General features: G+C 37.6%; 2 long non-coding RNA genes across 2 annotated transcripts; one reads left to right on the top strand and one right to left on the bottom strand.

Moving 5' to 3' along the window:
- Positions 1 to 5,996: 5,996 nt before the first annotated feature.
- LOC148225512 (uncharacterized) lies at positions 5,997 to 119,127 on the bottom strand. The gene is made up of 3 exons (XR_015807805.1): positions 119,012 to 119,127; positions 103,894 to 103,967; positions 5,997 to 7,222 (listed from the first exon to the last, which is right to left on the bottom strand). It is a non-coding gene; the product is annotated as an uncharacterized LOC148225512 (long non-coding RNA).
- Positions 88,690 to 100,830, top strand: LOC148225513 (uncharacterized). Its single transcript, XR_015807804.1, has 5 exons — positions 88,690 to 88,877; positions 91,490 to 91,597; positions 97,390 to 97,535; positions 97,983 to 98,195; positions 99,334 to 100,830. It is a non-coding gene; the product is annotated as an uncharacterized LOC148225513 (long non-coding RNA).
- Positions 119,128 to 144,179: the final 25,052 nt, after the last annotated feature.

Here is a 144,179-nt window from a genome sequence, read left to right on the forward strand (position 1 = left end):
TATCTGCTTTTCTCACGCAAGCCGACTTTATAGACTGTGTGTCAGATGGGCTGTATGTGTTCTGCCCAGATAACCCTGGAAACATGTAACAGTCATGCAAATGATAATTCTAGAAAAAGAAATAAAGTAAATTGACCATTGATAGTTCTTTTTCTTCCTTTATCCTGCTCTCTTATATAAGCATCCAAGTGTAATGATTGTGAACTCAAAGAGTTTCTGTTTCAATGCACTTTATCTTTGTAGGCAATGAAGTTAGTGGGTTCAGCTTTAGTTCTTTACAGGGTTTTGTATTGTTTTGATCTTTTTTTTTCTTCCAGGAAGGACTACTTAAAAATGGTGCAGTGATTATCTCTTTTCTAGCATCAAAGTTTCTGTCTTTGCAGATATTTACTCAATGTTACACCAGAGCAGGAAGCAGCTGACCAAAAACACTGAAGCAATAAACAACACTTGCCTAGAACAGCACTGAAGTACATGAGACACTGCATTTATTATTACAAACATGCTCATACCTTGATCAGATATTGTTAATCACAGCAGATCCACTTCTGCAATTTACATGTTAGTCTTATCAGAATAATAAAAAAAAAAGCTGAATATTACTTCCCACCCCCACTTCTACTTCAAGGCTTTTTTTGCATCAAACAAATCAGCCCTTTTATTAAATTACCTTCTCTGGGATTCTCAGAGAAATATCTTGTGCTTCCTTCATACAGTTTTTCAGAGTCAGGGTGCTGATGGCACTCAGAAACCTCTTGCTATCTTTGGAGATTATTTCTTCTTTCTTGATTCTGTATGTCAGAATTGATTCTCAAATATATTTATCTACATTTTGCTAATTGTAATTTAAAATTCTATTCTAAAGGGTATACATTTAGACTATAGTAATTTTGAAGGCGAGCAGTTATTTCATTGGGTTGTCACTTCTTCCAGAAATCAAACCCTCCCTGTCATATATAAATAGATTGCTTGATATACATGCAATATCCTGTCGGTGTCATGCACTCTTTTCTTTAATCTGACTGACATAGCACATAATAAAATGCTCACTTCAATATATGTCTGTTGCATTTTGCCTAATTCTGGGCTTAGTTTAATATTAGTCATGAATATTTCCTACAACTGGATATGAATTTGAATATATAAAAGGCACATTTTATGTTCATGCTGCTGCACTTGCTTCTCCCATATATTTTATTGCTTTCCTTGCTTGTGATGAATTAAGCCATCTGAAGAAAAGAAGAACTGGAAGCAACAGGGACATTGAGCTGGTTATCTTTATCCACAAGCCAGGTGTAGCATGTGAGAGGGAGAATTGCATTCTTTTCACTTATTTTCCATAAGTAACTCACAGCAGTGAGCTGGAGGGAGACACATTCTCCTGTGGCCATGGCAAGAGGAAATACAAAATCCCAGCATATTAAATCTCAGATTTTTTTCATATAAAAGTACTTGATCACACTATATAAGCAATTTTATTCCATGTAATTTATATGGATTGTTTTCCAGGGGAGGCAGACATTTGTTTCACTTCTGTTTTGCTGCACATCTAAAGAAATATCTTTTTTTGGTAAAAAGCAGGTTTTGATCACTGGCCCTGGATGCTTAGATGTTTGTCTGGGTTTCTTTATAAGTGGAAATTACTATAATGAACAAAAAAATTATTGTGACTTTTTCAATATTCCTGCCAAGACACACATCCAGGTTTCCTTTAAGGAAGATTCACTTGTGGATAACTAGAGAGAAAATCATAATTCTTATACGTTATATAGTACCTGCCTTGAGCAATAATTATTTTTATTGCAACTGAAGGGTCAATGGGGATCCTGAAGATGTCTTTTGTTTTGGTTTGGTTTGGTTTTTCGGTTTTGGTATTTTGTTTGTTTGCTTGTTTGCTTGTTTATTTGTGAGTAATAATTAATTATTTAACACAGTATCTTCAGGAAAATAAAATTATTGAATGCAATTTTATGTATTCTGTTACTACTGCATCTACTTTTATAGCTGAGAAAGAAGAATTAGGCAGCATGTTCAGAGACACATTTTTATCAATTTGTGATGTTTTCACCTTTTGGTTATTGGACATCTGAAACACATTGGTTTGGCTGTTTGGTCATCTGAAACATATGAGCTCAGGTGGTTTTATCTTCTTGCTTTTTAAAGACCAGGAGATGAATTTTTTTAAATGTTACAGAAGCAGTGACTGTCATTTCTATGCTTCAGCAAGTCAAAAATGTTTAAAATACTACGGCATTTCTGGATTGCTATACCACCTACCAAGACCTGCATGTAACTTTTTGCTGTTAGAAAGTCTATTTCAACATTTGGCAATAGACTGAATTTTTTTCACAATGCTTGAAATGGAAAACAGTTTCAGACTCTTTCAAAATGGCCCGTCTTACCCTGGTTTTATTTTTCATGCAGAAGTACAGTCTATTCTGTCTACATATTGTGTGACCTTGCCTCCCTATGGATAGAAATGATAGAAAAAATGAACCACTGTCTAAAACAGATTAGATGCCAAACCTAGTTAGATCTTGCCTAATCCTATAAAAGTGTGTCAGTTAGGGACTTACTTGACCTACAGAAAAAAAGATCTGAAAACACTATTCTAGCTGGTTACTGATTCAGCTTGATTATACTGTAGCCACAGCTTTCTTACAACAGACAAAGTATGGTCATGCAAATTTAGCCCACTTTCCATCATCCTATGGCATCCACCCAACAAGTTAAAAAATACCTTTATTCAACAATGCAACCAACATGCAGCAGATTAATTGCCAGAACAACACAGTGAAATCCAAACAGAAATTACTCCCTAGTTAGATAAGGCTTTTCAAACAGTGGCCCACATTGTTCTTGCTGAGAGATTCTGACATGCTTGAGAAGTTTTATGGCACTAATGATACTATTACAGTTGTTCTTCAAATCTTGAGTTACTTTTTTTCCTATTGTCTTAATACCAAAGACTTTTTATATATATTATTTTCAACATGTATCTGTCAAGATAATTAAATAAATTTTAGATCATTCTTTCTTCCTTTCTTTCTTTTAGAAGGCAAATGATCAAATGCGTGTGTGCACAGAAAAAAATATGGAAGAAACTTTGAAGGAAGATTTCTCTCTCTAGCAGAGTAAACATATCAGATGTTACACACTAGATTCAGTGTTATTTTGGTGAATGCTGTAACAGCCAAATTAGCTAACCCAAAGGGAACAAAAAAGGTGTTTAGAACTAGTGACAGTACTTCAAAAAATGAGGCTGGGTCAAGCACTATACGAGCACTAAAGCGAGTATGGAGTATAATAAAGCAACTTGTTTTTTTGAATAGCTGGGCACAGTATAGGTAAGCCTATTGTTCCCCAAAGGCTGCTTGCAGTTACTGTTAACATACTTCTGTGCTTTTACCACAGCCTTCAGTAGCTGTGACAGTGCTTGCAAATGTGATGCTCATGACAAGTCTGTCTGCTTCTAAAGCATGTGAAGAAAGCCGAACACTTTTAATAATACTAATGGAGAGATTATCTTTAGCTTCTGATTTTTTTCCTTTTGAAAATAAAAGTGGGAGGTTTGTTTTAACACTCTGCCCTTTTCAGAAAGGTTGTAAGAAGCAATTGAGCCCCCTCTGCAAAAAGCTTCCCTTTTCAAGTTTTCCACTTAATTAAAATACCACATTTAGCTCACTAGAAGGGAAGTCTTCACCATTACCTTTTAAAGAAATAAAAAAATAAATAATAGTAGGCAATCCTCTGTCAGTATAAGAGTGTTTCTGTTAGTTTCTATGCACAAAGGGATAATTATATACTTTTAAAGTCCCCATTAAAGAGCCAAAAACTGTTCTACAGCTTCTTTATTAAAGATATCTGAATACTGCAGATAACATTAAAGGCTACAAAAGTTGCCAATTAGACTGTATTAATATGCAAATTTACGCAGAAAAGAACGTGTAAAATGTTTTGAGATTATTTAGGAGTGTAAAAGAAAGACTGGACTCATGGGCTACAAAGCTGCTATTATGCACACGCAGATGCACATATGTATGTTGCCTCTAAAGCACTAACAACACTCATTTTTGCTGCTATATTAAAAAAAGAGTGTAATAAAAATCTCATGATTGCTTTTTTTAAAGGATTATAAGTTATCCTAAGAAAGGAATTATTTAAAATTCCAAAATAATAAGGATTTCACAGTGATTCAGTAGATGTGTTATGGATCACATTTTCCAGAAATCTCCTAATGCTTTGGTATACCGCTACCCAGTAAAATGCATAACAGACCATGATTACCCACTCCCTCCTATATAATACCAGTCAATTTGCACTTGTTCTTTCCTGTATTTTGCATTTCTCTGCAATATTTTAACCTTTATGCATGTTCTGTTTAACCAATTATTTAAAATTTGCAACAAATTATATTCAGTCTATCAGATGTAAACCCAAAATTTCCAATTTATTCATGTGACTCATATTGGAAAGCAAAAGATAAGGACGTTGGCCACTTTTAATAGATTTCCATCAAATATTGAAAACCAGTTGTGAATGTGTGCCTGTGTGTCTCTGTGTGTTTATGCTGCTTCTGTGCTCTTACCATCGAGTTCAGTACGTTGTTCTTTAAAACTGAGCCCCACTGGGCTCTGTGCTACACTATGCAACATACAATCCAGCACAACTTATCACGCTGTGACAGCTAATATTTAAAAAACACACGCGTATTTTGAGGTTTGATAACTGCTATCAATCTTGATAATGGGTATGGAATCCAAAATTCTGACAGGTACCTAGTGGAAGGAACATCCACTACGAACAGCTAATGCTGAGGAAAATGAACAAGAGAGGCAGATAGTCTGTGCATCTAATTACAGATAAAACAAATAAATAATACAGAAAAAGCAATTATAAGTATCTACTGAGGTTTGCAAATTCAGAAAGGCTGTAAGCCCACCAAGGCCACCTAGCTGGCTTTAATTGGACATTTTGTTATTGAAGGGTTTGGGTCTTGCCTTATGGATTTTTTTAATGGTTATATTTTCAGGACTCCCAGTACAATTCCACACAGCACCTTAGTTTCAAAGAAAATGCCAACAAGGAATAGAGCAAAATGTGTAAATGCAGGGCTTTGATGCTTTGGAAAGGCACTCTTAAGAGAGAGTTAATCAAGTTAGAATGACCTCCAAAAGCAAAATTGCAGCACAAAGCATAATGGGTAATGCTATGTAAATTGCCGTGTATGCAATCGGGATGTTATTATAGCAAGACCAAAAGGTGCTAGCTAATGACCTCTACATTTGATCTCTGGTTTTCCTAGGGGCTGACAATGTCTCTGGCTGAGACAATAGCCACAGCCCGCTGATGAGCATGGAGAAGGGCAGGACACCTGTCTACAGCTGCCTCTGCAGCCTCAGTAGGCCAGATCTAGGTGCTGCTAACTGACAGTGGGGATCACTGCTGTGAAGTCACCCCTTAAATCAACACAACCTTAAACCAAAATGGCATTTATTATTATTAGTATTAGTATTATTTATAATTGGGTTACAATTATTCAAAAATTTATATTCTCTTCCTGAAAGATTTATTTTTCAAAATGCATAAGAACATAAGTAGGATGCTTGGAGAAAAAAAAAAAAAAACAAAACAAAAAACCAACATTTTTTTCATTTTTCTGCTTTGATTTTAATTTCAGAAATTTTGGGATTAACCAACAATTAATTCTGATAATTTACATAATTTTACATTGAAACAACTATTCTAGAACTTTGATTTCTTCTGCACATAATGTATTGTTTAAGAAAGTAAAAGTGAAAATATTTCTCATTTTATTTCTTCATTCTTTGTAAAATCCTTTGGATAAAATTTTCTATATGAAAAAAATGTTTTACATTATTTCCTATTTGATTCCTTAACTTCTGTTATTAGAAAGATTTCATATTTAGTACATTATATTGTGAAAGAAATTTGCTATAATAATGGTGCATTTTGCACTTAGGTTACAGTAGAGATTTTTTAATGCACTGTGGCATGGGTTTTCTCTTTGAGGAATCTGTTGCAAGGACCCAATTCTGCTTCCATTTAAAGAAATTCCCTCAAAAAGGAACATGATTTGATCTTGTAAGATGTAATATTATAGATGAAGGATTTCATTTTTAGGATCTGTGTTGACTTATATTATGTATGCAAGCCTAGATTTATTTTATACCTCACTATTGGTTTAGCTCATGACAAAATGAATTAAACAACGAATAGGTTACAGATATTTCCCTCGGGATGAGGGTATTTGATCTTTTTCTCTATTTTCTACATAATATTAAAATCAACATCTCCTGAAACATGACAAATGCATTGTTTGCTTCAATATTTTTATTTTTCAAGAAATGTAATATGAAGCAAGATAATGCCAAAGATGAAGGACCTTTAATTAAACATGCTTACACATTAACATTTTATTTAATTCATTTTTTAGCACATTTTAGAAATATAACCCATGTGTATTTGTGCAGCCCTGATAATCCTCCTACACACAGTCAGGGAGAGACTGTAACAAAGGAATAGCAATACAAAACAGAGAACAATTCTGCTTGATTTTCCATTGCAGTCATTTTATCAGGGACAGGGAATATTTTACAGTCGTGTGCAGATGAAGGTTGCATGCATTCCCCAGCATTAAATTGTGGTAGAAAATGAAAAACCTAATAGCATTTTGATGTATTCCAGTTAGGTTTTCCATTAAGAGAAAAAGGTGATATGTTCACACCATTTGTCAGGAAAAGAAGAAATGAAGAAAATGTTGACAATTTCATTACACTCTGGTTATGGGGTGATCTGAACTTACCTATTACAAGATAAAAAAAAAAAAAAAGAAAAACTATTCAAGATATTATTAGTCGAAAACATTACTGTTTATAGTTACTTTAACTTCTGCTACAACTGTAGTTGATATAGCAGTATGAGCTGCAGATTTTAAAAGAGAGATTTCATATAATTCACAGCCTTGATAAAAAAACCTTGTATCCCTTTGAATGACATAGTCCCATACTGTTGAACAGTTCTCTGATAAACCTAGTCATTCACAAATGCACCAGATGATATAAAAAGTGCTTCTAAGTCTATTGCTCTTAAGCTTGTATTTTTCAATAAATTTTTTCTACTAGTTCTCTTCTCTTCTCTTCTCTTCTCTTCTCTTCTCTTCTCTTCTCTTCTCTTCTCTTCTCTTCTCTTCTCTTCCTTTCTGCTGAGAAAATATCCCGAGAGGAAATGCCAAAGTTAAAAAAATAATGTGCATTTACAGGGTGCAAGAGAATTAAGCTGTAGCTTCAATCTGCCCAACTGGAAAGAAGTATAAAGTATCTTTAATTAGGTTTTATTATAAGTTCCACAGAACTTTGTATTGCATACAATAAAATTAAGAACAGATATTTGGGTGGAGTGGTGTTTATAGCTGAGCTCCTTGGCATTTCTATAATTATGTATCAGAAATTGCTCTTTAAGAATATCTATTTGGGAGAGAAGCATAAAGCAACATCAGCACAATGGATTCTGTTATTTCTTACCCACAAGCCCAAGATCCATTAACTAAACCAAAAATTTAAAAAAGAAACAAAAACCCCCACAAAAATAAACAAAAAACTTGACTGAGTTATTAGTTAATCATTGGCTGAATACACCTGACTTCATTCTAAAATTTGGTGAAGAATAATTTGTCTAACTCTTACACCACAAAAGTCATACTGAACACACACTATCACTTTTATGCTTAAAACTAGTGTGTATTAATCTAGTCCTGAAGCATATATAAACCTGAAGTGAGACCCTTGCTATAGAGGCTTCACACCTCTTGACTCTATCTGCTCTACCCTTTTTTGACAATCAAGTTAGTTTGAGGGAAATTTTTTCTGTGATTATAAAAGTATGAGTTTCTCTTACTGCTCTACTAAACTAACATCATGGATTATGCAAAGCCAACCAAAATCAATGATCATTTCAATGGAATCTGCATTTTGAATATAACTTTGTAGTCGAAGATAGCACAAAAAAATAAATATAATGACCATTTCTTCATATTTGTTTATGTGAAGGACCAGAACATTTACTTTGCTAGCTGTGCATAGAGGGTTTGGTCCAAAATCCACAGAAGTCGATGACTGGAAGGGCCTAATTTGATTCTTTGTGTTTTTTCAAAAAGTTCTGGCAGGAGATAGATATCTTTGCACGTTAAGCATATGAAGAAAACAGGAGAATTTTATGCTCCCATCTTTTCCTTATTCTTATTCTTTTGAACAAAGTTAGTGTGTAACTGCATTCCACTGAATTATTTTCCTGGTGAAAACCATTTAATTTCAGGGACAAACTACCAACAATGCAGCATTTGATGAGATAAAATTACTGATTAAAAATTGCTAATAAAATGATACACCCCTAATATTTACTTGTTCAAATTTCTTGCTGCTTACTGGACCTGATTGAACCTGGACAGAGTTCAAAAAAAATATATGCATGAGAAACAGGAAAAGAGAGAAAATTATGCTACCCAGTGACTATCCCTCTTTGGTTTGACAAGAAGGTGGGAAGGGGAGTTGCATCTGAAAGCTATGGACCTAGAAGCAGGCATACTTTAACAAAGAAGCAGTGGAAAGCACTTGTCATATCATGCTACTAATCCTTAAAGCATTAAATATAGGTTGCTAAAGGAGACAGCAAAAATCTGCATTACTAAAATCTTTCATGTATTTCTACAGATGTAGGTGGAACCAGTTGTAGCAGTCATTGTATAATAAAACAGATGTATTAATAATGCAAGAAAATAATTTATAGGTAACTCTTGAGACATATGCATATGGATTGACACCCAGTCTATTTGTGAAAAGATCGTGAGTCTTTGGAAAAATAAAAACCATGGCATTATAGTTTCTTCCTTTTAATTTAGTAGGCCAAAAATGACACACTAAGGAATTCCAGAGATCAGTGTTTCTGTCTTCATAAAATCAATCTGCATTTTAATTTTAAAAAAGGCTCGGTTAACCCAAAGTTAGGCAGTTTGTTATAAAAATATCTATCACCAAGCAACACACTTTCTTTCCTAAAAGAACCCTCTAAGGTAATAATAACAAAACTCCAGCATTAAGAAAATCACAGAACCAACAGCTATCCAATACCAAAGTTAAAGACCTTAATTAGTCTCACAATCACATATTTTCTTTGCCTCATTGAGAGACCAGGATTGACCATCTTTAGGGATGAATCAAGATTACATTGCAAGCAAGTACTTAGGAACCCAGCAGATCTATGCGAGGAGGTTAATAGTCTTGGTGAAGGAAACTAAATGTTGCTCTTGGATAATTAGATTCCATTGTCAGCAATGGGAAGGCTACAGAAGCATGAAACATGTTTCTTCTTCTGCAGTCTATATTGTCTGCAAACACCTACAAACTCTCGTTCAACACTTCCCTCTTCATAATTTTTGGTAAAGAAATGTAATTTCCTGATACATTTCCAAACAGAAATTTATGTATGTTAGCATGCACATCATCAGCACAGATGTCTTTCAGATGACATGAGCACTGTTGACTGCCATTTGACCTAAAGTACATAACCACGAGCAGTAGTATATTATCAGCCTCTACTTCATAAAGCAATTCTTGCAGAGAACTGGTATTACTTTGCCATGTTTCACAATGTGGGGATTGCAGTTTGTGGTTCAATGAGCAATTTCATGCTTTCATTTTTCAGCTCAGAGCTGACTCAGTAGCTCCTTGCTTCTTTCCAGCCTGTACACTTTCTGGTCTTGACCATCTTCCCACCAGCCAGTGCTCATTTAAGGTTCAGTTACATAGCAGGTTCCTGGCTTCAGCAAGGACATCAGCTTGTTATCCCAAACATTAGTGCCAGTTCTCCATGGTTTTCTCTTTCCAGGACTCTTTTCCTCTCTTGGCTGTTCCAATCTTGTGTTTTTCCAATCTTGCCTTGTGTTATGTTAATTCTCATCCTAAAATTCCTTTACCTCATTTCCTTTTTTTCCTTATTCTTCAACAAACGGTGGTTTCTTTTTGTTTTTTCTCTTTCCATTTCTTAGTGAGAATCTTTTCTTTTTCAAATCTCTGGAAATCTGGCAAGGTAGATATAGCAGAGATGTTGCATTTACTCTTCTGAGTCTCAGTGATGTAGAAGCCTGCAGCAATGCAGAACAAGTTGCTAGGACATTTATTCCATCTTGCAAATGCAAGGTAGAGTCTGACCATTACAAACCATATTTCCAGAGAATTTTGCAGACGAAGTCTAACAAGTTCTGCTGACCATGTGTTAAGTGAGCTTTACATGCCTTCAGAAAAGACATATTATGGACAACAAATCCTCCTATGCTAAATTTAAATTATTTTCTCAGAAATACAGGTACTACACATATACAGACATCCTTAGTGGAAAAATTGCAGCTTTTAATGTATGAATCTAACATGTTTTTTGCCAATTTTATTCTGAACATTAATCAAATAGATTGTGCTGAATGTTTAATAGAATTTGAATGCAAAACTGATATTTCAATTTTAAAAATTATCCTGCAGATTTAGTTTGGCAAAGTTCTAAGTGAAATGCAGCCTTTAATGGCAGTTTATTCCTTCACTATAAGTTTAACATATCCTGTACTACCTCTTCCAACTATTCCAACCATTCTCTAAACGTCAGACCTCTTTTCCTGTGCCTGTAGTAGAAAAAGGTATTTTTTCAATGAGTGCACACTGGCCTGAGCCTCAACAACGTGTTTTATTGCATGTTGTTTCCTCTCCCTCTCTTGAAGGTTTTGGTTGTCCTTCCCCTCAGCTGAGGTCCTGGGGGCAGGTGTTTTGTTGGAGTGTGTTCGTGCCCTCTCTTGGAGGAGGTGAGCATGACCGAAAAATAACCTTGTGGCAATTGCACCAGTAGTTAAAAAATTTAAGATACCTTAATATGCATCTCAATAGATTAAACGACTCAAAAAGCACAGAAATTATGAACAATGACATTACAGGACTTATCACATCTAAAGCCACTTTTTTGTTCATTAAAGCACCTTAAACATTCTTGCTTTACTCTGTTGGTCTTTATACAATGAAACTTTTTCTAGTATGTGTGATAGGGTATTAATCCACCATAGGATTCCACTATGGTTGTTATGTATGTTTGCATCCTGAATGCATCTGGCTACCTCATAGAAAAAATAAATAATGGATTTGTCTTGTTTTGCTGCCTTGAGACTAGCAGGATAACTGTCACTGTTTTGTACCTCTGAGCTTTTTCTTCCTCTTTGAGTGTTTGTGGGTGGTTGTTAGGCTAAAAGGTGATATGCTGTATTCTCAAGGGATATTTGCAATACTGCTGCAGAGCTTGGACCTGAGACATGGACTGGATAAGCTTTTGGTAACTCTCTGATATTTGACTGGAAAGTTATGTAGGGAAAGCAGTAGCAAGCAGTCACCATCTTTTCACTTGCAGGATTTAATTCCCCTAGTAGACATCAGTAAAGCAGGGTATGTATTCTGAATTGGATTTTTCAGGGGAATTTCTTCCCATCTGTCATCTGCAAAAGATGCTGGGAGAAGAGGGCGACAACCAGGAAGGAGGAATAGGAGGTAATTGAGTTAGCAGAAGACATGGCCGAGTGCCTTGGCATGCCATTGGAATGGTTCTGGGAGAGGGGAGAGGCAGGTTGGTTCTGGCAGATTCTTAGCTGAGGGTAGGGCAGCCTTGGCTCAGCTTGGAGGGGAGACGATTGTGGTGTTTGGTGCTGGATTTTTCCTGCCCAGGGGACTTGCTGTGACAGAGGAGCCTTCCTTACCTTTGGGAGCAGCTGGTGGATTGGGACTTTTTCAGCGCCCGCCCCCGCCGGGAGAGACCCTCTCCATATTCATGGGTGCTTCAGGGGAAAATGGGACCCCCAGCTCCTGTCTCTCTCCAGAGGGACCTCCCAGCTGCTGACTAGAACCTTGGCTGCTGCTGCCATCGCCAGGACACCGCACCAGACACCCGAGAGCCAGGTGACTCCTGCATCCTCCCTCCTGAGGCTGTCAGTGCTCACTTCAGCCACCCTGAGCCAACAGCATCCCTGCATCCCCGGAGGAGTCACTGCACCCGCTCTGCCTCCACACCAGCCACCAGCACCTCTGCCCGTTGTGGTCATACGACACCAAAGGGAAATTGCTTCAAGGGCGAGAAAATGTTATAATTTTTTTGCTGTTTTGTTTTGTTTTTGTTGTTGCCTTTGTTGTTGTCTGTATGTCTTGTTTTATATATATTCATATCCCATATCTGCCTGAAAGCCTTGTAATTTCAAAGTCATAATAATTTGGAGGGAGGAGGCAATTTTTTGCATTCCAGGAAGGTTCCCACCTTCCTTGGCAGACATCTGTCTTTTAAACTGGGACAGTATCCTATGAATATTTTTTCATACACTATTATAAGTACCCAGTTTAGACCCTGGGCGTATATAGGACTTTGATCAGAGACCAAGTCAGTGAAATCTATCATAATGCTTCAGATTGATTTCTACATCTGTTGGAGTTCAGTAAGACCTTCAACTTTAGAAGTGTCACTTTCTCAAGCTGCAGCTCAAAGAAATTGTTGGGAATATGAAAAATATATGAGGAGAAATTTTATTTCTGCAAAATTTCAAACTAGAATGAACCAGGAAATTTCTTCTTCATTCTCCATGATATTTTCTTCTCTTACAACTAGACCTTTGCAACTAGAAAGCAAAGAAAATTTCATCTATGTGTATTTTAAGATCCCACATGGAAACGAGAAAAAAATCACCCACTTAACTGTTATTTATGAAAAATTACTATGTGGTGTCTTAATGCTTCTTTTTAGGGAACCATTTTGATTATTAGCTCATACTTAGTGTTTTATTTGCCATGTACACCTCAGTATCAACTAATCAGACTTTATTCTTGAACACTCTGAATTGCCTGTAGCACTTCATTTCAGCAGGCAAACTGACTCACGCTGACAGGAAACAATATGAAGCTTTCCCCGAAGGGACCATCCCATAATATCAATACAAGTATGTAGTCATTAGCTAGTCAGGGAACATCTAACAATTACATTAGTCAAAGCACTTTACAACATTTAGTTTTGTAGAGAATCTGAGATTCCATCTCTGAAGCTATGTTGAGCATAACAACCAAACTTAACAACACTCTTTTGTTGTAAAAAATAATAATTTGGGGAAAATCAGGTTGTCTAACAAGTTAAACATATTGTAAAATATTTTAAAATTTTCTTACATATATTTATCTCATAAAAAAAACATTTACCATGGTTTTTCTCTTTTACTTCAAAGTACCATAGGAGTACATACTTCCCACAAAAGCTCAGTGACTTAATAAAGGACAACATTTTTATACAAAACAGTCTGAAAATATGCATGTATAGAAACATTAATATTTAAATCTCAATAGCAGCATGTATTATTAAGCATGTCTACTCTTTCTGCAAGAAGGCCTTAGAGGCTTCATGCCATTGAAAAAAAAAAAAAACATGATCTCAGGCATCTGTTCAGGAACCTGTGCAGCAGCCCCAAGACTCATGATGATGCAGAAGCCCCTGGAGCCAAGCAGGCGGTGCTGGGAGCAAATGAAGGAGGTTTAAATGTCTCCAGGCACCTCAAGTGCCCCAGAGAGTGGCATGTCAGCAGGGTGTGGCATGTCAGGAGGGTGTGGCATGTCAGGAGGGTGTGGCACCCCAGTTTGCACAGCAGTTCACCCAGCAGTGTGTAAAAGAAGGGCTCCTCTTTTGCCCATCCAGGAGGCACCAATAGAAGCAACAAACAAACTCTGTAGCTTGTAAGAAAGAGCAAAGAGATCTTTTTAGCCCCAGTCTTATTAATGTACTAGTTTGAGCTTCCTTAGTTATGGTGTTGACACGCAGTCAAGCTCAGTCCCCTGAAGCTGAGGAAGTCATTGAAGCCTCCAAGTCAGAGGCCTCCAGACCTGCGGACCTGCTGCTGGTAGATGTATCTCTGCAGGTGACAGGGTCCCAGGAGTGCCTGATGCCTCTTTGCAAGGCTGGGTCAGCTTGCAGGTGTGCTGTGGCTGAAGGGTTGTGTTGCTACGAGAAGGAGCTACAGGAAGAAGTGAGCAGGCTAAGTAGTATACAAGCAAATGAACAAGACACTAATAGGCTATTTTCAAGGATGCTACAGTTTCAGTCTGGAAATCTGGAGTGCCCTGTTCCGTGGTTACAGGCTCTTCAGGGGGGATAGGCAAAGCAGAAGCAGGGGCATGATTGCATATAATAAAAGAGTTAGAATGAATGGAGTTCACAGCTGAAAATGGTACAGTTGAGAGCCTCTGGATAAGAATCAAGTGGTAAACAAATAATGTGGATGTCATTCTGGAAGTCTACTCTAGACCTTCTACCCAGGACAATGATGCCAGTTCTTTGAGGAACTAAAGGACACTTTCAAGTCAACTGCCCTTGTCCTTGTGGGGGATTTCAACCAGAAATTAACTGGGAACATCACGTAGCTGGCAAAACCTGGGCCAGAAGATTCCTAAAAATCCTGGATGAAAAATTTATAGAACAGGTCATAAAGGAGCTGACATGGAAAGATTCCTTCCTTGATCTCCTGCTTCTCAACAGAGTGGATCACATGAGCAAAGTGGGGACTGGTAGCTATCTTGGCCACAGCAACCCTGAAGAGATGGAGTTTAAAATCCCTGTTGACAGAAGGAAAACTGCCTGCAAAACCTCAGCTCTGGATATGAGGAAAGCAGACTTCAGACTGCTCAAAAAATTAGAAAGGTCCCCTTGATAAAGTGTTTCTGCAGATGCTGGAGCCCATCAATGCTGATCACTTTTTAAATGTCACCTCCTAAGGGCACAGGAGCAGGCAATTCCCAAACTGGGAAATCAAGCAGGTGAGGCAGAAGGCCAGCTTGTCAGAACAGGAATGGTCTCTTGGAAATAGGGCAAGAAAGAACAGTGTATGCCCAGTAAAAGCAAGGTCAGGTGACATGGGAAGAATACAGAGATGTTACTTGCCACTGTACTGAGAAAATTCATTCAGCCAAAGCTCAACTGGACTTGAAGGGCACCAGAAATGTGGGTGACAAGAAAAAGAGATATTTTCATATATATTAATGGCAATAGACAGTGTAAGAATAACATTGGCCCATTACAAATTGAGGATGGTCACCTCAAAAACAGGGACAGAGACAAGGCAGAGATGTTTAACTCATTCTTTGCCTTTGTCTTCAACAGAATGAGGGACAAAAGGAGTCTCAGTGTCCTGAGCTGGAAGACCATGACTGCAAGAATGGTCAACTCCAAGTCAACCCTGAAACTGTGCAGGCTCTGCTGCTCCAGTTGGATCCCTGCAAATCTATGGGGCCTGATGGGATTCATCCAAAAATCCTCAAAGATCTGGCTGATGTCATAGCAAAACAACTTTTGATGATTTCTGAGCAATTTTGAGAATCCAGAAAGGTCTCCACTGACTGGACACTGGTAAATGTTGAATCTGAGTCAGCAGAGCCCTGGCAGCCAGGAGGGCCAACCCTGTCCTGGGTGCATCAGGCACAGCATCACCAGCTGGGCAAGGGAGGGGATTGTCCTGCTCTGCTCTGAGCTGGGGCAGCCTCACCTCCAGTGCTGGGAACAGTTCTGGGCACTGCAATATAGGAAAGATATAAACAGCAGTTAGAGAGCATCCAAAGTCAATAAAGATGGTGAAAGGCCTTGAGGGGAAGCCACGTGAGGAGGAGCAGCTGAGGCCAGTGGGTTTATGCAGTCTGAAGAAGGAGACTGAGGGGAGACTTCATTGCATTTTACAACTTCCTTGTGAGGACAAGGGAAAAACACTGATTTCCTCTCTGTGGTGACCAGTGACAGGACCCAAGGGAATGGTCTGAAGTTGTGCCAGGGGAGGTTTAGGTTGGATATTGGAAAAAAGGTAAGTTCTTCACCCCAAGAGTTATTGGGCACTGAAGAGGCTCCCCAGGGAAGTGGTCACAACACCAAGTCTGACAGAGTTCAAGAAGTGTTTGGACAACAGTCTCAGTCATGGTGTGATTCTTGGGGGTGGTCCTGCGCCAGGCCAGGGCTTGGACTTGATCCTTGTGCATCTCTTACAACTCAGCATATTTCGTGATTCTCTAATACTGCTTGGCATGAAGCCATGTGCCTTTAGGAGCTTTAACCAGTGCAAAATGTTGCAGTACATCTTGCCAACATCTCTAAAACTTCTCTCTGCTCTCTACATTGATGTCCCAGATTGTTGACACAAGGATAAGGCCTCACTCTTGTTATCTTGGCATGTGACATAGTGAAGACTTTTTAAAGCACTTCAAATACAGGATAAACTGGCCAAAGATACATCAGTGCCAGCAGCAGCATTGTTGAAAGATGCTCAGGTATTTCCTAATAAAGTCAGCAAGAAAACCTGAAATGGTTTCTACACAACAGAGACCCATGAATCTCATAAAAGTAAGCCCTTACAAGTCAAGTTCTAAATTCCCTCCTCAATTTTTCACTAAGGTGGTCTGGGAGTCAGATATAAATTATTAAGAAATGCAGAATACACACTCTAGTACATAGTCCCTTGCAATAGCATGCTGAAGGTCCTACTGTAATTGGGAATAAACATAATGCTGGAAAAGAAATCAGATGGAAATGTCTTGAACTGACTTAGATATGCACACCAGGAGTAAAAGGCATTTCTTCTCAGGTGGACATTTCAGCAATTCAAGTTTTGCTAGGAACAAGTTGCCACTGCCATACACAGTCTTAGAAACACCTGGCAGGACTTCAGTGCTGCTGTTATCTCTTGTCTGCTGAAGGCTCCCAAAGTAGTAAAATAAATGCTCTGCCAAGCTGGTGATGAAGCACTGTAAAACCTATGATGGGTGACTTGAAAAATGTTCTTAGGTTCAACTGCAAGCTTGCAGTCTGATTTAAACCACATGGAGACTGTATAGACCTGTGTATTATCTGATATGCCTTTAAAAGTCTCAACTCCAGCATCTTGCGTATTTCCAAGTTCACTGGAAAATTCTTTAAAACATGAGAGTGGTACTTCAGAGAAGGACATTTTTTCTTCAGTTTTTTGTTAAACTACTTTGAGTTCTCGCATTTGGTATTATCTATATTATTCCTTTCCCTTTTCTTTGTGATAACAATACCATAAATAAATCAAAGGTTAATGATAAGGAATTCCTTAATTTTTCAGATTTTTTCTTGTTTTGCAAATAAAAAAGAAAGTATTAAATGTTGTTAAGTAGGGATTTTTGTTCCCAGAATTAGAAAACAATTTTTTATTATGATTTATCGTTTTGCTTCTACTTCATGGCACCAAGAAGTAAGGGATTGGCAACAAAAGTCAAAGAACTACTGGTTTTTAAAGAATTAGAAAAGGTTCTGCTTCATTTTTTCAAGGTGTTCTGCTATTTCAGCAGTTCTGTCTACTTGTAGTTTTTGCTATATTAGTACTACTTTAGTGTTACAGGTATGTGCAAATGAGGTTTTCCCTCTGTATTTTATTTGTGGTTATATTGTAACAAAATATTGTATGACAACAGTAATTATTAACATCCAAGGCAAGTAATGACCCAAAGTCCTTCATGTATTTGCAAAGTAGTTAATTTCAACAAACTGGCAACTTTTAGATACTTACAGAAATACCGCACAGGTCTTAAGAAGACAGTCAAATTAGGTTTTAAAAAAGTGTCATATTCCATAATTTAAGGTAGAAAGTCACCATGTATATGCTATCGATAGCTGGCCCAATGTAAAACTTTTCCTTTTTTTTTTTTTTTAATGCGGAAGTGAATACTGTGGGCAAACTAATCTTCAGGAGGTCTCATTTTTATTCTGATTTGCCAGTCTTTGACTTTCTCTTAGCACCTATCTCTTGCTTGCCTCATTTTATAAACTTGTAGTAAGAATGATGACTGTTCTTTGGCTGAATGTTATATAAGGATTCTTTCCATTTATGTTTCAAATTATTTGAATTTGTCTTCCAGAAAAAAAATCTTTCCATTCCTTCTTATATAAAAAAGTAATTAGGGAGTAATAATAAGAAAACCTTTACCACCTTGTTTCTAGATTTGCTATTCACACATGCTGACTGAACTAAAAAAAAAAAATAAAAAAATCAATATATGGTACTTGTTAATGAATGCTGAAATTCATCAATACTCTGCTTATGTCCAGTATTAATATACTGATGAAAATCTGAGTTCTGCTCTGAACTGCTTTTGTTCTTAAAATTTGCAACATAAAATAGAGCTCCTAGCCTCTCCAGAATATGTCTGTTTTATTACCATAGTGAAATGTCAGAAGATAGTTGCTGAGACAAACTTCTCCTGACCATTGAATTTTTTCTTTTCCCTTTCTCTTAGGGACTCACATCAACACTTTTCAAGAGAGCGGAGGGAATATACTTATTTCTTTTTACAATGAAGACATTCTTTAATTGAATGAACATGTAAAAATAGCTCCTTAAACTCCAAGATACATTCTTTTTTTCTGTTCAAGGGAATATTTTTTTCTCATATCTGTTGTACTCAATGAATACATAGATACTGAGAAAGTTAAAAATGTCTGTGCCCCTTCTAATTGTCTAAGTATCACCCCATGTTTTGGATTTAGATTTTTTTATCTGGGTCACAAAGAAAGGACTGCATGCACCCAGGAGAGAAAAAGGATAATGAATCTCATCCAGTATCCAATACTGTACAAAGGAGAAAAAAAGAAATGCACTCAGCAGATTAAAATGAAATATGCAAGAATACCCTGGAAATGATGTGTTCGGTCTTTATGTATGAATTAAAGCCTTCATTTTCTAATAGCTTATTCTAATTTCCCTGTGTGGTTAGTACGGTAGACCTTAAGCCCAAGAAATGATTAAGAGAAAAAAAAATCTCTTTTGCTCTAGGATGTAATCCTTCCATTTGTAGATACCAATAGATCGGTCAAGTGGCAAAGACTAAAGAAGCTATAAAAAGACTAAAGAAGGCTATAAAAAGAGTATGTATTGGAGTTTCATTTCCCCACAAGCTCGTGACATCATAGCTGTATTTTTAGTGAAGTCTTATCATTATTTCATGTCTGGAGCAAATTAACATGTCTATATCTGAACATGTGACTCTTTTGAAAAGAGATAGCATTATGTCCATGTATCTGAAGCACAGACCACAGACCATGACCATGGTAATCATCACAATTTCAGCAAAGGTAGGATTAAAGAAGAACCACCATTCCCTTGTTATAGCTGAAGATCTATATAAATACCAATTATAATATGAAAAAGCAACTTATACTAATAATAAAAAGAAATACAAAAGGTATATGATTTTAAACCTAAGTTAAAAGAAATGTGGTAAAATAAATGAATGGAAACAGCTGCAGTGTTCAGGCAGCGGCACCAAAACTTTCCTGGATGCCTCCTACTTGTGTGTTCAACTTTATTATTATCTAAGAAAGAAAGGTATTATGAAAATATCCAGAAAGGTGCTTGTTCAAGCAAGCATGTAAGTGGAAAACACAGTACCATAACATATGGGAACAGTCAACAAGATGACAAAAATAACTTAAATGTGGCCTGTTAAAAAACAGGTTTACAGTGAGTGTCCTGACATTATTTACATTAATACTATTAAAAATGTTATCAATACTACTATTAAAAATATTTTCATTAATGCTGTAATAACACCTAATTCACCACAGGACCATCAATGACAGTTTCTTTGGTTTTGAGATGTCAGAGAGACTGTGAAAAGAAGAGAAAGAGACAGACTTAGTGGTCAACTACATTTGCTCTAAGCCTACAAAACAACAGCTTTTGAGCTCTTTTCTGCCTTCCTTTTACCGAGTTATATCACAGCAGTTCCCTTAAAATCAGAGTTCTTGCATTTACAGCAAGAAATGTTTATATTAGATTTCTTAAAGTTGCAGCATTTTATATCATTTAGGTCATCTGTGCTTTTAGGCAGTGAAGGCAGGGCAACAAAGATGTGAGGAATTACAGGCACTGTTTTATGCTGTGGTGTTCATTAAGCTAAGCCACAACTTAGATGCATAGATTTCAGGGCCAGAATAGGCCATTACTATCATCTAGCCTGACCTCTTACTATAGCAAAGGGCAAAAAAGTCAGTCTGTAATTTCTAAATCAAACCCATAACTTTGGTTTGAGATATAGTACATCTTCCAAAAAGACATGCAGTCTTAATTTAGAGATTGGAGGTGATAGAAAATCCATTACTTTCACAGGTAAATTGTTCTAATGCTTCATTACTCTCAGTGCTAAAAATGTGCACTTTACTTCTCAGCTGAATTTGTCTAACTTTAAACTACTGCCACTAAGAGCAAAAAAATTTTAAAAAACCAACTTTTTTCTTCTAAATTAAATTTAGTACTATTAAAAAAAATTTCTACTTTACTAGGACATTGCCATCAAGACTGGGCTCACCCTTCTGTAAATGTAAATTGATTAGGTTCTTTTTTCTGTTCAACTTGAATCAGTCCAATAATTTTACTCAACTTTTCTGAAATTATAATAGAACAATAACCTAAATACGATGTTGTTAATTCCATTTGAAAATGTAATGCTATATTTTTCTTCATGTTATGTCCTTTGGTTTATGTATTCAAGGATCACATTCCCCATCATAGGAAGAAGGTTAGGATGGCCTACAAGTCAATAACTTCCAGAATGTCACCTTGTAAGTGTGACCAACAAGCTTTGTTCCTGGGTGTCATGTTTGCTAAAATGCATTGTAAAAAGGATCCCACCTTACAAATCAACATTTATGGATCTGACTCTGTCACTAGCTTTCTCTCAAATATTTTTTGAACCATCTGCACATTTTGTCATTACTGATTTTATATTCCCCTTCTGGTAGCTACATTTAACAGATTGGTCTAAAAGTATACCTATATAAGATTATATTAAGCTATTATTTAATGTCTTTTAAAAGATTTCCTTTTGTAAGCCAGCCACTTTTGTCCATCCAGTATAGGAAGTGTCAGTGCAAACAGACTTTTTCACTAATGCAGAATGCTTTTGAAAATATTTTATAAATTGATATTAATGTAGTTTACTTCAACAGACAAGTTTATTTAATTTTAGAAAAAAACACTAAATTAGATTGATTGGGCATGTTTTTGGTAAAATCATGTTGGTGGACATAAATCACCATAATAACACTATATTATATCAGCTATTTATCAGAAACCTTTTTTCTCCTCTAAAGACTCTTGGAGTTTATATTACCTAAAGTGTGAGATCCTCTAATGAAACTCCTTAACTCTGCTTTCCCTTTGACTTTTTTGATCATCATGTCTTACCCAAAATTATAAATCATCTGTGGTCCAAAATCTTGATTACCTTATATTGGAAGACATCTAGTCAGTAAAACAGTTCTTTTTCTAAATTTTTAAGACTATGCTGCACCTTTAATTTGCATGAAAATTTTCAGACATCACCCAGAATTCTGCTGGTAGCTTGAGGGGTCCAAGATGGATGACATTGCACTTTGATGTAGGACTTATCTATTTTTATGTAAAAATTGTTGTATTGATTAGGATTATATTTGACAAGGCTCACTTTGTATATACAAAATGAATTATAGAATAGAATCAGAATAGTTTAGATTGGAAAATACCTTTCAGCTTATCAACTCCAATTGTAGACCAAACCCACCCCCTAACCATGCCTCTAAGTGCCACATCTACACATCTTTTAAATACCTCCAGAGATGATGACACAACCATTTTCCTGGACAGCTTATTCCAATGCTTCCAGTGAATAAATGTTTTCTAATATTCAATCTAAATCTCCCCTGATGCAACTTGAGGCCACTTCCCCTTTGTCATGATTTTGACTGGGGAGAAGAGACTAACCCCCACCCCACTAGAATCTCCTTTCAGATAGAGATCAATGAGCTCTCCTCATATCTTGCTTTTCTCCAGGATAAACAACCCCAGCTCACTCAGCTACTCCTCATATGATTTGTTTTCCAGACTCTTCCCCAGCTTTGCTGCTTTTCCCTGGACATACTCCTGTTATAGTGAGGGGCCCAAAAGTGAACACAGGATTCAAGTGCCAAGTACCAGGAAGGGAAGGTTTGATCACTGCCCTGGGCCACACTATTTCTGATCCAAGCCAGGATGTCATTGTCCTTCTTGGCCACCTGGGCAATCTGCTGGCTCATGTTCAGCTGGCTGTTGACCATTACCCCAGGTCCTTTTCTGTCAGACAGCTTTCCAGCCATTAAGGACTGCCTGACAAGGAAGTCTCTCAACCAGTCTTAAAAAGGCTTAAAAATCTGCCTTGTGATTGTCCAAGGTGACATTTCTGATGACCCCCCACCTTAATTCTCCCAGCATTGAAAACTATGTCATTCCATGATTGCTATGACCAGGCTGGCCTCCATCCCTCACATTACCCACATGTCCTTCTCTGTTCACAAGCAACAGGTCCAGCAGTACACCTTTCCACATTGTCTAACTCACCAGCTGTGTCAGGAATTTATCTTGGACACATTCTAGGATCCTTCTAGAAGTCTTTCTCTCTGGTGTACTCTATTCACAGGAGTCTGGTAAATCGAAGTTTCCCATGAGAAGTGCTCACAATTTTGAGACTTCTCTCAACTGCTTACAGAATATATTGTCTGCCTCTTTATCATGGTTAGTTGGTCTTATAAAGCTCCCACTGTGATATCTACTTTGTTTGCCTTCCCCCATGTCTCATCCATAAACATTCAACCCTATTGTTGCCATCATTAAGTTCTAGAAAACTGAAATTCTCCCTAATATGCAGGACTACCCCACCACTTTTCCTTCCTTGTCTGTACCTCCTGAAGAGGTTATAGCCATCCATTGCCACTGTCCAGTTTCTATGACATGATGCCCTGTTTCCCTGATGTCAGATATGTTATAGTTTTCCTGCTGCACTATGGCTTCTAGCTCTTGGGTTTTTTCCCATGCTGTGTGCATTGGTGTAGTTGCACTTCAGTTGGGCTATTAATCCCACCACCTTTTGTGGGGGTGTGAGGCCCTAATTCCTTTGGGATCCTTCTCAGACACTTCTGTGATTTCTAACATATCAATAACTTTTTGCAGCTTTGCCACGGCATAGATCTCCAAATACAAAACAGAGCATTTGTGCTAAACACAGTGATGATAATATAGAGATGTTTTTTGTTTGCTGAGCAGGGCTTACACAGGTCCAAGGCCTTTTCTGCATTTCATGCTGCCATGCTGGCAAGGAGTGTGGGTTTGCTTGAGATGCTGGGAGGAGACACAGCAAGGACAGGTTACCCAACTTGACCAAAGGGATATTCAATACGACTTCATGCTCCGTATATAAACCTGGGGAGATGAGGAAGAAGGGGAAGACATTTGGAGTGATGTCATTTGTCTTTCCAAGTAACTGCTATGCATGACAGTGCCCTGCCCTCCAGGAGATGGCTGAACAGTTGCCTGCCCATGGGAAGCAGTGAATTAATTCCTTGTTTTGCTTTGTGTGTTTGTGTGGCTTTTACTTTCCCCATTTAACTGTCTTCATCTCAACACATGACTTTTCTACCTTTTACCATTCTGATAGGGGAGTGAGTGACTGGCTGTGTGGTATTTGGCTGCTGGCTGGAGTTAAAACACGACAGCCTGCTAACTGCTGTGCAGAGATCCTTTCCCCCTCTTTGAGACAGGTGTACCCTGTCTTTTGCCAGCAGGCCTGTGTCATGTAAACTGATCTGTGATTGAAACCACAAAATTCTGATGGTGACACTGGGCTAGGAGCCATGCATAAATATAATGGCTCTTACTGTTTCTTCCATCATCATTCTCTATAGCTTGAAGGACAGAGGAGAACACTACTTGGGTTCCTGACCCTTTGAACACTCATCCCAAGGCCCTCTTGGGATGTCTCTCTTGATTACCCATGGAACTCTTGTTGCTCCTTATCTTAAAAATCAATAATGGACATGTTATATATTGTGACAGTAGTAGTGTATGTTGGTGTCCATCTCTTCACAATTCATTCTGATTACATAAAATGTGATGATTTTCTGCAAATGGTAAGGAAAGGTTGAATTCCAAATGCAGTTAGATCTTTTTTAGAAGTGGCACAGGTTCACGGTTCTGTATTTTCATTCTAACCAGATGGGAAAACACCAATCAGCTTTAACTCACAGTGGTAATACTCAGTTCTGTGTTCAAAATTGAAATCCAAATCTGATAGGAGAAATGTGGTTCAAAAATAAATTATAGTTCAAGGACATATCTGAGAGAGATTATCTGTCAAAGTAATAAGATCTGACCTTGCTGAAGTCATTGCACACGAATGTGTACAGCCTACACAGGAAGTCATTCAGCATATGATATTCCTCAATAGGTTTGTCCAACAAGACCTTCATGTCCAAGAGGTGCAGAGAAGATTAAATCATCTGGTCTGCTCATCTGCAGTCATATGGTTGCCCACTACAGTTTTGTGTGTTTCAGTTAATTTAGATGAACTCAAGGAGATCCGAACACCGGGTTCATTATTTTGTTGTGGAGCCAACACTTGTCACAAAATCTCTTTATGGACTTCATGGAGCTACTGTATTAGAAAAAAAAAAAGCCTTTGGCAAATAAGCCGTTTTGCTGTGTCTTGAGGTTGAAAGGTTGAACAGTTTCATGAATATACAATGAGCAAAGTTGATAAAGATGAGGTATTTGCTAGGAGTGGTATAGGTTTCATTAGGGGTGCAATCCTGGAACCAAGGCAGATCACAGCAAATTAAATTGTAGTCTTTCCCTTTTTTTGCTGTACTACATACATTCTGCAAGTGTACCATTTTACATCCATCCTTTAATGACTCCAAGCAGAATAGATCCTGGGTGGATCTAATATTTGCTATATATATTGATTAATCCTTTTACCAAAGACAAAGTTAGGGTTCTTAGTAAACTGTCTCTCTATCAGGAAATATCTATATAACTTTGAAGGTCAGTGCAGAATGGTAGTATTGAAATCAGACAGACTCAGCTGCTGTCTTAAGGACTTCAGAGTATCTTGCCTCACCATTGTTTATATTTATTGTAGGGCATAGGTAGAGCTGCTTCATGTGACTTGGATTCATTCCTTTGGAGACTGATGCTAAATGAGAATGGTTGGGTCACTGAGAATATTAAAACAGTATTCTAGACCTGTTGAATCATGTCTGTACCATAAATAAGGTGGTCTTGTACCAAAGAAATTGATTAATTCTACTATAATTCCTTTTTATTTCTGTCACCATGTCCAAAAAAGAAACAGAATGCAATTCAGAAAAAATATTGCAGAGATAGAGCCCTAGCACCCTCTCCTCCAGAAGGGAAACCTCACTTGCAGTGTACAAGGAGACATGAAGTTACCGCCTTTGCAAAAATATGTTAAAATAAATGGATAAGATTAACCAGACATATCTGAAAAGGGGTTTTTTTTGAGATTGGAAGGACAGGAAGGAAAAAATAGCTGCATAGCTGTGAGGGTGCTGCCCTGTAACAAGTTTCCTAGTTAAGTTTTTGGAGTCCAAAGAACAAGAAAGCAGGACAGACCAGTCTCACATACCAGCTGCTTTGAACTCTGACTACCACATAAGGTATGAAAATCCTCACTTACACTTTTGTTCCTCATTCCTTTTCTTTCCTAGAGTTGATAGCACTTCACCTATGACCTTATAGCACTGTAGGCATGGGTAAATATAATATAGTTTATCTTCATTACTTCATTCTTAGTGCCGTTTTCCAGGAAAATGCATTGATAGAAGTCTTTTTCTTCAGTTCTATTATTTTGCTGCCAAAGATAGAAGATTATTATCTAAATTAAAGCACCACTGCATATGTCTCATTTTCACATCTTAAAAAGCAAGACTATAGAATTTGTAAGATGTGGATATTCTTAGTAACCTTGGTGATGATTTGTGTTAAGAGAAACTCTCTTTTCTTCTGGCTGCCTCCAGCCTTCTGACAGGCCTACTTTCTTGCTGTTGGATTTACAATTTTTCTGGTTGTATAATGTCAATGGCTTAGTTTGAATAACATTTATTTAAGAGAACACAATGCTGAGCATGTATTCCTAGCAAGGTCTAACACCAAGTCTAGATGCACCTTAATATCCGTACCATAAACATTAAAATGTATAGCATATGTAAAATATTTTAGCAACAAGTTAATATTCAACCTTATTTACCTCATAAGGTAAATATTCAACACAATATTCAACCTCATTCCCACTATTACTGTCATTACTATTTTAGAGATAGAAGTAAGAGATTAAGTACTTTGCCAAAACCACAGAGCAATCAGTTTTAGAAAAAGTATAAGAATTAAGATTTTTGTATACCAGGTTACAGCTTTTTCCACACCTTGTCCAGCTGACTGAAATATTTAAACTTCTTCAGAGGTCATTAATTAATGACCCTGATCTAAAATTTTAGACTTATTGACAGTCATTTGATATCAGGCTTTTCACATAACCATGCTGTAGTATTGGGGTCCATACCAATATTTTTCTAGCAGTTTTATTCTAAATTTTTTTTACTTCTTTTTCGAGAATGCTGGTCAAAATTTGGGATATTTTTATAATGTAAATGTGCCTTAGAAAATCAAACAAGTAGTACTTCCCTTTACATCAAGACACAGACTCAAGTCACTAAGACTGAAAGCAGAGTTCATTGATATAAAACCATGGAGTCCCTGACCCTGCACACATCTGGCACAGTCATATCACATAACCTTTGAGGGACTCCTTTCAAAATTAAGAAGAAAATAAACAGAAAAAAACCCCAGTTGTGTGAGCTCAGCATAGCTGCATCCTCCTAACTCTACAGCCTGTGTCACTTGGTGCCTTGAGGGAGATTTTACTAATATTGTGGTTTGATTCCCATTTCAGGCGCTTTACATTTCCAAATATTCAGCTAGCCATTCAGCCTGGTGGAAGACAGGAGAAAACTTCATTACATGGAGAACAGGTATCTAAGCCAACAAACCTTTTCCGTGCTTGGAAATGTCTGTACCAATGAGCCTAAATACTCAGTCAAAGCCAGTGTGAACGTATGGATGATGGCACAACTTCTAAGAAGTAGAGGAGAGCAGATGGAAAGTCCTTTTTAAATACTACAGCAGGAACTGTGAGATGGTCTGTGCTTTGACTGAGGAATCCTCATGTCCTCTTCCTCCTTTATTTGTCCCCCTTAACTTAAAGTAGAGAAACTATTACAGAAAATTAGCTGTTCAAAGACCAGGATGAGCTCAAGTTCTAAAGTCTTCTACCTGGGGGATGAGCAAGTATGACATATCAGTCCTGGAATAAACTAATAGATAATCAGATTCCACTAAGGCAGGATGTGAGACTGATCATTGTCATGCTCTTTAAAGTCTGGAAAAACTGCAGAGGAGCAATGTTTTCTATTGAGATGACATTAGGAAAAATTAAAAATGCAGACAATTGATAAGAAGTAAAACCTTTTGTGAAGAGACACAGTCAGAGATCATAGATGAAAACACTGTACACTGCTGGTCTAAGATAGCAAAGGGAAGCTATGTGCTGCCTTTAGCTTGTATTGCTATAAAAGCTGTGAACTGATAGAATTCTATATGAGATATTAAATTATTGCCAAGGTCAAAAAAGATACTTTTTTAAAATTTTTACTGTCAAAATCTGAAGGCATCTGTATTTCTTGTTATCAGGGGTTAATAAGATAATTTTATTTAAATGGCTTAGATTGTTTAGTGACTGTACCAATTCAACCTGCTTCTCTTTGTAGTGTTTCTCTGCTTCTCACACTGTACAACTGAGACAGGAAAAAAAATCCCATAGAAGGTGAACACTTTGAAATATCAATCATTTTGAACCCTTAATGCTTTCTTCACCCAACTGTCAGGACTATAAAACCATAACTGGATGCAAAAATGGCTATTTTACTTTCCTCAAAAATATTGAAATTGTGCCGTGTAAACTAAACAAATAACTTCACAGAGTCTTTCAGCTTGTGTGATTCTGAAGCTCTCTATGACTTGTTCTGGTGCCTTTTCTGTATGTGATCTGCTCCTACTAAGTGAACAGCTAAAGGAGGCACCCCTGTTCCTTCCAGCTAAGTCTGTCATTAGGATTTTGTGGTGATAAATTTAAGACATCCCAAGCTTTAATCAACATTCCATTTTTAATCCCTTCAACTAAATACCCCAAGCGTTAAACACCATTTCAAACAGTCATGTGCTAGCCACTAAACTGTTCTTGAAAGCTGAATTACAGTATTTGCTTTTGCAAATGCAACCAAATTAAATTTTATGGTGACAATAGCTAACATTTTATCTTTTTTAAAGCCTGTTCACAGCAGTCATTCCTATCAAAAGTTTTGCTTCTAAAAAGTGAAAATGCTTGCAAAAGATTTCAAAGCACAATCCTAACAACACACTCAACAAAATACTGCTTATGCATTTTAAATTTTTTTTTTATCCAGATGATGTATTTTTCGCATTCCTCATCTTATTTTTTCTTTAAGCTGGAAAACGCAGGCATATGTTTTAAAGTAATTTTTTTCCTAGGAACTATTTTGAGGTTTAAATATAAATTGTTTCCTTTACCACCATTGTACATTAAAGTAAATTCTACTGCATTTGAAAACGTCAGCTTTATTTTGTACTGGTATTCAGAATCCTCTCTTTTTCACCAATATTATATAAAGTTCCTCTGGGAAGATAATGTGTATGATTGCAGCTCTGCCTTGTTAAAATCCATGGCTTTTTATGCAGTCATGTTTTCACCCATGAATTATGCATGAAAAAGTATCTCATTACATTTCACTTTCTTTACAGCAGCATCCCCCCCTTCTCGACATGCTCAGATTCCCATCAACTGCGCTCTGCTCACCCTGCAGCTTGGCTCCATCTTGATGCCTTCATAGCATTTTAGACAAAATGGGTGTGTTTAACTTGTCACCTCAAGCCTGGTATAAATTATTCACCAGAGCTTTGCACAGATTTGTGAGATAACCAGTCTGAACTCAGGGAAACTTCACAGGTTTGACTGTGTATGTTGTATTTGACAGGGACATTAATGGCAATTTCCCCTTATACTAGTCCCAAACAGAGAGTGGGGTTTTTTGTTGGTTTTGTGGTTTGTTTTTTTTTTATAAGGATCCCAATGCCAACATTCAGTTTTATTGAAATTTTGTTTCGAAGGCTTGAGATAGATCTTATTATTTTTAGTGTATCTCACAAATGCTGCTAAAAATGCACTGTTTCTTAGGATTTCAAGGTGAAACAAGCAGAAAATCTCTTTAAAATGTTCTGCTTAATGTTAAAGGTGACTGGAAACCCTTCAAGAGTAAATACATATTTAAATCACAGAATTTAACAACTGGGGCCCTTCTTCTATATTTTGAACCAAGAAGGTGGTTCCGTATTTCAAGAAACTCATGTTAGGAGAAGAGAATACCTGAACTGTGAAATTTGCAAAACCAGGGCCTTATGTTTTTGGCATGTGAGTCATACCCACGTCAGAAGAAAATAGCCGTAGTCTACTTCCATATGGAGCCGTGAAACCCCCTCAGATTATTTTTATAAGCTTTAGCCAAGATGTGTGGTTAAAGATTCAAACTAAACGCTGCAGATACTCCTTCCATCCTTCTCCCCAGATATTGCTTGGTCCCCTGGGGAGGCAGCATGCTGAGGTCATTGTCTAATACTTTGTGAAACAGTGAGGAGTTAAATATTAAAAAAAAGCTGAAAGCAAGTGAGAGCCAAGTCGCTGAGATGCAAAGACATTTGGAATAAAACTCGCAGTTTCATTATGTTTCAAGTGTATTAGAACATTCCATGAGACACATTCAAATCCATAGCATGTCCTGTAACCTTTACCATGGAGGTTCATGCTTTTATAGAGCACAAAACAAGTGCACATTTGTCAGCAGGGTTTCAGATGAACCTGCAGTCAGGGGGACAGCACAGCAGCATCTGTGCTACATCCTGCTCAGGTGCAGTTGGGATCAGGGGGCAACAACCTTGCCCAGCACTGGTGGGAGCAAAGAGCCAGGCAGCCACAGCTCCAGTGGCAATGCCATGCGGCTGTCTGGCTCTGAGGGCTGGAAACAACGCCTTTGGGGAGCAGAGCAGGAATGCATGTCCAGGCAAAGCGGGCCATGAGCAGGCAGGGTGATGCTGTGGCAGCCCCCGAGAAAGCAAGGAGCATCTCCCGTGGGTGAGCCTCTGCCCATCTCCATCCCCTTTGCTCCCAGCAGCTCACAGTGTTTCCCAGCTCAGATAGGGGCACGGGGTGTGTTGGTGCCCACTCCCCTTCCAGTGAGAGCAGAGCTGACCCCAGTGTCTTTCCAGCTGCACTGCACCCATCTGGGTACCCACCACTGCTCTCTTGGGAAAAGGTCACTCTTAAGTGTTTAACAAGGAAGCTGACTCTAAGCAAGCAACACTTAGCCTTTAACAACCAAAGCAGAAGCTAAAAGGGTCAAAATAAAAAATAAAAATATCATCACTCATGTAATCAACCCAATTAGAACTGCTGTAGTGTTTCTAGGAAATGAATATATATCCTCAAAGATATTTTATCTTCTAATTGTTTGAATGCTTATTATTTATTCTCCTATTTATTTGCTTCATTTTGAGACAAATAGACCATTTTTGTGTTTACAAATACTCTGAATCAACACATAAGGATGCAGTTCTAAAAGTAACTTTATTTCTGGTTCAGGTCCATTCACTTCTCACTATGGATTGTATCACTTGTGAGTTGTAATATTATTGACGACTTTCAGAGACATAAGAAACATTTTCTGGGGGGAGAGGACCATGACACCAAACTAGAAAAACACAAACAAACCCATACACATAAAACCTCAGCTATTCAAAGACAGAAATAGAAACAAAGGTCATGATATTTCATGTATGAACCTGATGTACTTGAACTGACTAAGGCTTATGACAAAGACAAATATGAAGTGCACTAGACCCTATACCTAAAGAGTTCACAGTGACTTCCATTTCTTTCATGGCATGATTTTTTAATTTGATACAGCCTCATATTGTCTTATAAGCAATACACAGAGACCTTTGACATTATATTTAATACATTTTATATCAACAAGGTTAAAATAATTGAGGATTCATCAGAGACAGGGCAAAATTAACCATTTCCACCTACCAGTTTCTAAAAAAGGTTGAACTTATAAGGAATTCAGCCACTTTATATGCATCCCCATGTCATCCTATATTATATATGAACTGCTTTGAATCTACTACTAGAGGCAAGGGACGCAGGAATTTTTTGAGTTGACTATTGCAGAAAAATTGTTTTAATTACAGATGAATTTTAAATACAAACCCCAAATATTTCAAATATATTTAGTAAGTCAGACTGTTCGAAGGTCTTTCAAAAGTAAGAAATATGACTGAATAAAAATTACTTTTAATTATAGGGAAAAATGTCATTTTTAGTTTCATAGTCCTCATTAAATGGTATGTTCACATCATAATGTCTAGATTTTTTTCTATGCAACTTCCAATTCAGCTAATTAGTACCACGACCTACTGGAGAGTTATAATTTAGGAAAAGAAATGAAGAGAGAAGTCAACCTACCTCAAAGAAAAAAAAATTAGTATTCATATGTTACTACAAGACTATAATAATAATCATAATTAATAATGTCTTCCCAAGAGAGCAACTCTGTGATGTAAAATTTCTATGCTGGAAGAATCAAGTTCAGCACAACAGTCATACTGGCTTCCTTTCCCTCTCCTTCCAACCATACACATGCTCCTTCTAGGCCAGTAAACCAGGAACTATTCAACCAGGATGTCTGAAGAGTTCGGTTCAATGATCCCTGTGGGTCCCACACAACTCAGGATGCCCTATCCCTATCCCTATCCCTATCCCTATCCCTATCCCTATCCCTATCCCTATCCCTATCCCTATCCCTATCCCTATCCCTATCCCTATCCCTATCCTATCCTATCCTATCCTATCCTATCCTATCCTATCCTATCCTATCCTATCCTATGTAGCTGATCATTTTCCCCAGATCAAACCTGGCTTCTTACAAGCACATCAGACGTTGGTTTCAGAAATGTCAGTGTAAGGAGCAAAACCTAAATACTGCATAACTGTTTGGACTTTGGTTAACACATACTTTGCCACATGGAAAGCCATGACTGATGGCTAGCTGCTAAAATATGATCTGATTTTTATTCCCCAGACCAGTAACTATCACCCACTGCAAGTGAGATAACAAGAAAAAGTACAAGGTACAGTGGGTAGCTTATTGAACAGTCAAGTCTCTGGAGAGAGAGCAGAGAGAAAGGCATTTTGAGTTTCTACTAGAAATCTTCATTGTTTCTCTCAAAGTACTCATGGGGAAAAAATAGCTTTCAGCAGTCACAACTGTGTTACACTTGTTTTGTACAATGTTTTGTATTGTGAAATATAAATTCCATTTGAGGTACTTTGAAAATTTCCTGGTACAGACTCATTTTATTCAATTATCTTAATAAGTTTAAAATGCTGAAATGAGAACTTACACGTTGCTTGTGGTTTAAACAAGACTATAGGAGTTCAGAGCAATGTGGTTGATTTTTATGTACACTTTACTCAAAAAATAGCTTAACTCTTCACAACTAATGACTGAAAAAACAGCTGAAGTATACACACTGCACACACATACAAAGAGACAATGAGAAAAAATTGTAAAATACTCTTACAGTACCTATATAGTTGAAATCCTATTTTATGCTATAAATATGCTCTTCCTATCCCTACATGTAAACAATAACTTTCAAATTTGGCTTATGATATTAACTTTATTATGAATAGCTTGTTTGTGCATGCCAGACAAGTAGCAATCTGATTTCTATCTGCAATTAAGACTAGATACTTACTCATTTTTTAAAATTTTTTTCTTAATTTTATGCTTCTTGCCACTATGCAGGAAACCAAAACCAGTCAACAAAGTGTCAATGACATTGAACATTAGATGGCAATTCAGGTAGCAAGAAAAATAATGCTTTTTTGAAATAGATTATGACTCGGAATGTAGAACTGTGGAAAATACATATAAAATAAATAGAAAAAAAAATTTCAAATTATTTTTAGCATACTTTAATTTTTTAATAAATTTAACATCTCTCCTTCTTTTCTACAAAGCCTTTAGGTCAATAACTCATGTAACTACCACACTCTGAATTTCCAAAGATCTGCAGCAACCCACACCCTATTAAGCCTTACAGATACCTAGATTAAGAGTTTAGGCTTATGTGGCTACTGTCATGGAGATAAACAAGGAATTTAGACATAGAAACTATTGCTGAAGATAACCAAGGACCTCATTAAGAGAGGTATGACTTTATCAAGTGACACACCCAGGCACCATAATACTAAAAGTAATTTTTAAAACAAGACTAATGAGACCAAAGAGAAAATGTCATAAAATTCAAAAAATTAGAAGATAACACTGGCTCAAGAGCATGAAGGACAGAAGTGAAAACAAAATAATTCAGATTTAAATGTATTTGTTGTACTCTAAATTATTTTTTAACTCTAATAGGAATATAACTCATTCACCACAAAGGTTTTTTTATTCGACTAAGGTACTAAGTTCTCCTTTACATTCACACTTGTTTCAATATATTTGACAATGCAAGATGTTAATATAAAATGAAGTCAAGTTTATTGAATCCAACAACTTTGGTAATCATGGTAATCACTCCAAACTGGTCACCTCTGAACAAGTGGTAAAGTTATAGACTCATCTGGGCTTGTTAAACATTAGTAATAATTTTAAAATTTTCTCTTTATAAGAAATGGATGTGGTAGATCTGACAGCATGTATGTTGTTTCCTTTAAATCCATATCAGGAAGCAAGAGAGCTCTTCCAAAAGCAGACAGAGGAAGCTGTCAGAACTGTAATGTAACTTCATTTCCCTTATTCGAATATAAAATGAATATAAAAATTTCTTCTCATTATTCTCAGAAGTAATATTTTTTTTGTAATTCTTTACCACTGTCTCATGGTAAGAAACCTCCTCAATTTTGGCAGTTTCTGGAAACATTTTCTTCCACTGAAAAATTGATTGTTGCATTTATAGGTGTTTCTTCATGACCTAGAAATTGAAGAAAGCTCAGTTCTGCCTTTTCTTTGTACTAATGTTGATGAACATCCAGATTTGTTCCAATATCTATTTTATTTCTTGCTTCTTAATGTATTTGCTGCTAGATCATTCTTTACAGTTTGTCTCTACATTTTTAACATCTTCCTTTATTCTTTTCTTTTGTAGATCCATGACATTTTCTTATTTTTGTTTTGTTTTGTTTTTCTTTTTTTCTTTTTTCTTTTCTTTCTCCTTCTGTTTTGTTGAGTTCTTCTTTCAAGTAAACATTATTTAATAAGGAACAGGCTTTAAAATGTTTGTTTGCTCTTCCAGCTTCTTCAATTTTTTAAAAATTTCTTCTCCATAACATCCCTATTTTTCTCCTTCTTTCATTTATGCAATGTTCCTGATGCATTTTCACAGAATCACCTCTCTCTTCCTGATCTACTTCTGAGCAAAATAGTTTTGAGATATTGAAAGATGTCTTTCAATTCAAACAGATGACGTGATCAGAATCTTCTGATTTTAAAACATCATTTCCTGCAGCCATGATCTGCCCACATGTAATTTTTTTAAATTCTGGCTATCCAAAACCATTGTACATTGCAGATTAAACTTTTCACCTAGATTGACTTTGAATTTTGTTGTCTGGAGTAGCAGTGTGTTCAGAATATATTTCAAACGTAGTTTAGAATATATTTTTAAATATCACATTACCAACTATACTATAACTACAGCATAGCATCATTAATTTATCTGGAAGGATTTCAGGTTAATCTCAGTTCTTAAGACCTGGCACTCATGAAAATGTGATGGGTTCACATATGGTAAGCACCTGGCTTAGTCATAGTTTACCAGTCCCCAGTGCTTGACTGATACTATAACAATGCAAAATATATTATATATATTATATATATTATATATAACAAAATGTTGATTTTGTTAGACATTGACTCACTGGGAACTCTTGTTGGGGCCCAATCAGAGGCAGTTTGGTTATCATGTCATGCCTGATGTAATGAAATGTAGTGGGTGACTCCCTTCTGAGGGGAACAGAGCGCCCTGTATGTCGACTGGACCCATCCCACAGGGAGGTTTGCTCCCTCCCTGGGGCCCAGGTGTGGAATATTACTGAGTGACTCCCTGGGCTGATTCAGCCCTCTGATTATTACCCACTGCTGATAGTCCAGGCTGGCAGTGATGAGATTGAAAAGAGGAGTGTCAGGACAATGAAAATTGACTTTAGGGCACTGGGTCAAGTGGTTGGTAGAGCAGCAGCACAGGTAGTGTTCTGCTCAGTCCCTTTGGTGGCAGAGAAAAATGATGAAAGGAATAGGAGAGGCCACATTATCAACAAGTGGCACAAGGGTTGGTGTCATCAGCTGAATTTTTGGTTCTTTGATCGCAGGGCAACTTTTATGACACCTGGCCTGCTGGAACTTGATAGGCTCCATCTCTCTGCTAAAGGCAAAAGGATTTTAGCTTATGAATTGACAGACCTTATTGAGGTGGCTTTAAAAGAGGTTTGAAGGGGGAAGGGGACGCAGCTGCTCTGTCTAGAAGCAGCCCAAGGGTGGTAGGCCTGAGTTAGGGGTGATCTCAATAGCCCAGGAGAGGTGCATGTACACCAATGCATGCAGCATGGGTAACAAACAGAGGAGCTGGAGGCCATGGTGTGACAGCAGAGCTGTGATATAGTCACCATCACAGAAACATGGTGGGACAACTCACACAGCTGGAGCACTGCACTGGATGGCTACAAGCTCTTCAGAAGAAAAGGAAAGGGAGAAGAGGTGGAGGGGTGGCTCTCAATGGCATGGAAATTGGAACCAGTGATGATGAAGTTGAATGCCTGTGGGTAAGAATTAAGGGGAAGGCCAACAGGGCTGACATCCATTGGGAGTCTGTTAGCATCCACCCAACCAGGAAGAAAAGGTGGACAATTTATTCTATAAGCAGCTGAAAAATGTTTCAGAATCAGCAGCCCTTGTACTTGAAGGTGACTTTAACCTACTAGACATCTGCTGGGAACTTAATACAGCAGAAAAGAGGCAGTCTAGGAAGTTCTTAGGAGTGTGTGGAGGACAACTTTCTGTTGCAGCCAGTGAGTGAACCCACCAGGGGAGAGACTATGTTAGACCTGATGTTTACAAATAGAGATGGGCTGGTGGGAGATGTGGTGGTTGGAGGCCACTTGGGGTGCAGTGATCATGAAATTATAGAGCTCTTGATATTTGGTGAAATGAGGAGAAACATCAATAAGACCTTCCATTTGGACTTCCAGAGGGCAGACTTTGGCCTATTTAGGAGACTTATTCAGAGAGTTCCTTGGAAAGTAACCCTTAAAAAAAAGGGAGTCCAGGAAAGGTGGGTATGCTTCAAAACAGAGATCTTGAGGGCACAGGAACAGACTGTCCCTGTGTGCCAAAAGGCAACTCAATGAGGTAAACATCCAGCCTGGTTTTGAAGGAACTTAGGAATAAGAAGAGGATGTATCATCTTTGAAGGGAGAGTCAGGTGTCTTAGGAAGTATTTAAGGGGATTTCTAGGGAATGTAGCAAAAAAATTAGGGAGGTCAAAGCTCAGTTCAAAATTAATTTGGCAACTTTTGTAAAGGATAATAAAAAATGTTTTTATAAATATATTAACGGCAAAATGAAAGGTAAGACCAACCTTTGTTCTCTACTCTATGTGGGAGGGAACTTAGTAACTGCAGATGGGGAGAAGCAGAAGTGCTTAACACCTTCTTTGCTTCAGTCTTTAGTGGGAAGATGGCTTGTCCTCTGGACAACTGTCCTGGGCTGGTAGATGGTGTCAGGGAGCAGAATGGTCCCCTTGTTATTCAGGAGGAGACAGTCAGAGAACTGCTGAGGTGCTTGGATGTTCATGAATCAATGGGAGCAGATGGGATCCACCCCAGGGTGATGAGGCAGCTGGCAGATGAGGTTGCTCTCCATCGTTTACCAACAGTCCTGGCTCACTGGGGAGGTTCCAGATGATTGGAAGCTGGCCATTGTGACACCCATTCACAAAAAGGGTGGGAAGGGGAATCCTGGTAATTATAGGCCAGTTAGCCTGATCTCAGTACCCAGTACTGGAACAGTTTATACTGAGTGCCATGACACAGCACTTACAGGATGGCCAGGGTATCAGACCCAGCCAGCAGGGCTTTAGGAGGGGTAGGTTGTGTTTGACCAATCTGGTCTCCTTTAATGACCAAGTGACCTGCCTGGTGGATGCAGGAGAGGCTGTGGATGTTGTGTACCTGGACATCAGCAAGGCCTTTGGCACTGTCTCCACAGGATACTCCTGGAAAAGCTGGCAGCCCATGGCTTGTACAGGAGCACTCTGTGCTGGGTTAAGAATTGGCTGGATGGCTGGGCCCAGAGAGTGGTGAATGGTGCTGCATCCAGCTGGGGATCAGTCACCAGTGGTGTTCCCCAGGGGCCTGTGCTGTGGCCAGCCCTGTTCAATATTTTTATTGACAACGTGGATGACGGTATTGAGTCTTTCATCAGTAAATTTGCAGATGACACCAAGCTGGGAGTGTGTGTCAATCTGTTGGAAGGTAGGAGGGCTCTGCAGAGAGACCTGGAAAGTTGGACAGATGGGCAGAGTCCAATAAGATGAGGTTTAATAAGTCCAAGTGCCAAGTCCTGCATTTTGGCCACAATAACCCCCTGCAGTGCTACAGGCTGGGGATGGTGTGGCTGGACAGTGCCCAGGCAGAAAGGGACCTGGGGGTACTGGGCAGCAGCCAGCTGAACATGAGCCAGAAGAAGGCCAGTGGCATCCTGGCCTGTATCAGGAACAATGTGGCCAGCAGGAGCAGGGAGGTCATTCTCCCCCTGTACTCAGCACTGGTGAGGGCACACCTTGAGTGCAGTGTCCAGTTCTGTCCCCTCAGTTTAGGAAGGACCTTGAGATGCTTGAGCACATCCAGAGGAAGCAACAAGGCTGGTGAGGGGCTTGGAACACAAACCCTGTGAGGAATGGCTGGGGTAGCTGGGGTTGTTCAGCCTGGAGAAAAGGAGGCTCAGGGGTGACCTTTTCACTCTCTACAACTCCCTGAAATGTGGTTGTAGCCAGGTGGGGTTTGATGTCTTTCTCCAGGCAGCAACTGAAAGAACAAGAGGACACAGTCTTAAGCCACAACAAGGGAAATATAGGTTCGATATTAGGAAAAAGTTTTTTATGGAAAGAATAATAAAGTACTGGAATGCCTGGTGAGGTGGTGGAGTCACCATCCCTGGATGTGTTTAAGAAAAGATTGGATGCCATGGTTTAGCTGAGGTGTTAGGGCATGGGTTGGACTCGATGATCTTGAAGGTGTCTCCCAACCTAGTGACTTTGATTCTGTAAACAAATAGGACAATGTCTTACACAACTTCTATCCTGACATGCTCCACTTTTCAAGGAAAATGGATAAGTCATTTAATCTTTACAACTTTTTTTCTTTTTTTGGGGGGGTAACTTCCATGATATAGCTTCATAACTAGTTTTATTTTTGCCATGAGAAAAGTGCTTGGAGGGGAGGTGGAATATGTTTCATGGGGGGTGGGGGGTTATGATAATTCAGGTAGCAGAATAACAGAGTTAACATAAATTGGAAAATCTAACTGCCTGATGGTAGCTGAAGGACAAGCATGCTTATTTTAATTGCACTTAAGCGTTTACAGCTTATATATCTGTCTGTCCTGTTTTATATCCTCTTCTGCAGTTCTTTTACTCCTGTTCCAGGAAGGCCTACAAAGATATCTATCTACAAATGTAGGTTTGTGTATTGAGATCAGAATATGAGAAGCCATCTATTTCAGATCTCAAAGCTATCAATTTTCTCACCTATCACTGCTCAGATAACCACTTACTGTTCTGGTGTCAAAATTACTCTGGTTTCCTGAAAAAAAAGAGAGAGAGAGAGAGAGAGACTTACCTTCCCAAATGACACTTGTGGAAGAATCCATTTTTCTGATGGATTATATTAAGATGAAAGCATTAAATGAATGTACTCTGACATTTAAAATTTTAGCCATAATTGGGTCGCAGAATCAACAAGAACATAGTGCATAGAAAGAAAACATGTTGCAAACCTCTCATAAGACAAATGAACATAAAAGTATCATTCTCTAAGGGATTCTTTTAATTGAATACATTTAAAATTTTCAGAGGCAGTTAAAGCTGACACCTGCTGTTATATAGACTGACATGGTTAGAAGCTATCTAGCTCTTTCCAGTAAGCTGAAGAAGCAAAACATCTAATTAAAACCAAAGCTGTAAAGGCGTTTAGTGAAATTGTTTAAAGTGTTCTTTTTTAAGTTATAAAATTGGCTAGGGTTTGTTGGCACAGAGAGTTTATCAAAGTAAATGAGTGAAATTGTAGAAGGCCAAGAAATCTTGAATGTTTGAAGAGACAAAGATTCTGTGGAGCTTCACTTTTTGAAAATCCTAAACAGATTAATACAGCACTTAGATTAGTCTCAAAAGAGAAATAGTGGTATGTTATTCACTAGTACAATATTTAGATCTAAGATATAGTTATGGCCTAGAGGCTGAAAATGTGCCAATTGGTAATAAATCTTCTGCATATATAGCACCTTTGTAAAAAATATTAATTTGTGCCATTAATATTTCACATAATATTTGCGGACTTTGTAAAATTAAAAAAGCTGCTCCTCTCCATATCTGAATCTAACCCCAATGCTGGTATTCTGAAGCCTTTTTTGATCTCTTTATGCTGAAAACAGGATGGCGCTTCTTGAGAACTACCATGATTTGCCTGATGTAGTTGCTCAATCTATTATTAGTAGTATTTTCATAGCATCTTCAGTCCAAATTGCATTATACTGTAAGAGAAGTGTGAGAAAAGTGGCAGTTTCGTCCTCCAAGGAGTTATCATTTAAGGGTCCTATTCAGCACTTCTTACTATAGCATATCACACACTGACTTCAGAGGGGGCTTTGCTAAAGGAGGGAGTGAATAAGGAGTGCTGAATAGGACTCTACAAAGGCACAGCAGGTACAGCTGGTGCAATTCCACACAGACAAAGCATTGTACAATACAATGTGGACAGTTAAAGCAGTGCATTATGTATCATTATGAAAACCATCCATTTTACATATAATTTATAATATGAAAGTAGTTATCCTCCCTCCAAGTTTTACTCAATTTTTTGAGAGTTTTATCAAACTATTATTGCATGATAAAGGCCACTTACTATGGAAATACTATTATAAAACTTTAAATTCAGTTGAAGAAACAAACAAGCAACAGATCAACTTTTCCATCTAAAGAAGTAAGAAGTCTCAAATTTGTTGATGTTGATACAGAATTCTCTTTAGCACGGGATCAAGGATTTTTAAAGAAATCCTTATTATTTCTCATTAAAGTCCAAAATCTATTATTCATTCATTTCTAGGTGCCATATATGCATTTATGAAGGAAGCCTTACAGCATTACTGTAAGAATGCAGTTGTTCTCTTTATAAAACAAGGGAAATAGAGATGGAAAGGTAAAACTAGTTAAAGAGCTATATTTTAGCTGATTATGACATTTTAACAGCCCAGATAGTTGCTTGGAGGGACTGAGCTGTATTATTATAAGGGTTGCCTGGAACATTAGATTTAGACCTTCAGCTAAATTACAGTGGCCTAGGAAGTTACCATGCTGGCAGAGCAGAGTGTGTCCCTACCCACAGCAAACACAAGATAAGGGAGTGCAAGCTGGCCTTGTTTGCACTCATGTTGGTAGTGGTCCTCTGTTCTTCTCAGACACAGCAGTAGCATTAGGTATGTCATTGCATTCACAAATAAAAACACTTGGGTAAATAAAAACACTTGGGTTCGTGTCCTGGGAGGTATATGGAGAAAGAGTTTTGATTACTTGAATTTACTGGTGAGTACAAATTGGAAGGCCTTGGCAACAATAAACAGCATGAAGTGTTCTGCAAGATATAATAATTGTATTAACTTTGCAGAAAATTGAGGGTTAAGCAGGATCCTTTTTCTATACGTTTATGGGGGCATTTTTAGCAAGCTCCATGATCTCCATTTGACTAATACATAAACTATACTAATGAGAAAATAGTCAGGGTGTTCTGATTTTAAGCATTACTCCCATAAACCTAGTCTGACCCTGTATGTTCACGAGACAATTTCAGTTTAAGAATTGGATATTCTGGGTTGAATAAAACAATGCAGTCGCTGCCGAGCATAAATTAAATTAACGTGAACATAACTGCAGAAAATAAATTAATTCTCTATACTTCCTTCATATTCCTAAAAATCATGTGTCAAATAATATTATAGCATTGAAAGATGATCTAAGTGCCATGTGAAGAAGCAGATTACAGTGTTGGCTTGTATCACCAGGGATGGATCTTCTGCAGATCAGTACCAGAGACCAGAAGACCAGAGACAGGGATTCCAGCTCCTTCGAAATTAGAATGTGCCTGGGTGATTTTGTTGCAATTCTATATAGAGTTTTTAATTTTGTTAGTCATTAGGTCTGCGTGCAACTCCTTAACCTCAAAACTACATTGCTCAAACAAACATAATTTTTATGAACGTAGCACAGTAAACAGCTTTCACCATATTTGCAGCATAAAAAGTGTGTGAAACCAAAGAAAACGAGACAAATATGGTTATTTTGTGATTTTTCTTTTTTGATTACATGTTTCTCCTTCTACCCACGTATGAGTCATATATTTTGCATAACCACAAAATAATTTTCACTGTTCCAGTGATGGCTCTTTATGGAGTTCTGGAATGAAGCCTCACTTAAAATATGCATCTATTCCTTGTGGTTTATTTGCTCAATCTATATATAGAAAAAATTCTGAAATTCACAGAATAGTCTACTTTCTGATAAAGAGCTCAAAACTCTACTTCTCCTGCTTAATCTTTTTTTTTCTTGTTTGCTTTCATAGCAAATGTTTAAAAAAAAGCTCTGTAGAAATTAAAAAACAACAACAACAACAGAAAGTGTACTAGCCCAGCATTGCATCTGCTTCATTTTGAATGTCCCATTTTTCAACTGTTTGAGAGGAGCATGACACAGAACACCATAAAGCCACACCTGTGAGCATTAGAGACTCTCATGTTAAGGGAGTTAGTAGGGAGATAAAGCTACTTGCTTCTCCCTTTTTGTCACAGTAAGAGCACAAATATAATGAACCAGACCAGCATGCATCATTGTGCCAGAAGTCCTTCAAATGATACCAGGAAATTGAGGGTTAGTGACAGAGCATGGGTTCCTGTCACCTTGAATTGACACTGAAATTACACACAATGTGTGTGATTTATGGTTCAGACCATGTTTCTGAGGCTCAAGAAGTAAAAGTACATTAACTCACACATGTATGTGTTCATTCTTAGCATCCTGTCAGTTCAACCTCACTCACTATTTAGGATATAGACTTTAAGTTGAGTGAAATTACCTCACCTGTGTGCCAGGGTGGAGTGTATAGATGAACAAGCATTGAACTTCAGCTGATGTTCAGTAATCTGATCATTTATTTGAGCATCCAGGTGGGCAGCATTACCTGGGTATGAACTAAAATCCCAGTGAGGAAAAACTGCACAAAGGAATCCCAGCCCCTCCAGACAGTAAGGGGTGGGCCCAGTTTAAATGACTCTATGTAAAATGCACGTAGCCTGAGGAATAAACAGAATGTGTGCACACCTACAGTGCTGTGATGGCGTCAGAGAGACATGGTGGGATGGCCCCTGTGACTCAAGTTTTGTAAGAGAAGGATACAGACTGTTTAGGAAGGAAAGGCAGAGGAGAAAAAGAGGTAGTGTTGCCCTCTCTGTCAGTTACCAGATGGAGCACATGGAACTCTACCTGAGAATGGATGAGCAGCAGAGAGTTTATGGGTCAGGATCAAGGAGAGGGCAGAGACAGGTGACATTATAGTGAGGGTCTGGTGCAGGCCACCCAAAAAAAAAGACTGAGCTGATGAAGGCCTCTACAGACAGATAGGAGGGACTTCTTATTTACAAGCCCTAGTCCTCGTGGGGACTTCAAGCAGCCTCATATCTGTTAGAGGTGCAGCACAGCAGAGTAATCCAGAAGGTTCCAGGAATGCATTGTCAGTAATCTCCTTCTCCAAGTGATAGAGAAGCCAGTGAGGAGATGTGCTGTGCTGGTCCTTGTTCTTGCCAACGAGAGGGGCTGGTAGGGAATATGAAGCTCAAGGACAGCCTTGGCTGCAGTGACCACAAGGTAGTGGAGCTCAGGATCCTTAGGGCAATGAGGAGGGTGTACAGTAATCTCTTTAACCTGGATTTCAGAAGAGCAGACTTTCAGGGTTCTGCTTGGTAGAGTACAATGGGGTAGAGCTATAGAGTGAAGAGGGACCCAAGAAACCTGATTAATATTCAGGGCTTTCCTCTTCTAGGCTTAGGAAGCTGAAAAAGAGGAAGTGAGGAAGTGAGGGAGGTGATTCTGCCCCTTTATTCTGCTGTTGTAACACCCCACCTGGAGCACTGCATCCAGCACTGGTGCCAACATAAAAAGGACATGGACCTGTTGGAGCTGTTCCAGAGTGTGTCCATGAAGATGCTCAGAGCACTTGGAACATCTGTATGAAGACAGGCTGAAGGAGGTGGCATTGTTCAGCCTGGAGAAGAGAAGGCTCCAGGGAGACTTTATAGCAGACTTCCAGTACCTAATGGGAGCCTACGAGAAAGATGGAGAAGGACTTTTGGCAAGGGCATGTAACGTAAGCAAAAGGGGTTATGGGTTACTATTTTAAACTGAAATAGGGTAGATTTAGATTATATATTAGGAAGATATGTTTCCTGTGAGAGTGGTGAGGCACCAGAGCAAGTTGCCCAGAAAAGCTGTGGATGCCCAGTCCCTGGGAGTGTTCAAGACCAGGCTGGATGAGGCTTTGAGCAATCTGACCTAATGGAAGTTGTCTCTGGCCATGACAGGGGTGTTGGAACTCAATTATCTTTAAGGTCTCTTCCAACCCAAACCATCTATGATTGTATTATTCCATAGCCTACTAATTAATCATTGAAGAAAATGTTTTTTGTATAAAAAACGTTCAAAACCCAACCCGCCATAATGTCTATAGGGCCTTGATTCAGCTTGTAGAAAAGCAATATCTAATTTAAAATTGCTTTCTTGGTTAGAAACTATTTTTCCAATCACTACTTGTCAAACAACAAGTTAAAAATGAAAAAATGTGTTTCAAAGACTATCTTCAATCTAAAGTAGTGATGGTGAACAGAAAGACATTAAAGACATGAAAATTATCAAGCAGAGAACATAAATGATAGAGTAGGTATTTCAGACCACTATGAATACCCCATTATTTAGCAAATTAAAAACTGTAAAACTTAAGGAAAGATGCGTGTAATCTCAAACCAGTGAAGTCTGAATTCAGTTTTTAAAGCTGTTCACCCACTACTCTAACTTTTATTCCACAAGACAAAAGAAGGTGAGACACGTGTGTAGCTTTGAAACTGCTACCAAGATAGCTACTTCCAGGAGACACAGGTTCTCTGTGGCACATTACTGCAGCAGGGACTTGAACAGGAGCCCTTGCACCCTTGCTAGACGTGCTCCCCAGAAAGCAGCAAAGTGGCCCCAGCAGGAGGGCACTTTCTGCTTGCACAGCCCAGGGCTCCAGCAAGGGAATGGCAGTGCTGTACAGAACATACTGCACACAGGAAAAATACCTGCATCTAGCATTTGTCTTCTTTCAAAAAGAAATCAGATTTCCTAATTTAATAACAATATTTGAGTTAGATTAGTGAAGCAATAACTATTTTTTACTTCATTAGTTAAATGCTAGCCATAGTTAAGAAGTACTTCTTTCTGGCTAATTCCTAAGAGATTTTAGGAGAAGGGAAGTGTCAAAAGAATGTTTATGGTCTGGGATGAGGCAAAGATCATCACTTGTTATATATTGATCAAAATAAATCTCAGCAAGTGCTACAACATAGGAGAAAAGACAACTGATGTTCTGGCATACAGTATTTTTGTATTTTGCATCTAAAATGCTTAAAATATAAAAAAGAATGAAAAATATAGTCATTATAATTTCTAAGCCAAAGCTTAAGGCAAAAATCCATCAAGACCATTAAATATTAAAATTGACAATTCCTTTAATGCCTTCAATTGCACACAGAAGCATAATGATATATTTCATGAGTGTTTCTTTGGTGAGGGTTTGGTGAGTGTTTTTGACACAAATTACTTTATTTGGGTTTCTTCACTCACTTTTTTTAGGGACATAAACTCTTCATTCTAGCGTTGGTGTTTTGCTAGCCATAGTCAGACAGACATCACTGAGAGAATGGTGGTAGGGATGTGCAGCTCTCTACATAGCAATGGCAAAGCAAAGAAAAAGAAAGAACAATAAACAAACAGGTTTCTCCTTAGCATCTGGGAATTAGTCAAGAAGGCATGGTCAGCTACAAAATATCTTCAAAGCTTTTCATCAGCCACCAGTGAGACAGGCCACCAGTGAGGAGGGGAGTGGAAGTGCAGGAGAGTCTTTGGGCACACTGTGAGCTGGGGAAAGACCCATCAAAGGGCATCAACTCTCTGCTGTCTTAAGATACATTAGGGGCTGAAGAGTGAAAATAATACCATTTCTCCTATAGTTCTCATGCTGTAAAATAAGGTGGTTTTGGTATAAAATGTCTTCTTCCCCATTTTGCTTTATATGTATTTAAAACGTCCTCAGATATTAGAATATTTAGATTGTGCTTCTGACAGAGCAGGATCCCATCTGCCATTACTCTTCTCCTGGTTGTCCAGAGCAAGGACTTCTATTGAAGATTGCAACTTACAGCTGGCATGGGTGCACAGCTTTCTTCTACAGGGTGTTCAGTCCCCAGGGGGGATGCTCTATGCACAGGTTCAGTCATGCATGAGCTTGGAGATCTCTTTTATGTGCATTGCTTAAATATAGCCTCAGCATCAAGGTAGGTGTTTATAGGGATGCTGAAATCTAATGCTTCTGGAATATAAGAAAGGAATCATGGTCTCCTAAAACAATTTCTAGAAAGAAAACATTTAAAAATGTGCTTATTTAGGAAGGGTTTATGCACACTATTAATATAGTAGGGAGCAGAGAAGGAAGATGTATAGGCTGTATAAAACCTATACAGTGTTTGTCCCTATGTGAAAAGATTATATATAAGAACATTCTGAAATTATTTTAAATAGTCTTTGTAACTTTGAGGTTGACTAATTATTGCAAATTTAATACAAATCCACATGTGATTTTTTTCTTTCACTGAAACCTAAAATTTCCATATTTCCTCATGATTTCCATGTTTTTGAAGCAAATATCATACTCCAGTACAATTCAAAGCTAGTTTATCCCTGTTAGCTCTGGTCTCACCCTTCACAAAGAGTTTGATTCATCTCTACTGCCACCACTCCAGTGCTCCATGCTGTCCTCTCATGACAAGGCAATTATTTTCTTCTTTTCCTTCCATGTCATTCTCTAGCCCACATCCAGCTTCTTCTACAGATTCTTGACATCCTTCCCAGCTACATTCTGTATTAGAGTTTCTTGTCATTCCACTGCCTGTTGCCATACCTAAAGTTCTGTGACAACTTTCATGTGTGCACGTTTGCCCTGGAAAATACCTCTCTTGCTCACACTCCCTTGTGCCAGAACACCTAAGCAACAACTTGTCTTTAGTTACCATTATGGGCCTTGGAGCCACACCATTCAGGCTGTCCATGTGACAGCCTCTTCAAGTCTATTTGGAGGATACAAAAAGAATAAGAAAATCAGACACTCACCTGTTCTACCCTCAGCTGCAAAGATACTTGAAACTATTATGGTCAATAGATAAGCACCCTCTGCCACCTTGGGTTCTTTTTCTTTTATTTCTGGATTTACAGTTTTTTATTAAAGCAATTGATTGATATAGTGAATGTCCCCTAAAACTAATGAGGTATGGTATTCCAAAATTAAAACCATTTTGCACAGGTACAGACAAATGCAGAAATGCCTCTGAGTTGAGTACAGCACCTCAGAGACTCAAATAATTAAACTTTAAATGATTGAAATATGCTCCAGCTGCAATTAGCCACACTGGATGCATTTACTTGGCTACTGACACATACCTTGGATGACTAAGGGCACTCAGCTCCCTCACCTCATACCTCAAAAAGCAGTTTAAATAGGCACCAGTAAGACTGTGGTAGCTCACTGCTCAATTGCCAGTTGTCTCAGTTATCTGCTCTATATGTCCTCATGGATATGAGAAATATTTCCTCCCTTGCCAAGAAAATATAGCAGTCACCAAAGGGATGTTACATGGATTTATACTCTGATATTTCTTAGAAATTTTTATGCAAAGACTGAGTTCATTCTAGTTGAGAGTTGCTCAAAGGAATAAGTTCTCAGTTTCTTTCCTGGAACATGTAGAAATGGTGCAACACCAAAATAGAGCTGTTCCTAAAGTGTTTTGAGGGGGAAAAAATTCAATAAAAATCTAGGAAATCATTGAAAAGAATCCCCCCTCACTTTTTTGATTCACAGAAAGTATATTTGGGGGACAGCTGAGATGAACCAGGTCTGGCAAAGAAGAAAAACACTAAAAAGCTATGTAGTTGTGTTTGGGATATATAAGATGTCATACAGGAATGCATAAGGGTAAAAAGTCCTACAGCCAAGTTGGGCAGTCTACAGTTTTCATGAAGAAGAAGAAAGTAAGCTGCCAAACAAGCCATGTGGCTGGCCTGGGAACCCTCTGGAGTTCTGAAAGCTCAAACACATACACAAAAGTGAAAAAAAAAGTCACAAAGTCAGGGGATGCAGTCAGGTGTGAGCTGATGCCAGTGACAGGAAAGGAGCCATCAGCACAAGCATGATGTTGAGGATCAGTTCCTATATGAGTCACAGCACGCAGTTATAAGGCTCTCAGCCATGAGCTCCACTGTCTTTCTGCCAGAGTCCTCCTGCTGAAATACAGAGCCATAACTGTAAAGCAGAACCTGTTGCCCTCTCCTTAGCAGAGAGACTTGGTTTCCTCTGACATTGCAGCTGTGACAAGCTCTTCAAAGAGTGCCTCATGCAGACTCTCATATTCAGTGCAGGGTCATGAGGCTTTTCCCTGTGTTTTGAGAAAAAGAGGAGACAGCACTGAAGTACTGGTCATTTAGGCAGTGAGTTTTGAATGAACTGAAGATGAGTTAGAAATCTCACTTTACACACTGTAAGCTCCAACTCCTGTATTTGAGTTAAAATCTGGTATATTACCTGTGAAGATTTGTCCATAACACAAAGACAGAGCCCCAGGCCTGGTCTACACCAAAAAAGAGGTTGTTATTTGAATTGCACTTTGAATTGAGAGATACTTTTTATAATCAAAAGGTTCCTTTTTAACAGTTACTTCTATACCAGTTTCCAAAAAGAATAGGAGGTAATATTGCAAGGAAAACATCATAGCTGAATCAGTTAGGGAAATGATTTTTTTTTCACACTCTGTCAGAGTTATGTCAGTAGCACTTTTAAGTTTAGATTGGCACCAAAAGAGGTGAAGCCCTGTGTCAGAGTATGTGAATTGTAAGTGCTGGTACCCCACCCTTGGAAGCTTCTGGTTTGTTTCTCTTAATAAAGGACTAGAAACTAAAAAGTCTTCTGTAAAGGTTTAAGACCAGCTTTCGTTTAAACTGGGGTGTCTCTCTTCTCAGTAAACGTAATTTGGGAAAAACATTTTTTAAGTGCTAAGAACTAGTTAGGCTTGAAGATGTGACAGACTGAAATATGAAAAACTGTTTGACAAAGCAGGAGACCTTACTTGCTTAGGTTTAGGTTAAAGCTAAAATGCACCTGATGTCTTGTTGTACTAATAAAAAATTATATGTTTTAATGTAAATTTTAAGCTTGCTAATTTGTTACTTTTTGATAACATTCAGCTTGAAATACATGCTCAAAAACATCTGGGAAAGAGAAATTCAGTATTATTGCTTTCCATTTGCAAATGAACACTTAGTCTTTAAGAATGTCATTGAATTTCAATATGTATGAGATATTCTGCTGTTTTTATTGGAAAAGCTTACAAAGAATGGCTTACAATGGAAGGCAAAATGTTTGATCTTTCATATGAAAGCTCACTTACTGCTACAACTGTGGTCTTATAAAACATGACTGAAAACAGACCTGGTTTAATATAATCACGTTTATTAATACTTATTACTTATGTAGCATTTTGTATGCGAGGATTTGGCATATTTTATAAATATCAGTTAAACTTCACAACCAGGCTGCAATGCATGCAATACTGTGTCACTAAGCCCATTCTCTACAGGGATAAACTGTGATCCCCAGCCTACATCTATTCTGTGGGCTCAATTACTGAGACATGATTGTCCATACAATTAAACTGCTAACACAGTTCTTGGAATCGTTTTTGGGCTCAGCTAACCATCTCTCTTCCACTTAATGCCAGGGTAAGACACCATTTCAAATAGGTAAATTGGACATTGTCACCTTTTTCTGGGGACAAAAGGGCTTGGCTGTCTGGATTTAAGCTCTAAGTTCTGCTGTCCAAGAATGGTCTCTGGCCAAGTCCATCTACTCTCATAGGTGTAACCATAAGGTCTCTAAGCACACAGCACAATGCTCTTCAGGGACTCCTGATCTCATCTGGGTTCTGCAAACAGCACACCCCTGGTCCTGATGGAGCAAGGATCTTAGGAAATTACTCTACTTCCACCTCCTCAGAGCTGTGTTGTCCCATCACTACATTGAGATTTATTTGGTAAGTCAGGTAGAAAGCATCTGTTTTTGCAAAAAGAACAGGAAAGGTGTAGAAATATATAAATGGAGTGAATCATTCACTAATTAGAAGAGTTACTTTGGCTGTCCAGCACAGAGGTGGGAAACCAGACACTTGTGGAGATACTGATGAGTTATAGACCCCAGGGCTCAGTAACTTTGAATCAGTGTGGCCAGAATGGTGGGGTACCCAGCACACTCAGTTGCTCACCATCTTAAGAAACACCACATTTTATCATTCCAACAGAAAATTATCACAGACAATGGAAGACAGAAGATAGGAACTGCAGCAGGCACCTTTTTAATAACCTTATTAAGATCTTGACATTCATATGAAAGGGTGAAAATATGCAAAGAATGGACACATGATGATCACTCCTTTAAGAAGACTGAAGGAGGTTTACTGCAGCACCATTTTGATTCTTTTATGTAAAAGTTATTCTTTTCACTCTGCATCCTTTTCCTCCCCTGGAATCAACAGAAGTACAGCAACAATAAAACAAAACCCTGACATTTCAGAGATGTTGGTAGTTGGGTCTTCTCAGCAACCATGTCTTTGACAATATCTTCTTTTCATCTAATGCAGAGTTACTTTTCTTCCCAGTAGCTGGTACAGATTTTGAGATTTAGTATGAGAATAATATTGGTAACACACAAAAGCTTTAGTTGTGTCTGAGCAGTGCTGACTCTAAGCCAAATAAGGTGCTTTGAGTTTCCCATGCTCTGTGAATGAGTAGGGGCACAACAAGCCAGGAAGGAACACAGCCAGGACAGCTGACTGAAATGGTGAAAGGGTTATTCCCTATCATAAAGCATCACACACAGTTTATAAACTGGAGGGAATTGGTCAGGTGGCTGCAATTGCTGCTCAGGAATGGACCAGGAATCTGTCAGTGGGTTGTGAGACATTGTATTGCGCATCACTTGTCTGTCTTTATTTCTTACTCTCATTTTGCTGACTATCTTTTCATTACAATTTTATTATTATTGTTATTATTATTTTTCTAAAATTCGGTTATTTAACTGTTGTGATCTAAACCTATAGAGTTTACGATTTTTGTCCAGTTCTCCTCCCCATCTCATTTGGAGTAGAGGGGATAGAGGGGTAGGTGAACAAGAGGCTGTGTGGTACTCAGTTGCTTTTCTGGGGGTAAAGTGTGAAGGCAACAGGCCACTCTTTCCCAGGGTCCAAGCTAATTAATTGGTTGAGTACCTGGACTTAGTACAAGTTACACTGCAACACTAATGTAGCTTCTTCACTCTTGGGGCTCAACCCAGTCTCTGTAAAGCACCAACTGGAGGCAGAACCATGCTCCTGGACCTATTTATGCTTCACTGTGTTATGTATACTTACCTAAACTCATTCATTTCGTAATATCACTAAGTCTATTAACTTATAAACTAATTATTTTATGGATTATTATATGGATAAGCTATTCAACTTTATCTTATGGCTTTCCGAACTGCATAAAGTAGAACAGCTTCTTAGAAGATGCTGAGAAGTGTCTCCTCAGAATGTGTCTGAGGTATTTATTTGCAATTAAACCCCTCCATCTACCAGAATATGAGAATTTTGGAGCCAGTTACCAGTTCCTTAACTGTGAGCCCTATCCCTATGGCCTCACGGGTTTTTGTGAGGCTGCGATTATGCACAGGTATGTGTAGAATTAGACTTTAGTTGTAAGGAATGTTCTCAAATTAAATATATGGGTTTGGAGTGTCCTGGACTTTATCTTAAACTAGATTTCAAGCCAGCTAGTGGAAACTTTGGAACAGCTGTGAGTATCCAAACAGTCACCTAAATAACCTCATAACCTGACCATGACTGACGGAAATAAAGTCTGGTCTAATTAACTAGTTAATTTTCAGCCTCTTCTTAATTTTCGCAATTTCTCCCCCGTTCCTAGTTAGGCTATTACTTACTGATGAAATTTTGGTCTTTTGATAAATTTCTCATATAGATACCTGGCTTGTCCATGTAAAAAACAAGTTAATAATAGATGTAGAGAAATGAACATGCTATTGCTTACTGTGTTGCAGTATAATTTTAGATGTAGAGAGTAAGAACTGGCTTACAAAATCTCATGTTTTGTATGTACATCCACTAAGCTAACCAGGTACACACAGTTGCAAAGTTGGAGATACATGCACCATATCTGGCAGATGTTGCACCATCATGAGAATGGATAGGATGAACTTCCTGGAGAAATGACAAAACTACAGAACTTGTGACCACTGCTCAAATCCTCCCTTCCATCCATCTCCGTCCCTGATCCATCTGCTTTCTCTTCAGCTGATTTATTTTTTTGTGAAAATACAGGTTCCACTGGGAAAGTCTTGATGGCATGAACAACTTTAGTTCACAATTAAAGATCCACAGTAAGAGATAAGACAATCTGAATAAGTAGACTTTGGGTGTCTACTGTCTACATGCCCTCTGAAGTCAGGACCACTGCTGTGTGAGTCCAGCCAGGGAAGCTGTCTCTCCATGTTCAGAATGGAGTCTGAGGCACAGAAACACTGATGGCTCTGATGTCTTTTATTGACTTAAGACAACAAATAAACAAACTGATTTCAGTGCAGAACCACTAAGACTTGATGCCACCAAAGAAAAGTAGTTCAGAGGTCCTTGCATTCAGTCCTTTGAAAACAGGATAGAATAAAATACACCAAAAACATACTTCCTTGGAAGTTAATGAGCTAGAAAGAGGCCAGTTGAGAGGCAAGTTTTGAATTATGGGGACCAAGTGGGCAATTTTGCTTTTGATACTTTTGATACTCAGCTTCTCAGTCGGCCTAAGATAACTAGAAAATATGGAAGTCTGGTGTTTATGACCCAAAACACTGGTCAAGCCTGTGAGCAGTCAAGTTCTTTATAAATATCTATTACTGTAAAAAAACTACAATGTTATCACTTCATACTGTGATAATCACAAAGCAATACTGACAAAGTGTCACTGGACTGGCTCTTTCTTGATTTATTCATACACAAACATGAGGTTGGAGACAACCTCTCAGCAGGAGTTTTCATGTTTCCCCTACCTACCACTATATCTATTGGCTCTGTGAAGAATTTAAGGTAAAGTCAAAAAAATAAGTGAAAGGGAGCAGTGGTTTTTTCCAGCTCTGGAGTGAAGCATTTTCTAAAGAAAATAATAATTCTTCAAAGACAAGTGAGCAATCGCATTAAAGAAGGTTGCATATACTGATGAATGGATTTTAGTTTTTGCCACTAACCACCCATTCTCTTCTAGTGAATAACTAAAAATCAAAGAAGCAGGTGTACAGATAAAGGTGAGATTATAACAACAATGCAAAGTCAGTAGTAGTACAGAGGACAATCTTGCCAAGACCATATTTAACCATGAAGTATTAAGAATGTAATGCTCTTAACCAAAGGCTAATTTGTAATTTTATTTTTTTTTTTAATTAGCTAAGGTGAGATTCTTTCTGGACTATTAACTTTTTTTAGTATTTAGATCACAACTACTAAAGACTTAGCTATATTTTGACAGGTACTGACAAAGAGTGCCATGGAATTGTGACTCAATTGTCACCTTCGTCGTTTTCAAGCTGAAAAACTCAGGATGAGTGCTAGGTACTAATTAGAACTGTTATATTAGGAAAGCAAATACAATGGTGTCTAACATTAAACAAAGCACAGTTCTCATCACAAATGGTTTCTTTTGTGTGCGGGTTAGTCTAAAAACCCATTTTGCATGCTAATGAGACACAAACAATAATTGCCAAAGTAACTAGTTTCATGCAATTACAAAAACCACATAAAAAGCTCTATTGTTTGTTGTCTTATGATTTCTTAATGCTAATTTTGCACTTGATAATTTGGAGATTTCATTTGTACCACAATGTGCAATTTGGGGTTTGTGTGTTTGAAGGTGAAGACTCCTAATGGGGACTAAAGTGTAAAAGGAAATAAGTCTCAGTGTGCAAATGTAAAAGACGCAGTCACTCTCAGGGAAGAGATTGGACAACCAGAAAAGAGAAGGAGAAAAAAAACAATGAAGAAAAGGGGACACTTCCTCTCTGAACAAGAGGTAAATCAGAGCTGAGCAGAGGGAGGCTGTAGGAGCTGGGAGGTGCACAGGCCAGCTAATGAATATCACTAAGCTGACACATCCTGTGGCTTGGAATGCATGACAAACTGGGGAGTCACACAAAGATCTGAAGGAGCACGGAAAATTAGAGAGTAAAAAGTCAGATGGTTAAGTAGTTAAAAATAAAAAGTTTGGGGCCCTGCTCTTCCTTTGAAGGATCTCTCATTACAGCCCATACAAGCCATTTATAACCCTGTGAAAGAAAGATTGGACCCCTTCTATTTCAGTGTAGACACAGACTGGTCTGGCTGAAATTTCGCCTGCATTTCTGTGATTTGTTTTCACCTTAGAGTCACTTGTCTGCAAAATTAAGTGGAGAAAAACATACAGTATGGCTTTTTCCCCCCCCCTCTGATTCATGCCAGCCTTTAGTTTGTTATTTTCTAATTGAATAAAATATCATATTGATGAACTGTGATTTTGCATTAGCTTAGAGAAAATGTGCATTTCTTGGAATCTTTACACTTCTCTGAACCTAAAGGAAACCTACCACTGGAAGTAGAAATACTATTTTAAGGTCAGGATTGAATAAATTTTGCTCTAAAGTACATTCCATACATTTTTATCAGGCCATACTAAATTTCATGCTTTGTTTTTCTTAAGAAAATATTATTTTTTTTTAATGTCAGATACTCTGAAATTGTATCTACAGCAAGGTCTAATATACAAAGTACAAGACTTGAGTGATGGTCAGAACTCATTTTCCTTTTGTGACAGTCCCTCTCCTTCCATTCACCATGATGTTAAGTATTTCTGCAGAGATAGCTCTCTCTTCTTTTTCCCTGTGTGTTATGCTACCAGTTTTGGCACAAGAAATAAATTTGAAATCAATACATGTTGGTATTGTTAGATATTGTAATGTGTTGTGAGATTTTTTTTAAATGACATTAATCTTACTGTAACTAGCTGAGCCCAGCACTTTCACCCTTTCATCCTGTATACTCTTTCTTTTTCTGTCGCCAGCCTTCTGAATGTATTTTCCATAATAATATATCCCTCTACTATTGTTGATCTCTTCAGCATATTCGTCCCCAACACACACATATATTTTGCCCCCTTCAGATTTTGTTTATGGTTTTTACTTGGAAAAATCATGACGTCTCCAGGAAAATGCATTTTACATTCTCTTGCCAGTCTGCAGCATTTCAGAAATATTACCAATTGCTACGTGAATAATTGATTCATGGCTGTCACAGCATGGAGGTGACATTGTACCTTCTTACTCTTCTTCCCCACCCCCTAGTGCTCCTTTAACCTTTTCTTCTTTTCTTATTCTTTGTTGACAAAAGAACCATTTAGATTTGGTCAGCACTGGGCTCTACCCGTGCAAAGTAACTGGCAAACAAAGACACAAGAAACCCTATTAGGAAACTTTACTTTAGGTAGTGTAGATATTGTTGATTAATTTATTATAAGCACTATAATAATTGAGAAATATACAATCAACATTGTGTTTAATTGGCACAGCACACTTGTTATGTAAACACTATTTAATTCTCTAGACAATTAACTGTGTTTATATGAAAACACATTGCAGGGAAAAGCAAAAAGTTTATGTAATTATGCATGAAAAAAAGCGCATTTTCTTCTTGTTTGAAAGACACGCATTGTAATACTCGAAGTCTAATTGGTCAACTAACACTGGAGCATTAAATACTAATTATGATTTGCCTCTGCTGTTTTATGATGACATTGAAATATGTTTTTTCCTTTTGTCCTTTTTGTTTTTTTTACTAGCTTGTTCTGGGTACACATGCATCTAGATAATAGCTTTATTCAGCTAAAATACAGGGAAATTGAGTGTAATACTTCAAGTTTCTGTGGATAGCATATGTAGATAAGAATTAGACTACTTGATGTCAAGTCTAGGAAAAATGCTGCTTGAAATGAGGATAATATTTTGGAAAACTCAAGGACATTGGGTATAATGTCTTGCTAAATTGGACATTTATATGCAATCATGATCAATCTTAATAAATGTAGGAGATACAAGGAGCCTCAGATTTTTTAAAAAGAAGCTCTAAGACAAATTAAAACAGATTTAATGCATTCTTTCTATTAGGCTGTTGAATAGGTCCTTATAAATAAAAAGAGTTAATGCTAAAGCATTCTCAGGAAGTAATTCATGCGAATAATCTAGAAAGGGTGGATCTTAAACAGGCAGAGTAAGAAATAAAAGGGGATACTTGTAATAAATTACATAAGATCCAATAAAGTGTTGAATAAAAGTTAACACATATGTTTCTGGGTATAACTGTTAGAAGGAGAGAGCAATTCCCTTTTTAGATCCGTGCCTCAGTTTCCCCAGTCAGATAGGCTGGAGGAAATCCAGAGATGCACATCATGACACAACGTGCCAGGTACTCAAGGCTTACTCTTGCATTTGGAAATGCAGGAAGGGTTGCAGTCAGCATGCCTGGTAGGCAGACAGCACAGCACAGTCTGTGCAGGCAGCACCTGGGCAAATGAGGTCTGATCTGGGGCTGTCACACTTAGATTATCAGGTGTTGAAAGTACCTAGTTAAGATTAACTCCTTTTCGCCAGCTTCAGCTCGACCCATGGAGGTAACAGCAGGAGTGATCTACCTCCACTTGGCAGCCTGGGGAGTGAGAGCCATGGGATCACTCATCCCAAAGAGTCTCAGCAAAAAGTCTTCAGCTACACCAGCCACTAGCATGAGAGCAGGTGAGAGAGACCTAAGAGGCCAAAGGCTCCTCTTCCGGCTTCTATACTTGGCAAGGCCACAGACTTTTAAGCTTTTGAGAGGATTTGTTTGTTTGTGAGTTGTTAGAGTTTCAGGGTAACCTCAGAACTTCTACATGCCTGATGGATGCCAAATCCATGTGCAGATATAATCCCCAAGTAAAGAGAAATTGATTTGAAGGAAATTCTGAACTCCATTCCCAGAAATACAACACAAGCACCTAGATGGGTGTCATCTGGCAGTGTGCAACCTGATAGCTGAGCATCACAATGAAGCCCCAAGAGATAGAGTTTACTTGCTTTAAATCTGAACTCTATCAGTAAAAGCATTACATAGTGTGGGGACTGGGATTCAAGGAACATGGTTTGGTTGTCTACACTGAAGCTACACAAATTACTCTAGCAATCTTGTTAACTAGCTTAAAATTCCATATGTGTGGAAAGATATGTCAGGGGATATATCCACACATACATGAATCATTTCAGACTCACTGATGATAATTGCACCCTTCTTCACTCCATTGTCACATATCATTTCCTTTACCTACCACATACATCTTTTCTTGACTTTACCTTTTGCAGAAGCAGAATCTGATTTCCAAGGCTGCAGACAACAGAAGCTCATCACGCTTTCTTATATTTCTATTTTTCCTCTTTTTTTTCCACTTTGTTTTGCCCAAGTTAATCTTGGGACAATCAAAACATGAGTTGTTTGTACAATGTGCTTTGACCAGGAGATGCTATAAAACCTCTGCACATTTTCCTTTCCTCTTCAATAAATGAGAATATCACTTCATTCTGTGTCCAGCCATCACCAAGCTAAGGATCTTCCACCATAATTTTAGTTTCCTTACTGTCCTTCCAACCAGCATCTCAATACATCGTATGTCCAGGATGACTCACACTACTGTTTTATTTACGATGCAATCAAAGACTGTAGGAGAGTGAGCAGTAACTGCTTTCCCAATGCATAAAATATCCCTCTTTCTTTCAGCCCTATATTATAAACATATGAAAGACTCAATTTTTTCCTCTTCCTATTTCTTGTCCTCTCAGAAAAAGCAGCAGACGCTAGATACAAAGTGCTGAATGCAAGTGTCTAATTCATCTACATTTAGAGCATGTTTTTGCTAGGTCTATTAGCAGAAAATGTACTTGTAGCCTTCAAAGAAAATGGTTCTCTTCAAATCTTCCTTATTTGGTAGCTCTGGCAACAAAGACCACTCCCTATAGCAGAGGAAATATGCATCCACCTGCAGCCTTCACTAAGGTGAGATATATGACATTATTTCATCAGTATCGCTGACTCAGAGTGATACCAGAAACTTTATCTTTCACAGGAGAAGGACGGCCTCAGCAGCTATGAAAGCTTTCAAGAAGCACCCAAAACAGGATTCGGATTTTGCCAGTATTGTTAATAAATATTTGCTTTTGGGAGATTCCAGGAAGTGAGAAATGCTTTTCAATCATTTGTGAAATGTAGGTCCCAGATCTAAGATGCTTACATTTTGAGAACAAAAATACACCAAGGGAGAGAAAAGAAACAATAGCCATAGTTCACAAAGAACGCAAAAAAGGGGGAATTAAACAGAAATAAGAGAATGCTTGTTCATTTTTTTTTATTATTTTCAACTGCTGTCACAAATTTCGTAGACTGAAGCACTAGAAACAATGACAAGACATTGAATTTAGCATCAGAATTACCTACCTGGTACCAGAAATGCATTTCCCAACCTGCAGTGCATTAGCTGACTTCATACTGTAATTGTAATGAATCTCTTATTGGACCCTTGCTTCCCTGGACAATGCCATATTGTAAGGACTAAATACATCATCAGTGAGCCTCATTCTCGTGTATTACACTAATATATCATTGGAATGACAACTGCTTCTGATGATATATTAATGCAATACATCAGTAGTGTGGGGCTCCTATGGGGTATTACTCAGGAACAGGGGCCATCTAAAGAAAACAGACCCAGAGTCAAATTCAGTTTAATTACTGAATGAAAGGGCTATCAGGAGCAAGGTTACATGTAATACTAGCATTCTTACACCATCCATGAGATTAATTTGCAACCTCATTACATATTAAACTTGCAATTTTAGATGGCAATTGTGGGGTTTGGATTTGCCTGCTGATGTAATTCACAAACCATAGCCTCCCCAATATTTTATATTGATCCATGAATAATGCAGTTATTTTTTATTCTTGTCCATCTTGTATTCCATGATAGTTAAACAACACATCAAATGTGTAGCTATAAAACCAGATTTAGAAAAACTACACTCTACTCGAAACTATTTGTAGTCACTAGGCACCATATAAATATTTGCACTTACACAGTGCATTCAAAAGAAAGAGACTGGTATTTGCTTTTGCAGTCAATTATGCACCACATTTTCGTGTATCATTTGTCTTAAAGCTATCATAAAACGTGTGCAATTCTGCGGGATTGGGGTTTTTGTGGTTTTTATTTGTCTTTTTCTTTGTGATGTTTTTGGGGTTTTGGTTTGGTTTTTCAGTTGTTTTATTGTTGGGGTTTTTTTGGTGGGGTTTTGCAGTTCTTTTGTGTAGGAGACAAATTTTTTTCTGAATTTGTCAGGGACAAAAATTGTGCATTCTACTGTTTCTTAAGTGAAGTTATGAGTTGGATTCTGAAACGCTTTTAGCAAAAAGACTTCCATAACAATATTGCAATGTCCACTGACATGAAATATATCCAGAGTCATCTTCCCTTGGCTCTATTTTTCCCTAATTTTACTGCTAATATATTATAAGTTATCCAGAGAATCCATCTATATATTATGAATCAAACAGACATCAGAGGTGATATCACTTAAACTAGAGCTTCTGGTTGTCTTTTATTTCATGTTTATTAAGATTATAACCAAAGGCTGAAAAAAATTTCATAGAACAGCCAAAAGAATCAAGCCAAAAGACATAATGTATATTTGATTTTATAAACATCTTGCTGCGTCTAATCCAGACACTATACTTACTCTTGAATAGACTGTTTTGTTTAATAAGCATTTATCTATTGTTAATGTCTTTGGAGAATTCATCTTGGGGTTTGTACTGAAGATAAATGCAAGCGTGTGAGGGTTTATGAAAAATGTCTCAGCAAGTGACAGGAAGCCTGATATGAGTTACCACAGTCCGCTTCACATGTGGGGCAATCTACTACTTGTCTTGCATTTATTGTATTTTCTTGCTAGGCATTTTCTCTTTCTTTTTCTGAGACCCTTTGATAATATATACTTTTAAATACCAAACATTGACAGTAAATCTGAAAAGAATGCATGATGTAAAAAGAGAGACAAAACTACAGATGTAAAATGGAACTACAATAAAATAAAGAAGAAACCACAAAGATTTCCTTCTTTTTTTTTTTTTTTAATGATGTGTGCATGAGGGAAGGGAATCAGAATTTAAAAGGAATTAACTGAACATCAACTGCATGTCCCAGTGATACATGTCATTTTAGCTCACTAGGGTGATGTATGTTTTATTTAGAGAACTGTTCAAAGCTTCGGTTAGAAATTCTCCCAAGAACAAATGAAATTCTCTGAAAACAAAGTATCATTGTCTTGTGAGGAAAGTAAATTCTGTGAATATCTGTCTATATGTAATCATACCTATTCTTTGTGTGCCTTATACCTGGAATGATAATAAATAATGTATTGGGGGTGTGGAGAGAGCTTATGGAAGTATAGTAAATTAATGAAAAGCCCCATGTGACCTATCAGCTAAGTTCCCAAGATAGGTTTCTTTCTGTTATTTTCTAATTAGTAACAACTTCTCCATTCCTCTGTTGCATATTTCCCTTAGCCCACAGTCTGAACTAAAGGCATGTCTGTTACAAACTCTATTGTAGAATCTTCAGGATGTCAGTAGTAGCTGGAATTAAATTAGATTTAAACCCTTGCAAATTAATGAGTAACCTTGAGGTGTTTGAATGTATCTGGTATGTCAATAACGTAATGTGCAACAGAAAGAGGATGAACTTTGCTCATACACCATGTGGAGGCTTTCCCCTGTGAGTTTTATGCAGTGAATTATTTACTAGTTATTGAATTAATCAGACAATTTTTACTTTTTGGCACTTTTAAAATCTGATATTTAAAATCTGCTTATGTGCTTAATTGAATGGACAGCACATGCAAACCCGCTCCTTGGTGAGCCAGCTCTGCCTGTTTAATGCAAGAATTCAAAAATAAAATAAAAGAGCATTTCCCCCTTAGCATCAGCAGGACAGCCTGGTGAGAAAGCGCGCTGTGCTGCAGACACCTCGTGAAACTAAAGAGTGTCAGAGCGAGAGGAGAGATGGACTGGAGTGCATCAGTCTGCTTGTGCTCAGGAGCTGGATGAATTTGAAAGCTGACCAAGTCTGAATGGAATAGTGGTCAGAAAGCCAGGAACAATTACTTCAGATTACAAAATGCTTGAACGATTTACTTTGCAAGACAACTGCACAGTCTCCTTGTGCTAAAGGACCATCAATATCGCCTTTGGACAAAATTTGATGAGAGGTGGAGGGGTGGTGATGGCATGGGGGTGTGGGGGCGAAGAGATTCACATTGTGTAAGATGAAAGCAATGAAGTATTTAAATAGAAATGTATTCCAGTAACCGAAATCCCTGCCCAACATCATCTTTGTTTCAGAAAGTCTGATTAGTTAACATATTCCATCACCTTGGGAAGAAAGCTGAGGTAAGCGGCTTAATTTATAAATGGATGGAACAAACTTATTTAAAAATTCTCACTACGTTATCATGAATCATGTAGGCCTATTAAACTAATTGCTAAGTAAATTTAAGCAGTATTACAGTAGATTTCACTGAATTTATCATCAATCTAAAGAGATCTTTGGTGGTCTCATGCTGCCCCCCACAGATATGTCTCAGAACATTCATTATGCCATAATTACAAAGTCTCTTTGAAGAGGCTAAAAATCCCAAGACTCCTCTCATCAATTATTTTCACCTGTTAATTCATTTTGTGTGAGGTAATAACCTCAGCATAATAACAAATGTGCAAGTACTCCGATTTTGCAATTAAAAGCAGCAGGGCTCCTATTTTGATCATACAGACTGTGACATCCATCATAGAAAACAATTTGGGCCTAGCGGGATGACAGATGCCACACTGATGGCTCTACTAACTAACTGCCTGTCCTGGAAAAAAATGGTCCCGTTTCAGGCTGCAGCTGCAAGCTATCTGATAGCTCCTGGCCAGGCAGCAGGGAAAGCCTGCAGTGACTAAATTACTGAAAGGTAATTTTACTTCGCAAAATGAGGATTTTGGAGCCATATATATATGCATTCCAGTGGCTGGTGTAATTTGGAAACAAATAGTCCTTTTCATTTGAAAATGACTGGAATTGCTGCCAGTGTTCAGAGAGTATTGTTTCTCAGCCTTTTACATGAGAATACAGTGTAATACTCATTATTTCTCCCCTTTCACATCTTATTAGACACAGAAGGCAAGGTGGTTATCTCTGCTTTCTTTAGCTAAATCCGCAAAAGTAGGATTTCTTCCAACCTCTGGACAGGTGCCTAAATAATAGAAGAGTGCTCATTTTAGCCTTTCAGTTTGTATCAAGGCTGAGTGAGCCCTGTCTGGGGAATGATCCCGCTATCACCGACGAGCGTTAAAGTGATATGCCCTCATCTGAAACTCCACTAAAAACAATGAGGCAAACTGCAAGCGCAGGCAGCTCATTAGCCTCGAACCGATTCACCAAGGAAACAATTTGATGTAGAATTAATGACAGAAAAGCTGTTGTCCTGACTGGAGTGGGGGTGGGGGGCTAGAGGAAGCAGGGGGTGCATAGATTCAGAAAAGAACCCTAGAAAATGCAGCCAATTTATTTTCCTCTCTAAAGTGCATAATGTGATACCTCAGTATTGGACCAATTAACTTAAAACATTTAGCGCTGAAATACTGCATACTCTGAGTAAGCAAGACGACTCATTGAGCCTATAACTTTTTAATAGGAAACACACAATGCTGCTGTCAACTAATATGAAATATGTCAATACGGTCTGGGATTTTTGGATTTGTTCTTGTTTCTCCTTTTTTGTTGTTGTTTTGGTTTGGGGTTTTTTTTCTGTTTTTGTTTTGGGGTTTTTTGGTTTGTTTTTTGTTGTTGTTGTTGTTTGTTGGTGGGTTTTTTTGTGGTTTTTTTTGTTTGTTTGTTTGTTTTTTTGGGTTTTTGGTTTGTTTTTTGTTTGTTTGTTTGTTTCTTTTGTTTTATCCAGGAAGTCTAAAATCTGTGCAGAAGAGGCTGGACTGAGTTTGGTCTGCTAAAAGCAGCAGATGCAAATTACGAAGGGAAACCACACTGCTGAAAGAAAGGTGGGTAGGTATTGTAAGGATTGTGTTTTCAGATTTCAGCACACTAATGCAGAGCAACAAAAGATCAGCAGAAGGCCAAAGGTTAAGTATAGCATGAACTTTCTCAGTGGCTGTGCACCTTAAGATGAAAAGATAGCCCTGTTTATGACATCTGCAGACTACAATGCTTACCATTTTATACTACCCTCCTACATTCTCTGCAGACAAAGAGCGGTGCTTGGCTTCTTGGGAAAAATCTACTGTTTCTTACTCCATCATATTACACTCATAAACCCTGTCAGCAATAAAGGATGTATGGGTAGACAGAGGCAGGGATGCGCAGCTGGTAAACTCCATAATCATACTAGAAAAATACCAGCATTTCATTCTTTCAATTGGTTCTCTATTCAGGAATCCGTGTCTCATGGAGGTGAGGCTAATTCCCAGGGCTGGGGGCTGCTCTAGCTCATGCCGACAGCATGGCTGAGGTGTTTGTCCAGCATTTCCAGATACAGAAAGCAACCCTTCCTAAGCAGTCACAGGATTTACAAAGCAGAATGTGTGAAATTTTTTTAGTAGGATTATATTGCAATAGAAGCAAACAAAAGAGATTAATCAAAACAAGCAAATTAGTATTACCCATCTTAGATGTTCTTTAATGCAAAGCCAATAGTTCTTGCCCTTTATGCACATGCTCCTACAGTAACTAATGTACAGTAGCCATCAACAAATTATGACTTGTGACACTTTTGCTGCTGCAATATTAAGCCCAAAGTCCTATGGAGAAAATATATGGTTTTTATTACCAAATTGTTCTTGTTTACAATTCTAATATCCTCTTCATTATCTACTTTTCCAGACATTTTAGGCAGTTCTGAAGACCTGGGGCAGCACTAGTCCTGTCATAAGGAGAAATTAATGTTGTTAAAGATGGCCTAGCTGCCCTCTGGGACAGCTGAAGATGTGAAAATATAAGGTTCTGTTTTAAAGATGAAAATGATTAAAGGCACAGGCACCTTGCTCTTAGTGCAGCCACTAAAACTTTTAATAAAATACTTCAGCAGAAAAAAAAGCTGCTTTACTTCTTCCACTGTAAGTCTTAAGAAAAAAAAATGAGAGAGAGGGGAAGGAAGAGGGGGAGAGAGAGAGAGAACTTTGTTCTATAAGAAGAGGCTTGCTTTAAGGACTAATAAGCGTAAAAAGGACCTCATCATTATAAAGAACCTATTCGTCTCAGCAACAGCTCACTTAATAAAGACTGGATGATAGAAAAACCAGTAGAGCTGTCTCCAAATAGCCAGTAAGCTAATTAGGTGCATTGTAACAGGTAGCCCTTACAAAAACTGACAGGCTTAAGCCAGCATGCCGCAAATACTTAAGAACATCGTAGCAGATGTACAGTGGTTATTGTATCCTCTTCAAGGCTGTTGCTGCTGCCACAATTTTATAAGCTTACGCACCTCAAGCCCTCAAAGAAGCTCAAAACGGGTTTCAGTGGAAAAAAGGAAAAAGGAAAAAAAAAAAAAGAGAGAGAGAGAGAGAGACAAGAAACACAAATCTGCTGAAGATATTATATGAGCTTTTAGGGGTCCCAGACCAAAGAGACCTTTCAGAAGGATTGGTTCAGCTGCCTGGAAGAAAATGGCAGGCAATACAAAAGACGAGAGCATAACCTTTGTCCTAGCAGGGATGGAAGAATATCTGTCAGAACTTCACCTTCATAATCTTGCCCACCTCAGTCATTTTTTACTGGTTAAATGAAGGTTACAGGATTTGCTCTGAAGACAAAATGTCCCTTTCTCTTTAAAAACATTGTTGAAATTAAAAAACAAGTTTACTTTCTCATTTTCCGAAGATTCATATTCACTGCTCTCCCTTTGGAAAGAGGTCAGATATTACAATTGTAATTGTCTCTCACATGCTTTTGATTTTCTAGCAATCATATGATGTAATTGATGGTATACAGAAGCTGTTTGAGGACTTCTAGGTCCCTTAATGACAGCAATAGTGCTGCAAAGGAAAATGCCGCTGGTCTTGACACTCTGGGAAGTCTAACTTCCCATCACTGGAGCTGGGATTGTGGTACTGACTTGCTTTGGGTAAAAGCCCATGGCAACAAGAGGACTGGAAGAAAACAAAGCCTGGCTTTCAAGCAGCAGTGGCTCTTCAGAAAGCAATGGCTTCTGCTGAAAACCATGAGGGAACCAGAGGCCTCAGTACCAGAGGAGCAGAATTATGTGAATACTCCCCCACTCCGGCTGCATTCATGTGGAACAAGTGATTCAAAAAATCTCTGTCAGGATACCTTCATTCCGACCCGCAAAGCTAACTTTATCATGACACCAAATGTAAATGAATATCTGCCAGCATGTATGTGAAAAAGGTATTTTTCAATACATAGTGTTATCAGCAGATGCTTTCAAATCCTTCCCATCCCCTGGGGTGATTACACTGAATAACGCTGTATTTCTGCAAGAGAAATCTAGTACTATATTCAAGTCTAGAGAAAAATACTATGAGCTTTGCAAATCCATAGCTACAGAAGTAACTTTCCATTAGGAAAAATATCAGTGTCAAAATGTGGGCTACAGGCTCTAGAGCTCCAAACAAGAGTAATTACTTCTGTAGAGGAAAACTATTACACTATATAATTAAAACATATCCTTGCTGTGATATGAACTATGAAAGTATTGAGACTTAGTAAACAGAGTTAATTTGTAATTATTGATGCTCTTTCAGGGGTGAGTATATAGTATGATGACCTCAAGTAAAAGAGCATCTGTATTAGGATCAGCCCATGCTATATTACAGATACATTTTCTCACACATAATCTATTATTGGAAAACAAAAGTCAAAACTATGTTAGAAGGCGCAAAAAATAGGGTTCATTTTGCAAAATTAATTCATTTTTTGAGGAATATGTGAGGCAATGTGGGATTAAATTATGCAATCAAATTATTTAACTTTTGCAGAAAGTCTGATTCATTTACTTTTTCATATTATCTTAATAATTTTCATGAAATGACACTTTTAAAATTCTTCTGTAAGGCCAGGTGTATTAATTTCCTTGTGTACTTTCTGAGGGCATACTGTCTCAAGATACCTGAAGAACTGCTTTCTTTACATGGAAATAATTTATGTGAGGAAATTCTACTATTCCCTTTTATAGATTAAGAGTTAAGGGTGAAAAATTAGGAATTTCTACTAATTAGAAAAGATTGCTAATTTTGAGTCCCCAGTTGAAGAAGACTGGACACTTGAGTTTTGAAAGATTTTTGGAGATTTTAAATAACTAAATTTTTTTTGCACGGCTCCTGTAACTTCAGTTGCAACTTTAGGTACCTATCCCATGTGCAAATCGGCGTCTTAAGAATGTGAATGTAGGACTTATAAAGGACATAAAATATTGTTAGTAGTGTATCTTAGGCAGTTTCCCTAGCAACATATAGGAGTGCTGTGCAGAGGCAGATACAAGGCCCAGTTCCCCATGTCAGCACTCAACTGTTTAAGATATAAGGATCTCCCTTGTCTTTTTCCAATCCCTTCCCTCATTCCCTTCATGATCCCCAGAATGTCCAATACATGACCTTTCTACACAAATTTTATTGCTCTCAAGAGCATCTTCCAGCTACTATACCAGAAGTCTGTTGGAAAAATAAAAATGTGACATGTAATTAAAGACTGAATCTTTGTATACATACACACAAGAAATCAACATTACTACTGAAAGTGTTTTATATTCTGTTTTCCACGTAGTAAAAAAATAACCAAATCGAACACTAACAGTAAGGAGTTGCAAACAAAGAAGTATTAACATGCTAGTCCTGCTGAATAGAACAACATTCTATCATGCAGTGGTGACTGAAATTATTGCCTCTATCTCCACATTATTGTGTTTAAGGATGTTGATTTAGTTAGTTCACAAATGACATCAGCTATTTACCTTCATCTGTTAAGAGTAAACAGATAAGGAGAGATGTTCCTGAAATGGAGACAGCAAGGATACTAATCCGAGATAGCAAGTCCTCCTTCTGGTACAGTCACAGATGAATCTTGGTGGGGCATTAGCTATATTCTGTGCCCCATTAATTTTTGTGATTTTTCTTAAAAAACCGCTAGGATTTTGAAAAATTTACAAGGAATTGAGAGGAAGATATTCTAGTGGAGAGTGCCTTAGTAGCTAGCAAAACTAACAGCCGGCCTTGCCTTGTAGAACTGTCACAGTCAACAGGAATCTTTGCTTAAGTGTTACAATAGTGGTAGATGTGGGAATGTGATGACCTTGATATTGGAAGATAAGGAGTATTGTGACCTCACCTGGGGGAAGATATATAATTATATAAAACAACAAACATCAAAATAAGGACAGTGTAACATGTCTTCTAACTATATTTCAGAAAGTTTTACAAACACTGAACACAATTGATTAAAATTATAATTCTCTTCACTGTAATGCTATATGTGCCACTAACTTCTAATAGCTGCTCAGACTCAGTACTGATGGCATGATTTGCTCTTTCTTGTCTCCACATACTGAGACGATTGACAAGATGGGGAATCAATGCAATTGGCAGACATTCGGTAAGGTCTCAAAAATCTGTAAGGTGCGGAATAAAACTTTAGTCACGTGAATTGCTGTGACTGCTTGCCTTATTCAGATTGCCAAAGTGGAACTGCAAAAAATGAGTGGCCTCAGTCACAGCTCTAGTCGCAGCACTGTGGACAACTCTCCATGCAGGAATACTTTTCTTTTCCTCCTCTCTCTGAACCTCAAGAGCTCTCTCAGTCAGCATCTACAGCAATAGGACAACGATTCCTGTTTCTTTTTAGTCATCTTCTACACAGAAAATGTAATTAGTGAGTCTTTCCTGGGCTTTGCAAGATGTAGGATTTACAGACTTCAGGAGCTCAGGACATGGTCCACAGCTAATAGAATTTACAAGAGATCTATGCATTTATATATAAAGTTACACTAAAAAACCCCAAAACACACCAAAGCAAGAACAAAAAAAAAGAAGAAAAAAAAGAAAGAATGGCAGAATGAACCCAGAAAACAACAAACACCCCAAAACACCCAAACCAAATAAACCAAACAAACAAAGCCCCTATGAAACCAATCCTGTACAAACCAAAACAGAAACAAAACCTGGTATCTTAGGACACCATTACAACTTACATTTCTTAAATACGTATGTCAGAAGGTGGTATAAAAATAGCATATATCCATAATACAAGCCATTAATATGTTATTGACCCATTATACCAAAATGATCCAAGAATGAGAAATTCTTAAATGATGTTTACATTTTCTTGAAACTATAAATGGGTAAATATGGTTCAGAATGAAGGTAACCTTTATGTTTTGTCAATATAGAAGAGTTGTGAAAAATAATGGCTGTAACTCTTAATTCTTTATAGCTGAGATTTTCAATTTTAAAGCAAATTAAAGCAAAAAACTCAAAAAGAGGAGGTGATGTGAGATGCAGACAATAAAAAACTCTCTGTGATGTAAAAGAGCAGCTATAACAGAAGTTAAAGTGGCTCAGAAATCAAACAAATAAAAAAAGGAATCAATTAAATAAATGTAATTCACAAAGCTCCACAGTCAGTATAAACATCAAGCAAGCAACGTCTCTTGTCAGTCCATGAAAGGAGAACTTTCTGGCCTCAACAAACACATGCTGAGATTTCTAGATCTCTTGCATTTATTATAGAAACAGAACACTAAGAGATAACAGTATGAACTTGCTAACCACTAATAAAATTCTTCTGGATGCTATGAAGCATAAAACTACTGAAGCCATTTCAAAATGTAACTTAAAATGATGAAAAATGTGCAGACTTTTCCAGCACATTTTTACATAAAATAACATATTTTAATAGTTCCCACATCTATATAAACAGAAGATCTATCACTAGTTGTATCAATAGCAGAGTGTGAGGATTAAGAGAAGCATAATGAATTGTCTCAAACACTGTCAAAGGAGGAAGTTCCCACAAGATAAGCTACCACAACAGAAACTTCAGATAACCAGGGATGGCAAACAGGAAGGTGCTGATTTCTGACCTACACGAAGGTGAAAGGTTTGGCATTAGCATACTGGATGAGATTCCACTGTGCAAACTGTGGGAGAAGTGTAGACAGCAAAAATAGGAAGATCCCAAGCCTGGTGAGGCAGATCTTGGTAATCCATCCAGATAAAATTCCCACCATGACAAATGGAAGGAAAGCAAGCAGCCATTACAAAAATGCCATATCTTGTGGGAACAGGACATTCACCCCATGGATTAAGGGACTTGAACAATATAAAAGAGATACCTCCAGAAGAACACTTTGGGATGCCCACCACCCAGCAGACTGGGGTAAAGAAGGACTAGCGGGATGTGTAGGATTCCACATGGTGGTGATGTCTTTGCTTAATCTCGCTCTCTCTCTCTATCCTCCCACTTCCCTTTCCCCCCATTTCTATCTCTCTTTCTCATATTTTCTGTTAAATAAAATCCATACTATTGACTTTGGCTTACAGCCTCGTTTGCCCCTTAATTCGGGCAGAATCATCCCTAAATAATTGAATCCTAACACAGAGGTAAACAGCAGGCTCACATCAGCCCTATGTGGAAAAAATGTATTCTTGATTTTCTGTGCAAGCTCAATAATATGCAGAAGTAATTCGGCCATGTTAGATCAGTCTTGCATTTCTGCAATTACTATTTTTGGGCCATGGTCTAAAGGTTTCTGTCATACAAACATATTTGGGGGGTATTTTCTTGTGTGTTTTTGGGGTTTGGTTTTTTTTTTTAAAGCAACGACAGGTTTCCACATGAGAAATGTGGGGGGTTTTGATACTTAGATGTTTCTCAGATTCAAGAAACTGTCAATGTCTATGGTAAACTGAACAAAATTCTATCTCACTCTTGGTTCCTTTCCAGTCCCTTTCCACAGACAAGAAATGTGAAATTCTCTTAATTTTGAATAGTGTACAGTCTTGGGCCATTCCAGAGAATACAGTAGCATTTTGACAAACATGCTTATCTACAGATTGCGAAAACACAGTCTGCTCTGCTTGGATGCAGCACAAGGCAATTTCACTTGCTAATTGAAACTACAATTGAAGAAAATTTCCCAGTCTGATACACTGGTAGAAGAAGACATGAGCATGAGAAAAGGGCAGGGAAGGAACCTATCCCAAACTTTTAGGTCAGGCTAGTATTCATCATCTCATATCCCTGTGGGTTTGAGCATGCTTGTCCTCAACTCTCACTGTGCAAGGGGGAAATGCTAATCTTCAGGTTATTCCCTTCCATTCTGTCATGGAAAACTGGGCAGTGGGATTATGAGTCCTGACCTATACAACAGGAGTGTGCCTCGTTTCTCACTTTTATCATTGTATGATAATCTAGCTCCAAATTAAAAATCAAAACAGAGAAATTAGATAACCTGTTCTCTTTCTGAAATCTGAGTTTGCCTTTGTGATTTTTTTTTAGGAGGGTAGAAGTAGTCTTCTGCTAGAATTGTAGCACAGATCAGATCTAGTCTATAAATTCCATCAGCAGACTCCTTCATCATAAGCAGACTCATTTTTTGTGTTGATGTTGTTCTCCAAGGCTGGAACAAGTGTCTGGTCAATTACTCGTAGAATGAAGAAATATCTAAACTGGAAGAGTGATGACAAAATTTCTGTACTATGATGTTATCTTTCAATCTTCTTGGTCTGCTTGTTGGCCTGTCTTCTTTTTTTCCATTTTATTTCTTTAGTTTGGGGGGGGGGGGGTTTACAACATTTTTGTACACAAAATTTTAAACTAATTTAGCTGTTTCATTCGCCTTCTATTGCTCTCAGATTTCTTGCATGTAGACACTGCATCCCAGGTGTATTAGATCACATTAAATGCCTTCCTTCTGCTCTTTGTCCTAATATGTGCTCTTTCAGCTGTAAAAGATACTGCATAACAGTAGCACTTTGAACCAAAAGGTCAAAGAGCTTCTTGAATTAGCAATGGTCACTGCTGGTCTAGATACTGACTTATTTGTTATTTGGATTTACCTGAAGTTTGCAGTTTGCTTGGCTGTTTTAGGAATTGTATTAAAAGGATTATTTGAAATAGTTTGTATCATTCAATCTCTTGTTAAAAGACCAAAATCTGAAGGTAAATCTGCTCTGCAGCTTTCTAACTTGTCTGACTTTAATTGTAAAGACAAACCCTTTGTAAGGGATTGCAGAGGGGCATTCAAACATTGAAAGTTTGGTTCTATTGTATTTGAGGACTTAGGTCTTATTCAAGATGAGAAGGGAAAGGAGGATTAAAAGCTTAAAGCAAAGATAAAAATAAGTTTGAAACAAGCTTACTGGAAGAAAGAGAAACAAGCTTGTTGTGACCTTGCCACAGGGAAGAGAACAGGTTTACCAGGGCTTTCCAAGAAGGCTAAGACAAAGGCCATCTTGAAATTGTGAACCATTTGCTGCTTTAACCTGCCCCAATTTTAAATGAGTCGGCTGTGGTTAAAGCATTTAGGAAGGGTGAAGTTTGATCTCCTCTTAAAAGTGCTGTCAATTCTTCTTTTGTAAAAACAAAAGCAGCCTGTAGGTAGGTTGATTTAATATCATTCTATTTTATCAAAAGAGCATGGCCAGCTTTGCAGCAACCACAGCAGCACAGATTTGTGACGTATAGTAAAAAAGAAAATCCCATATTTCTGCAATAGCAGATCTCCATAAAAAGGGAGGAGATATAAGGGTAAACAATAACATTTTTCTCTCATTTAATCTATGATAGTGGCTGATTTTTCTTTTGATTTGAATTAATCAGCTGTAGGTGTTGCATAGAAGCCAAAAGGAAGAAAATCTCTAACTAGACTTACCTTTGCATTTCTGATAACCATAGAAGGCTGCCTTGCCAGCAAGAGAAACATATAAAGTTCAGTTTCTTTCCACAGTGAGATAAGAGGATCTTAACCAGTGACTGTGAGCACTCAGTTTCCTATTTCACGCTTAGTGCATAAAACTTTGGTTAACTCTCTCTGTATGTCATGGGCTCTTTAACATGAAAGCTGCTACTACTCCCAGCTCTGGAAATCTAATTCTTTTTGGATATTTCTTTTTTTCTTTTTATAGGAAACTAAAATATTTCTTGCAGTAAGGTGGAACTTACCTTTTTTTATTTTATTTTTTCTTTCCGTATGTTAATATCTGCAGGTGCACTCATTATATGTACAGATTCTAGCCCTCTTATCTCCCAGCTTTCATGGATTTAAAGTTGCCATCCAGAGCAATGTGAAAGGACTTCTGAAAAAAATTAAAAATCCACCAGTCTGTGGCTGAGAACTCAGTAGTTGTTTTATGTGTAATTTGGCATCAGGCAGCTTTCTCACCCTTCCAGGTTCTCCCTGCTTCTGCTACCAACAAGTTTCTATGTTTCTTACATAGAAACTCATTACATTTTCCTTGGAAGTGATACCTCTTGCTTCCAGGCCATATTGCCTTCTTGAAAACATTCTTGTTTTACTTTTCCTGGGCTAGACTGGATAGCAGAAGATATTTGAATATAGGCGGCATAAAGAAAAGCAGTAACTGATTTTGAAAATGTTAATAGGGCAAATAACAAGCCCTATATATGTAATATTTGAGACTCTACTTCCACATACTGCTCTGGTGAGATGAAATTTTAGTCCATATAAATCAGACAAAACTCTGGGGTTTTTTTCAGATTTCTGCAGTCTGGCTTTTGTTTACAGATATCAATGATGATAAACAAGATGCAAATAATTGTCCCAATCAGGATATTTGTACCTTTCCTCATTTTACTACTTTAGAGCTATTACCCCCTCCTCATCTCATGCTCCCCTTTGTGCTTTCTTTAATATCAGCTAAATGACTACAATAGTCTTGTAAAAGCCTGATCCTAAAGGAAAAAGCTTTGACTATCAAAGCTAATCTATTTAAAGACACTTCATCCATTTCTACCTATAACTATTATTCCCTTATAGCCATATAATCTCAATAGCTGTACATCAGCTGTGAATACAAAATAGGTAGATACAAATGAGGCATATTTTGCATGGCTGAACCACCTGGGTCCTCTGGTCAAGGCTGAACTGGGCTCAATGGTTACACTGTCTGTTGTAATAAATTAGCAGTGCTTTTGTGCTGTGCCTCTAGCTGTAATAAGGATACATGCATTATGGGTGTCACCCTGTCTCTAAGGACAATTTTAATATAGCTTAGACAATAGCCTAGCTAAATAAACAATGAACCAATCATGATATAGAAAAACAGTGTAAGCTCCAGGATATAGAACTTTGCAAGGGAAAAGGAAGAAGCAAACAAAACATCAGAAAGATTAGGAAGCAACCGATGCCTTAAGTTTTTAGCTTTTATATTTTCCAGATTCCTTAATGCATTAGTGTACAACTCTGAACTCTATATAGACTGCTAGTTAGCTCTCTTCACATTTTGGTCAGACTAAACAATCCTTCTGGGCCTGGGAACCAAGGTCACACCATTTACCTCAGGCCCCAGAAAGTATAAACAAAATGAATGGAGGAGAGAGACAAACTGGGGGAATGTGACTTCATTACCTGAAGCTATAATTGGACAATTAACCTCTGATATGCAAATAGACTGAAATTATATCTGTCTGACAAAGCTCATGACTGTTGTCCATCTTGGGTGTAGCCTCTGCCAGGCTATTGCACTGCCCAAGGTGTATCCTTTAAAGGTCTTTTAATAAATACCTACTTTATTCTCTAATTCTGTCTAACCTCTGTCTTAGGTAGCCTCTCCAGGCATCACAACAATAAGAAAGACACTTATAACACCCTAGATAATCTAGAATGGTTATTTAGTGTCACTGTTTAGGACCTGATTCAGCAAAGCATCTAAGATAAATCTAAGCTAATGTTAAGTGCTTGTTTTACCTTTATGAACCAGATTTCAGTAACAGAAATATGCTAAAAGTTAAAGTAATTTTTGACTGTTTGACAAATCAAGGCCTAGAAGTTCGAAGTATAAGCCTAATAAACAGTGATGTTAACAAACTAAAGTAGCACTCTTATCACCATTGTCAATACTCAACTAAATCTGTGCTTTTAACAGCCTGACAAGAGGAAATCTAGAATGGATGAAAATTAGAGTAAAAGTCCTGACCAGACTATTTAGACCTGTGTAAATTTTGATTTTCACAGTGAGGATGAAACTTACCCAGATGACTCCTGTCTTACACTTCCCTATGATTTAGCTCTTGTCTCTCCTTCAGTCCTAAAACTGCAGTGCAACCTCCACCTTGTGCTATGACTTCTGCTAAATCTGTTTTCTGAGAATGCTGGATGCAATGTACTTTTGCATATCTAGAATTCCTTTAAAGGTCTTATTCAACACAAACTCTTCTATGATATTCTGCTGGTGGGCTAATCAAAAATATGTACCAGTAAAAAAATCAGAGAATCATACAATGGTTTAGAATGAATAGGACCCAATTTATTGCCTTAGCCCTTTTCCTCTCCCAAAACGTCTTCATCTCTGACCAAATGAAAAATATTTAATGGACTGGGAGAGAAAACATGATAGGTCTGGATTAATATGCAAAGATTTGTAATTCACTTTACCAAGTTGCCTCATCAGCTTAGTCTTTTGCTCATTAAGGTTGTCTTTGTACCTCCGAAGGAGTGTGTGACACCAACCTTATCTGTAGCCTGTCACTAAACCAGAATTGAGTAGAGAATTATGAACTTTCCTATGAAACATTAATTGCTTAAAGAAATTTATTTCTTATTAAATGTTTTCCTTAAAATATTCACCAGTGTTCCACAAATCTCCTGTAATTAAAGTTTAGAAATAATTGCAAGGAATGGTACTGTTTTATCCTTTTTTAGAAAAATTAAAATAAGCAACAGAAGATTTAGTTTAAGGAGTCAACTGCCCATGACTTTTGGGTTCCAGAATGAGGTGTTTAGATCCCAGTTTCACAGAACATTTACTATTTTATATCACTTTTCATACTTTTTTGCCATGTTACCTATGGCCTTAAAATCAGAAACAGTTATGTTCGTGAGACCAAACAATTCTACAAATATGAAAGCTATTGAGTAGATTACATGCAAAATTAAGAGTATATTCAGCAGGCAGATGTAAAAAGCTGTAGTGCCTTCTCTGGCCCTATATAGGCATTCTGGTAGGAAGCAATTTTCCAAAGGGACTTCTAAGTTCCTTATCAATAAAATAGTCTTTTCCTTTCTTAAAACCCTTGCCTCTTTCTTACATGCCTTCAAATCTCTTCAGCAAGTTCATTTTCTTGCCTCACCTCTAGGTGAAAAAGAAATACTTTTCAAGTGGAATTCGTGGTTTTCACTAAGAACCAAGCACACTCTTGGGGTAGTGGGACAGGCAGAATAGACAGCTATAGATAGCTCAACCCTGCAGGAGGAAATGGTGTGTGCTGGCAGTGCTTGTGTCTGTGCTTGCAGAAGGGTGAATGGAGGGGCAAGGGGCAAACCCCAGAGCCAGCAGAGCATCCAAAGGCAAGGGAAGTCTAAGAGTAGCCTCACTGAGACATGGCACTTCAAGGGGACCCTTGCTGGTGGCACTGGGAGGTGTCCCCAGGTGTGGCTGGGAGCCTGGTGGCTGCATTCAGCTCCTCTTTGAGGTTAGGCAGGACACTGGCAAGGCTCTGAGTGTACCTGCTTGGTCAGTGGCCTCTTTCCTTCTCCGAGAGCTTTGGCTGCCTGTGCTCAGATCAGCTCCCATGCCTTGGTCAAAGGTGGGAGGAGGAAATGCTGCAAAGATCCTGTCAAACCTCCCCACTCTGAAGTGCTTGCCTGAGCTGCACCACAGCCATGAATCTCCTGATTCCGAGTGACTGAGATCCTCAGGCTGAGACTGACCTCAGACCCCACTGCCAGCCCTGCCCTGCTCTCTTAGTCCTTAGTCCTTAGTCTCTTAGTCCTGCCAGCCTGGCTGACCCCGTGGCATCCCTTGGCTGCCCTCATGGAGCAGCCCTCTCTGCCACAGTGGGCATGGCTGACCCTGCTCTCACACCTTTTGCTCCCACTGGGAAGGAAAACAAATGTGTGAGTCAAACAGGAGCCACATTTCACTCCAAAGAGATTCCATAGACAGACAACTGAAATACTGGATATCCAAAAGGCCTGCCATGGCATCAAAGTTGTCTACATTGCCCAGTATGATTGTATTTAGTGCACAAACTGTACTTTTTCCTGATTTCCCATTGCTCTATTTACCAGTAGTCAGATGACATCTTGCTCCAATGAAGACTCCTGGTGTGCAAAACAGTAATTTTTTTTTCTTAACTTGTTTCTTGGAAAGAATTGTACTTTTTGCATATGAAATTTTCCCAAAACACAAAACCTAAGACAGCTGTCTGGCATAAGAAACTTCTGTTCATCCTGAACAGTTTAAGTCTAACAATATAATAAGCAAGAGTTTTATTGTGGAGACTGTTAGTCAGTCTTAAGTATAGGCATTATTTGCTGCTTAACCAATAATAACAGGCTAATAATAAAGGCTGCTGAAGAAAAAATTGCACATTTAAAGCATCACCTGTTCAAAGAACAATGAATCAGTCTCTTAGACATAAATGTAGTCAAAAATAGCTTATAAATGACAGCATCATATTGCAAACTTAGATCTCTTTCAGGAGACTTTCTGTACTGATTTGGAGGGATCTAGCATATGACATAAATAATCAAATGCCATTATATCAGGGAAATATTATCAATACCTCCAGAAATTCACCCAGTGTTTACATCTTAGAAATTTTGCCCTACTTCCTGCATAGAAACAGCATGTCTTCATGGATATTTTAATACGTTGCATTGACATAACACATAAAGTAAATGTAAAATGCCTGTCTCAGTCAGTGAGGTGAATGAATATATTATTTAAAGGTAGATCATGAGTCGCACATGACTTTCAGATTTTATGTGAAAGATAAGGAGGCTATTTCTTCCTTGCCCCCAGGAAAGAATTAGATTATAAAATTAAAATTAAAATTGTGAACACAAGCAATAGGAGTAATGCTAATTTGTTTTGTTATACACACGTCTATGAGCACTGCTTTCACTTCATACAAAGAAATTTGATAAGATCATATGGTACAGTCATGGAAAGTTTTATGAGGGCTTCTGAATGAGGAGTGTTCAACTGGCAATGTATTTACAGTTTATGGAATTATACCTGCTTTTATCTGGCACCTAAAGAGCATATGTGAAAAATGGAATTAGGGAAACAAGGCAGAGCAGTGCTACCTTGTAATGAGTAAGGATCCTGTTTTATGTGTCTGACATCAGTGTCAGAGGAAGCTCACTGCTTCAAATTCATTCTGCTGGTTAGCATGAAAAGCTGACATGAAATGGGGAAGCATTTGCTTCAACAACTGACAAGGTGAGCTGTGGTCATCATTGAAACACTTTCACACCTGAAGGCTCAGCCTTTAAGAGGACAGAGGGACAGGGTGCTACCCCTAGCTCAACCTGCCAGCTCAGCAGATCCTTCAGTCCAGTCAGAGCCCACACTTAAAAGCAAGGAGAATGGAGGGACACAGTTGTCCCAATGCTACCACGGAGCCAGCTGAACAGCTGGTAGAATGCACCTACGTTACTGTCAGACCCCCAGCAAAATGAGTCATGCCGTTTTCTTCCAATATGAAAGAAAGATGCAGCTCCTTCCTTTTCTTACTGGGGGAGAGAGTGAGAGGAGTCAGGCTCTGTGCCAGAACTTGACAAACTACTGCTGCAATCTGTGAGGCTCTTTTATGAAATGTCTATCACAGATGTGTGAAAGAATGGCAAAAGTGGTGGGTTTTGTCACACCAAGGTACCAAAAGGATCTCTGTGAAGCATGGATTAGCACTGAAAAGAAGTAGATGTGAAACATGCAAATATATAATTCTTACAAAATAATGCTGCTCCTAGGCTAATTAGTCCTGCACTTATTAGTGCAGAGTTAGCTTGTTCATCCCTGCATATATCCCCTTGTAAAACTGAGGAAAATAATAACTGGGAGACGACACGGCAAGGATGGAATGCAATCCTGAGGAGAGCAGCTATAAAGGCACAGCTGGGTCATGTACATTGGAACAGACACAGATGTATATATTTGTGGGCCAAAGTACTCTTGGCAAGCTTTTTAGCAGAGATAACTGATGAATGAATTTCCTGGTCCTCTGCAGTTTCTGGGTAGCAATGACTCATTCATGCCCAGTTCTGAATTGTGAATAAACCCAGTTCTTTTGGGAATAAAAAATTTTATGAAATTTTATGAGGAACTAGCAAGGCAGTCTTCTCTGAATAAACCACTCTTCTTTCAGGTGGAAGAAGAAAAAATATTGCTGTTTGCAATCTTCTTAAACACCTGCTCCCTTGCCCACTCTACACCACTAATAGCAGCACTGTCAGACTGAACGGTGTAAAAATCATGGTTTGTGCCTTCAAATCCTGAGATTAGTTTATGTATCATTATATTTCTTTTTAAAGTTTTGGAGTCAAATTACTTTGCCTTCCAGGATCTGAGCCATTAGTGCGGCTGAATGAGTAACAGTTTCTGAATATTCCAATAGTATTTTCTGAACAGTTTCATAACAGGTTGTGAAATCGCCAGCTTGCTGATGAATTCAGGGTGTTTGAAAAATGAGGCAACTTCTCCAGAGAACCCAATAGCTGTTTCGCCATATAGTGCTTTGGCTGCCGGAAAATAAAATAAAAGGTGAACTGGAACCCGAAGTCATCTTAGTAGATTAGTGCTTTATTGTCTATCACTTTTATGAAACAACATTTTTTGAAGTCAGATATCATAAATCATTATTGATTTTCTCAGAGAAAATTTTGCTCAGGCCTTTGTCCATGACCTCCAAATGCATTGGAGATGAGAACAGAAAGCACATATTTTCCTGGACTGAAAACTCAACAGCAGGAAGGAACTATGGTGTTACAGCCATGGAAGCTGTATTGTTTGATAGGGTGAATGCTATCTAAGCAAGGACTACAGGATAAAGATTTTATTACTCTATACCAATTATATTAACTATTTCAATTAAATATAAATATATTAAACTGACAATAAATATATTTCAGTAGCATAGTGGTCTTCTTAATTAAGGTAAGCTATATTCCCCTGCAAAAAACCTCTTAAATATAGGTAGAAGAGATTCACACAGAAGTCACTCATGCTTTTAAGACACATCCAGGGAACCTTAGTTTTCCTGTAGAAAGGGCATTTCTGGGGTTAACTTGGTCAAGGAAAGAAATGTTTCACTTGTATTGTGCAATTCTACCAAATGTAAATTCATAAATACAATAGGATGCTGTTTTCATGAGTGGTGTAGACTGTATGACAAAATCCCTTTTCAGTGACTAAACAGCTCAATAAATAATCCTGCAAAAGGGAAGGAATTTATTGTTTTTAAAGGTGAGGTGCATGAAAGCTTCTATTGTACTTGATTTCCTCCACCTCTTTTTTTTGCAACCTAGAGTCAGAGAGTGGAAAAATATAATTAATAGTTTGGGATTTCTGAAGCCCTGACAAAAAAAATCTTGCACAAACTGGCTTTTCTCCATCCACAAAAATTAAATTTCAGAGGCACCTAAAGGAAGATTTAAACCTTTCATTATGAGAAACAATAAGCACTATTGAAATGTTTGTCTTGCCACAAATAAATGGTCTAATATATCACTTGGTTAGGAATGGATGATTACATTCTTTTAGAACCTGATAAGCTCTTCCCAAATTCAGCTCTTCTTAAGAGGTTACAAAAAATACTTTTATAAGCCAGTTAATAAAAAGTGAAAGGAAATACTTTTTAGATAGCATATACAATTAACCTAGGGAAATCATTGTCAAAGAACGTTATTGAAGTCAATTGATTATTGGATCTTTAACAAGATGAGATTTGAATATGAACAATGAGAATACTCATCACCTCATTAAACTGAGGAAAAATGTGGTAAAATTGCGCACCCTCAAGTGACAGCACAGAAGCCAGTAACTAATTGATCACGGTTAAGAAACTTCTTAGGCAGAGTAATTAATAATCATCCCTTGAAGAACATTGATATCCTTTAGAATATCATATCCTATCCTATCAGAAATACAGTCAAAAATACTGTAAACCACGGAGGACTCTGGTACAGCATAGTACTTGATATTCTATGTCCCCTAAAAATCCCCTCTGCAGTCAAGAGCTGTATGAGGAGTGATGAATTATGCTGGGTTTGAGGGGCAAGAAAGATGGCCATTACATGAGATGAGTGGATGTGAGTGAGTTGGTTCATGCAAGGTACGTGTTGAGTAGAGGTCTCCAGCTCTGCCAGAGCCCTTCTCCCTCCTCGATTAAAGCCCACACGTGCAGTGCACCCTAGAGTCATCTAAAGGATGATCCGTCACAACTTAGTTTTGTTTTGCCTAAGTTCCATGTGCACATGGTAACGTCAATGGGAATGCTGCCCTTACCCCTACTTTGCATTCCCAATGGTAACATATATATGAATTTGGAAGGACTCTTTTACCCTTGTGAATTTCAGTTAGAACATCAAGAAATACTCACTACATGCCTTGTTTTCATGTTTTTTGATTTTAATAAATCTAACAATAATGTATAACTCAAATTTATGTATGGAAATAAACCTGGAAATATATGAATATAGAACTGGGGCATTATTTCCACATGTGATGAGTTTTTATGAAAGAAAAAATATTTGGCACTGATTTTCTCTTCCAGAATATAAATGTTGCGATTACCACTGGAATTACTTCTTACTGTTTCAAAATAATTAAATATGAGGAAAAAATATTCACTCTTTGCATAATGAATCCATCCAACAGGGCACAATAGACACAGTCATATTAAAACCTGGATCATTACCCCTCTTTTCCTGCAATTAAGGACTCCACAGGATGTGGATGTTCTATTGATATCAGTCAGTCTAATAACATTTTAATTATTTTTAAAAGTCAGATAAGATGCAGAATCTGAAATAAACGTAGCTCAATATTGTCACACAGACACATCGACTTACCTTCTCCCTGCTTGCATATCTTGCACATGCTTTCAGAAAATATGTGAGCAGTACCACATACTCTAATGCTATCTTACTGAGAAGTAACCTTATGTCTATCATGTCATTTGTTTCCTTTAACTATTCCTCAGGGATTAGTTTGACTAGCCTATTGCTTCATGTTTGGATAATGTAGCTAATCCTTTCCAGTTTCATTATTCTAATCACTTGCAAGCTGGCTTCTTTTTGCTGTACTATATGGCAGCCAGACAGTTCTTCTCTCCTTTGTAAAGCAGCATGCACTGAAAATGCAGAACACCTTTTTTGTAGCCTCTATTTAAAAGCCGGGTTTGGCAGCTGGTTTAGTGTATGTTTCAAAACTACATAGACATAAGGGCCTTTGGGAGATGATGCTTCACATCAGGCTGTCTTTTTAGATCAGTGCAGAGTTTCTAGATTTTCACTTCCAATTGCATTCTATCCATAATTTCTGCGTTTAATTGCTAGCCATAAATGTGCATGCCACTAAAATAGCTGAAAACTTTGAAAGGTTTGATTTTAAAGTGTCCCTCTGGTGATATAATATACTTTGAGAGAAAAAGATACGATGATATTACTTGCACTCTACACACACCCTCTATGATTTCCACATCGTGTTTGGACAGTTTACCAGTAAAAACATTTGTGCTATCCTCAATATTTCAAATTTACTCTAACTTACAAAAACCCAATCAACATTTTCCTCTACTTTGTGCATAAACACATAAAATCGTCATAAATCACCAGAGAGAACAAATTTAGAGACCAGGACAATGATTATGAAAAATGCCTTAAAACGTGAAGCAAGAGCCAGAGAAGGAACAAAACAGTTTTTTTATTTCTTTAAGGAAGGTAAACATTGACTTGTTGGAGGGGGAAGTCCCATTTTACTACCATGACCACTGCAAGAATTTACCAGAAAGAGACAAAACCACTTTCCTTTTCACTATTTTCAACTTACTGAAACATTTCTCAGCTTCAGTTACTGCATCTGTAAAACTGAGGCAATCATTCATACTTACCTGGCTGCTCTCACTGAAGACATGTAAAACTCTCTGTTCGTCACAAGCTAAAACTACTCCTTGCTCCCATTATAAAGATGAGAAAACTGAGCAGTAAAGAGGTGAATTGCCAGCTCTGAAAAATTTCTCTAAATTACTATGACCTAAACTGAACTTCTGATACTGTCTTGAACATAAACCTGAAAAGAAGATTTCCAGGGGGTTTTTAATATTGTCTACAGAAAGAATGTCAATCTTTTTCCCTTTTGGACAGAACTCAAAATCATGGATTTATCTGATGCAAAAAGACAGTGGAATGAATTTAAAGATAAGCTTTATCCACCTCATATTCCTCCTGGTGTTTTTCCAAGTGGCTAGATTTCTTCAGAAAACATCCTGAGTACACTTATTTGACTTCATCTCCAAATTACCTATTGCATCTTTCAAAATATGCACTTTCCAAATGATCAGTTCCATCAGTCACTAAACTTTCTCTCTCTGTCTTTTACCAATGGGAGGTGCTCTCTTCTAAACAAAATATAGAAACTCCAACTTAATCCACAACTGAATGTTGTCAAAAGTTTTTCAGCACTAAAATTGGATTTTAGATTTACAAATGTAAGAGAAAATTTGGTGATTTTCTTTTAGTAAATTCTGTGGGACTTTCTGCCTTCTGTTTTGTACAAGGACGACCATTTGTACATTGGTCCTCTGCAGCACAATCTGCCTGCTCCTAGAGTATCAGTCTATTTCACACCAAAACTTGCTAAGATGTTTTGGAAAAAACGCACAGAAAGATCTATCAATGACTCTGAATATTGCATTTCAACTATAGACTTGCCCTCAAGCATAATAAACAATAAATGATGAGATGCTTGCATTAAATATTCATGTGATTTAAATAAAATACTTCAAGGACATGACAAAGAAAAGAGAAAGGGTGAAGTAGGCTGTGTATTGGCCCTCATTTCAAACGGCAATAATTATGTGAAAATTAGAGTGGTGATCCCATCTCAGTCCCATCTAAGTCACACATGTTATATGATGTCACTTTTCGCCAGCATGATCTCTAATCTGGAAAATGGCTATGTTTTGCATCATATACATATGCATCAACTCCTATACATCAACTAAACATCAGAGAAATGTAAACTCCAGTGCCAGACTCTTTCAACAGGATGAACAAGTAAGGAAAAACAGGCTTGCTTGAGCCTAGAGTTGAGATGAATTTAAAAGTCTTGGTGAATCTGTATTTTTCTCAGCTGATTCAAGCTACACTGATGGCTTGCTATTTGATTGATAATTAAATTGGTCTTAATGTCGTGGAAAAAAAGAGGTTAGGAAAACAGACAATCTCTTTAAATCCAAATTGCCATAGACACTCTTTTTACATAATCATAAGTATACCAAAGGTTCAATTTTCCTGAGGAAAAGCCTGTCTACTGTCTGTGTTGCTTGCTAAATCTAGGTCAAGAATGAAAGGTTTAAGTGCCTGCAAAAAACCCAGCAGTTGATTTTTCAAGCAGTTAATAAAAATCCAGGTAATTATTTCTATTGCACTCTCAAGGAAGGAAATAGATAAAATGAGATGCAAACTACTTCATAACATTAGGATTTGTTAAAACTTTTCTTCATCTCTGTAAACTGATATGAGGAAAAGTATTCAGTATTGAAGAGTTCGCAATAGGTTTAGTTATTTGGTATAATTGATGAGGATGCTCTTGAAACTTCTTTTGATTAAAATATTTATTCAACAAGATACATTACTGTTATTAAGCTTTTAAATTTGTATAAATGAAAACATAAGCCTATGTGTTCATAACCCTATGTGTGCATTTTTTCCCACTGTCTTGGGATTTAAATGGTCCCTTGTAACAGGCTGAGTGAGACCTTTTGTAACATTGATTCCATTTACATTACTGTGAAAATGTCACGCTTTTACTCTTATTTCTTTCTGCATACAGAGAGTCCTTGTATACCTCCTTCAGTAAAAAAGAGAAATTAAATATGGTTTTGCCTTGAATTTGCAGAGTTAACCTGACAGAGAGAGCTGGCACTAACATTTCTTGATGCATTATAGTGCTCACACACGGATAAAATGCTTTTACAGGTACAGTCTTTAGAGGAAGGAAGGAAGGAAGGAAGGAAGGAAGGAAGGAAGGAAGGAAGGAAGGAAGGAAGGAAGGAAGGAAGGAAGGAAGGAAGGAAGGAAGGAAGGAAGGAAGGAAGGAAGGAAGGAAGGAAGGAAGGAAGGAAGGAAGGAAGGAAGGAAGGAAGGAAGGAAGGAAGGAAGGAAGGAAGGAAGGCTGACTTTCATTATAGGCATAATATCTGGATGTATTGTGAAAACATCTGTGAATTTATACAGTGCTTCTCTCTTTTCTGCAGAAAATCAGTTGAAGACAATGAAGGCTACGACTTGAATGGTCTGTGGAAGATTTGCATCTTTGATGTACTCTTGAATGTAAGATTTATGGATGATTTTCTTGGCTTTTTGATTTGCTAAATACATCTTAGGTTGCTTATTATTACTTTACAAGCACCCACTAGTCTTGGCTTGGATTAAAACATTGTGTTAGAGAAATCTGGCCATGTTGTCTCTTTCTTTTTGTTGTCCTAGCTGATCAAGGAATTTTAAAAAGTCTGGTGGTTCTAGACTGAAGCAACCTTGTCAGCATTAAGGAAACGAATGCAGAATGCCTATGCGATTCCAGCTATGGGGAAAATTACACTGACATTGGAAGCTATTTCTATTCTTAAAAAATGTCATTTTATATTTCATTTGTTGTTGTGTGCCCTGTTTGACTATTTAAGTGCAAGTTTTTAAGCCTTGCTATAACTTTATTGATGTTGTGTAAAAAGATGTTGAAGATACATTTGATACATTTTGCTACATTTGATAGATTTTCTTTCACTAGCCACTTTATATGTTTTCTTAGATCACCTTGTCATATACTAAACTAGAAAGAACCAAGAATTATGGGTTAATATGTAGGATAAAAAGATTGTTTAGTTTGTTTATTTGTTAATGCTGCCTACAGTTAAAAAGGATATTGAGGAAAAAAAACACCCCAAAACAGAATGAATTCTTTGTTATAGCTAAAGTGGAATTTTTTAATTAAAAAGAATTCTGATCTTGAAGCAATAATCCAGTCTTCTTTGTATAATAATCTTGGAAAGATTTAAATTAAGATAATTCATAACTTGAATTAGATTATTCACAACTCAAACCACAACTGTATCTCATCATTTCCATCATATGGATGTGTTTTTCCTGTTAAAAATAAAAAGGAAAATACATTAAAGATAAACTTTTAACACAAGTAAGGATGGAAGAGAACTGACAGCAAGCTCCCTTGCTGCTATTTGCCAACTGATTTTATTTAAATCCAAATTCTTCAGCAATTGAGGGCAGTGAAAGCTTTCCTTTGATTTGGTTGCACTCATGATTTAGCTGTTTGGAATAAAATCAGAGGTATGGCACCACCTATTTGCATTTGATCACTGGATATGGCATACACTGAAGTCACAAGGATTTCTCTGGAATGTAAATCTTTGACTAAAACTGAAAGCAGCCACAGAAATGTTAAATTTTCATTTGCTTGATAAAAGGGGAAGGATGACTAAATAACAAGAACTCAGTCAAACTAGCTCTGATAATTGGTTGCCTAGAATCAGAGATTATAGGGTATCTTGAGTTGGAAGTGACCCACAAGGATCACGAAGTCCAACTCGTGGCCCTGCACCAGACAGCCTCAAGAGTCACACCATGTGCCTGAGAGCATTGTCCAAATCATTCCTGAACTCTGCCAGGTTTGCTGCTGGGACCACTTCCCTGGGGAGCCTCTTCCAGTGCCCAAACACCCTCAGCATGAAGAATCTTTTCCTAATATCCAAGCTAAACCTCCCCTGACATAACTTCAGGCCATTCCCTTGCCTCCTGTTACCGATCACCAGAGGGAAGTGATCAGTGCCTGCCCCTCTGCTTTCTGCCATGAGGAGCCTGTAGCCCACAAGGAGCTCTCTCTTCAGTCTACCTTCTCCAGGCTGAGCAAGCCAAGTGACCTCGGGCACTCCTCATAAAGCTTCCCCTCAAAGCCCTTCAGCATATTTCTATATATTTTCCAGAAGTTGTATATCCTTATAATATTGTGATGCCCAAGAATTCACGGTGAGGCTGCCCCAGCTCAGAGCAGAGCAGGACAATCCCCTCCCTTGCCCAGCTGGTGATGCTGTGCCTGATGCCCCCAGGACAGGGTTGGCCCTCCTGGCTGCCAGGGCTCTGCTGACTCAGATTCAACTTGCCATGGGCCAGGACCACCAGGTCCCTTTCCATGGCACTGCTCTCCAGCATCTCACTCCCCAGTCTATACACACAATCAAGGCTGCCCTGTCCAAGGTGCAAGTTATGGTGTTTGCTCTTGTTAAAATCCACATGGTTGGTGAAGCACAAAAAGATACACTTTGCTTTACGTACATGAATAATCCTACAAAAAATCAACTTTTTTTTCTGAGCAGTATGATGCAAATAAATGCATACTTGTTAAATCCCAGATTCTTCTTTTTCTGTGATACAAACATTTGAACTGTGGGTGCTGTTTTCAATTTGCATTTCTAAAACTTTTTTTAAATATTAGTAATTTGTTCATTTTCAATTACTCAAAGCCAGCTAGTGATTTTTAAACATAAAATCTACTGCAACTCTAGCTTAGAGAGGGCAAAAAAAAGTGTAAAAATTAGTGCTCAATACATGATCTGATTTTTAGAAAGGTTATGAGAACAGTAAATAATTCAAGTTACTCATCCTCAGTTATACAATATTGAAAATACTCTGACAAGAAATATCCATAAGACAATTCTAGAATTTTAGGACTAATTCTGACCAGGAGATTGGAGATGTATTCTGCAGAGGTTAGCTCTTCTTAAATTTATGCACAGAAGCTATCACTAGCTTCTATTTCACAAGGATTATTTTGGTGTTATCATGCTACAAATAATTAAACTCAATAATTGCGACAAAATCCACTCTGGATTTGAAAAATGTCTTCATGTAAGCAGTTGCAGAAAAAAAACTTTAAACTGCTGTAACTATTTTGTGTGGGAGATGGAGGATAGTAGACAACTAAATTAGACTATAGGCCTATCTGTTCTATAAATGAAGTTAGATAAAATTAATTCTTCTATTTCTGTCATTCTCCCACCTTCCATTCTTCTCCAGTCACAGATTATTTTATATGCTGTTTTCAATTTCTTCTTATAGCAATGTTCTCTGTGCATATAGCATTCTCCTTTGTTATGGTAATTTTATATTATATCTCAAAAAGGATGTGGACAGTGGATTGGTATAATCTAAAAATTGCAATCAGGGAATAGAATGAAATCATCTTCATTGTTGCCACCCAAATGATTGTGCTGCATCACCAATTTTTAATGAGAACAGTAAGGAATAATATCAGTTAGTATTGAACAAATCTCACTCAGCAATATTTGACCATCACAAAAACCCTTAACTTCAAAAAATATAATTGAGGAAAAAAGAAGCATGCCACAGTCTTGATACATATATGTACACGAAAAAGAACAGTGTAGCATAAAATAATGAACACAAAAAGATTTTTCATTCATATTCCAATCATTTAAGAATGCTTCTGAAGAATGTTGTCATTTAAAAAAACAATTCAACACTTATTAAAAATTAGCCATCAAAAAACCTTAAATATGAATTTTAATTTATTTCTGCCCTGTAAATAAGATATATATCTACTTTTTCTCTGACTAGATAGTTTACAGTAGACTGGCTCCCTTTAAATCACAGGCTAGTATTGAAGATTTTCTATGGGGCATGTAAGTGCTTGCACATTTGTAAAACATATATGGATAGCATATCAGTGGTATACAAATAATCCCATTATTTTACACATGCAAAAAATAGTCTGACGGGACTACCAGTCTGTTTGCCATATTTAACAATTAGTTTAGTACAGAGGCTCCTTAAGGAAAAAAGACAGAAGAGCTGCCAATTTTCTGTATGGTTGGTAGATCACCCATAGCCTCAGGTTAATGAGCTGTAGGTTTTTTTCTCTGACCCCTCCCTGAAATGCCTGTAATAGTGTTTGAAGTGTGGTTCTAGGGCTGCTATCATACATCCTGATTTCACATTTTAATTAGGCCAAAGGTATTCTAATGAAAATGTAAAAAAATATGAAAACGCTCTGGTATGAGTAGAGAGATAATGATGGTATTCACTGGCAGTATGATAACAAATAAAACAAAGGAGGGCAACAGTGAAAACACAGATATGCTTTTGGAATGGTTTTCCAAAAGAGCTCAGCACCAAACACAGTTTAACTGCTTAGTGAAAATGACTGCAGTTTTATAAGTCATCAGCATCACCAACAATTTTATTCAAATATGTTAAAGGGAAGAGAGTTTTGAAAATTTGAACCTAATTGTGGGAATCGCTTTTCAAAGTCTGACTGAGATAATACACATACTAGGTTTACAAGGCTTTCATAAAATAAATATACAAGTAAAACAGCCTCAGATTTTTCCTCTGGTATAAACAAATGTCAGCCGAGTAATTCACAGGAACATGCTTATCTTGGCCCTGAGTCATCAGGGAAGCGAGCTTGGGCAACACAGCAGTCATATCATGGGTGTGTCTTCCCCATTTATATGTGCACACCCTTAAGAACTTGCAGCTGATGGATTTATAAAGAAAATAAGAAGTATTTCTTCTATCACGTGAGGAGATTGGGAGGTGAAGGGGAGGTAGTAACATATGGAGGCAAGCCAGAGAAAGAGGACAAGTGAAGAAGACTTTGAGGTAGGCTTTGTACACTTTGACAGTATTTTAAAATACAAAGAGAGAAAGTGAGAATTGGTTAGGGAAGATCTGGCAAAAGAAAATACGGTGTTGCCCAAACAAATTTGAATAGTTGCATAACTTCCTGGAAAATGTCTTGATATTCAGTATTTTTTAAGAGATGCTGACAACTGTTTAAATTGAGATTCTTTACAAAAGAATCCGGGCTGATTAATGCTAATATGAAATATGCTTCAAAACAGACATGACTGGGAATTTTGGTGTTTTTTTTTTAATGAAAAAAAAAAAAAATCTGCTGGACATATATATGACTAGTATTCTGCCTGATATTATTTCTTGATCAGTGAAGACAATATTCAATACTTAGTATGATTATCATGACAGCCTGTCAAAATAGGTAATCAAGAATTTAATGAGAAACATGCCCAGAATTCTGAGGATTCTCCTAGTCCTAAAGTTTCTTTGTCCATCCAACCTTCTTCCACCCTGTTCCCTCCCTGGAGTTCTTAATTCTAACCTTCTGTCTCTCCTTTCCCTTTTTCTCCAGCCTCCTCCTAATTTTCCTTTCATCTGCTCTGTTTCTACCACCATTCAGATGAGTCTGCTAAGGTGGTTACCATTTTACTTCTGCATCTGCTCTAAAAGGGATTTCATTTTAACTTAGGGAAAATGCTGGCCATTGGCTTGCAATTCATTTGCCACAAAATTTCTAAGAGCCTGGAAAATTGAAATACAGCCTTTAATGCACTGAGAAGGTTGTGATTGACTCCTAGTCCTCCACTCCCAGCCTTAGAATTGACTGTAGATAAATGCAGTTCAGCTTGTTTTGTTCCTGAAATAAGTTTCTACAATGGCACTTGCACCCTGGGACACTTGTTCCCTGGAGGACAGACTCACTTTACTGAACTACTCTCAGTTCACCAGGCACTGGTTCAGTTGTGTCAATTCTGCCTGCATCTGCAATATTTTCAAAGGGTCTGAAGCCTGAACTACTTTAGGGGACTTGAAGGGAGCAACCCCTGCACTTGGCTATCGTATTGCACCGGTGACACATGACACTCTTTGTGTACCTGCCGAGTTCAATATTGTGAAAACTGACACTCTTATTCTTGAAATGGGCCTTTTGACTGCTTTAAACCTCTAAGTTGTTAATAGATGTGTTTCTTCCCCAACAGAACTGAATAAACCTCCTTGTTTAACCTCTGTCTCCATTGCGACAGGCTGTGCTGAGTCCGACACTGGGCTGTGCTCTGGCACTGGTGCATCAGAAAAGAAGTGATTCCCATACAACGGGAACTTAGATGTTTGACTTTGTCAGGGGAAAAAAGCTGTCCTAGGAGCTACAAAAGCAGGAAAAGAACAGCTTCATATAATACACTACCTCCCAGAGTAGGAGTTTCAAATTCTTGCCAACAAGGAAAAAAGAGACAGTTTTATGCATCTGAATTATGCAAGCTGAATAAGATGATTTGGAGGGACATACACTCCCACAGACAGAAGGACATTAAATGCCAGTGATATGTAAAACATTTTTTATCAAAGGCTGTCTAAGTAGCAGAGGTATTATCTCAAATTAGACCAGTGGTCTGTTTATTTAATTTCCGATTCCCCCAACAGCCAGTAGTAGATGCCAGTGAGGGGTATTCTAGAAGCACACCATGAAATGGCTGGGTAGAATGGCTTATAGAGAAAACACTTTTTTCAGCTTCCCTTTTTGTCATAGGTTAGCTTATTCTGCATCAGGGTACTTGTTAAGATCTTTAATAATGTAATTTGAATATTCTTACTACCTGATGCATGGGACGAATTTTGCAGAGCACTCGTTTCAATTACATAATTTATAAAATTCACTAACAGGAAGACAGATGCACTTTCACGCCATAACTCTGGATTTATGCTTTTATTTTATGCTGCCTAGAGAACGATGTTACTGATTTTGCAGAGCTATTTTGGAGTCTGATATTTTTGAATAGTTTTATTGTGTTTAAGAGTACACGGGTAGATTCTAAGAGAATTTCTGCATTGTATTGTACACATGAAATTGGTTGGAAACTGGTTTCTTGTTTATCCATACAGCAATTTAGCAGAATAAAATTGTTTTAAGATGTCTGATCTCAAAGAGAAGCATAAACTCCCTTCCTAGGCCAGATGCTAGTATCCAATCAAGTAGCTGTGGCTTCTGTGGTCCCACCTGTGATCTTTAGCAATCAGAGATTTACCTCTCAAGCTTATTCCAAACTTTCAAAATTTATAGAAGTTCTGTTTGATGCTTTCACGTGTGACTTATTAGTGCCAGACTAATAATGTTTTCTTGTTGTAAGACAACTAATTCCCAATAACTGAAAATAATGCATGCACTTTATGATAAACATTGTAATTGTGGTAGGAACTATGTGAGACAGTTAGTTTCACAAATTTGTCAAACAAAACTGAAGATATCTCTGAATCGACAGTACCACAAATGATCCATAAAGCCAAGTTTCTTTATCAAACACGTTAACTGAGGATAAACATAGTTTTTTATGATGTACAGGAATCATTAGTACCTTCTATCAAAGTTGGTTGCAAGTCCACAGTAATATTCTTAATTATCAGAGATGTTTTTTTTCTAGTTCAGGGCAAGCTTTATTTTTGCTGCTGCACCTTGAAAGCACAGTCTGCTGCATGTCTGGCAGTCCCATGTGGAACTGGAAAACCTGAGATCAGGAGGAGTAACGAAGGTGAGACCATGGCAGGCACTGCTCCTGCAGTACCAGGTATTAGTTTTCAAAACACTCCAGTGGTTGGTAAAGGAGATGGGTGCTGGGGAAGTTACCTGTGCTCACACTGTGGAAAAGGCACCCCTAGGGTGCCTGACACCAGCAGGGCTTCTGAAGAGCTGAGTTCCTGGAGGGGAGACAAGCCCACCAGCCAGCCAACCAACCAGACACATGGAGGAAAAAGGAGCCTCCTAATTTTCAAATCAACCTATATCCAATAGAATGCTTAAAGTGAGCTAGTAATGGAAAAATGTTCTTCTGAATCCTCTCCAACTCATTTTACCAGTTCCCCATTTTGCTGAGCCTGAACTAAGTGATTGTGATATTGTTAAAATTATGCAAGGTTTCGAGTTCTAATGCCACCACCAAAACACAGCCACAAACTGTCTATACAACTCTGTAGTTCTTTCTAACCATTCCTCAAACTAAGCCAAACTGTATGTAACTGTGTGATTTATTTGCATTGAATTCTACTGCCTGATCCTTCTTTCACCATGGTAGATGGCTACAGACATCCTTGACCCTTTCAAAATGGCTCTACTAAACCACCTTTACATGCTTATAGTAAATAATTAGCGAATAGCCTGAAGAAACCTTAATTTGCTATCTTGCTTTCACAACTGTAGTCTAGTTCTTGTTAAAAATTTTTACTCCAAATGGAAATGTGAAGACTTGACTCTGAGATAGACTTCATTTCACATCTGTGGCATTCAGTAGAATTTGTAGAGGAAAAAGTATTAAGCATAGACACACTGATCTATGCATTCCCCTCAGGCCAGTTGGAAAATGGGAGGTTTTAATCAGTCTTTGAAAAATTATTTGTAAATGTCTAACTGAAAAGAAAAAAAAATTACCCAAACAAACCCTAGACATCTTTTGCCACAGCTGTCTTACACAACTACCACATAAAATGACATGATAGTTTTCTCCCAAAGTACAGCAGTAATATGCATATAGCACTGCACACTAACAGTGTGCAAAGTCTCATTATAATAAAAAGATATAAAACATTCAGGATAAAACAACTTATGAGAATGATAGGATATAATAAATAGCAACACAGAATTATCTGACTATTTTGCATCCCACCCCTCACTCTTCCTTTACACCTGGCTGATTGACTCAGCTACTCTGATGCTGGTCTCCATTTCAGTGGGTTCAGTTATTTGTGTAAGACAGCTGGGAAGTGACTGTCTTACTGTGTCTCAAATGGCAGAGCTGCCTTGGCCAAACAGTCTCTTCAGGCTCACCATCAGTGGAGAACATCATGGAGCCACAGACCAGCAGACCAGAGGTGTGAGCCAGGTCCAAGGTCAGAGCAGTCAGGAAGGTTGAGCCAAGAGCAGGACTGAGGGATCCAAGCTGGGCTCATATGGGATCCTGGGCCATAGCCAGGAGTTGGGAAGGACACAGCGAGTCAGGTAGGGCCAGATAGGGCTGCTGGTTGTCTCCAAAACCTTGAAACTGGTCACAGTTATAGCCCATTGCAGCTGAGAGCCAGGTCTAGTCATTAATTCCAGCCATGTCACTGTGTAAAATATTATCATTAAGCTGAGTGAATGAAATATAATATGCATGTATCAGAGAACATCCTGGAAGTGTTCAAGGCCAGGCTAGATGGGGCTGTGAGCACCCTGCTCTGATGGAAGGTCTCCCTACCAATAGAAGGGGGCCTGGAACTGCATGATCTTAAAGGTCCTTTCCAACCCAAACTGTTCTGTGATTCCACAAACATGTGTCCCTCTGCATTCTGAGTGGGTGTTGTGTCCCACAAAGGAAGAGTGGCTTAATTTAAGGACTTGGCCAAAAATGGAAATCTGATTATCCAGCAATGTATAATAATTCTCATGCAAGTGTCTCAAATATTCCTGATGATGTTAGGAGAGAGAACAGTGTTTAGACGAGTGCCTGGACACCATAAGTTGAGAAATCAACAGCCGGACAGTGAATCCCCTTAGATTTCCTACAGGAGGGTTTTAGCATTCTGGAACAACAACTACAAACCACCTACAGTGCCCTGACACAGCAGAGACAGCACTATGTGGCTGTACTTAAGTGAAGGAACTGAGCTCACAAGTACCAAAAATAGGTCTAGCTGGTTTTGGAGAACTATTCAGAAATAAAACTGGCTTTTGCAATTATGCATCTGAATTACAATCCAGATTTCATTAACTGAATTGACTAGATCTCCATTGCTTCTATAGGGAACTTATATGCATAACTCACAGGCAGACAGCACATCCAGGTTTCTACAGATCTCATTCTGAACACAAATATCTCCATGTGCATATGATAATTTTTCAGGACATGTCCCAAGTATATTATCATCTCCAAAGTGGTAAACAGCAAGTAATAGCTAAGTGGGAAAAACTGTTTATTCTTCAAGTTAGTGAATATTAATTGAAGGTGAGCGCTTGAATCTGACTGATCTTCAAAGATGAATATTTCTTGATCCCCTGAGTTTGTGTGTTCCTCCTGAAACAGCACCTGTAAAAACATGGTCTGTTTCTAACAAGACCTTGTTTTGAAGTATCTGCCTGCATGTCCACTGAGCTGTAAAAAATGTGAAGAAAACAGAGTTAACCTAAGTGCTTGATTTGCTGAGATATTTTTCTTAAGTTTCATTAAAAACCAGAACCCTGGGTTCCCTAGGTCTGATGTGAGGGGGGCCAGAAGGGGCACAAAGTAAAAAAGTTCATCTCCTCTAACCACCATGGACAAGTTTTTAGCACAGCAGCCTCTGGGGGAGAAATGTCTCTTGATAAATTCTATCGGCCATGTCAAACTTTCCTTCTGGAGGTGAGGTGAGCAGCTTGCTTGCACACCTGCCCACACCTAGGCATTGTAACTCTTGCTTTCAAATAAAGTTAAGTAACTTAGGAAAGGCTATCCTGATTGCTTGAATTTGTTTTGTATTGGCATTAGTCTTCCATAAGCTTCCTAGTCCTGCAATCTGATTTGTGACTCAGTTCTAAAAAAACACAACAAATCAACAACAACAAACAAATCAACAAACAAACTACTATTTTGTATTTCAGGCAAGAAATAGCAATTGTTTAAATACACCTTATTCATGCTTAGCTCACTGACTTTCCTTACTGCTGTCAGATTATTGGGAAAGTGATTTTAGTTTTCCCTGATGGACTGAATACAACTAGTGAGGTTCTAGACTGCCCTGGAGAAAGAGGCAGCAATTATTATTCCCAACAGTGCTCCAAGAGTACATTATAGATGGATTATTTTCTGCAGGTGACAAAATGACATCTGTGCTCAGGCTCTTTCCCTCCTTCAGCATGTGCATAAGATTCTGCCAGAAAATAGGTTATAGGTGAGATAGATAGAGTATAGGTAACAGAAAGATTTTTTTTTCTGATTTCAGCATTTTAAAAAAATTCCCAAATTACGTCAGTGTTCAAAAGTTACAAATAGTCCCATTAACTTACATTTTCTCAATCTATGGAGTCACTTAATTTTCCATTCCAAAACATATTACTTGTATGTCAGATAGGAATGATCAGATGTGAGTAGACATAATGGGAGTAGGAAAGATTTCCAGCTGTCAGATTTACATACTCTTATGTTTTTAATCAGTTTTGGTATGGATTTTTAGGAACTTTGGACACTTAGCATCTGTAAAATGGACCTTTGTACAATGTCGAAGAGTGTTAACCTCCCCCTCAAGAAAGCAAGCTTAAATAATTTGTGACTAAATGTGTTACATAGAGTATGAAGATTTTGATGTTATCTCTTCATGCTCCGAGAACTCCTCTGTTTTCTATTATAGATGTGGACTCGGTAATGTATGGTTACTATCATTCAAATGACTTCTCCAAACACAAAATCAAAGTAAGATATCTAAAATTTCTGTCTTATAAGCACACTAGGAGACATTGTGACTGTCAAGCTTGATCAATTTATAATGTATCTCTATGATCCATATGATTCTTTTGATACCATTTTCACAAATAATTATTGCTTTACTTTGAGGTTTCTGCTGTAGTGACTCTTGGCTGTATCTTCTCTTCTTCTTTTTATAATTCCCAGCAAGACAATTCTAAATAGCAGCTATGACTTCTTTCCAATTGAACACTGCAGTCAGAAGTTCCTGGCTGCTTCCTTTTCTTAGCGATTCAATAACAAATGTATAAATGATAGAATATTAGAACCCTGAAACAACATTGATCCAATGCTTCCACTTGCCTTTTCAGAATTGCTTTTGACCCTCTTTCTTGTTTTGCATGGTGTTTAATTGCAAAGTTCATTTGATTTAATAGATATGCTTTGCCACTACAGGCACCTGTTTTGGGTTAGGGACTGACTTCTTCCCAAAATCTTGTCAGGGGCCATTGATACAGGAACTTTTGCACACAAGGATCTGCCTGTGGAGTTGATAAGTGAGCTGCTGATGAGCTACCTTTTCTTCACAATTGCAATTTTCCCTTGAATGGTTGTTGATTATGAGGAATATCCTCCCCCTTATATCATTCAGATAAATGTCTTGTGCAAATAGCTCTTTAAAGCCAGGTTCCGAGTATTGTGTATTTAGCAAAAAGTTTCATTTACCACATCCCCTTGCACAACACATTTTGCTGCTTCATCCAGATGCTTTTCTCTCCTGAAAGAGGCTTATTCACTGTTCTCTTTTTAAATAAGTAAATTCAATAAAATCAATGAAAAATCACCCAGCACTGTTTTGTTGCTCAATTAAGTATTAGATATTCACACTGAATACTCTGAAATAATTCTAGCAAGCAAATTATTACATCTTGAATTATAGCCTGGATTTTGAGAGTGAGGCAATGTTTGAACAAGGATAAAGTATGTAATGTTTCTTACAAAGTAATTTGTCAGTGTTTTACTTATCTGGAAATTTTAACAGATAAGCTTAGTAGTATTGAATTCTGAGTGCAAGTATTTCTGCATTTGTTCACTCAACATTCCTGTAGGTATTTGTTTTTACATCTCACTGAGTGGGAGTAAATTTTTGTGACATCCAAGTCTTATTAGAATGCTCTGAAAAGATTTTGTGGAATTTTTTTTCTGTAAGCCCCACTTATATTTAACACATAAAGGCAACAAATATTCCACTAAATTAATTAGAAATTAAATAATAATAATAATAATAAAAGAAAAAAAAGTGGTGTTTCTTCTCATCTTTAATGAGGTTTTTACTTTTCAAAAACTGCATGGTCCTGGAAACAGACATGAAGCCAAAATCATAATAGTATAAATCTACAAAGAAAGAGGAAGTCGCATAATAGTTTCCAGTAGTTCTGGGAGAAAAAAATCTATTTGGATTTGTGTAATTCATTTGCTGTTTTAATTATGTTTGGTTGTTTTGATAGAGTTTTGTTTTCATGCAGGAAGACTGAATCACTGCTTATGTTTTGCAAAAACAGAAGCTGCTACCATTTGGAAGTATTTTGTTTTTCTATCTTTTAATGTATTGAGTTTAACATTTACTTACCAGTGATTTATATTTTCTCAGCATTTTTCTACAAATAGCACAGATTCGACTAGTACCTTTCTGGCAAGAATGAATAGATATAAACATTCAGTCCTGCAAACTAAACAATATTGTCTGATGAAGTTCACAGGTTCAAATTAATCCCTACACTTCAAGGTCTTTTCTGGATCACGTGTCTTCTGATTCTGGTTCTCCCCCTTCTTTCCTGCCCCCAGCACTGCCCTGACTGGTCTCTTCCCACATCTCAGTCTCTCATTTCGGCTCTTATGTGTCATCTTGTCTACAGCACGCTGTCTCCTGGCCTTCCTCCATGGCATCTACCCACTGGGAGCATCGTTTTGTTTGCTGAAGTAAAAGAGCTTGCTCTGAACCTTGCACTTGATCCCAGTCGATGATGATGTCTGAGTGTCACCTCCAGCAGTGCCTTGAAAGGTGGTTACCACGCTCAGCCCCTCCCTCTGTTGTTTGGTTCTGTTTTCATCTTGCACCACTCGTTATTGCCTCTGCTGCTGCATTGCTGCACACTTTTTGTCAGAGATTTGAGACCTTGTGCTCAGCATGCAGGGCTGCACAATTTGGGCTTTTTTTGTGAACTCAGATAACCCAACAATAAAGCCACACATGTTTCTGTTTCACTTGTGCAGATAGATGAGGGGATCTTGAAAGTGAGTTGTTAATTCACATACAGACCGATTATGTCTGAGTATACCTAAAGTTCCCTTTTGACACTTTTAAAAATATTTCTTCATCTTCTCTGTTTTCATTTACAATGCTGCAACTGTTTTGATCATCTCAGTTTAATGCTACTCTGTATAGAAATAAAGCTATCAACAAAACCCGTGGCACTCTGTTCCTACTGGAAATTTCTCTTCTCTACAGGGAGTGAAAAAGTAATTTTGACCAGTTGTGTGAAAGGGCTTTTGGGAAGTGCTGGTTTATGTCAGACAGCAGTCCCATATTCCATACCCTTAACACAAGAGAGAGAACCATAATGAACACATCCGATTCTGGAAGAGGACTGGAACAGACCAACATTCAGAAACACCTGTGACTAAAACCTGGGCAAATATCCCATCCAGAGCATGTCTTTTTGTAAGTAAAGATATTGGTGGCTTAAGTTATATTAGATTAGCAGCACTGCAAGAATCTGACCTCATAGCCAGCTCCAAATGGTCTGCAGCTTACAAAAATGAAGCTGTGCTATCCTGTTAATGTATTATGTTCGAGTAATATAGGAGAGTTTATGATAAATCGTAGTACATCCATGGCCTTTGAATTCCAGATGTAAGTTCTGCCTTTTATAGGTTGTGAAAAATCTTGGGATTTTGACCGAAATAACCACAAGAAAATACGTCTCATTCATTTACAAATGAAATGCAAATTCACTTCTGTATTAGTATAAAAGTAGTACATAACAATAACCAGGGTCTTGTGTCAGTAAGGATTCAAATGAGAGATCCTTTTACTCCACAAAGCTGTTTTCAATACTAAAGGACTAGGATATTTGAACTGTAAAATATGAATCCTTAAGATTAAAGAGACAAAATTACTAATAGATAAAATATTCCAACAATTAAAGAAAAACATGGAGAAAGCAACTCACAATGAGAGAGAGAGAGAGAGAGAGAGAGAGAGAAAAAGAGGGTGAATGTGAGATGGATTGGGGTTTTTTTTGTTTGGTTGGGGGTGTTTTTGTTTTTGCTTTTGGGGTTTTTTGTGTGTTTTGTTTTATTTTTTTATTTCCATAAAGGAGAAAGAAAAAAAAAATTATAATTAGTATGAAAGGTATTTGTCTACTGGCATGTTATTTGTAATATTTTATATATGAAAATAGTTTTATAAATAAAATGCTATAGGCTTTCATTCAAATTGATATTATGTAGATTGCAGTGGTACTGAATGTCCAGCAGCAGGAAAGGAATAACGATGAACAGAAATATCTTGGTATGAATTGCATGTATAGCCTTATTTTTCAGCTAGCAATTGCTGAAGGTACCATGCAGCAAGCCAAATACCACACATTAGTAACATGCAGAGTATTAAAAAATATAGGAATGAGTTTATTATTTTCTGTGAAAAATTCTCTATTTTTATAGGCGGGTTTATTTAGACTCTGCTGTGAAATACCTTAAAAGGTAACACAGTATTTTGACTACAGCAGTAATTTATTACACCAGTTAATCTTGTAAAATTGCCCTCTGGATGTAATAATTTGTTATTCTTTTATTAGGCCTTCTTCTGCATACCATGTTTATCATAAAGATGTCACCAGTGTGATGCCTAGCAACCAGTACAATGTTCCGGAGGTGTTTGCATACATTTTCCTGAGGGAGAGACCTGCCTTGTCCCTGCTTGGGAGAGCTGTCAGTGTATTCTGATGTATGAGGGATAAAAGGAGTCCCTGCTGCAGTCTCCAATAAGCTGAAGTCACGGCCTGAAAGCACTGACTTGGGCATCACTATGCTGTGTTAGAAAATGTGTCAATTATCAGATGGACTGCCTAAGGGTATCGCCTGGGTCTAGGTCATAAAACCATCAGGACTAAGGGGGAAAAAAATTGATGAGGAAGAAAGGTGAATTAATTGATAACTAGGAGGACTGTATGTGAAATGTATTCAGCATAATACAGACACAGATATTTTCTCTCTTAAGCTTTCTTCCAGTGTAATCAATGAACATGGAAAGTATAAAATGCCTCCCAATTCTGACTGAGCACCCCCTCAATCTATACATGCTTGCAATATTTTACTGACTTTCTCATTATTTCAAAAAAAAACCCCAAAAGTCAAGAAAGACAAGGAGCTATAAAAATAAAAGTAAAATCATGCTAATATTTTATGGCTATGTTTCTATTATTGCAATTCTTAATATAGTGTGCAACTGTTTGTATGTGAATACAGTAGGGACCACTTAAATGTCTAGCCTGAGGCCTGATTCATGAAAGCTTTATGCACCATTTATGTAGGTATCTGTAGTGTTTACTCAGAAAAAGTAAGGAATACATATTTTTATAGCAAAGTTTATTCCTCTGCACACCTACTTCCTGCCACCTGGCTGTAGCTCTCACTGACAGAAATGCAAACATCAAGGATACTTTAAATACCTGGGCTGCTCAGAAATTTAGATCTAATAATTAGCGGTTTTACCCTAGAAGTGCAACACCCTGCAGGTGAATTCTTTTGGCTCATTTTGGCCAGAGGTTGTATGTATAAAACACCACCAGCTCATCATGATCTTGTGCCTTGACAGGACAACAGAATTTGAGTGCATATCAGAGAGCCGGGGTCACTCAGGATGGGGTTATAATCTGTATAGAGACACCCCAATTTGGGAGGTGTTTCTCCTTAATTGAACAACCCAACTAGGCAATTCATTGTTCAAATGCCACTCAGTCCTTTACTTCATTACACATCCTTCCTTGTTCTCAGGTATCTCGAGATAAAGTCTTTCCCAAATAACTATTGACCACCTTTAATATGTCCATTTCTCATTAACTCAGCTTTCATAGGAAAGCAAGTTACTCACGAGTAGTTGTCCAGCATTTACTAATACCTTTCACTTGCTGCTGAAATGCGACACTGTGAGAGCTCTGCTGCGCTTTGGTTCTGAGCATAAAGTCAGTACTTCAATAAAAAGAAAAAGCTGCTTCTTATCACATTGATGACAAAAATTCACCTCTCTGTCCAAGAGAAAATTTGAAGAGAGACAAATAAAGGCCTTTTTGTCACTTCTTCTCTTTGACTCCATCCACTCTTTAGAGAAGATCTTTGCTTGTGCAGCAGTGCATGATTTTGTTCAAGGTGGATTGCTGGAACAGCTGCACACACGAATGCAAGACATTCTTTGTAGATGAAAGGAAAAATACAGTATAACATCACCCTTTTGAAAACAGTCTGGGAATTGCAGCCAAGAACTTCTGACTTTTGCTTGGCTGGTTTCTCCACACTCAAGACAGGGAGGGAGCAAAGAGCCCTGCTGAGCCTTTCATAGCAGCTAAACACAAGTGCTGCCGTGCTCCCTGCACTGTGCCCTGGGAACCCTCACTCTGCAAATTCCTGGGACAGTCATATCTGAATCCTCAAAAAGTTTGAGAAATCATAAACAGAAGCAGTGAGAAATTGGCATGCTGGTTACATGGAAAATCTAAATCTTTGGGGCGGGGAGGGTGGGGGGTGGGGGAGGAGGGAGGGAATCAAAACCCAAAGCAAAAAAACAAACAAACAAACAAAAAACACCTCCTTGTTAATAAGCTGATCTTTATAATCTTCTCTTTAGGAAAGAGAAGGAAATGAAAACTTTGGAATGTATTTCCAAGATATTTTCATTGTTAGCTTTTCCAAAATATTTCTAAATGCTTCCAAATGAAGTCTAGAACACTATATCCTCTTTCATCCAAGCAAATATCTGAGTATTGCATGGAACAACAACCCATTTCTCAGCAGATATCTATACATCAGACTTTTAAGGTCCACAGTCGTAGACAGCCTGGCACCTAACTAATACATGGACGACCTGGAAATTAATTTCTGAGAGAAAACTAAAATTAGCTGGAGAACTGAAGTCATTGCAGGGAGAGCTTTGATTTTGGAGAAACCCTACTTTCTACCTGACAATCACTCTAGTAACAAAAGAGTGCCCAAAACTCTTGAGAAGCACATCTGGATTCTGAATTTAGTGGGATCATTGTGCAGAAAGAACAATATGACCCACATTGCTGAACAGGCAAGCAGATGCATGTTAAACCACCTAGAGCGTTTTTCTGGTTCTTTTTTTTCCTTCAGCAAATTTCATTCCCAAGTCCTATGATTTGCAGTAACTAAACCTGAACATGGCAGGAGCATGAACGCCTGTGCCAGATGACAGTCTGATAGAATCTGGGGTAATCTTCAAGGCAGACGTAGATGAAAGTGAATGTTTCTTGAACTCACGTCTACCTAGGTGTGACTTCAAGTTTAAGAGGATCCCAGACCATAAATCTAGTAATATTTGCCTTTGAGTGTCTTGTTTAGGGAAATCTTGAACTACCAATACAGGTCAGCATTATGAGGCTGATATTTTGGCCCTCAGTCTATAGAAAAAGCTCCACATTGAAAAAAAGAAAGTGACATGCAAGTCTATTTCCCTATTTTCTAGGGATAAAAATTCCACCAAAATTCAGCAGCATTACTAGAAAGCAACAGAAATGAGACAGACCTTCCTCAATGATAAAATGAAGGGATTAGGACGCTTTTGGCAACAATTGGAAGAGGAATAATCTAAGGCTGAGTTCCCCTATACTAGCTTCTCTATCTAATATACAAAAACATCTCATAACTATAAAAGTTAAATTTGGTGATATTTCTGTGTCTTCCTGATTTAAGTTTTATTTCGTGAACAGCTTTTTCTTTCATCCTGTGTTTTGACAGTTATGTTTCTGCCCCTCATAGAACTCAGACATGAGAAAATGCAGGCAAATTGTGAAAAGAAAATTAAGGACATTCTTCAAACTTCATATGGAATCTGTTTGGAATTAATTACAGTCTTGAGCATGATGAAGAGTGAAGATAGAAAGATCTTATTTGGTCTGTTTCATCTTCAAGACATAATGAAATGGGCATTACTGTTTTACATCTATATAGTCACTGTAGGTAATAAAAAAAAACCTCTCACTGATTTCGGTACTGAAAGAAAAATTCTCAAACTGTCCAAAGACTTCTGACATTTTCCAGTAAACCCAAGAAGGCCAAATGTTACACTGTTGTAACTGACATTCTGCTCTTTACAATCTAAAATAATCAAGTGTTATGCTACAAAGGCAGAAATATGATGAGTTCAGTTTCCAATATATGTGTCAATATGACAGAATTCTGACAAGAAATGTGGGGCAATTACTTCTTAAATATATGATAATAAAGGACAAATCCTGCTTCCTCACACTGAGAGAGAAACCTGTGAGCCTGTGTCAGTGCTGGTTTCAGCACCTGGGATCACAAACATTTTCCAAAGAATGACAAAATTCAGTTTGAATAAACACACTGCTGGAGATGAAACCAAACTGTTCAGAAGATGCATCTGTGTTTGCACAAAGACATTAATTTTGTCTTGCCTTTGCCTTTTTAAGGATAAAAAAAAGAGAAGAATTTGGTTTGAATAAAGCTAAGCTGCCATCTTAGTCTAACTGCTAGTAAATATAGCAGCTATTTTATAAGTATTGCTGTCATTTTCTTTGACTAAAGTTACAGAAATTCTTTGAATTTTATATAGGGGACTAAATTTGTAATGGAAAATGATGTTTGATGGTGTTTAAATGCAGAGTATGTCACTGTATAAAGCATAGGGCTCTTTTAAGTTATTTTTTTTAACTTCTTGACATGTGTCACAATTTGGAATTCTGCTCTCATGGGATAAATGCCAGATTACATGGTGTAGTATTTTTATCCTCTGTACTTTCACTGTAGAAGCATACAACATCAAAGAAGAGGCAGATCACTCACATCAGCAGAAAATGGAATAGGACTATAATATGCTTGCTTTGATCTCTCCTTCTAATAATTATCTTGGCTACATGCATACATTGAAAGTAAGATTTGAATTAATAAGGCCAAGAGACCCTGGAAAATGTAAGAAGGATATCTGAATGCTAACTTTGACTATCTTTAACAAGATAAACTGCAATTGAGCCTCCAAAGTTGTGGATTGTTAATTTAAGGCAATAATCCTTAAATGTTATTCTTTCTTTAACTTGTGACCACTGCATTCAGCAGAAGCAATTAGTCCAATTAAGACAGTATCTTTTCAAAATCATACTCACCTAGATTTGAGATGGAGAAGGTGCTATTTAGCTGGCATCCATTTGATTTCACATAGGTTTTCAAACAGGAGGGCCTACGGTAAAAATCATTAAATTTATATAAAAAAGTCATCACTACACAGTCTGTTATCATTAAAAACTATTCTAATATTGCCTTAGGAAAGATATTGCTTTTGATATGGAAAGTAAATCAAATCATTCACATCCACATAGGATTTACACCGAGGCAAGAAGCATATTCCATTCCTGGTCAGTTATTTTTTACATTTTTTTACATTTTTTAAACCAGTATTTATTGTTATATTGTCTTCTGGGAATCCTATTTTTGCCCAATGTGAGTAGAAATTAAACATAAACAGAGTGGTTATTCATGAAAACCTTACACGGTTAATACAGTCTGGAAGAGGGAAAACCTGCTGTAATTCGCCAGTCCCAGAGAATGAAAGTTTGTAATTCTTCTGCTTAATTTCTGATATGTGTGAGCTACATCAGTCGCTGGGTAGACGACACATTACTCCCAAAGCCAGATGTTGCAACTTCAAATCATTGTTTGATAAATCTTGGCAGAGCCACTAACCATCATGCTAATACAATGCCCTGCAGTGTACAAAGGGATGCATAATGTGCTAGCCAGGCTGACTTAAGCACAGTATGAATTAGACAAATGAGAGCAAGCACGTCTATGCTTAATATACCAAACGCAAGTTCCAAAAAGCCACTTGAACAAAGACAGTCTGTCAAAACAGCAGAGGCTGCTGTTGTCCTCAAAATCCCAGTCAAAGGTTAAGAATGTTCTTTTAAAACGGGGTTAGCTGGGCATACGTGTAATAGATCAACATGCAGAAAGAAGTGCTTTGAAGAAATGCTCTCTCTGTTGAAAACAGGCAGGCTTTTCTCATCTGCTGAACTTACCTGACAGTGGATGGGAGTTGCAAGAGAAAAGGTTTGATTCAGCAAGGATGTTAGGAACAGCTTTGTTAAGTTCTGAGACCAGCACTTCTAATTGAAGTACAAGCACCACTAAATACTCATTGCTTGGCAGTCCCATGCCAGACGGAGAAACAAAAAGAAGTGTTTGTGAGTGGCTGTAGGTATCATCAGGACAAATTTCTCTACAGAGAAGGCTTGCCATAGTCAGTATGATATTTACAGAAAAACACAATGTGCTTCAAGAGTCACTGCTGGTCTCCTGCCCTGAGCTGCTGGTCTCCTGCCCTGAGGTTCTTATACTCTCAGTAGCTACTGAGCTCCCACGCTTGCCAACGAAAATTTAGAAACCTGTTTTTTTTTTTCCCTGACTTGCCAAGTTCTTTCTTAGCTTTCAGTGTGGGAGAATAGATCACTAGAGTTAAAGCAGTGGCTGGGAGTAGGTCCCATGTAAGCAAAAACTGTTCCCAGCAGTTGTTACATGCTAGCTTTCTCCAGCTGCACAAAGTCCAGCTGCAGCATGCTTGGACTCAGGTTCCCATCAACCCAGACACTACAGTAGAAACTTTAGAGCAGCCCAGGGTTGATTTAAAGGAGCACCTCATCCTGCTTGGGCCTGGAAGGTAATTCAGCTTGGCTGCACCTTCTTAACATTGCCAAGAACTGGTTATGTTCAAGATTTCTTTCCAGTTGCATGAAATTGTTGTGGTACACCATTCTAACGGGGGAAATACAAGACATTCACAGAGGTTTTGGAACACAGAATGCTTCCTCCCAGGGAAACTTCAATATCAGATGTTTTTAAAAATGTCTCTAGCTATTCTATTACAATTTAAGGATATAGAGGAAGTTTCACTTTATTTATCTGTCCCAGAAATAATGCAAGTAGGTGCTATGGTAATAGAATACTGTGGTAAAGGACAATCATAGTATAATCTCATCGGTGGTTGTTTAATTATATCTGTTCAAAATACAACTATTGAAACTTCTTGTCTGTTGTTCATAGTACTGGCATATGTCTGAACTCAGGAGACAAATCAAGTTTCATGTAAATATTAGGCTCTTCTGTCTCCTAAGTAAACAGCTGTAGTGGGTTGACCCTGTCCAGCAGCTAAGCATCCACACAACCACTCACTCACCACCCCCAGTGGCATGGGGGAAGGAATAGGAGAAAGAAGAGTTACAAACTCATTGGTTGAGGCAAAAACAGTTTTGTAACTGAAGAGAAAAGGTTAAGAGAAAAAAAACCTAGCGAAAAAACAAGTGATGCAAAATCAATCATTCCCCCCTTTCCCCAAAGAGGCCAATGCCCAGGCAGTCTCTGAGCAAAGACCAAGCTCCCAGTCTATACTGCTTAGACTGATAGCATGTTATGGGTTATCCTTTTAACCACCTCAGCTCAGATGTTCCAGCTGTGCCCCCTCCCAAACTCTTGCCAGGCCCCAGCCTGTTTGCTGGGGAGGCAGAGTAACAGAGAAGGCCTTGATGCTGTGCAAGCCCTGGTCAGCAGCAGCCAAACACCAATGCATTATCAGCGTTAATTTGATCACTATTCCAAAACACTACAGAGACCACTATGAAGAAAATTAACTGTATCCCAGTACAAAAAAGACATTTGTGCTCAAGGTTTTCCTGACCTGATGGCTTGACCTTCAGCTTTTGAAAGAAGATGAATCAGAAGCATATCTGAATTGTCCATTGTATAAACCACTGAGACTGAAAATTGCTCTCAGCTAATGCAAGTTATGTTGCGGAGAATAATGCAGAGTGAAAACTGTGCATTGTCCAGTGGTGAGAAAGCTGTTTCACAATTATAGTGAGAGCTCAAGGACAGATCTGGTTTCACTTCAGTAGAACTAGAAAAACAATTAAAAAAATGTAGGCTGCTAAGATTCTTGATTCCACATGGCAAAATTTAATAAATTAAGGGAAGCAGCTAGAGACATCAGGTACCTCTAAGAGTAGTGAGGAATAACTGTTTAGGAAGTTTGGAAAGTCTTCAAATCTAAGATATCAGACTTTGTTTGGTATCTGAGAAAAAAAACACTTCTAGGAAGGAACTCCTGAATGCATTTGAAGGAATAATCACACCATGAAAAAATATACAGAAAAACAAGAAGCCTTTGGGGAATAGTAAAAAGACTTTCTGTTTTTATCTAGAGACATGAAAAAGTTGCTAAGAGCCAAGTTAAACTCATACTGATAAAGAATGTTAAAACAAAGAACAATTTGTTCTTCATCGGTATGAATTTGAAGAAGAAAAAAAAGGTGTGATATCCACGAGGTACATTAAAAAGTATTTTTAAAAGTCCACAATAAAATAAGATGGAAAATTCTTCATAATTCTTAATTTTTCTGTAAGTTGATGTTAACAGTGCAAAAGTCATATGGACGGTGCAAAAAGACACAGAAATAATTTTCTGTTCAATTAAGGCAAAAGAAAAAAGCCAGGGCAATGCAAAGGAAAAGGAAAAGGAAAAGGAAAAGGAAAAGGAAAAGGAAAAGGAAAAGGAGAAGGAAAAGGAAAAGGAAAAGGAAAAGGAAAAGGAAAAGGAAAAGGAAAAGGAAAAGGAAAAGAAAAGGAAAAGGAAAGGAAAATTTCAAACTCTTTAATATGAGGTCAAATGACTCTATCCAGAACTTGAGGGGAGGGACTTTTTTTAAAGAGGGTATATTTTCAAAAATTAAGTTTTAAAATTTCAACTTTTAAAAACATTAAAAAGTAAAATAAATTGATTAATGAATAGTTTTTCTGAGGTTAGTAAGATTACTAGATCAATATAATGGAGCTAGCCAAGTGATGCGAGGCAAACATTTCCTCTAGGATGATATTCAAAATAAGAAGGGAAAGAAATTGCTTGAGAACTTATCTGAGGTTAATTAACAAGAAGGAGTGTTGACAATGTTGGAGGAAAGCTTATTTGGAAGTTCTCATGGATCACTCTTAGGACCCACATTGCATTAATATTAGCAACATTTTCACACACAAAAAAAATAGCAGTATACCAATGCTATCTGATGATGCTTGTGTTGGAAAGTGTAAATAGTGAAGAGGGATTGCAGTATCATACTGAAATACACTCTGTCCTTGAAAGCTACACTGCTGTAAGTTCGATAATATTTAGTATCATTAGGAAACTAATGAAGGAACGAAGGCAAATCAGCTGATGTGGCATGGGAGCATAGGGAATGATGTGTGCTCACCTGAACACACAACCGCAGCTAACCACGAGTTAAGCTGCAGCTGTGCCAAAGCCATGAAAAGGAAATGTTATCCATGGATCTAAAGGCAAGGATGCACTTGTACCCCTGAATACTAATGAGATCTCCCTGGGAATAACTTGTACCAGAGTATCTTCCATCATCAAGGCTTTTTTTATGGAGTATGGGGTGCACATAGGATGAACTGAGTGGCCAGGAGACAAGAGAAGCCCTCAAAGACAGCAGGTATACAATCTAAGAGCAAAAAACCTGGGAAGTGCTCGATCCAGTAACTGTCTCAGAAAGAAAAGAGCTTTCTAAGTTAAAAGATCAATCTGGTCTTGCAAGGAAAAAATATTCCCACCAAGGCTATTAGATTCTGATTCAGAAAGTCTCTGCTGATGAGAGACTGATTCTGTGTCATTCTAAATGAGAATATGTTGCTATGCCAGAGAGCATTGATACAGAATTTTTGTTTTCTTGGTAACTCCAAAGACCAAAAAGAACTCCAAAGACAAAAGAACTTACAGAGAGAAAAATAGGACTAGCAAAGGCTGAGATAGACTTCTAAGCTAAAAAAAAGATGCAAAATTAATGTGGTTTCTTTTTCTCTTGTTCTGCATACCAGTGCTGTCTAAGTGATGAACCAGTGCCATAGAAACTTTCATTATCCTAAGAACATAGGTTAGAAATCCTAGTTATAATTCTTAAATGAATGAACTGTTGCCTGCAAAACAGAGATTGACTTTTTCTTGAATATGCACCCTTTTTTTCTATAAATGTTTTTATATATTTTCAGTTCAAGGTTAATGAAAGTGTGGCTCTTCATCACTGCAGCTCACTTAGGAAGTTTTCTCCATAAGCACAGCCTCTTTGTCACAAAAGTATGAAATCTTCACATTTAAAATCTGGTTCTGTGAGAACAACCTTCCTTGCCTAACAAGTAAATAAGCAAAAGCAGACATTAGAAATTTAATGGAACTATATTTTTATGAATGCTTTTTCTCAGTCCATGACAGGATTTTGATTAGGTTTTTTTCCTTCGCTTTTCTGTAATCATCCGTACTGCTATTGCTGGTCTTTACTTTTTTCATCACAAATGTCTGGAATATTTTATCCAGGCAAACATGCGTATTCATGTATGAATGAGCTTATTTGCATGTGAATCAACATATATATCCACAAACAAGTTTGGGTTTTTCTTCTGCTGAAAGTGCTTGCCCAGCTGATCTCTATATGCATATGGCAGAAAACTGAATGCAAAAATAAAATTGAATGTAAAATCTGTTGGACAGACAATAAATCTGGCCTATATACTTCTTTCCTTTCTAGCAGGCAAAACTCCAGCTTTCCTTTTTTCTTTAAAATAAAACAGCAGGAGACCACATATACGGTCAGATTCTTTCCCCTTCCCTTTCACCCCCCTCCCACTACAGGAATGAATTCTGCAAGTACTCAATGCACAGAATTCCAGGTAAAGCCATTAAAAACTGCAGGTGCTCAACACTTTTTACAGGCTGACCTTTTAAGGAATCACTCACAAAAATGTCCATGCCTTTCTCCAAGTGCTCACAAAGTTCACCTCACCCACCTGTCATTGTCACTGGGCCAATGTACCCTACAAATGCTACTTCTCCTCTTCTGCTAGCCAGGGTTTGGCTTTAAGCCTCTCCTAAAATGAGTCTGTCTTTCTTCTTTCTACTCTTGAGAGACTAAGAGAACAAACAATTCATTTTCATGAACATTGTCAAAATAACTCTTTGTGATGAATTCTGCATTTTCCATCTCTCTATTAAGTAATAACCATTTTTTAGGTATAATTTGATTCTCATCATTAAGATTAAAAATTGATGTTAAAGCTTTCCATGATAGAAATGATTTTTAAAAGCTCTTTCTTTTGTTAACTTCTAACAATATGCATTATTTCAGGCCCATACATTTTAATTATAACTCAGTATAATATATGTAGTGTTTTTAATTTATTTGTGTTTACAAATATATGAATAGCCATACTAACAGTTTACAATGCTAACTGTTCCAGTGTTTCATCTTTGAACCTGGACAGTGGCCAAAGACTAGATAAGAATTTAAAAGTAGATAAGACATGGAATGAATAACAGTTGCATTTATTTAGTCCATTTCCAACACCATTTCTGATTGCTTCAGTGTCTTGCATTACAGGTTGAAAATAGGGAGGTAAAATTAAGGGTAAACAGCCACCAAAGAAGGAAGGAAGGAAGGCAGGCAGGCAGGCAGGAAGGAGGGAAGGAAGGAAGGAAGGAAGGAAGGAAGGAAGGAAGGAAGGAAGGAAGGAAGGAAGGAAGGAAGGAAGGAAGGAAGGAAGGAAGGAGGGAAGGAAGGAAGGAGGGAAGGAAGGAAGGAGGGAAGGAAGGAAGGAAGGAAGGAAGGAAGGAAGGAAGGAAGGAAGGAAGGAAGGAAGGAAGGAAGGAAGGAAGGAAGGAAGGAAGGAAGGAAGGAAGGAAGGAAGGAAGGAAGGAAGGAAGGAAGGAAGGAAGGAAGGAAGGAAGGAAGGAAGGAAGGAAGGAAGGAAGGAAGGAAGGAAGGAAGGAAGGCAAATTTCTAAAACATTCAACAATAATAGGTACTAAAAATATACATGTAATGCAATAATTTTTGAACCAAAGGAAACACTGTCATTTCTTTGAAATAGTTTGATGCATTTTTTAACTATGCCTAATTTAAAACATTTCAAGCCCAAGTAATAAAAATATCATACACAGAATTTGTTTACTATATTCCTGAGTTCTGCTTGGAAGCTGGAGAAAAGGCAGTCCTCCCTCTTTCCACATCATACCAGGAATCTTTGGATGAAATACAAAAGGAAATATAAAACTCTAACTTAATGATATTTAACTTGGAAGAGTTTTCTTCTTTGCCAATGGTTTTCATATGATTTCATACCAATTACTATTTAAAAGAAATATGATGTCCAACTTCTCTACCATTTGTTCATCCCCTTGTCACTCTAGGGAAAAATCACAGAGCCACCCAGTAACCTGGTACAAATGGCAAACCTTTCTCCCTGCTGCCTAGTACTCGGAGGTCAGTAGTGATGGAGGGTGGGATTAAGGTGAATTTATCCAGTGTTCAGTCAACTCAGCAGGACCAATTCCCATTTACCTAGAGACCCTTTATAATGTTGTGTAGGGTAAGAGGCTTTAAATTACATACATTTGCAACCACTTTAGGGTCTTTTGTATAAATGAGAATCATTTGATCTGAGCCTCTCCAGTAGCTACAATGGGGCATTGGATCAGGCAAATATGCCTATTATTAACCAAAAGTATTAAAGGTCCTCCTCTTATGAGCATTACAATTCCACAACATGAATCATGATCTTCTTCCTAAGAAAGAATGAAAAAGAAGTGTGTGTGCTGTCCCATATGCACATTGTTCATATCTGATTTTACAGCAGCAATTTCTCAAGACTTCCATGAATGGGCAGGACGGCACACATATCCTGTTCCCTTACATGGCTGACTAGCAGACTGTAACTGGTTTATTGCTTACTCACTCACAGTCACTTTTTAGCAGAGAAAAAATCCTTTTCATTTTTTGCAATCCCAGTGAAAAACTAAATGTGTAACAACATGATGTATTTGGCCTGCTCCCGTTAAAGTTAAATACAGCCTTTTCAATTTACACTTCCGACAGAAGATATGTGACAAATGACATAGTAATTTTCTTATTCCTTCATGTTCATAAAACATTGATAATATGATTTTTACCTTCCCTTTGTTCTCAATTAAATGAAATGTTCCAATACAATTAATGTGTTCTTGCAATTTAGTTTTTCTTTAGAGGTTTCTCTTGCCTCTGATTAACAGCATTTTCTATCCAATCTGAGAACCCCCAACTGCTATTCAGAATGTTTCATTATGCCTGGCAGCTATCAATACAATTGTGAACCAATATCATTTTAATTGTTTCACTAATAACTTGTTTTAAATGATTCAACAGTCATCAGGAAAGATAAGTGCTCTTGTACCCTGCAGGCTTGTAGGGATGATGGTATGAGGCAATGTAACAGAGTGCTGTATCAGAATAATGAAACCGTATGCACAAGATAATGACAAAGCACTTGCATTGCCGTAAAGATAAATGAAAACAGTAGATCTTCTTTTCATTGTAATATAACATCCATTTCTATCTCCCATCTCAATCATTAGACTTTCCAAACAGATTACTACACAAATACACATATGCAACATGTCCCACAATAATAACTGCACGCTCCCATCTACCCAGGCAGATGGTGAATGATGGCGTTAACGAGCTTTACAAATGCTCTTGTTAATTAACAAAAATTGTTACTTTCTCATTTGAGGGGGGCTTATAAATTAGACTTAATTACACTAGATAATTGCAACTGCCAGCTACTGTGCAACTCGCTCATGTTCTGTTCTTTCAATGGCAAATCAACAATTGCAACCCTTGCCTATTTGTGTAGATGAATTTAATAAGCAAACGGCCCTTTTATGTTAATGGTTTACTGGCATTCATGGGTTTGGCAGGAGAAATGTGCTGGGGGAGGGTTTGCTAATGGCAGCACATAATCATATTAATTAAAATATAACTGCCATTTAAAGATTTGTAGTGTAGAATTAGAGCATGTTGGGAACTGAGAAAATCAAGCTAGAGTGCATATTAGCACCATTACTCTGTGCTCTCTGCACAGCAGTCAGCAACCTCATGTGTCATAAATGTAATTTATGAGTGCTGTTTTCTTTGAAATATGTGTTTTTAGTTCACTCATTAGAATGTAAAAATTTGCAATGTCTGCTTCAGAAGGTTCAAAATAAATTTGCTTAGAGCTGAGACCCATGATCTGGTTTTAACAAATCCCTCAACAATGAATTTTTTTATTACTTGTATAATTTCTTATTGTAAAACCAAGCATTCTGTTCTTTGAAGGTGGATTCTACATTTTTTTGCAAATGTAAGTCACACTATCACTACAAATTCTATATTTTTATGCATTTTATATTTCAGTATCATTTTTATGGGGCCTTTAATAAATACAGTCCCTTTTTTTTGTTTGGATTTGGAAAAATTAGAAAAAAAAATTACCACTTTATATTTGGTCATGTAGAAACGCAGTGTCAAAAAAGGTTTTGAAAGCTTTGAGGGTTTTCTGCTTTCCTGGATTCCCTTATCAATTTACAGGCACATTTTTATCTAAATCAATTCCACTTATGCAGCTTCCTCAAAAATGCTGAGATGTATTTTCTGTGCAGTGCAGTTACTTATTTTCTGGCATCCCTGGGAATGCAACTTCCCACAAAGTCCCTTTGAGAGAAAACGATCCCTGGAATTAGAGGTATGTGAGTGACAGGAGGCAAGAAATTGGAATCAAAGTAATTCTCTAATTTCTAGCAGTACAGAGGTAGCATGGCATATTATTTATGCATATATATGTGTATTCATACGTATTACAGAGTGTTATACAAATGTTTTGTGTGTGTCAAACATCTGTATAACAGTATCTTCAGCAATACATCACAGTTCAAAAGTCATTAATGTATTGTGTCATCAGGGATTATCACATTGTCTTTCCAAACTGCAGAAATCAAAAACAGCTGAAATCCCAAATATGACATGATTTTGTAATTTGTTTTCATATTTGTTTGCTTGTTTTATTTTTCTTTATAATGCAGATCTGAAAAGTGCACCGAAGAGGAAATCCTAGTCCCTCTTGAGCCAAAGACAAAATCCCATCACCTTGTGAAGGGTGCCTTAACTCTTAAGTTTAGGAAATTCTCAGCAAAATTGAAGTGTTATGGTACCCACAGGATTTTCGGCCTTACAGGCTGACAGCACAGAATTGGAAGTGGCACTTCTGTCTCTTATTATTCCAAAAAGAATTGTCACTGGGGAATATTTCAGCATCTAGCAATCAGGGACTTCTGATTCTTCAGCTGTTATGAGAGATATTGCTGTCTTTTCACAGATGACATTAGGTGGAATAATTTCATTTTCAGCCCCCCCCACTCTCAAATATGCGCCCTAATATCTGTACCTTATGTGATGTAATTGACATGACTGTAATGGTTGTTTATAAGACTGGCTCTAGATCTGACAATATATTCCAATGTTTTGATATTATCACTGCATATTATCATACAGGCATGATGGACAATCACTGACAGATATTTGAGCAATTACAGCATATTTTATTGACAATTCCACACTGTGAGTATACATTAATTATAGTAGAGACTATATCATACCAGCAACAACGATGCTACTCAGGGCACAGCTGAAATAAAATCTTTATAAGCTAATGTACTAAAGTGGAATAGTTATGAGTAAAACTGGAGGTCTGCATTTCTTTGTTCTAAGTTAGTCTGTGGTGATGAGCTTAAAAAAGATGGCAATTTTTATCAAGACTGCTGCAAATTTCTCTATAAACCAAGGTGTGTTCTACACTGCCTAGTCATCAACAGGGCTCTTGCAAATGATCTTTGCATTATAAGCAAATGAATCTCCATCATTACACTGATTGCTTCAGAAGTTATCTGCTGAAAAGTGGAAAGTCTGGGACTGGATGTGATGCCTCGATAATAAGTATGTCCCAAACCACATCCACTCTACATGGAAAGCATGGATTTGGCTTTTAGCTGACCAGGACTTCATTTTTTTCTCTGTGACTGTAATGATCTCCACAGTTTTAGGACTGATGATTTCTATTCCACATGACTCCTTGATAACAAAGAGCCTGATTCAATGTCCAGTGAATAAAATACAGGTGAGAGGAATCACAGAAAATCAGAAAAAGCTTTGAATAGATGACAAGATTGTTCTTAGAATTTCAACAAAGAATTTCCCACTATAAGAATTGCAGATAAGCCACCTCACTTTTATTTTATTCTTATATGCTCTTTTGCCAAAAATAATAACTAGCTGAATTGAGTTTATGTGCAGAAGGTCTTCACTGAGGAGTGTCCTTAAAGCATTGCAGGGGAGAAAATTGTATAACCTGGAGGGAAAAAAGCACATCCTGATGCACTCAAATGCACATGGGCTGCCTAGTCATAGTGCCCCTGTAGATGGGTGAGTGATCAGCAGAAGAGGCCCCTGAAGAGCTGGGGCTGAGGAACAGGCAGTCAGGGAGAAGGGCAATAGGCTGCAAAGCAGCAGATTCTCAGGAGCTCAAGGAAGAGCTCTGTGAGACAGGGAGCAGGGCCTGGAATCCCTGAGGTAGGCAGGGGAAGCAGACTGAGCTGGCAGATCCACCCACCATACAAGCACTCTGTGGCAGTAATCCCCATCATGGTGATCCCTGGTAGATTTGAAATCCTGCTCTTCGACACTGGAATTTGCACACCATCCATAACCCTTGGCCAAGATCCCTGAACCTTGTACTACATCATGATGGAGAGTCTTTTTTTCTTTGCCGTGCTCAGAGCAGTCTTTTCCCAGCTCTCAAGGATGTGCTTCACCAAGGGCCAGTGGTCCTTATAGACCTTGGCCTCTGTGTTCAGCCTGCACCCGTATTTCCCAATCCTTTGCTGTTATCTCATATGTTAACAGCAGCAGACACCTGGTACCAAACTCTGGGTCACACAGCATGTTATCATAAACAGCTGATAACAAGCCTAATAGGCCAGGAGTAGGGTGTTCCATAGTTAGCACAAGGTAAATTCAGCACAAGGTCTGTGGTCTGTTACTGGAAAAAATAGCATAGCTTTTACTTTTACAGGAAGAGAAAATTATGGAATATTTTCTTGGGTGGATTTTTTTTGTTGTTGCTTTTTTTTTCCTCCCCAAAAATTAACAAAGACACCATCCAGCTGGAAAATTTACTCATTCTGGAAAAATACAAAACTCCTGGAGGCTGAACACTCTTTAACTGATGAGTTGTACAACACTGGAATCCTGTAATTCAAGACAAGAGAGGCAGTTGTGCTTTCTTTCCATGTGGTTTGTGTCAGTTTTCATACTACTGAGGCACAAAATTATTTGGTCAGCTTGGTTAATTTTTCTCGCCTAAACATCAGTGAAATCTGATTACATAAAGATGTGTCACTGCATGCCTTCATCAAGCTAAATGCCAGGCTAGTGACATGGGAAGATGGACTGTAAAAGGCCAGCATTCCCCAATGGTGTCATTTTCTTCTACAATGAGTGTTATCAGAAATAGGGAGGTGCGGATTTTCAGAAGAGAAGACATAAATCCATTATCATGGCATTCATTCTAAGTAAAAACAGCCTTCTTCTTCTGTTACCATTTTTTTTCCCTCGCTAGACAGACAGCACAGCTGGTTGCATAAACTCGCTGCTTCCTGCAACTCTGCTAGTCAGTACCATGTACCTACCTCTCCAGCCTGGGTATTGAAACAATAGCAGCCAGAGCCACATCCTGCAGAGAAACAAGCCATCCAGAGAGCTCCTCTTTATGACTTCAGATCAGTGCCCATGGATAAGCAGACAGATTCTTCCTCACAGCAGTGAGATTCCACCTGAGTGTGAGAGGCAACTCATCAAACCATAGAATCAAAGACCAGCTAAGGCTGGAAGGGATCTTGAGAGATTATCTAGTCCCTGTACAGTCATGTCCTGAAAACCTCCAGTATGGAGATCTACCATATACTTGGGGAAGTTATTCCAATGAATGATCTTTTTCACTTTAAAATACTTATTTTTTATGATGAGATAAAACCTCTCCCTGTGCAATTTGTCTTCATGTGACTTCTTGTGAAGAGACTCTGTCCTCTTCATCTGTCCTTTAAGTCCATCAGAATGTTGTGATGAGGTATGTCCTGAGTTTTCTCTTCTCCAGGGTGCAAAGACCTATTCCTTCAGTCTTTTTTCTTTCATCATTGTGGCCCTCCTTTGGACACTTTCTTTGTCTTCATCTTTCTTGAGTTGTGGATACCTGATAAGTGGTGAGGAGAGTGGAATGATCATGTTTCTATCTCTCCCAGTAATACCTCTGTGGATGCAGCCTAGGGTCTGATTCTCCTTTGTTGCTGCAATGCTGCACCACTGGATTATATTCAGTTTGTTGTTGTCCACCAGGACTCCCAGGTCACTTTCAGCAGGGTGGATCTCCAGCTGTACTGGGATTTTTGGGTCTTCTATTCCAGGTGCAGGACTTGGCACTTATCTTTGTTAAACTTCATGCTGGTTTTGCTTGCCCTTCCTTCCAGCCCATCCAGGTCTATCTGTAAGAGGGTTCTCCCCTGTTATGTGTTCAATTTATCAGCCAGTTTGGTGCTGTCAGCAAGCCTGATAATATTTAAATGCCATCATCTGGGTCGTCTATGAAGATATGAACTGAATACTCCAATGTTAATCCCTGGAGCACCCTACTACTTGTGACAGTCTGTCAGCCTGAATGAAAACCATTGAATACTACTCCCTAAGTGCAACCTGCTTGATGATTTTCTACCCATCCTTTGGACCACTCATCCAAACTGTATCTTACCAGTTTGTCCAGGAGAAAGCTATGGCAGTGCTGAAGACTAGGCAAAAAACATCCACTGCTCTCTCCATGTCTACAGAAGCTGCTATTTTGTTGTAAAAAGTGATTGGGCTAGTTTAAATTATTTGCTCTTGATAAATCTGAATTTATTATACTTTATCTGATCTCTCTAAGGTAATCCTTTGCACCAACTTGCAGAAAAACCTCAGGTAACAACCACCACTACCTTCCATTACAGTTGGAACATAATCTAGAATAGGCTTTTAACTGGTCAGTTTTGACTTCCTTTCCTAATTCTCTAATAAAATGCTAAGAGAATCAGACTTTTTTTTTTTTTTTCCAAGCCAGTGATTAATGGAGAATAACTTCAGGTTTGCAGGCATAGTTTTTCCTTGCTACATGTTTCTTATTTGGAGAGGTGGATTCTGACTTCCAGTAATGCAAAGCCTTTAGCATTTTACTGTCCAATAACAATTGTAAAAAGCTTCCACTAAAGAAACCAAAACCCAATTATCTACTGCATGAATCAACAGCAAAAATAACACAGAAATCTTTTAATCAACAGATATCCAGACAGAAAAGGTTTCCTAGACAACCTTATGATGATTTTGGTAGTTATACTGGCAACATTCCTAAAGATCATCTTGGAATAATCAAATGTCGGCAAGACAGCAAGAACAACACCTAACATAATTTCCCTAAATCCCTCCTCAGCTATAGGTCTTGTGCAGATGATTTCCAGACAAGCATATGTAACTGGACCCACCCTGGGTTTCATGGTGGACAAAGAAAACAATAAATATGAATATGAATAAATAGCAATACATATATTAAGGTTAAGCTGTTGTTTCTTTCAGTCAAAAGAAAAGGAAATCCACAAACAAGAAAATAGATTGCTAGCAAATACTTCTGCTAAGTGGCTAATTAATACCATTAGCCTGAAAAGCATTCTCAGTGTAAGAGAGAATTCATGGGGATGGAAGGATTATCACACAAAAAATGTTTAATTTGATGTAACTGTATAAATATATGTAATGCCTTACAGTCACTTTTTCTGCAGGCCAAAAAATTTTCTTCTGCCCTGCATTTATGAAATCTGAGAATTAAATCTGGAGCAAAGGTTTCTTGTAGCTGCAAGTTTTTTCCAGATAGCTGTGTAAATATTTATGCTATGGTTATTGCAGGTAAAAGCCTTCCTCTTATATGAGATTTCCTTGAAGGTGAATGAAACTAACAATTTCGTGTAACTTTATTCTTAGTTAGATAGAAAAAAATCTTTGTTTTTCTTTAAAAAAATTGCTTTATGTTCCTTTTATCAAGAATAAAACATTACTATATTGACAAAAGTGAGCTTCTAGAAAACAAGACAGATGCAGTTACACATTATTAATGGCTTATAGACAGTTACTGTAATAATCAAGAAATTATGAAGCATACATAATGAATAAACAAATGCCAGTATTGAATATGCTTTCTACCCCTTTGTCCAGAACAGACTATTGTATATTTTTCTTCCTCCTTTTTTCACAAATTATGTTGTACCTGAATCTGGCAGAGGAATAACAGTGCTGGTTTTATCTGCAGACATCTTTGGTTGTGTTTCTCCCTCTTGCCTTTTGGTGCATCTCCAAGTTCTGTCAATATCAAATAGGTGAAGGTAGACAGTGGTGCAGCGGTTTCCTGTCACCTAGGTTATAGACTTTGTTCTTAAACGAGTATATCTCATTTTAGAGCCCTAATCATTACAAGAAATATCTGTAAGTATGGCATAGGTCAACTCTTTATTTGTATGGAGTGTATGGCTATGACACAGAGTTCAGCTGGTGATGATACTATGTACACAACTGTAATGACTTTGGGTTTGGACACCCCTCTCCACCATCCCCAGTCAGACAAATCTACTGACAAGTGATTTCCATTTTGGTCGCGCATTGCCCACCTCTCTCATAAGTTGGAAATTTAAATAAAGTTCTCACATAAATTAGTAAACTACTATACCTCCCAAGTTTTCCATATTTACTTTCGAGCAAAGGCATTTGATAGAAAAGAGTGCAAAGTTGATATGATGCCCAGAAGTACTCTGTCCTGTGTTTGGCACTTATATGGAGTTAAAAGAAGCAGCTGGAGAACATCTCAAGCATTCCCAGCTGCACAACTGTAAATGAAAGGCAATATTTATGCATGAGAATTCTTTTGGTAAGTTTTAGCTGTCTTTTAATGAAAACCTACTGAAATCATCCACTAAAGAAATGTGATCGGTGTAAAGTCTTTTTCTCTGGGAGACCCCAGTGTCTAGCATCTCTGTTAACCAGTGGCAAATGATATTGTGAATGATTCCTTCATATTTCCTATTCTTTCCCAGTGCATCAACATCTATCAGCAACATGAACTGAGTGAAATGGAGTAGCTGTATCTCTCTGACTTGCCCATGGTGTTCTGATTGAAATGCTTTGAAAGTTTTCTCAAAGGAATTTCATCCTAGTCTTTGGTTTCCTGGCATTTTGCCCATTGTACCATTGGGTACTGCAGAAAATTAAAATCAAAGCTAAAAGCTGGCATTGTGACTAAAAGTTTTAGATTAAGTGAAAGATGCTGTTAAGCTGTTTATATCACATAAATGGTGGTTTATTTCTTTGTACAGGGCCAAGAGAATAAAGCAGAATTCCCCTTTTATTGACGTCAGTGAACACAGTTTGCAACAGGGCTGGAAATGTCATAAAATTATAGTGACAAGAATGAACCTAAAATCCTGTTTTCCAAGAACAGCGAAATTAGAGTTAAATTATGAAATCATAAATACTTTCCATTTTATGTTATTTATGCTCCTTATGAACAGCAACTAAAATGATGTGGAGAAGAGTAATTCAATGAAGGAAAAAATTGTTCTACTTTCTTACGACATCTGTAAAACTCATCAGCTGTTAAAGCTTTCTATTCACTGCAGAACCATCTACTGTCTATAGCCACACAAATATGAAGCAATTAGGAAGAAACAAAATCAATTATAGAGCTTTTCAAAATACAGCTCTTTATTTTGTATTTTTTAATCATCAAACCATTTGAGAGAACTTTTTTATTTCAAAAATGAGTGCATTTTCAATCACTGAATTACAAATATTTTGTAAGGCATTTCTTTTTATTTACCTCTTCCGTAATCTAATATGTATCTTTCAAAAAGGAAATATGCTATGTTTTTATTTTCTCCACTAATTTCCTCCTTACATTCTGGTTTTCAAATGTTGGTGCTTCTTGAAAACTCTAATCTGAAGAACAGATTTAAAAGACTGGAATTTCAGCCAGGAAAAAAATGGAAATGAACAAAACAAACTTCTATGAAGCTCTTTATCTAAAGAATGATACAGAAAATATACTGAATATTTGTAATGTCTCTGTCTCATTACGCAAGAAAAAGGGAACATTCAGGGATACTGAAAGGCAGAAAATTCAAAATTGACACAGGGAAATATTTTCTTAAACTATACTTACAAAATATTTTGGGCCCAAATTTAAAGTGAGACTTGATTTTACACAGATGATAAATGTATCCATAGTTATAACAGTGAATGTGTTTTGTTGGTTTTTTTTTTAATAAATAAATTAAAAATAATGATTTGAAAAAAACTCTGTATTTTAGATTTTGCACCTAAGAAAAGTTCCTTTCACTTTCCTCAGAGGTATTTAGGACTGCTGTTAGGCAGGAAGTTACACTGGATGAACTCTTAAGTTCTTACCCAAAACATTCTTGCAAGTTATTCTGCAATACAGAAAATCCATTTCCCTAAAACTGCAATTACCTTAGTTGTTGCTACAAATTAGAAACTTCATGTGAGATATCATATGGCTTCTTACTGTGAACATGCATGAACATACAAACATATTTTAATTCATTACTGCTCTGAAGTGCTGAAAATTAATCACTCTTACATATATGCTTTGCATCATGGAACACTATCCCACATCCTGCTCTCACTTACTGACAAGGAGAACACACGATTGTCACGCTAATATGACACATTTTCATCACTCATGCTAAGGAGTTTGGTGAACAACTTCATGTTGCCCAATCTATTGAAGGATATCAGGGTAAAAAAAAATTTTACCAAACCAAGCCTAGAACATCTGTAGACTGTGTAATAGTTTCTTAGGATAATTTCTCCGGATTGGGGATGTAAACCAGATCAGACATTTTTGATGGTTCAGAAGAGACAAATCTGTCTCTAAGATGGGGCACTGACTTCTCTGGTCACAGAAGAAAGGACTGGGTTATATGATCTATAGATTCGCATCTCATAAACTTTTCTACCTGTTTGTTTTATTTTTAATTTTTTTTTCCCACAAAATTCAAGATTTCACACACTTTTTTTTTATTCTCATAATAAATTTTATACATAGGCAAATAAAACACAGGGAAATAACTCCTCTTGTGAAATGTTAGCCATTCAAACTGTCCACAGAATGAATTGCCTTGCAAACGTTTTAGCAGATAACACTAATGCTAACACAACCCTTCAGTTACATCTCTAAAACTGAATAATTACTTAGTGCGTTCCGCTTGGGAAAGGGCTTGCTGCTTTTGTGTCAAGGGAAGTCTAGAGGTAACAAAAAATCAGCCCAAACACTTAACATTATTGATGGTGTTGAAAATATTACTATTTATAGGAGAAAAATGTTAAAGAGCATGCATCTATTAAGTATTTTGGTATTTTTCATTAAGAATTAATTTTTTTAAATTGCATTTAGAGTTTTTGTTGTTTATTGCTCTTGTTTATGCTATGTATGTTGTTTAGGCACCAGACAGAACTAATGGTAATGGCCAAGTTAAACTATTTAAGATGTGAAAGTCTTGTAAAGGCAGATGATGGGTGGAGACCTTGGTTTCTGCAGTATCCCACAGGAGGAATACCAGAGTGCAACTATAACTAGTAGATATCTACCTCAACAAAAGGGCAAAATCAATAGATTTGAACAAAAATATGAATTATCCCTTCAAGCAGAAAAACTCCATACATACTGAGCAATTAAAAGCTGAAAAAAATATTAGGTGTCTTGGCAGACATAACTTTAACAAATGAATTTACATTTGGGATTACACAACCACAGAGTATGCTTTTATGGAAACATACTAGTTAACATAACAGCTGCCACATCACATGGCATTTCTGCTTTAAAGGGACCCTTTAAAATAACTCAAATTAGCAATATGCCTAAGAATGTTTGGTATATAAATTGACCCATATTCTCATTACATTTTAGAATGTATTTTGTAACAGTTATGCCCTGATTTCCTTTGACTTTAAATTAATTCTTGTGAAAATGATGAAGAAGGTTAAAAGTCTTGGCTTTGGGATCAGGGCCAAAGGACACTGATGAACATATTAGATGATGAGAAACAGAACATAATGCTAAGGAAACAATTGGAAATAAGATGAAGCCTAAGGAAGCTAGTGAGAAGATAGTCCTTTGAGTTGGAAGAAAGAAATATATGTGGAGGCTTTTGAACAGGCCCCAGTTCATAATTATGTTGGTGACTGTAAGGAAATGATTTTATGACATCTTTTTCTTTTCATGTATGTAATTTCTAGTGAGATTACGCTTGGCTGAAGAAACTGAAGAGTTCTAAGACACTTCACCACTGCACATTCCTGGCCACATTTAGATTTCTTAAGAACCAGCTCATTTCCATTGCCTTCCATGTCTTAAATTTTGCCAGATTTCATGAAAGAAGAAGAAATTAAAGTCTGATGGGAAATTCTTTAGTAGTGCAATAAATTCTGTGTCTCTAAATTAAATGAAAAAAACCCCAGCTAATTAAATGTCCTGCAGATTTCCTTATGTGTCAAAACATACCCTATGATGTTGGCATTGCTTAGGATAATTAAACAAAATTTGAGAGGTGAAAGGTTTTTTTTTAATTATTCATTTATTTAAATATTCATATTCAGAAGAGCCAAAACTGTTCATGAGTTCTACACAGATTGAAAGATCTGTTTTAGATGAGACAACACTGACAAAATATTTCAGAAATTATGAAACAGTTGCTTACAAGATATTCAGAACACTGAATTTTCTGAGACACTTGTTTCTGAACAGGTTTAGGGACTAAAGAAAGATTTGGCTTCAAACTCATTTATTCTCATCTCTGCTTTTTCTCCCCTTCTTTCATGATTTCAGCACTCTAGTGACCTAGACCATAACCAGATTTAAATGCCTCATCTGCCCCTGAGGACCTAAAAAATGCAATGTTTGCTGCTTTCTTACAATAATGTCTTCTAAAACAGGGCATTTGTGTTTTCAAAGAAGGTTATTTTACAAGGAAGTTTGTATTCCTTGTTGATATTAGTTCCTCTTGAATGATTTACCTGACTACTGACTGACCCTTTCAGTACTGCCCAGAAATAGGACATTAATTTCTGGCTTTATCCATCTGTTAGGAAAATACATTTCAGATTCTCTCATTCCAGTCAGTTTCTCAATTCAGAAATTCAAGTCTTACCAAGAATTTCACAAAAGTTATAAAATGGTGACAAGATAAATGCAATATATCCTTTATGGGTTTCTTTCCAACAGGTTGCATATTGTGCCAGAAACAGAATTCCCCAAAAACCTAGAGCCGACAGAATAAGAAATAACCACTATATAGGAGTGAAAAGTAAAGAGCAGAATTGTACAAGATGAGGAGAAGAAAACTGATTACATATGATGTCAGAGCACATATATTTATGTGTCACAGATCTCTATATTACCCCATATCTGTTTCTTTAAACACAAAAACTATTTCTCACTCCCTTGGTTTTGTAGCTTGTGGTCTCAGCTTCCATTGTTTTATATATATATTTGTATTTATATCACACTGGGCAGGACTGTGGATTTTTTAAATGTTTTTTACAGTTTTAGGATTTCAGCAAGTGATCTTCACCAATTATAGTTTTGAATATTAAAAACTTTTTAAATTTATATATTCTCTGACTAACAATGTCTTTCTTCTTTGACTGAAGTACATTTTGCTACAGCAGCATGGAATTTCATTTATTCCCAAGAATCCTGTTGACTCATTAACAGGAATATATTCTTAGGTCACATTAATGTAGTTCTTACTATAATTTGCAGACAATTAGCAAGTGTCTTTTTGCTTCTCCGTCTTCCTTTACAGCACATGTATTCTCACAGTCTCTAGAATGATTACAACAGATAGACATTTAAAATTCTTTTTCCTTTCTTTCAACTCAGACGTTTTTATGTGCATCTATTCTCCCTCTCTTTTTTTTTTCTTTTTAATTGTACATGGCTGGTTTTAAAGTGGGTAATCATTTCTCACTGTGGTGCCTCTAACTACTTTAGAAGGCTTTCTCTAATTCCTTTAATACTCAGAGAATCACAAACACTGCAGGATCCACTAAGGTTTTAACAGTACAGTGAATCTACTTACAGGAATAGCTCAGAAACAATGTATTTTCTGTGCTCCAAATAAAAATATGCATACCACTCCACTATCCCTGAATTTGAGAGCTGTTTCTGATTACTGATTGAAAATTCCCTCTGTTCTTCATTAAAGACTGAGATTCTTTTAAAATGCTTATTTACGGTGGCAGTCCTAAGGGGCAGGCTATGTATTTAACTGCCTACAGCTTCAAATCTCTTTCAACATGAGGCCAAGTCTGTGTTAGGTAACTTGTTGGGTGAGTGGTGCCACATTCCTGCTCTGCCTATGGGATAAAGTAGCCGTGGCACAACATGGCTCATTTGTTCCTAGACTATCATTAGCATTAATGAGCTTCGCATGTATACTTCAAGGAGAGCAGAGGCAAATCAGAGCTTCTTAGGCTTAATGTTTTCAGGGGTCCTCTCTATGGCTGAAGTTTGTTCTTTTTGAGCCAAATCTTGCGTGCCTGTGAAAAGTTTGAGTAAACAGGCCGTGTGCAGGGGCTTTGTGATGGACTGGGAGCTGGAATACACACACACACACACACACACACACACACACACACACACACACACTCCAGACTCAAATATGTCACTGCTGTGTATGTGAGGCAGCAGCAGTTCCCTCCTGTGGAGGGGGTATCTATTAATTTTTTCCTTGACCCTGTCCCTTTGTCAAACTCAGCCCTTTCTTGCAAACCCTATAAATCTGCTGTGAAGACATATGCCATCAAGCAGGGCGAATGAGCAGCAGGGATCCCCCTTCATGACCTTTCCTTTGCATGACTTCTCTGTCCCCAACTAGCTGAACCATTGTATTCAGGACCCTCTGCCCTCAAAGGGAAGGGTGTGATTGTTTTGGAAGGAAAAAGCAAAAAACCAATGCATAAATAAGAGACGTTCACAGAGAAGGCTATCTAATAAACTGTTAGGTGAAAATATAAAATAGCAGGGTATAATACAGAAAGTAACTGAGTTTTTTGTTCATAACATGATTTTCAAAAAGCACAGAGTTAGAAACAGAGCACACACACTGCATTTTGTCCTGCCACACCATTTTACCTTTATGTGTTCCTTTTATCTGCACTGGAAACAGAACAAAAACACTTTCCAGTATCATTAGCAGAGGGGAGCATGGGGGGTGTTAATAAACATAAAGCTCAATATAGTACCTGAAATTACTGTCTAGTTCTCTGCCCAAAGGGTAATTCAGACCCTGCTCAGACTGTAAAACATGTATTTCATCATGCAACATGCAGTATGGCTACTGCTGTATCCATATCAAGGCCCCATTTTCTAAGTGCCATAGTCTTGACTGCTCCTATTTCTTGGCAATCTTGATGTGGGTAGGTGCAAAGAGATGTAGGTCTGCAGCTGTAGCATGGCAATACAGGCTGGACTGTGTTTTTTCCTGTGAACCTGTAATATAAGGGACAAATTTTCCTGATTTACATAAAATTTTAAAAAATATTTTACCACCTATAATTGGAATTACATGAGGTTGAAAATATCTTGCAATTTAAAGCAAGCTACTTGTGACAGGCAAGGAAACAGGTGTTTGACCAAACTGAGGAATGTACATAGAAATAAGTGGAAAAAACACAGGGAATGAATTCAAAAGCTGGCAGGCCTTTCTCAGTTTATGGAAGACAGGAGCATAGGTAAATTCAAGTGTCTCCACATCACCTGAGTGCCCTCAATATTTAGCAAATTATTTTGAAATTGCCATTACAAAACACACCTGTTCAGTTTAGCACAGCTATTTGGAAGTGGTGAATGAGAAACCAAGTTTCAACTTTTTGTTTGGTCTCATTTAGGCTAAGCACTTTTTTACACGTGAGCCCTCTCTGTCCAGTAGCAGAATGGACTACTGGAGGAATTCTACTTGTAGTAATAATTAAGCATATCAAGCTTATATTAAGCATATTAAGCATCAAGGATGTTGGCAAGAGTCTCTTTCATCTTTGTTCTAACAACCAAGCTACACATTCAGAGTGTCTGTCATTTTCAAGCTCCTTCTGCAGGACGTTTTCCAGTTTGTAGAAACAATTCAGTGAGGCATAGAAAAACCAGCTTCCCAGTCTGAAACACTGGGGCACTCAAGAGGGTTAACAAAAGAGTCATGTCCAAGCTATATCCTAAATATTACAGAATAAAAAATTAAGCTTAGCTTCCACAAACTCTGTGTGAGTACTCACTAGTGGACCACTGTCTTCCTAGCTTTGTGCATAAATTCAATCAGAGACCCAGAAAACACTTCAGAATAAAACAATATTTGGATCAGGCACCTTTTTGTCAAAGTGACAACTTTGACAAGTCAGCATACTCACTGGGGGAAAAAAATCATGTTGACAAAAAAAATCTTGATCACCCTAATTGAAAACTCTGGCCTGGGCTGTGAATCTCTCCTTTGGTATGCAATTATAATGGGTAGCAGTCAACACAAAATCTAAACCAAAACCAAAACCACTCTGCATCTTCTCAAGTTCTGCTGCTTGAATTAAATTACTAGAGCCTGCTGTAAAACAATAATGATTTCTACTGTCAGAAACAATGTTTCAAACAGATGTGAACCACACAAAGCATATGTGAAAAACGTGTGATCTGCACACTAAGGTCACAGAAGCCATTTAGACACCACATGTGAAATATGTGAAACACATGTGAAGGCATGATGCAAATTCACATTTAGTTTGTCCTTTGGCAAGTATCAAGATCATAGGCTAAAAGAACTAAATCCCTCTGAGGCAAACTTTGTGCCTGTGAAACTTTCAATCTTTATAAAAGATTAGCTTTTTAAGAAATTCCCACAGGGCAGACTTCTTAACCCTTAAAATTATCCATTGCTAATGCTGCCTGATACATCCTTAGTGGTGGAATACTCTTGTTACCCTCTTTCTTAATACCTACTAAAGCAAAAGGTTAACAGCTCTCTGCCATCTGCTGTTGAAGAGCTAATCCTCGGGTGGTAATGCTGTCCAAACCCACTGGGCTTGCCTTGCTTTATCCAAGCATGTGGCAGTGTAGCACAGGGCACCAGGCAAGAGAAAAATCTTGTTGGAGGGAGCCTGAGGTGTTACAAGTTGCTCACAGATTATGTTTATTTGATAGTGATACTAATACTGAGGATTTGGCTAAGGGTGCCACTCATCTGACCTAAATTCTCTCTCAAAACTGTTAGTTCTGAGCCAGCTGTCCAGACGCTCCTGTCAATGTAGAGACTCCTTCCCAAACCCCATTTATTATAGATTAATGAACTTCTAGAAGGTCAAAATCAGAGGGCACATTGGACGTGCCCTGTGCACGAAGAGCCCCAGCCCACGAGCCAACACCACCCATCTCGTCTACAGAAGTGCAAAGAGACCCAAGCTTTGTTTCAAAGCCGGAATCTCAGCACTGGGCGAGTGTCCCCACCGTGCCGGATCTACTCCCAGCATCCTCAAAAGGAGTCTCTGACACACCCTGTCCCTGCAGCAGGGAGGGCCCTGCCCATGGGCTCGGAGCAATCAGGCCCCAAGGAGAGCCCTGTGTGGAGTAATGCTTGGCTTTTCATACTCATTTTCTCTCCTCTATGTCCCTAGAAATCCTGTGCTGTGGGAAATTGAAAGGTCTCCACCCTCCTCATCTTCTCAGCCACTTTTTCATCGCCTCAGCTGCACCACATGTGAGCTTGATAAAGTCAGAATTCATGTAGCTGAGAAAAGCTGTCTCTGTCTTGCAACTCCTCTTTATGCAATGACCCCAGTGGAATGATTCACAAGAATAAAGGTTTTTACATGGGAAAAAGTGTAACAGATTCTGGACCATTTCTTTCATTGCCACTTTTCAAATGAATCACAAAGGTAATTCTAATAGTAAAACGGGGATAATGTACCTGGTCCTGTTCTAACTGAAGACAATGGCAAGCTCCCCTTTGATTTTAAAACAAGAAAGATAAGACACTTAATAGAAAAATACAACATATTAACAAAGAATTTAAATTTAAGGATAGCATTAATTTCATATAGATTCACATGCACCCATTGCTATCTGTCTCTCTCAGTTGCACATATTATGATGCTATATTTCAGGAAAAAATTGTTTATGAAATATTCATGGCAAAACAAATAACGTCCATAAAAAATCAATTATGAAGTCAATTTGATTTTTATAATTTTTAATACACATAGCTGAGGTGCAGAGTGAAAAAATAACTAAGCCCTTAGCAGACTATTATAAGCTAGATAAGGATTTACAATACAAAATGCAGCACCCATAATGCTTGAAGGATGATGTCATATCTTAATTATGTTAGCATTTAGTGGATATACATCAGCTCCACATCTTCAGATATTCAGAATTTACTCTGCCCTTTCTTTGACCCTGAGGGTTTTTTTTTTTAGACAACTGAAGTAGGAAGAACATATTCAAAGCAGATTTTCTTTCGATATTCACAAAATTACCTCAGACAACAGGGGTTCAAGTGAACTTTGGTTTTGGCTATTTTTCCATCTCTGCTGCTTGCTAAGAGTTTAGAATCACAAGGGGCTGATGATTCTGAGCTCCTTTCAAGGATGTGATCCTATACCATCAAAAGCCACATTGTCATTATTTTCTGTCAGTCTTGAGGGTGCTCAACATGTCAAAAATTGGAGGACTGAAAACTGAAGATATTTTGGTCCTAGACTGGCTATAACTCTGCAGGACCATTTGAAGGTTAAACAATGTAGCCCATACAGACATATAAGTTTGCTAGTTTTTAGAAACAGGTTCATTCCATCATTCTTGTATCAGTCTGTGAATGTACATAAGCACTTCCCAAAATGTAGCCACTAGAAAACCAGTCTCTTTCTTGTAAAGAAAGAATGTACATATTTAGTCAATTTTTCCATACATAAAAAAGATGCACTCTCTAAGATCACATAATATTTAAAACTTTTTTATTTCTTTTTAATAGAACTATTAGGGGAATAAGCATAGGAAGGACTCTTGCAACAATCATCAATATCTGCTCTTAACTTTTATTTTTTAGGAGCTTGGCTACAAGCACATAGAATTAGTCAAATCTTGTGTTCAAGGAGATTAATGAAGTTTGGAAAAGGAGCAAATGTGTCTGAACCTCTTCCAGCAATTATATTTTTTGATTTTTGTTTAATAGAGACAGTTTTTCTTTCCAGAAAGGCTACAAAATGACATCTATGAAATGGAACTACAGTAATTCATTGTTCTAAGACTGCTTTTCCCAAAGCATTATCATGGCTTGTCTATCAGACACATTCTTTGCCTTGGGATGCAAAGACACTCAGCATACATACCCAGTATAACTGCAGAAGCCATGCCTTTTAATTCCTGTGAGTCCTAGCATCCCTTCCCTCAGATTAGCCCCAGAAGAGTTTTCCCACAACAAATCTCCACTGCATTCTATTGCAAGGATTTGCACCCATCCACAGAAGAGAAAAAAAAAAAAAGTCAGAGCAGGAGGGGAAGGACTGTGTGGTTTGTGCAGTTCTGACCTGAAATATCATGTGTGCCATGAGATTGTGGAAGGTCAGAGGTGACTTTCTTGGCGCTCTGGCTCTCAGCATGCCCCCCACTCCATCCACTTCCCGTTATATTTAGCGGGGCAGCAGCATGTGCTCTGGATCCTTGTCACCCATTACATTAGTCAGTAGTGCTGCATAGATGTGGAAAAGTATGCATATAAAACAAACAGAGGTGAAGAAGGAGAGGGGGGTAAAAATATATCCATCTAGCAATTCTTTCTACCCACTCTACAGACCCACCTCTGAGCTTGGATCTGAGAGGCGAGAGTGCAGATAAATGTGCTTCCATTTTCCTTTTCTTTTTTAACCACACTGTGTTCCAAATGCAATTTTAATAAGGGTACTCTCCCTATATTTCCAAATAGCTTTGTTTTGTATCCATAGAGAGGGGGGAAGAAGGGGGGTGGAAACCTGAAAAAAAGACTCCAAAGTGATTAACTCTGAGATAATGAAGTCCAGTTTTCTATGAAGCACACGTCACGGAGTGAATTGCTGCTTGCTTTGATTTGTGCTTGAAATGTGAGACATACTGATTCCCAGATGGCTGTTTCATTGTGCAGAAAAGCAGAGAACACATACATTTCAGTTAACTTGCATATCTTTTCATTTATTCATATAATTGTGATATATATTCCATATTCCAGAATGAACCAGATGGTGAAGGGAAGGCTTACAGTGCAGCCACATTCCCATTCAATAACCTTGGCTGTCTGCACCAAACTCTTTACTGTGCCAGGTGTTAACATTTGGCTGCTAAAATTTTGCTCTCTGGAACACACTGGGTGAAAGAATTCACTATCTCACATTTTCCCTTCTTGATATGCATAGTAAATGCCCTGTCATGCTAATAAGAGTTGCAGGTACACATCAAGGATGAAATGTGTACTCCCTAATAGAAGCCATATCTGATGTTACCATGATAAGATTTCACCATGACACGTTAAAAAGCATTTCTAATAAATAAAGCTTTGCGTAGGAAAGACTGCAAGTTACATTTTCAGAAAAGTTCATGGGAATTCAGCCTGCACTCCTGTCTAACAATAACGGGAGTGGTGTGTGTAATTCCACCCACAGAGCCGGATTAACTAAAAGGATTTATTTTCAAGCAGTGAAACTGCTAAATTCTGGTACCAGCAGCAGAACTGTCTGCCAGTATCCTGTAAGCCTTTATTTCCCTAAGGCCCATACCATATGACATGTTTGGATGATGTTTAAACCATCCCCTTGTGTATGTTCATCTTATGTATTTTTATTATTCTTTTAATTATCTGCATATATATATTAATTCCAGAAAGTACAAACAGGCTTCACTGTCATTTCTCCACCACACTTTATATTATAACATCACTCATGAATGCTGGTTACAAGTTTCCAGGCAGACATGCGGTTGATCTAAATTTGTGGGACAACAACATTCAGATATCTGCTTTCAATTTGTGTGCATGTTTTGCCCTGTTATTTTCTTTTTATGGTTGTATTAATTGTTACCAGAAGTCTGTATGAAACGACTGAGCATTCAAATGCTGGAATGCAGAGATCAGAAATGGCTGTTTCACTTGCTGTTAAGTGAAGTGTGTTCGGTTAGTTTATTATTTAACTTGAGTATAACAACTAGAGATCTGAGTTTTGGACATGGAAAAAGAGCCAAGAGTCTTGTCTGACGGGCAAATTCAGATGCCCAGTGCTTATGTAGTCGCTTAATTGCTTGGAACTACATATAAATGTATAATTTCCAGAAGTACAGTCTCTGGAGAACTAGTTTTTGTTTTTTGTTTTAATCACTGTTCCCAGATTAGTGAGGGTTAAGACTGTATTAACAGAAAGAATGAGTGGCTTTATCCACTTGGCTGGACATCAAAATGGAACTGTTCCATAAATGGTCTGATCCAGTACCCGCTGAAGTCAGTAAGAATCTTTCCATTGAGTTCAGCAGGCACTGGTTTAATTACTAATTGCTGTATTGCAACACCGAAGGGATGAGTAATTCCAAGTGCTGATTACCCATCACTGAACAACTGTCTCTGCAGAATCAACAGAGGGAGTTAGGTCTTCCTCCAGGCAGGCGCCTGAAAGGCAACACTTTTCCATGTGTGTTAATCTATGAATGATCTAAAATATGGATTGTGATTAAGCAGTGGTGCAGGTTAACACACATAAGGAAAATTTTATCCCAAAATCTCTGCTTCTCTGCTGCTGCTGTCCCTCACTCCAGAAAGGCATACTTTATATAAGGATTTAATTGCAAGCAATTTTAAAAAGGTGAAAGATATCCAAAGTATTGATTATACAGTGTAAAATTCTCACTGTCCCATGGAATATGCACCTAAATCTCCCTTGGAGGTAATTTTAAGAAACCTGATGAAGGCCTGGGGCTGCAAGAGCCAAGGAAGGGTTGTGGCCAGCATTTCAAGCAGCAGCCTTGTAATGTGAATCTGTCACTGGGGATCTTTGGGTAGAACTCGATCAGGTGTAGGGAGCCCAAAGCTAGGACTTCCCACAGCAGCTTTTTTTGTGCTTCATCCTTTATGCCTGTTTGGATTAAACATCTGTCCCCTTTGCCTCATTTAAGGTGTATTAATTGGTAAGAGCTCACAACAGGATCTAAATCATCAAGATTTGTCTTTGCAGTGTGTCATAAGTTAGCTGCTGTATGGAGACTGTTTGTCTCCCAGGGAAGGAAGTGTAACATGTGACTGAAAAGTCACTTAATGTTACTTACCTCAGAAAAGGTAGGAGTCTATGTTGCCTGATGATAACAGCAGAAGGCTTGTAACTACAGGTCTTAAATACTACCTCTCTCCATTGACACTAAGGACAGTTAAAGTACAAACAGCACAAATGTCTAATATTAGGTGTTAGAAATACCTCCTACGAAATATTAGCCATCAGTTGCACCACTCCAGAAACAGTCAGTCACTGGCCATTTTCCTATTGTGGCCTAGGAGTCAAAGTCATGTTGCTCTTACTTGTGACAATGACTTACAAATGCAAGTATCCAACATGCAGGATGCATTTCTGTGCTTTACCACTATAGATAATAAAGGCAGGATGCAAATTTTGTCTGTTCACTTGTTCCTGATCTGATTCAGAGTGAATGGGAACACGGCCATGCCAGGGAACCAGGTAATGACAGCTTGTGCAGCTTCGCAGAAAACTTTAGTTTTAAAAGGAATATAGATATCCCCTTTTGTAAGAAAGACAGTTGTAAAGTCAGTACCACAAATAAAGAAAAGATAGAAAGGATTCTTCCCGATAGACACAAATTCAAAACCATGTCTTCTGTTTCACTTAGAACAATGTTCATTTAGTGAGGCTTTGCTCCAAGCATACTGCAAACCTACATTGCTGCGTGTCCTCCCATCATCATACCTATGCAGAGTCTAAATGCTGCAAATGTATGCATCCAGGACAGAGCTCAATCACTTTCTCTCATAAATGACTGACAGGCTGATTGCATACAGGCAGCAGTCAGCCCAAGCTCTGGTAAGGGGCCATATGTTGCTAGGAGACAGGGCCTAATGGCATGGGGAGGTATATGCAGGGGAGGTGATGGAGCTGGGGATCAGGGTAGAGAATATAAAAAGAGGAAGACCATTTGTTTTTATCTCTGTAGCATAACCAGTGCATAAAAGCCTCCTTTCTTTCACGTTCATACAGCAGGAAGCTCCATCTTTCTCTGCAAGTGTTGCTGTTCCCCACGTTCATAGAGCCGAGGGAAATGTCATGGCACCAAAAGTTTACAATCCACATGTAAGTAGGCAAGTAAATTCAGACAAAGGGAAACTTTTTTTTTTTAAATATTTATTTATTTATTTATTTTAATATATATAAAATAAAGGTAGGTAAGACTTGAGTTTTATGCTCAACTTAACTTGTAACAACAGAAGCTTTTCAAAGGAGCTGAAGGTGGTAGTCTAATGCATAAAACAGGAAGACGACTGCTGCTGTAAACAGTCATATTAGTGCTCTGGTTGACAGATGGACCAGCTGACTGAAAAAAAGAGAAGAAAGAAAAAATGAACTGTGATGGATGCAGTAGCTAATTATCAGTGAGTCAAAAGACTCGTGATTGAGGTGGAAGAGTATTTGTGAGATGCAGATGTACAGTGATTGTTCTTTAATTATTGCTATTACCATTTTAGAGAAGGGCAACAAAGTCCTGAGTAGAAAGCAACACAAAACAAAAAGAGACATAATACAGAAAAACAGAGGGGAAATGGAGCATTCTGAGAATGAAATATATACTGTACTTTTTTTTCTCTTTGAGATAGAGATGGAGAAGATAATAGTTGTCTCTTCTGGTTATATCTTTAAAAGGCTCTTCGCTTTTGTGTTTTGTTCCTTTTAGAAATGCATAAGAGATGAGATGAGAACCCTATTTAAAAAATGTACACTGTTCACTCTATTTAAAATTTAGCATTCCATTTGTAGCACTTTTCATTCTAAATGGAAAAATGCAGAAAAAAAATTCAATACAAAAAAAAGTTAAAAAACTCCCACGTATATGTGGTTTTGATCTGTGAGCCTGTTTTGTGGATTGCTTTAGATAGAGATGATGCAGTGTTTCTTTACACATATAAAATATAAACTTAAGTGAGCAAGAAAACTGTATCTATCCAGATAATAAACCAGGAACCATTACATGCCATGTGGAAGATAACTGTCTATTTTCCAACCAAAGAATCTGAAAGGAAAAAGACCTTTTATTTTGTAAAAGTATATTTGATAGAAGTATGGTAAAGCAAACATCAACAGAGGATCTTGTGGCTTGGAAAGAGGAATCATGAATATTAATTCAGGAAATCAACACAAGAAAGGTACAGAGCACACTGTTCATTTAAAAAAAAAAAAAGAAAAAGAAAAAAAATAAGAAAGAAAAAAGAAAAGGTGATAAGCCACTGAAGTGCCAGAAAGAGACAGAGCAAAGGCAACAATAATGACATGATTCAGGTATGTAAATGAAAACACTCCTGGCAAGAAAAAGTAAAGAGAAGCTGATAAAAGTAACCTCTTTTAGTACTTTCTACTAGTACTGTGCCTTTTGCAATGTGCCACTTTAGAAAAGCTGAGATCATAGCAGATCTCTGGATGTAGATCAGGTTTTATCAAAGCCTTTTGCTTTGTCTGTATGTTGAACAGAGAGTTGTATTTTAACAAATGCAGAAATAATGAGGGTTACAGATATCCAACGTAAGCACAAAAAGATACACTCCACTCTAATATTTCAAAGCATTCAGACTCACAACTGAAACAGCACTGAGGATACACAAAATTCCAACATGTAGTTGTCAGGATTTCTGGTAGTAAGGAGTCTCAGTCACATATCTTTCCTCTTTCCCATCCAAGGCAAAAGGTAAAATTCTCCAGAAGCTTAAAAGTGGTGTGTAGGTATTATGCACGCTTCCCTATACACTGTATGTATGAATTGGCGCTTTTAAACAACTTTTAAAAGACCCTCAGGCTATTTTAAATGAAACTGAATTTTTGCTTTTCTGCATGACTATACATTATATCACTTTACTAAAGGACAGTACACCTGGTCTAAAGCACACATTTAGATATGTTAGCACTGCATCTCAATGCGAAGATTGATATTCTTTTAGCTAAAATAAGTTGCTCCTTTGGGAGATTTTCCCCTTTTATACCTCTTCCTTTGGACTCCAAGTCACAAGTTGAAATAACTGTTTCAGTTAACCTCTTTAATTTTCATGAAAGTTTCTTGGTCTGTATACTACTTTTCTCCACATAAAACTTTACACTTGCATGATAAGCAGCGAAGTAGTTGGTCTGTTAGCTGGCCCCTCAAAAAACTTGTTTATATCCCAAAAATGGATGATGACATCTTGCCTGAGTTAATTCCAGCATCAAGGAAATATTCTTTCAGAATCTTGGGATTCCTTTTCCCTCATTCTGCTTTGTCTCTTCTGTATCTTCAACTCCTAGCAACATTCTCTTTCACCAGATTTCAAACTGGTATGCTTCCTGAAGATACATTTTATTCCCACTGGAAAGCTCTACTCACAGAAATTTTCACATAGGATATGTAAAATAAGACCTTTGTATCTTCATAAAGTACCTTTGTATCTATATATAGTAAAATCACTAAATCTGCCTAAAAATGCAAACTCTACATCCACATAAAAATTAAATTGACTGCCCATGGTGACATAGATCTGATCAACTGCTTTTATTTTTCTTTTTGATGCAGTTTTGCAACTAGAAACATCAGGGATGTGCTTTACTGTATGTAGAAATGAAGCATATTTTGCAAAGCCATGATCATTCTCCATAGTAATTTTTCATTAGTATTTCTTATTTTTCATTGTTTGGAAAGTGATCACTATAGAAATTGTTCCATACTTGGTATTGAAAAAAATAAAACCGTTCTGGGCAATAATTCATTAATACTACCTCTATTACTGAAAGTTAGTATTATTTGCACTGAGCTCCTTTGTATCTTTTGAAGACATCTGGGAGATATTTAAAGCCTAAAAGTCCAAAATAGCTGGCCATGAGATGACCCAGACCAGGGAATTGATATTGGTGGGCTGGCCAGGAAGTGTGACATAGAAACAATTAATTTCTTGCTGGCAGTACTCCAGGTCTCTGTCTTTTAAGAAGTGGCTTTGGAAGAAGATTCTGCTATGTAGTGGAGGTGGAATTCAGGATAGAAAAGAGATGCAAAGGTCTTAGAACTGTGTTTTTCTGCTACCTTTTTTCCTTAATATTTGCACCATTTTGCCCTGTCTAGGCTGTATTGTAATATTACTTTAGCAAAGGGTCCATTGTCCCATAAACCATGGAGTGATGCAGCCATGAAGAAAGGCACCCAGGAAAATCACAAAAAAAACCCTATATAAAGGCCAGATTCTCTCTGCATAAGCCAGCAGGAGTAGAGGCTTAAGATGTTAGGATGTATTTGTAATCAAAATGAGGAAACATTCTTGCCATTGTTTAAGTAATTGCATCTCCTTATGTGGAATACTGTTCATGATTCTAATAACCCATGTTAAGAAAATTTAATTGAAATTGTAACAGCTACACATAGCAAAGCTGAACTGATTAAGGAAATAGGGATCCTATTTTATAATCTGTGCTTACTTGGGGGTACAAAGTTTTTCCCACAGTATTAACAGAAATATCTATACTGGCAACATTTCTGTGCAGCGGATTGGGCTTTGAGAGTACAGTTTATTAGAATGACTAGAATGAAACCTAATACTGGAAGGGAGAAATGGGAAACAGCTACAAGGGACAAGACAGAAGCGATGTGCACGCCTTCTATAAACAGACCAAAAGGATAAATGTCAAAGAGTGAAATAAACTATTTAAGATAAAAGAAAATGTTGGTGTTAGGAGATACGCATATAAATTGTCTCCAATTGAAAGTAAACCATCAAAATGACTAGCATAAAAAAAGCAATGGTCTCACTGATCAATGGGAATCTTTACAATCTTAAATCCTGTGTTTTATACCATATCAAAAAAGTGTGGCAAGATTTCAGAATGTTCCCCTTTTGGCTTTCAAATAATGCCTTATCCTAGTAATTTTTTTATTTTTTTTTTTAAAGAAGGCATAAACCAAACACTTGCTAGCACTTTGCCCAGCCAAGAAGTCATTCCTTTCCCTTGTCATTTTCTTATTTCTTGTTTTAATGATATCCAGCAAAAGTATGATCTGAGGTTATGGAGTTTGATTAACCACTTAAAGCAGACAGAAAAACTTTATTGGTATAATATTTGCTTTTCCATGTGTTGAGTACTCTATAACACAGACATTCAGTTGTCATCATAAATCTACAAAAGCACAACCACCATACTGCATGCATATACTTAAAGCTACAGCTACAAATTAAACTTTTATTGTGCATCTATTTTCCCACTGAACAAAACAACTACAAAGCAAATTGAGAACTGCCAGGATACCACTTGAGCATTTACTTGGTAGCTGTCTCCCCACTGTGCTGGCACAGTTTTAACTCTTCTTCCTACTCAAGAGTCTTGCAGTAACCAGGCCAACAGCTGTGGCCCAAAGGCAGTGGAGTTTGGCAGTCACACACCCAGATGACAACCTCTGGTGTATCTCTTTCCAATAGCAGCAGCAGCAGCGACATCTGGATCCATTGACAGCTCGAGGGTTTCTCTCTTGGCTGCGTTCCTCCCTAGCAGCTGTGGAACTGTCGCTATTGCTGTCATGAGGCTGGGCTGCAGTGAGGATAGCAGTGCTCCCTCCTCCTGCTGTGATTACGAGATTCCTCACTGTGCATTTCTAATCAGTCTCTCTCCTCAATCACATTACACTGAAAAGAAAAAGAGAAAGAAAAAGAAAAAGAAGAAAAAGACAAAGAAAAAGAAAAAAGAAAAAGATAAGAAAGGCAAGGCAAGACAAGGGAAGGCAAGGGAAGAGAAAGAAAAGAAAAAGAAAAGAAAAAAGAAAAGAAAAGAAAAGAAAAGAAAGAAAAGAAAAGAAAAGAAAAGAAAAGAAAAGAAAAGAAAAGAAAAGAAAAGAAAAGAAAAGAAAAGAAAAGAAAAGAAAAGAAAAGACCCACAAACATTTCCATTTAATTACCCATTTTTCTAGAATGGTCTATTTTCAGCCCTCCAAATGCACTGCCCACTTATGCACCACATTGGTGCTTGCTGCAAGAAGAATTTCAACTTCCCAAACAGACCGTGTCCGTGTGGGTTTGGTTTTGATATTACCTTGGTTTTTTGCCAGTTTCTAGCCATAAATGTAATTTCTCTTTAGAAACAGAAGGATAAACTGCACCAAACTCAAGATGTGTGCCCTCTGGCACAGATGACCATTGCTCCATGCAAGAGCTAGAAGCTGGACAGTTTATCTTAAAGGTCCCTGGCTTATTGGATACTGATGACCTCCAGGAGAGGAGGTGGAATGAGAGAGGATTGTAACTGATATACAACTAGACAGAGAATAGGGGACAGTATTTGGTGCAGCAGCAATCCAGATTGAAAGAAGGAGTCCTCATTTGGGCTTGCTTATCACCCCTAGCCCAATATCTGTGACAGACATGCCTGAAATGCTGAGAGGTATTGAGGGGTACAGGTAGGCCAGAAATAAAAAGGGGAGTTGGAAGAAAAAGTCAAAGCCAAGGCTTTTGATGAAGACGTCAGTAGAAACAGGGGAATTGACTTAGAAAGTGAAAAAGATTAAGCTGGCCTTGCAATCCAGGTCACTTTCAGGCTCTTTGTTCTTTTTTTTAAACAAAACAACCACCATACTTCAGTCTCCATCTTTGCAAAATGTTGTGTGGGAATTTAGCTAAGTCTTATTATTCTAGCCACAGTCTTCTGCCTGAAACCATGTTCAGAGCTTTAGAAATTTAAAGATAAAATACTTCAGGGCGTGTAAGTGCTAAGAACATACAGGGTTGTCCTATCCCTACAAATAATGACTCTCTAATAATTTGGTGAACCCAGCAATACAGTTGTGACCTCAAATGCTGTGTTAAACAAGGAACTCTCCTGCTCATTTGTTGTAATTCTCTCACACAGGGTTCATGCTTCTTTTAGGAATGTCTGATCACTACGTGAAACCTAGAGGCAGGAAAGCCAGACAAAACTCTGAGGCTTACTAAAGCTGGAAATCTAGACTTAAAATTCTACACAAAATATAAATTATTAGCACTATGGTGAATCATATATCATAACATAAATTAATAATATATTACTCAGTGAAATGCTAAGTGTGATTTTTAATACTATATGACAGATTTTTTAATTTATGAACTGTCTATTAAATTTAAAAGTCCTTCCATTTCTTTCTTCTCTATCATATATTAAAGTCTCCTTTTGTTTAAGTCTCCTAATCCTTCATTTATTAACAATACCACTCTTTCTCTTTTCTATTATTGCTTTTGGGTTCTTTCCTTTCATTATTTCCTTTATTTTCCTTTTACTTTTCAAGTCTCTTGATATTCAATTTTCATGACAAAATTATGTAAGAATTAGACCCAAATGTTTTCTGTCTTTCTTCCCATGTATATAATATCTTACATGAATATATTAAACTCATATACATCATTCTTAGAGCGATTCATAAATAATATAAAATAATAATAGGGCAAATAATATCTATCACCTATAGTAATAAAATATGGTAGCTTCTCTTTCTGGACTGCTTTCTTTTCTACTGGCTTTACTACCTAGTAATTAGTGTAATGTGGACCCCAGACCCAGATAAGCCTCAGTACAAGGGTTTTTGCCTGCCAGATACTTACTATATAAACATTTATATATGCTTCTATGTTGTTTAAAATTTTCTCAATCTCTGCTAAATTCAAACCCAGGTCAAAAAGTACAAGGCTAACACTAAATTTTAAAAAATTAAAAAAAAAAAAAAAGAAAGAAAGAAAAGAGGAAAAAAAAATTACTTCCCTTGCAGTTCTATTCCTTCGTGGAAATGTAAATTCCTATAATCAAAACTGCACATAATTGACAGTTAGTTGCCTTAAGCACACTGATTTGTGGTTTTTTTTAATAAAAGTCACAGTCCCTTTAGGAAATGGTTACCCTTGGGAAGGTCCATAAATAACATGATTTTTCAGAACTCAAATTTTTTTAACTGGATCATACATAAAAATTAATATTTTTCTAAATGTTTTTGTGATTTTTTTTTCTACTTAAACCATAGTATTTCTCCATAGGATTTTGAATAAGCTTTTAAATTGGAGAAGACCCAGAGTGCATCTCTGCAACCCCCATGTTATTTAGCAGTCCACTGCAGTAGCAAGAGTCACAGGGGGGATTGTGCAGATCCTTTGGGATACCCAACACCACCAAAGCCATGTCTAGCAGCCACCACTGAGCTGTTCTACCCATAATTTTTGATCTAACACACTCAAACAGGATGAAGGAGGAGAGGGCTTTGTAATACAAGTGGCATAAATGATCACATCAGCAGGGTCATCTGAGCAGTATCCCTAGCTAGCAAAGATTTTTCCTAGAAGTAGAAGGGAACAAATGGTATCCACAATGCTGTTACTATCAGTGATTTGTGAAACATGCCGTGTGGTCTATGGATGTCATAGCATAGTATGCAGAAGAGATTTGCAAGCCATTAAAGGAATTACTGTATTGTGAAGCACTTGAATAAATTTAAGCACAAGATTTTCAGCAAGTGAATTGAAACTATTGTGGCTGCTCCTTTTATGTGTGTCTTCTTGTACTTTTGGGTGCTAATTTATAATATGGATGTTATGAGAGTCATTTCACCTTTATTGTTTAACTGAAAAGATTCTCAGGTCTTAGGAGGATTCCTGGGCAAGGGCCTGCAGATTGAAATAGTTTTCATTGATAGGTTCTAAAAACTCATTGGCTTACACATTCTCCTGCTGGGATGCTTGAGTTCTGCCCTGACACCAAAGAGCAGTTCAATTTTTAGAGTGGGCTTTGGTACCTACATTGTGTGTGCAGAGAATGGTGTCAGCTGTGATCTAGACACCTGTCTGTTAGGAACTACACTGAGACCACAAACTCATTTCATACAGATCACTGAAAAGACATTAGATGGCAATAATTGCTGTTACTTCCAACTTGGATTAGATTTGAACCAACAACCTAGGATTCATATTCTATTACTGGTCCCCTGAGTTGTTCACTACTCTTGAATTCTTTCTCTGATGTGTTATGTATTCTTGAAGTTATATATCAGATTCCTGATTCTGTGCACAAGGGGAAGAGGATTCATATGAATAATTCTTCAGTTTACGTGGATTTGTATCTAAAAATATAGATAATAAATATAAACTAAATTTATTTTAGGAACATTAAAACTCTGAGACCTTCCTAGAAAACAAAAATTAGTTATGCCCTTCTCAGGTTAGGATTATTTGAAAGGCTCCTGCCCCTAACAAGTTCAGGTTTGGGTTATTTTTATCTGCAGCACATATAGTGCAGACCCAAACATTTCTGAGGTTACTGAGTTTCATGACAGGATCCTGAGTAGGACTAAATACACTGTTGGAATAAATCCTCTACTGAAATAGATGGATTTGCACCAGTAAATATCAGCAAGGAATAAAGAACATGAATTCTTGCGATATCCTAGTAGGGGGAGGTATATGTGTTAAAAATAGGCATATTACTATCAGCAATACCAGTAAAAGATTTTGCATAGACATATATGGCATCAAATAGCCGTTGTAAATTACTATTTTATAATTCCACTGTAAACTCTATTTTAAAGGTACATATTTGACCTCACAGTAAATTAGGACTGTGACAAACAGCATTTTTGCTCTTGTATTTTTTTCAGCCAAACCCAGTGGATTTGGCGCTGGTCAAACCTGTATTACATCTACACACACAAAAAAAATCAGCAATAGAATACATTCATTTCAGAAGTGTGTATCATCAAAACCTCTTTTTCCTTTAAGAAAAAAGGGAAAAATCAAAAATCAAAAGCCTGAGTCCTGGATAATACTTTCTATACAGTGCTGTGTTTAACTGAGAGTTCATGTTTACAGCTCAGTTGTAAAAAGCTGAGGAAATAGAGCTTTGTTACCCAGACACTGATGAAACTAAATAGCTTTGCAGGCAGAGCTGCATAATGAGTACATATTAAAGTGTCTTTGGTGTCTTCTGAGAGTGCAGAACATTACTTGTTACTCTGACCATAAACGTATAACAATTGTGGTTTTGTAAAATAAGTTGAAACCTCCTGCAGTCTGAAATATAGAACAATGCAGATGACTAATTTGAATCAACGAGGTTCCACGTGGCATGTCACAGTGGGATTCCTAATGATCTTCTACAAGGATACTGTTTGTCTAAGGCTCTCATTTTCCATCCTGTGATGTGTGGATGTGAACTATGCTGAAAATAATATGAGGCTAATTCCCAACCTTGTCAACTGCAATTCACATACAATGATAAACCATGCTTATAAAAAATATCAAAAAATTAAAATTAAGCCACATATCCTTTCAGTAACAAGGACGCCGAAACTAAAGATGGTTTCAGCATCTGCTCATAGTTTCTTTGTTTATAACAGGATTTTTTTTTAGGCTGGATGTCAGAACAGGTGAGAGTAAAATTAAGGAAAAAAATCCAAACCAGACTATAGCTTTTAAAAGGAATATCCAGAACACCATAATTTTCAGCATTTGTTGAGATCAAAAATATGAGAAAGGATATAACAAATTTTTGTGGAAAGGATGTTTATACTATATTTTTTTTATAAAGCTCCTCTTTTTTTTTTCTTTCATGCATTTATAATGTAAAACTATTGGAGAATACTGTAAAGGTTCTGTAGACACACTTTCAGTTTTAAAAAACTATTTTTCATTTCATTTTTGTTCAGTTAATCAACTTTTTTTTTCCATCCAAATTGACCATGGTAGAGCAAATTAAAGTGAAACTATTACCTTTAAACCCCAACATCCTTTCACAGGCACTGAATAGCCAAGACTACCCAATGGACAATGAGAAAAAATATTTAATAAACCAATAAAGAGTGATGTATGTTGTTTTAAATTCCCCTATAATGTTCTCCATCCTCGTAAAATATTTTATCCTTCCAGGTTAAATACACACAAAACATCAAGTGCCATTTACTATGTAAATGTTAAAGCACACAGTTAGCAACACGTCAAAGCTATTCTCACCTTATTGACTTACTTTCTCTGTTATCTTCCTTTGTGATACATGGCATTGGAAATGGGGAAAATGTTACTCTTCTGGCACTTATGTTTTTCCATCAGTGTCTCATACATCCAGTTGCAAATACGGACAGGCAGATGCACCTC

Source organism: Sturnus vulgaris, chromosome 1 (assembly GCF_052056855.1).
Source record: "Sturnus vulgaris isolate bStuVul1 chromosome 1, bStuVul1.hap1, whole genome shotgun sequence".
Taxonomy (NCBI): domain Eukaryota; kingdom Metazoa; phylum Chordata; class Aves; order Passeriformes; family Sturnidae; genus Sturnus; species Sturnus vulgaris.